The sequence below is a fragment of the Stigmatopora nigra genome, chromosome 21, assembly GCF_051989575.1.
Source record: "Stigmatopora nigra isolate UIUO_SnigA chromosome 21, RoL_Snig_1.1, whole genome shotgun sequence".
Classification (NCBI taxonomy): domain Eukaryota; kingdom Metazoa; phylum Chordata; class Actinopteri; order Syngnathiformes; family Syngnathidae; genus Stigmatopora; species Stigmatopora nigra.
In genome coordinates this window covers 4209410-4331305 of record NC_135528.1, presented here as the reverse complement: position 1 = coordinate 4331305, position 121896 = coordinate 4209410, and the positions used below count along the sequence as shown (strand labels likewise).

At 37.9% G+C, this 121896-nt stretch overlaps 5 protein-coding genes and 1 long non-coding RNA gene across 16 annotated transcripts in view; 4 read left to right on the top strand and 2 right to left on the bottom strand.

The window, feature by feature from the left end:
* Positions 1–5690: 5690 nt before the first annotated feature.
* On the top strand, positions 5691–35104 carry triqk (triple QxxK/R motif containing). 4 transcript variants are annotated; one of them, XR_013330241.1, is made up of 5 exons: positions 5691–5929; positions 6949–7022; positions 7503–7588; positions 10505–10664; positions 34973–35104. XR_013330241.1 is itself a non-coding variant. In XM_077742940.1 (5 exons), exons 3-5 carry the CDS (start codon positions 6962–6964, stop codon positions 10610–10612), a joined length of 255 nt encoding a protein of 84 aa, XP_077599066.1. In that variant the 5' UTR covers positions 5692–5929; positions 6457–6535; positions 6949–6961; the 3' UTR covers positions 10613–10958. The 4 variants fall into 4 exon arrangements, 2 of the variants coding, with proteins under 2 accessions (XP_077599066.1, XP_077599065.1); XR_013330240.1 differs by having other exon boundaries at positions 34970–35052; XM_077742940.1 differs by lacking the exon at positions 34973–35104 and adding an exon at positions 6457–6535 and having other exon boundaries at positions 5692–5929; positions 10505–10958.
* A 659-nt stretch (positions 35105–35763) lies between these two features.
* runx1t1 (RUNX1 partner transcriptional co-repressor 1) lies at positions 35764–64344 on the top strand. 5 transcript variants are annotated; one of them, XM_077742935.1, is made up of 11 exons: positions 35764–36076; positions 52798–52935; positions 53836–54068; positions 54584–54673; positions 55167–55348; positions 56307–56581; positions 57614–57711; positions 58727–58925; positions 59101–59169; positions 61222–61454; positions 62317–64344. In XM_077742935.1, exons 1-11 carry the CDS (start codon positions 36049–36051, stop codon positions 62632–62634), a joined length of 1863 nt encoding a protein of 620 aa, XP_077599061.1. In that variant the 5' UTR covers positions 35764–36048; the 3' UTR covers positions 62635–64344. The 5 variants fall into 5 exon arrangements, with proteins under 5 accessions (XP_077599061.1, XP_077599063.1, XP_077599060.1 ...); XM_077742937.1 differs by lacking the exon at positions 35764–36076 and adding an exon at positions 49726–49860 and having other exon boundaries at positions 57614–57702; positions 61264–61454; XM_077742934.1 differs by lacking the exon at positions 35764–36076 and adding an exon at positions 49726–49860 and having other exon boundaries at positions 57614–57702.
* A 6721-nt stretch (positions 64345–71065) lies between these two features.
* Positions 71066–72893, bottom strand: otud6b (OTU deubiquitinase 6B). Its single transcript, XM_077743695.1, has 8 exons — positions 72605–72893; positions 72219–72367; positions 72082–72159; positions 71821–72021; positions 71631–71745; positions 71510–71571; positions 71326–71432; positions 71066–71246 (listed from the first exon to the last, which is right to left on the bottom strand). The coding sequence occupies exons 1-8, from the start codon at positions 72678–72680 to the stop codon at positions 71168–71170; spliced, it is 867 nt and encodes a 288-aa protein (XP_077599821.1). The 5' UTR covers positions 72681–72893; the 3' UTR covers positions 71066–71167.
* A 103-nt stretch (positions 72894–72996) lies between these two features.
* On the top strand, positions 72997–76301 carry LOC144214947 (ras-related protein Rab-5A-like). 4 transcript variants are annotated; one of them, XM_077743693.1, is made up of 6 exons: positions 72997–73338; positions 74350–74566; positions 74635–74786; positions 74876–74998; positions 75108–75201; positions 75496–76301. In XM_077743693.1, exons 2-6 carry the CDS (start codon positions 74401–74403, stop codon positions 75615–75617), a joined length of 657 nt encoding a protein of 218 aa, XP_077599819.1. In that variant the 5' UTR covers positions 72997–73338; positions 74350–74400; the 3' UTR covers positions 75618–76301. The 4 variants fall into 4 exon arrangements, with proteins under 4 accessions (XP_077599819.1, XP_077599818.1, XP_077599817.1 ...); XM_077743692.1 differs by having other exon boundaries at positions 72997–73438; XM_077743691.1 differs by having other exon boundaries at positions 72999–73393.
* Positions 76302–76535: 234 nt separating this feature from the next.
* Positions 76536–98516, top strand: LOC144215040 (uncharacterized). The gene is made up of 6 exons (XR_013330338.1): positions 76536–76760; positions 77736–77864; positions 77948–78109; positions 86179–86339; positions 91450–91548; positions 98355–98516. It is a non-coding gene; the product is annotated as an uncharacterized LOC144215040 (long non-coding RNA).
* A 3352-nt stretch (positions 98517–101868) lies between these two features.
* Positions 101869–121896, bottom strand: part of sdc2 (syndecan 2) — a 24066-nt gene continuing 4038 nt past the window's right edge. The window contains exons 2-5 of the mRNA XM_077742938.1: positions 106431–106545; positions 105514–105686; positions 104563–104692; positions 101869–103323 (exon numbers count right to left, since the gene is read on the bottom strand). Coding sequence (XP_077599064.1) covers positions 103160–103323; positions 104563–104692; positions 105514–105686; positions 106431–106545 — 582 coding nt within the window. The 3' untranslated portion in view covers positions 101869–103159. The remainder of the gene's footprint in view (positions 103324–104562; positions 104693–105513; positions 105687–106430; positions 106546–121896) is intronic.

Sequence of the window (121896 nt, the reverse complement as noted above, 5' to 3'; positions counted from 1 at the left end):
CAAAAATCTTATAGATTAATCTCATGTTGCTTGTAGAGTTTAAGATTGGGGGGTTAAAAATTAATCTCATATTGAAGGTGATTTACTCTTAGATTGGTTTTAGGAGAATGTTTTGCTGCCAGTCCTCCCAGTTCATAAGGATCTGACATAAAGAGCCGTTGAGTTAATGTCGATTAATCTCCTTTTGTAGATTAACTTCAAGACGGTTGTAAATTAATTTCAGATTGGTTGTAGATTGACCTTGGTCAGTTTGAAGATGAGTTTGAGTTGGATTATTGATTAATGTGAGGTCAGTTGTGGTGTAACCTACAACCAATTGTAGTTTAGTATTCATTTCTAGTCATATTTTAAAACCAGAACGGTTAAAAATTCCTTTTAAATTGCTTATACATTTTTTATTTACCACCAATCCTGTCAATGTAAGCTTTCAAAAAACAAATACTTGGCACAAATACCCCCCCAACCCCAAAATTGACTGTACCTTCAACTAATTCCATAACCCTGTACTGTATATATACCTGCTCTACAAACATTTAAAAAAATTAAAAGTGCTGTCATGAAGTGACAAACACACACTGGCAAGCACACAAAGCCGGGTTTGTTTGTCAACTAAAAACAGCACGGCAATTTAGTGCAATCAGACATTGTGTAGAGGCCCTCACCCGGGGCTATACTTTTCCCTATGTGTGTTTGCGTGTGGACCCCGCAGTGCCATAGCTGTCAACAACATAACCCCCCCTCTATAAGACCCACCCTCTGTGCCCCCAACCCACAGGGTGGGCTGGCGAGCTATATGAGTAGCACAGCGTGACCAGTATGCACGGCATGAGGTGCAACACCTTCCTATGCGTTTGACTGGAAAGAAAACCATCTCAACTTTCTCTACATTGGCTGCCATTGACAGGAATAAACCAAAAGCATTCAGCCATGTCAACATCCCGTGTACAAAAGCAATGATATGCCAAATCCTCAGACAAAACGTGACTATCAAACGTCTTCACTTTGTTAGGTTTTTTGTTCTTGTTTCCACTCAGCACGACTCAAAGCTTCCGTTTAATTCGCGCATCTTTTTTTCTTCTTTTTTTTCCTTCGGCAGATTGATGCGTTAAAAACAAGAGGCGCTCTCTCGCTGTGATCTCAAAGAAATATTTATTTTCTCCCGCTGTGAAGCACTTCAGCTCAGCTCCTTGACAACCCCCCATCCTCTGAAGCCCCCCGTACCCGACTCCCCCCGTCAAATCTCGAGTGCCTTCACTGGCTTTTGTTGTTGCTGTTAATATTTCACACCAACTTGTTTCAATATTTATCACGCGTCATGCATTTTAATGCCAGTGCGTCCCCCGAGTGGCGCGTGTGTGAATTTTCAAGGCGTCGGTGGAACATGAAGTTTCCCTTCCTTTCCTCGCCGTTGTCTCTGGCCTTCAAATAAGTCAAATAGCCACTATCTGTTGCCATGACGACCGCTAACCTGCCCTCATCTGGCTTTTTACCTCGGGAGAAAAATGGCAATGCTTGTTTTTTTCTTCTTCTTTTAGTATAAACAGACAAACTCCTGTAATTGACTGCCCATTCATTTATGAAACAGACTTAACTCATTCCTTGCCAGTGATGCCAATAGATGTCCAATTTATATTGACAGAGCCAAGAACAGTCCTTTTATATATATATATATACACATATATATATATATATATATATATATATATATATATATATATATATATATATATATATATATATATATATATATATATATATATATATATATATATATATATATATATATATATATATATATCTATATATCTATATATATATATATATCTATATATCTATATATATATATATATATATATATATATATATATATATATATATATATATATATATATATATATATATATATATATATATATATATATATATATATATATATATATATATATATATATATATATATATATATATATATATATATATATATATATATATATATATATATATATATATATATATATATATATATATATATATATCAAGTCTCGCAAATAAAAGCTGGCATGCTAGCATAAGTCACTGCCCCCCTAATTTCGATTTCGACATCTATAAATGTATAGTTCTCCATTTTTTTTTATTTTCCAGGTATCACACGATAAAATTGCCCGCCAAAAATCGTTTCCGCCTTTTGATCGGTAATTCTGGCCATCATCCGTTGCTGAATAACCGCGTGTCAAAAGACCGGTCTTTAGGCATTTAGAGGGCTTAATTCTTCACAATACACCTGTCATCACCTTTAAAGCTTTAATAAGGCAGCGCCGTCAAAGTGACAACCGCTCGTTTGGAAGGGACAGGTCGCTCTCGGCTAATTAGCGTGCTTGGACGCTATTGTTGGAGCTTTTCACGTCGGAAAGAAAAAGAGAAAAAGCCAATCGTTTATTAATGGACTGCTGCCTTACTTGCGTGTAAACTTGTGCGAGACAATGTTGCACCGTACCCGCATAAAAAATTCACGTGCTACAACCCCGGCGGTTTAAATATTGAGCAGGACGGCGTCCGGTCCGTGCAATGAGGGGAAGACAGCAAGCGTGTGGAATGTCAATGTGAATGGACGAAAAGCCAAGACAAATATTAAAAAAATGCTTGGCTAGTGGCAGCTAAGGGGGTAAGTTTGCATTTAGCATGTGCACTTAGTGTCAATGCATCTTTATCTTTATTTTAGGTGGTTAAAATGATCAACTTTTGGCGTGTCAAGCAATTTCAAAAGTTGCTAATTACCATACAGAAAGCAAAAGTAAATACATCTAACAAAGGCAGCCTTTAGGGGTTGAAAAGGGTGAGGGGGTTATCTCAGATAGGGGGTATTATTAATAATTCACAGTATTAATTTAATCACATTTCATATGCCAAGTTGCTTCTAATCCCAATCTAATGACTAATTATACGCTCAAAGCTTGATTGGAGACAACCTTCCAGCCAAGGCCGATCGGACTCCCTCCAATGCGTGCACGCTAATCAAAACATTCGGCGCCCCGTGTCAAGAATAAAATTAGTTTTCCTTCAGGCTCTCTAATAAACCATTAAAAAAACTTTTAATATGTAAATGAAAAAAATATAAATGCAATAGGAATGTAAGAGAAGCCAGTTAAATACAATGAGAATGCACAATTATACAATTAAATGCAATTAACCTATGAGCAAATGCAGTAAGACATAATTCAAATGCAATTACTATACACTAGAATGTAACAAAACTCCATGAAAATGAAATTCATAAGCGGTAAAATATAATAGCAATGCAACAATACAATAAAAGAGTGAGAAAATGCACTCAAATTCAATACAAATGGTAAAATACTATCAAGTACATTAAAAATGCATTCATTCTATTAAAATGCGGCATTAATATACAATCAGACTACATGAAAATCTAATTAAATTCTATAAAAATACAATCAGATGTAACCGTAACATGAGAAAATGCAATAAATAATAATGCATTGAACACAAGTGAAATGTAATAATTTAATATTATATAGAATATATAATACCAAATGTAAGAATGTGACAAAATGCAATAAAAGTACAATAAGACTAAAAAATTGTGTAAAGGAATGCAGTAAAGTATCACACATGCATTCAAATAAGAACAAAAATGCAGTTTAATTCAATAAAAATAGAGTTTATAGTGGTAATATGATAAAAACAATAAAATTGGATGATATAACACATTCTGCCTAATTTTTGGAATCAAATCAATTTAAAACAATCATTTTGATGTTTCCATATTATCAAACATGACGCAAGTTAGCTTGAGCTATCAAAAAAAAATGTCCGCCCGCCTTGTTGTGACTGTAACAGCACTTCATCCAGTGGGAAACTCCATTTCCTCCCACCCCAGAGCGTGAAAAGCCATCTCCAAATTGCGTAGCCATGAAAGCACATTACGCCGACCACGTCGCCGCGTCGCTCCTCTGGGAAATATCGTTTCGGGCCATTACTGCTCATCAACGCTGGGCGGGGCAGGGAGAGGAGAGGGTGCCGTGTCCCGACTCACCCTTCCTTGTACCTCGTGTGTCCATGGTTCAAAGTATAAAGACATGACTTTCTCTATCTTCGAGTCAAGTTGGATGGTCTTAAAGAGTGGCTCGCCCCATCTCCCCAATCATCCTCGCCGCACGCCCTCGCATACGCGGCGTGGCAAATTACAGGCCGCGCTTAAACCCACGCTGCTCTAATCCTTGAAGGAACCCGTGGTTTGCCTCGAGGGTGGGCGACCGATATCTCCGATCTATGTACCATCCCCGTCACGAAGACAACTATTGTTTGTTTTTATCGATCGGCAACACAAGCAGAGTGAGACTGACGTTTACTTGAAAGTACTACTTACTAAAGTTGACGTCAAACGCCGAATTATTCACAGTTTAGTAGTAGTAGTTTAATACTTTTCTTTCTGGAGGCAACTTGTAACTAACAACCATAACATTCTCTTGACAGGTACGACTTACTGGCTCTTGATACCAATTACGGTTTAATACTATTTCATTCATTCATTTTCTGAACTGCTTCATCCTCATTAGAGTCGTGGGTGTGCTGGAGCCTATCCCAGCTGACTCTGGGACACCCAGAATTGGTGGCCAGCCAATCACAGGGCACAATGAGACGGACAAACATTCACGCTTGCACTCATAGGAGCAATTTACTGTATGTTTGTAGGTAAATAACGTTCAAGCAATCCTCCTGCAAAAGGTGTTTTCATGATTCTACTTTATAATTCAGTTTTAAGTTGAATCCATTTGAAGAGGGTTGGATTGAGCACCCTCCCACTTGCAATGGATTGGTACCACACTGAAAATGAAAGCCAAAATATTCTCTTGGGGAAATAGTCCGCTAACAAAATGACTTTACACTGAAGCTAGTAACATGTTTGCGAGTATTGACTGGCGATACAATGCATTTTTTTCCCCTCTCCACTCTTCATCTCTATTAATGTGACAGGGCGCAGCACGTTTGGTTTGTTTCACTCAACGGGAGAAATTAATCACTTGCGCGCCACATACAAAACGGAGTGAATTGTTCAGTAAGTGACTGGCGCACAGTGAGCTTGATGCCCGATTAGGACAACATAGTCGAAGAGCGATGTCGACACTGTTAACGTGGCAAACCTGGCTCCCATGGTAACGGAAAACAAGGCCAGGGCTTATTTGATGTGTTGGGGGAAAAAGTGGGATATAAATTTTGTATTTGGTTAATTAGGAATGTTTTTTTTATTTATTTTTGGGCCACAATGTCGTTAAGGTTTGGGATTATCAGATGGGTTGCCATCTGATTTGATATTCAATTATATATATATATATATATATATATATATATATATATATATATATATATATATATATATATATATATATATATATATATATATATATATATATATATATATATATATATATATATATATATATATATATATATATATATATATATATATATATATATATATATATATATATATATATATATATATATATATATATATATATATATATATATATAGTGTTTTATTATCCTGGCCAAATTAACACATTTTGTAAAATGTGTTTATTAAAAATCAATATGAGCTATCTAAATATATCTAATATATACTGATACTTACAGTACAATATTTGTCATCAAAACCGCATCCTCTTCCTTCTATTGGCGAATGGCCACACGCTCTGCATCTGATTGGACTAAACGTCTGCTCGTCTCTCCTCCTGCGTGGACACGCGGAAGTCAGTTCCAAGACAGTGCTACGCTGGCGTTTTGGAGAAAAAAAATTAAGTGCAAAGTACAATTAAACGGGGTTTTGCCGTGTTGTTGGCGTGCATGTGAGATCCAGCTATTACCTCGTCTACAAAGCCACCTAATAACGAAAAAGAACACGTCGTGTGTGAGTATTTTAGCCAATTCAAACAACTAAGGACGATTCGCCTATCATTCGTTGTATATTGCCACAAAATTCAACATTCGGAGCTTGCAACTTCTTTGTTCTGATGTTCTTTCCTACCGGATCCCTACAAGAAAGCACCCTTGTGCCTGCGTCTTGAGCATGCTAATTCGCTCTTTTCATCTTTGTTTTGCACAAATTCCCCAAAGGCACTCTTATGCCCCACCCTTTTGTTGTACTTGAACGCACCAGGTTAAGATGCTCTTTTATGCCCAAAGTTATTGTATAAAATCATAAAAAATATGATATCCCCAGTGTACAGTCGTTCTCTTGTGATAACTTTCTATTGTAGCTGCAATAACATTTTTTGAAATAAAATAGACACCAGGTGGCTGTAATTGATTTACTGTAACTAAATTGCCAAAAATAGACATAACACCCCCATATGCCAATTACCTTTTGGAGGAAATGTATTCTTTTCACCTACATTCAAATATCTCCCTTTAATACTAACACTTGTTTAATTACAGCCTCCCTGTGGTTTATTTTTAACCCGGAGGAGTTGTCGAACTAATTAAAGCAGAGCCAGCGGCACCAAAGACAAAAAAGGTGATAATATAAAGAATCCCACTTCACAGATGTACAACAATGAACCATATGGATAATCTTTTGTGATGCAATTTTAAGATTTGATTATATGTAATAAGGTACACTCTCGACAAAAAATATGTCGCTGACAAAACAACAGTCGGAAAAAAATGCCCAAAATTAGTTTCAATCAGTAATGTAACCTTTGGTAGATTTTTCTATTTGGTGGTGACACAACAAAATCTGCAATTAAACAAGATGCAAAATAATGACCTGTTTCTGATGAGTAGAATAACATTTGCCACCTTCACACTAACACATGATGGAAAATGCCATGGACAGGCTTAAGAATAGCATCAACATTGTTTTTTTCTCTTAATAGATGAATAAACACAAATGGGCAAATAACCTTTTGTTTTCTTTCTCTTTTTTAGAATAAAAAGTGAAATGGGGAGAAAGGACGCTAGTGCCACCAATCTACCAGTCGATCAGTACAGGAAACAGATTGGTGAGTATCACAATAATAATTGTAGCCACTACTGACCATATTTTAATATTTACATGCAATTATTCTACTACCAAATATAACAACACATACTGTTAATATGAACACTTATTATTCTATTATTTATTGTTGAATTATTACCTGTTTATTTTTATTCATCACAATATTTTTTTTATTTAATTATTTTTTTTACAAAAAAATGAGTCTTTTCTATTTTACTTTTTAAAATGAAATTAAAAAAACAGATTTCTATTTTTTTATTAGAAAAAGAAGCCAAAAACTGAAAAAAATGGCAATTTATAGGGCAATTGACAATTTTTACCTATTAAAAAACATACTTAACCCCATAAAACCCCACTGTACACATATTGCAGACCAAAAAAAAAATGTGATGTCCTCTTATATGAGTGCCAGAAACCTTTTTTATTTGTTTTTGTTTTTTTGCAAATAGCAAAAAAAGCCACTTAAAGTTTCTCTTTTCAGGTAAGCAGGACAACAAAAAGACAAAATCGGTCTTAAAAGCCACTCGGCTCAAAGCAGAAGCCAAGAAGAGCTCATCCACTTTCAGGGTAAGTTCAAATTTCTATAAAAAATATAAAATAAAATCCCCCCCAAAAAATAAATCTGAGCAAGTTTTCAGTCCCTGTGCGCTGTAATTGAGTGCAAATATAGCACTATTGTTCCGTTCCGGTGTTTGAATAATTGCTCGCCTTTCCTCATTAATGTCCTGCCGTGAAAGGAGGAGGATTAAACGCACGCCTGTGATGAAATGGTCATCTTCTTGCCCCAAATTTGCATCGCCGAGACGCGGCAGGGTCTCATTAAGTACGTCTTTAATCCAATTAGATTGGTCGCTATCTTGAAATATTGATACGGCTCATGAATTATTCATATTTGGACAAGAAGACAAGGAGCGTATTGGATTAAAAATACCTCGGGGAGGAAGGATATTAAAAAAATAAAAGTGTTGAACTTCTTTGTCCTCAAGTGGTGTGATGGTAAATTAAGACTTTTTCAGGTAAAGGGATTGGGGTTAAATGGTTAGATTAGCAATGGAGGTTTACTTTTGGGATTTTGTGCTTGAGTTATTAAGGATTATTTTGGCAGTTAGTTGTTTAATTGACTCAAAAATACAGTCCATTTTACAGTAAGTAACCTGTAAGGAAACAGTAAGTGTTTTTGCTAGTTTTTAGCTGTATATTTCATTGTAAATAAGGCTAGAAGAGTTAGATACTGTGGCAGTATGTTTTATGAAAAAAATGGATAAATATGTATATTATTGTTTGCCTTTGTTTTAGCTACAAAACAGAATAGAATAATAGCTATAGTGTTTCCCCTTTTCATTTAAAATATTATATAAATAACATTAAAAAGGGGAATAGTTACTCTTTTTTAACTAAAAAGAATATAATTGTTAAGAATTACTCTCAACAATTTCAAATTATTAATTTTTTTATCTACCACAAATACTTCAACATTTTAAAAAGTATATGAACTACTTGATCCTTTCTGTTAAATATATATATATATATATATATATATATATATATATATATATATATATATATATATATATATATATATATATATATATATATATATATATATATATATATATATATATATATATATATATATATATATATATATATATATATATATATATATATATATATATATATATATATATATATATATATATATATATATATATATATATATATATATATATATTATTTACAAAAGTTATTTACTGTTTTTCATGTATTTTGTATGTACTAATCCAATGGTATCCATTGATTGGTCCTCCACGTCCAATCACAGTACACAGTACAGCGTCCATTCAAAAATTTGTCAAATTTTATGTTTCAGTGGACAACAGTAATACTGAAACATAACTCAACAATTTTAGGTCAAAACTGCACGATCAAGTGTTGCTCCGAAATGTTGCGATTGGCATCCCGACTTCCAGGGTTTTCGGGGTACTCCAAATTTCTCCGTCTTTCCTCTTTTGCGAAGGCAGCTGGCCTTCCGTCGTCAAGCGCCAATGCGACGTAGCGGCACGAGGAGTCAGCAGATGCCAGGACAGCCTGTCTGGCGGCTGTGCTGCCAGCGCGCCCGTCTGGACCACTTGGCACGGAAAAGCCTCCAAAACGAACCAGCGAGAGAGCGAGAGACTGCGCTAGGCAGTTTTGGACCACATGTGTCAAACTTTGTCGTGGGGTTTTCTTCAAAAGACCTTTGTTTAAAAACTCAGGCCGCCGCCATCCAATAAGTAATCCAAAACAAACTAATTGGTTAAGAAATGAATCAGGAATTGTTGTGATAGTAGATCTATCTACAACTGATTTGCCTATTCACTGCAAATTTTCCTATTCATATTTTTTTGTTGCATCTTTTATACGTTTATTGACATTTAAAAAAATGGCAGACTTAATGACTTATTTTACATAATTATTTGTAATTATATTAATGATATATTTTTAAACCCCCACAAAGAAAAACTGCAAATATTACATTCTAACATTTTGTTGACTTCAGAATTGCAACTACTGTTGTATTTTTGAATATTTTTCATTTAAAAAAGGTTTGCCCTTATACCTCTTTATTAATTTATCAGATTTATTTCTTGACAATTTTGCTTAAAACAAAATGGCAACAACCACATTCTTGTTTCCATTTACATCTAAAAATTTCTTTTTTTCCCCAAATTTAAATTATTTATTATTTTAAGAGGATAAAATTTCAACAATCCCTTGGTATTTTAGTCCTAAATCTTTCCCCTTGACAACCACATTTTTTCAGAAAATAATTTTGAGAATAAACCCCTACGTCATAGCACATGAAGACCTTTCTCAGGCCTCACCAAATGACAAGATGGGGCAGATCTGACTCCCGAGCCTCGTGTATAGGCCTGTAACTGGCCTTTTCGCCGCCAACCCTCCCACTCCCCAAAAAATCGGACATCTCACTCAATCAACGGCAGCCAACGAGTTAAACACGTGTCCCAGTTTGGCATTGAACTTAACTCTAACAGATGTTGGCGTACTCTCTAATCAGCGCTCTTAAAGCTCTCCACCGCTGATGAGAAAGTTTGCTTGCTAACGACTTTGAGCGGATAACGAACAAGTGGAAAAATAGTCAGAGTGGCCCTAATGAAAATGGAGCTGATGAAGATTGTTTAATGAACGAGCACCACTCCAGCAATCGTGTCGTCAAGTGGACCGCCACTCGTGCGCAAAGCTTCCAATTGGCGAGGGACCGTTAAACAATACAAGTTGGAGAAAAAAAATGGGTCATTTCTTCTTTGAGTTTGTGATTTCGGCAAGACTTGGAAATCCAGATGAGAAGTCTCACTGATGATCCGTCACTATATCATATATACTGTATTTATATCCACACCACTGAAACAACAGAACATTTCTAGCAATAGCAAAACAATTCCAAGTTGTAGAAAGAAAATGTTCTTTTTTTTTGCTTCCCAGGATGCTTTTCTGGTCCTCGTGGCCATCTTGTTCTTTGTGGTCTGTGTCTACGCCTTTTTCTACCTCAACCTCAGCAACGAGATCAACATGGATATGGACGTGGAATGAACCAAGCGTCCACTTTGTAGGGACGTCATTAGTCTTCCCAACAATACATTAGGTAATCCTGCAGTACACAATATCTCCAAAACATTTCAAGAAACAGTATTTCATGCTTTCTCTGCCAATGACGGCGATAGACAATCGATTGATTGCTGCCGGCCAATCCCAGATCAGAATGAATTGGACCTCTGTCGCCATCATTGGAAGTGAATATTTTCAAGTTCATCTTAATTAAGTCAACCGTTACACATCCGACTTTCAAAATAAAATATAGAGGGCTTAGCTATGCCACTCAGTGTAGATCTACGCAACAGTTTGACTTATGCTAGCATGTCAGCTTTTATTTGCAAGACTTGACATATATATATATATATATATATATATATATATATATATATATATATATATATATATATATATATATATATATATATATATATATATATATATATATATATATATATATATATATATATATATATATATATATATATATATATATATATATATATATATATATATATATATATATATATATATATATATATATATATATATATATATATATATATATATATATATATATATATATATATATATATATATATATATATGTATATATATGTATATGTACATGTGTATATATGTCTATATGTATATATGTACATGCACATGCATGCATGCATAGGTATATATATATATATGTATATATAATATATGTATGTATGAGAGCATGGTGTTGTGCTATCACTAACCCTCCCTCGGGCAGAGTCACGTCCGTCCTCTTCCCGACAATCACTTTTGTCGTCACATTCCGCCACAACCTCTCCCTCCCCTCTCCTGCCCCGGCGAGATTAGAATGCGTGCCCGGAATAGCGATATCTGCATTTCTACCTGGATTAGCATGGCAAATTCACCGCTTCATTTGAATGCAGCGGTGGCGGCGGCGGCGGGCGGCCTTTTAAGGACGACTCGCCAGTTCGTCAATGCCGTCTTTATCCTGCCGTGAGCGCTCTCCCATGACCCCCTCACCTCTAGTAAAATGCTGCATGTCAAAGGAACCATTATGATAAGCGAGCAGGCTTTCATCTGCACACCCCCCGTTGCTTCCTCTTGAGTCGCTAGTATGCGTAACAATACGATAGGTCGCCGTAACAGACCTTCAAGGCGTGTACAGTACCTGGAAGCTCGTTATTCATTCTGCTGTAACAATAGCAATACATGGTTTATATGTAGGACTGATTTGGGGAGGCCATTTTTAACGGGAGCAGTGTTTAAGATAGAAAAAAAAGGAAAAAATATGTGTCATGTCACCAAGTTTTATTTTGAAAAATGTCAAAAAGACAGAATGGTAGGGGAAAAGTGAATCATGTTTAGATTTGAGTTTGTGTTGTGATGACAAAAAAATTCAATGTCAAGGGAGGACATGTTCGAAATAGTAATTGTGACAAGATAACAAACAAAAAGAGAAATGACATGAAGCAAAAAACCTTGAAAAAAGGTAAATATGACAAAATGTTAGAAAAGAGGCTGTAATGCTGTATTTAAGATAATGCATTAGGAAATCTCCAATCTCCACTTTATGGTTATTTTTAAACTTTATCATCTGACAAATTACTAAGCATGGGATGGAAAAAACAACCCTTGTGACACCCCCCCCCCCCCAAAAAAAAAAAAAAACCTTCTCTTGTGCTTTGAAGGAACCTTTTGTATTACTTACTAAATGGTAGAAGTGTTTATATAAAAAAAACAGATAAGAATAAAATCCATTTTTCTTGAAATGTGATTTTCACTGATACATTTTCTGCCTCATTATCATTGAAGGTTTTTTATATTGCCGCGCTATTAAAAGCAGGTGTAGTCATTATCTTCAGCTCTTAAAATCTAATGGATATTACAACCTATAGCGTCTATTTGCCTTTTACGGCCTGGCCATTATTCTCTTTCACGTGGCTTCATTTTCAAGCTATAAACATAGAAGTCACGGCTGTTTTAGTAGCTTGTATCAACGTCCTCCACGCCGACGGCTAGAGGACGTCGAACCGTCGCGTTTCACCGCCAGTGACGGCCGTCGCTGTCCAAATGAGCCAAAAACTCAAATTCCAAATTATTGAGGCAAACTGTGAGCTAAAATCTGGACACAATGTTCAGAGTTGTTTAATCTTCCAGTTTTTAATTCAACCTTTCTGAATGTATGCATGCATCCCATTGATTAGAATCAGGGTAACAATTTTGTCAACATAATTCTGGGACTTTTTCTAATTTAAAGGCATTGAAATGACTAAAAATGCACGCATTTCCATGTATTTTTAATTCTAGTAAATCCTGAGTATGGCTCTCAATGAATAACAATTGAAAATATGAATTGTTTATGGCTCTCTATACAAATATCTCGATTACTTTATTTACTCTTTAACTTTTCAAACTTGGTGTGTTTATAACTAATAGTGTAAACATATTTACATTACAAGCCAAAAAAACTATAAGCCATTTCCCTTTAACATTAATATATGAAGTACCTTATTTTCACAACTATAAGGCGTACCCTCAATGAATGACACATTTTATTTTTTTTCCAAATATAAAGCACACTCCCCGTCTATTTTGGAGCAAATGTAACACTTTTAAGTGCGCCTTATAGTCGTGAAAATACGGTACATAAAAATATATCAAAAAATAAAATAAGTTCTTCTTCTGGCCAACTCTCCCACTAATGAGTTTATCACCCATAGACGTCCAATCCATTTTAAGGGAGGTTGGCATTCGCGCCGAAAAACAACAGCCAATCTTTCCATTCCAAAAATACCATCTTTGCGCGTTTGTGTTGACGGCTAGTGTCTCTTAGAGCGCAGGTGCTCAACAGGTGTCCCCCGTCATACCCGTCGCTCTCCATTTGCTGGCGTATTTGCGCTCGTCCACCATTGTGTCGTCGGCGGAGGAACACCTGGGCCGAGCGGCACCTGGGCTCGTTGCCCAGACGCCCTTGGAAACTGGCCAGTTCCTGTTGCGGCAAGTCGGCAGCTGTCAGCCCATCTCGTCATTTGAGTCCATCTCACCCGGAAGCTAACGGCTTTCCTAGAAATGATAGTAGACCCCCATCCCGCCCCGTTCTCCCCCCCACGTTTAGAAAAACATGACTTTGACAGGCGGTCCGGGGAAGACTGATGGCCTCGGTGTCTTCGACTCGTGTATCATCTTGCGCCCTTGTGTTCCGACGTCCTCTTTAACGGTTTGATTTACGTCCGCCACGCCGGCTTATTGTTTCACGGATGCAATTAAAGGGGCGACCATTACATTTTTATTGCATGTTCGCGTTGATTTAAGAAGGCTTAATCGCCATCAGCATAAAGCGAAGATGAATATTCATATTTTTTTCTGGTCGCAAGGCTTTCACCGATTGCCAAAGTTCCGACTTTTCTACGAAATACATTTTTTTCTGAAAAGAAAACAAACCTAATAATTTTCCATTCGCAAAAAAGGTTTGAACATGACTATATTTCCGCTAATGTTAATTATTGACCCAAATTTAACTCATTAGTGAACAATTGAAACTGTGAGGACTTATTTTTTCATTGCCATTGACGGCAATATGCGTCCAAACTATTGGGAATGGGAGGGAAAAATTAATGTTTGTCATGAAAATGGCCCTAAAAATGCCTTAAAATGAAAAGGAATTGACCAAAAACTACAACAATCCCCTCAGGTGATTCAGCCGAGTCGTAGCAGATCGGATTTTCTCTGATTTTGAGTGAAAACAAACAATTTAGTGGCTAAGCTTCCTCAAACGTAACACTCGATCACTCTCTGGAACGGAGACTCGCGGGCAGGAAGGAGATCGTCTTACGGATTCTGACAGAAACAATCGGTTGGCCTCGGGTCGTCCCGGAGTTCGCCGGTGCGGAACAGGCGGCGCACAATCGGCAAAGTTGTTTGAAAAGATGAGGAAAAAGTGGATGTTTTTACGTTTCTCAAATTGCCAATGTGTTTCCATTAATGAAAAAAGCAATCCAATGCAAAGATTACATATATTAGATATTTTCCCATGAAATATCAAATTATAAACAAAAGCTAAAAAATGAATGGCTATTTTAGGGTCAAGGAATGAATGAATTCAATGTTGATGATTTTTCATGACAAAAAAACACCATTTATAGAATTAAAATGATGTTACTTATCGCTATTCAATTTACATTTAAAAGTATCTCTATGCATATACATATATTTAATTGCACTTTGCAAAATACATGCAAGAAACCCAAAATTTTCAAATGGATGCCAAATTAGGGCAACAAAATATTCCCCTATGGGTCGCGAGTTCGAAAACCCTGTCCTCCATAAATGTAATAAAAAGAAAAAAGAATCAGTGTAACTAGTAAGTCATCAACATACAAACATTAATTGCCCCTCTCTCAATATAATATAATACATGGAAATACATCTCTAGGACGTCTGGCCCCGTCAATGGCACGAAAACAGGACCACTGGTCGCCTCCTCAGGAGTTGTTGACTCACCCAGATAGAGCGTTGCGAGTGTCTGCCAAGCTTTTTCCGAGTGTTTTCCAAGGGTCATTAATGTCCCTCAAAGAGCTGGCTCAAAGAGCTCGGACCCTTAAGTGGGGGGCCGCCATCCACACACTGGCTCCTCTGTGTACGCGGCGCTCTCGTCCGACGCGGTCCGCTTCATCCACGGGGTCAGCCGGAGTGGAGACGGCCGTCAGTCATTCGCCGTTGACACAGAACGGCTTTGGCCCCACTAGCTTAGATGTTTGACACCCAAAAACAATAAAGGGCAAGTTAATTCTAATTCACTGGCTACTTGGAGATTGACAAATTGCCTGAAATAAATCTTCATTTGTGTCATCAGTCGAGGGAGTGGAAGCGCCACTTTGAAAACAAAACAAGGGGATTTAAAGCAACTATTTTCTCTATTAGTTACACTACTACTTACTTACATTAGTTTTAATAATAAAAAGTAGTCAGTGGCGAATAAACTCTCACCCCAGAGACGTTCACTTCTGTAAAACTGTTTTTTTTTAAACATATTTTTGCCCTAAGTTCATAATGGATATTATTGTCGACAAAATATTTTAACGGAAAATTTCTTACACGCAAAAAAGTTCGTAGATCACCAAATAGAAAATGGAATAATTCTAACATAATGATTACATTCCATTTTGGTTGCATATGGTCGGCATTATATTTTATATTTCAGGCTAAAGCCGAATTCGGAATTAGAAAGATTAATATCAACGAAAACGTCAAATTTCTACCACGCCAAAAGTCCCTTAGTAGCGAATTTCCCTATAAAAAATTCAACCAATGGACTTTAACCTAAAAACATAACATCCAATGCGAACCATATGCTTCTCAGATTGAGCAAAACAGAATAAAAGTGCTTTTTTTCTTGCCTCTACCGTTTAACCACCAAAGTTGACTGCGACAGTTTTATTGCTTTTTAACGTTTTGTGCCGCAGGCGAAACAAAGTCCGACGTAAAAATCCGTGGGGAAGATCTAACCTTCCCCGCGGGGGGCGTAAACATGACTTATAAAGCCAATGTCAAAGCTCGTGTACGGGAGCGGACATCTTGCCAGCTCATCTATCACGCGTTGATGGCAGCTTAACGTTAGCCAACGAACGAACGCCTTAGGCGCAAAAAACGGGCGCATCTGTTCGCCGTAAAAAAAAAAAAAAAAAGCAGGGCACCTAGTCCGGATTTTTCTAAAAATACATGCCGCGTGGCGTAAACATGAATATGACGAGCACGTTGTAAATCGGCCGAATTAGAACGTCCCCCCTTTTATGGAGTCGTTTTACGGAAAATTTGATTTATTTTATAGTCATTTTCATGGCTTGATTCCTCTGTTTTATTGACTCGTAAGGATAACATGGGGAACATAGTACCCCGTTTATATCAAGGTATATTCATTTTAGCATTTATTTTTTAAGAACAAAAGATGTTTCATTCGGTTTCTATACGCTCTTACGAGACGATGCATTTTTTTTCTCCAATTTAAAAAAAAAATCTGCATATATTTTCACAACTGTATAGTTTATTTAACTCTATTTTGAAATGTATTGTATTGATTATTGCATTGGACAACTCTGAACTAGTTTTGTATGATCGTGAAGAGTCAAAAATAACATTTTTGTTCCATTAATGATATTTATTTACCATGATTTACATAATCTTTAACTTTATTTACAACTACAATTCATAAAATTTTTGGCTAAATTACTGGAAGACATGATTAAGTTTTTATTTTTATCATTAATCGTCAAATTTAGTCGTCCACTTTTAATGAAGTTGATGGGTTGGACTCAACTGAGCCAAAAGCTGCCATCTTTTACTTTGTAAAATAAATGAAAATGAATTTAGTGTCACTTAAAGAAAAATCTCCAAAAAATTCAATTTTTTTGTCAAAAAAGTTTACATCTTTTTGAAGAAATTAACATTACTGATTTAGGCCTAATTATTTTTAATATACTTTAAGGATCTGTGATTCTTTGTCAAAACTACACTTTATTATCTAATTCGTGTGTAAAAACTGGTAATAGAGGGACTTTAAATGCCAAAAACCAGCCAGCAAAATTGCAAAGTTATGGTTAATGTTCATACGTCAGTAAAGCGATTCCTCACTTGTGCGCGTACGACTTTTCGTGCCCGATTTGTGTCCGGGTGACATGTTATTGAAATGAATTTGCAGAAATGCGGCGAGTGTAATCGTCGTAATCATTTAGAGTGTTTTTCGTCTTTAGAAAGGCTTTGCAAAAAGCGTCATTTGCGCAAAAAGCATCGGCGCCTTTCAACGGCGAATGAGCCTGATATGTCGTCAATCGCTCGACAGGAGAATTGGCAAATTGCAGCCGAGAGTGCGTCCGGGTTCAAATTGCTCACTTTTCATAGATAATGCCGAGGCTAAGTCGTTGTCAATAAACGCCAGCGGCGCTATTTTCTTACCGTGCTGGCTTTTGCGCAGCGCCACGGCCGCCGGCGCTAAGTGGAAGCGTTGCTTCGCAAAGGCGCCGCAGGGATTCTATTTGCGGGTTTTGTTTGGGTCAGTTGCCGTGCCAGTTTTGGAAGGATAATACAGCTATTTTAGTAAAAAAGTTATTTTAGCTAGAGAAAACAACGATTTAGTCCATCAATGTCTATCTTTGTCTATAGCAACCAATCAGCCATATCCTACCAATCCCTCTAAGGCGTCCAATTAATATTACAATTTCAAAACTCCATATTTATTCATTTTTTTGCCATTTTTTTTGAAGTTTCCATTACTTTATTGGAATGTCATTGTGAAATTGGGTCAACCAATTTTTATTTGTATTATTCAATGGAATCATCACATATTTCAAACTTTTCAACATCCCTCAATTATTGCAAAATTCATTTTTTTTCATTATTATTATTTTTTGAACAGACAGTCCTCCCCATTGGCTTCGTATTCCCCAACAATGAGTCAGCGTCAAACGCGGTAAACTTGGCAGGCGAACGAGGCTCACAAATCTCTCTCGCCCGGAGGGTTGCCAGGTCTCCGTTTCAGTTGCCAGGTCAGCGGGGCTCAGAGATCCTCATCGCCATTGAAAATGTAGCGTTTGGCCAAGGGATTAACAATACAGTCTTTCTCAAAGCCGTCCCTTAATGCCTCCGCAATATGTTCCGACCTTCTATTTTTTTTCGCCAAGGAGTTTCGCAGATGTTGCGGCATATTTGCGGTCCCGCCCGCACTAAAAAGACACATTACAAGCACCTCGGGGAGCTACTGACAGTAATGATTAGAGGTGCTTTCCGTGTCTTTTAAACAGAAAGAGTTTTGGGGAGACCAGTCCAGATTTACTTCCATGATGGTTCCACAGCAAATGGTCGTTAACCGTGATTAGGTAGTAAATAGCGTTTGTTTACCTCTGGGTGCCCAAATAAAGCGCTCATGCTTGAAATGTTGCTCCGATCTGTCCGTATAGATGCCCAATTTATCTCAAACTCCCAATTTAAATCAGTTGGACGTCTATTGTCGTAAATGGCAGCCATTAAAGTCTCTCATTGGAGATTTTTACTTCCACTGATAGAAAAGTATCCACTATAAGCCCTCCCACTTTAAACTGATTGGTCGTCCATCAATGGCAGGTGAATAAACTCTCACCTCAGAAACTTTCACTTTTACAAAATATTTTAATTCCGAGTCACAGTTCCCCTTTTGAATAAATTGGACGCCTGTCAGCTTTTGTCGAGATATTATTAAAGCCTCACTTTGAAGACATTAGTTTCCATTAAAATATGAATAAACTCCCTCTTCAGAAACTTTCACTTGCAATGAAATCAGATAAATTCCCCCAGTTTTAACTGGTTGACCTCATACGACTTTAACAGCAGAAAACTAGTAAAGTATCGAAAAATAAATTACAAAATAGTCACCTAATTGCTAGCAATGTTAGTATTTAGCTCTGTTAGTCGCTCCTATGTAAGTGTAATAAAGAGGAAATGCAGATGCGATGCGTTCAGGTCGTGAACTCTAGGCGGAATTCGGAATGCGGGAATTCCGCCGCACGTGTTGTTCAAACGTCCGCTCCCGTTTGATTGCGAGTGGAATCATTCGGTACTTTTTTTTTACTTTTTCCATCCACTCTGTTGAAGCGCTTACGCTTGATGGCAAAAGCAGCATCGGAGAGAGTAAAATAGCCATCGCGACCGGCGTGGAAGGAAAGATGATTGATTCCGAAGGACGACATCGTTTGGTGGAATTTTTTTAACATTTGTGTAATAATGAGGTCGTGTTTTTTTTTTTTTTGAGGTCTGGAAGCTGGTTTGACTAGAATTCTAGAGTTGACAATAGAAAGATGAGATGCTTTAGGTCATGGCTACATTCAAAAAGAGTATATATTGCATATTTTTATGTTGTAGGTTTTCTCTATTGCTGAAATGTTCAATCATCTGCATCTGTTTTTTAGGGTTTACTCAATGCATATTCTTGGTTGTAACGTATATTAACAGCAAAAGTATAATTATACATGTATTCTAAATGTGAGCCTATATGTCGACTAGTTACGTAAAGATTATATTTTTTTTAATGACAGAACTGTGAAAAATAGTTACTGTTTAACATCTAAGTACTGTTTAATATCTAAGTACTGTTTAATATCCAAGTACTGTTTAATATCTAAGTACTGTTTAATATCTAAGTACAATTTACTAGCGACCAAACGTCCGGTCACGCAAATGTAAATATTCAAGTTAAGCAAAAGACTCCTTTCAATCTAAATTAATCAAACCATTGTTGGCCATTTTGTTGCTGTCGTTGTCGTTTCATTTTTATTGTACGAGAGACAAATAATAATAAATCCAATCTGCCCCAAAAAAATTCGGAATCCCCCCCCCCCCCCCCCCCCCCACGTCAAAGTTGACCGATCCTCCGCTAAAGATTATCCAACAGGCGGAGACTCTGTTTATTTTCGCTCTTAGCCCGTTGGGCGCTGCAGCTGTCACTCTTACAGTGAGCCCAAGACCCCGACTGTAAAATCCCGCCGACACCAAAACAATGACAGTCTGTGACACAGCTGGTAAAGATCAAACGTTTAGCCCGGAGGATTTTTCGGCGACCGCTCTTGACCTCCGGCCCCGCCGGCCGAGGACTTTGGCGGCGCTGAAAAAGAAAAGCCAGTTGTGTGTGGCGTGCTTGAAAAGGGGGCCTTCAGGGCGGGTTATCTGCCACCGTGGGCTCGTCGCTGGTCGCTGGCGGCCACCGCCGCCTGGACGGAAAGCAGACGGGGTCCGGGGGGATGACGTACCGTATTGGAGCGCCGAGACGTCGGCGATGACAAAGTGCTCTAGATAACGAGCGGAGACGTGACATCACGGGAGAGAAAGTCTGGGAAGTTGCGTGCGGAAAGGAGCAATTTGGCTCGGCGAATAGATATTTTTGCTCGATTTGCTCGGCTACGTTCGGAACTGTGGCGGTCTTCCATATGAACGTTTCCATGGTAACGCCATATAGAGATGTCCCAGAGCAGAGTTGGCCAACACGTTAGACACAAAGAGCCGAAATTTTAAACTGTGAGAGTTAAAGAGCCATTTATGTCACAAGCAGCATAAAAAAAAAATCTAATCTGCTAAATTATTTTTGAAGTATAATTTATTGTTTACTCATGGTATTACATTGCATTATTTCTTTTATAAAGTAAGAGTTATATATGCCTAAAAAGTATATATAAATATCCTATACTATACATATACTACTATATATACTACTATACATACTATACTATATATATACTCCTATATATACTATACTATATATACTATACTATATCTACTATACTATATATACACTATACTATATATACTACTACTACATACTATACAAGGAAAATAAAATAAAAAAAAAACGAAATAGAAAATTCTAATAGGTTTGTATGTCCAAAATCGGAAATGTTGAAATGGAAACGGTGAGCGTTAGCAATTTGCTTGTACCGGCGTCTCTCTGGTTTGTGGCAGCATTCCTGCACTATCCTCGCGAGCTGCCAAGTGGTCCCGTCTGCTCTCTGTCACGTCGCCGTCGCCATTTGGCAGCTCCTCGTTTGCAGGCGGCACATAAAAAAATCTGTCTGTTCACTGTTAAAGCCTTCAATGACAAGAAGCACAGAAGCTTTACTGTAAGCGTTCAAGACAAGTCTTTAAACACACTAATGTCAAAAGTTATCCCAGTAAAAATCTTTCCCCCCCCCACTTATAATATTCCTATTTGATATTGATTGATCTCCAATTATTACTTCATAAAAACGTTTTGAATGTCACTTTACAATTAAATCTGATTCAAAACTGACAATTTTTCCCCCCTTTGAGTTTACTCATCAAAAACTTCTTTATTAGTTATATAAAAGTTTTAGTACTACAACTATATTCGCTATTGCTGATAATATTGCAGTTTTGCACATACTCATGGGAATTTCTTACTACTAGTAAGTTTTTTTCACAACGTAGTTTTACACTAATTAGACTATGGCTACTAAATTGCAAAATCTTTGACATAATTATGACCTCAAATAACTCCAACATTTATCTTTGTAACATATTTGAATTGTGACTCTTTTTTTTGCAGCAAACTAAATGTTACTGCATATCTTTAAATAGCTCCAAATGTCTACATATAAATCGTAAAATATTGCAACTCTTTGTAAAGTTCTTGTAAAATACTTTTTTTAGCAATACCACTATTTGTCTTGCAACTTTATCATATCAATATCCAGAAATCACGGTTTTACTTCTGAATTATTTTGACCAACGTGAAAAACACAGCTTGCACTTTGATTAACGCCACCCAATGAGGCGACAGCATCATTTGCGTGCAGGACCAAACACATTTTCATCATTGGGATACCTTCTCCCATCCCATCTGGCTCCATTTGGAACTACCTTCTACTTTGCGCTCTTTTATTGGTGTCCGGCGATGGTCCGGGCCTCCCAATAATTGGCCTACGTCTTTCGGCACTAACCTTCCCGCAAGGAAAACGTAGCCAACTTGACGGGAAGCAGAAGGAAGCTCCCCGGTGTGTTTTTTTTCTCTCTTTCTTTTTGATCAGGCAGCTCCTCGGCCAGCTTTTGGCGGCGCACTGCCAAACGCAACGGCGTGGCTTGTATATCGCTTCATAGGTTGGCTTTATGGGGCACACGGGCAATTGATAATCATTGAGATTTCCATCAGAGTGATTTCATGGAGGAGAATAACGTTGTAATGGAGCTGGGAAAAGTCGTAACTCATAGGGATGATTGCTTTACAAATTTAGGTGGGAGTTATCAAATAAGTTAAAAGGATGCATTAGATCAGGGGTAGGGAACGTACGGCTCGAGAGCCATATGTGGCTCTTTCCATGGATCTATATGGCCTAAATGCACCAATAGGAGCGTCACATTGACACTGTGTTATTGAGTTTTCCATTTACTCATCTCATTAATACGGATTGATTAGCAACAGAATAACAATGTAGTAAAAATAATTCAGAGACTTGTTGTGATTAAAAAGTGATGAAATGACCCACAACATCACATTATCATATATTTATACTTTTAAATTCTGAGAATGGCTCTTTAAAAATAACATTATAAAATAAGAAGAGTTTATGGCTCTCTCTTTCAAAAAGGTTCCCTGCATTAGATAGAAAAAAAGTACATAAAATTAGGTGTATATATTTTAACATGTTGAGAATTGTGTCAGACTTTTTGAATGGGCGTAAAGTTATGTTATGGGTTAAAATGTCATGTATTTTTTCTACTAACGTTACTATTTATAATGAATATGAAAACCTGTTACTCTTAACCAATTAATTCTGAGAATATTGCACAAAATGAAATAATAAAACGCTACTAATATGATGCTGCGGTTAGAAAGGTCAACAAGGGGTCACTTGTAAAATATCTCAACTTTAATGTAGTAATTGTATGACTTTTTTTGCAAAAGTCGCTTTGTGTTGACACAGACTTTCTGTCGCCAAAATTCCTGTGAAACCAACTAACATCCGGTTCACATTACGTAAAAAGTATTTTAATCTCGTAATATTACATTGTATGACCTCATTCCTGTATTATTCCAACTTTAATCTTGAATATTTCAATTATTTTCATAGTACTATTTTTTAGCCCTTTTGTCTGTTTGGACTTGCTTGACTGGCTATTGCAAAAAAAAAAAAACAATCAAAAACTGCTTTCAATAACAATATCGTTATTTTCCGTACTACCGCAACACATAGCAATCAATGCATGAAGTTAACGCTAAATTTTAAATTGACCGCTATCCCCAAAAGGGTTAAATTATCTTCCAATTAATCTTTAAAATGTCTTTAATTGAACTTGTTTTAGCCTGTAAAATCCAAATTTTCCTTCAATTTTAAGATCATCGGTCCACCACATAACGAGCGACAAATAAACCCAAATAAAAACGGCGAGCAGTCGAGTGCCGCCGCCAAACAGCTTGTTTACTTTCCCACCTCTCTACCTTTTCTTTTTTTGGAGCGCGTCCTAAAAATGCGTCATGGCGGCGGCAGCTGTTCGGCCAGACGGCGTTCGCACGCTGTTGCCTTCGCGCGCCGCCATACGGGACGCAGCGTGACCGCCGCCGTAACCCGGCGCTAAGTAACATTCGCCGCGCGTCGGCACGCCTCGCCAACCTCCACCGGGAGGAAAGACGCACCCCTGCGGATTGAGATATACCTCGAAATTCGCTTCCGATGCTCGTAATGGCTTCCCCAATTTCTTTTTTGTGACGTCATCGTACTTTCGGGCACAAAAAAATACCTCCATTGGGATACTTTGTGGTTTTCTATTGGGTCGCAATTGGATTTTTGGGCAGCACTTAGTGCTCGGAATGCAAATAATAAAATCTAAGGCAATAAATAAGCACATTGGTGCCGTACTGATTCTCGGATTTACGGGTTAACGATTTGAAAGTTTATGGGAATACGTATTTTGTATGAATAATGAATGATGATCCAATAGTTAGTCTGTGATTTGATGTCAAATGAAGCTTTAATCTACAAATTTAAGGCTTCTTCAAAGTGAACTAAAGTGGATACAACTGATTTTTACAATCTTTTACTGAATATTTTATATCGCAACAAGAGTAGTCTAAACAAAAAAAAATACTTAAATGACATGCTGTTTGAAGCAATGATGTAAAGATTAGCTAAGAGTACAGTACTAAAATACAGTATTTTTCCTCAAATGTGAAATACTTTACAATGTTCATGAAAAACATAAATACATTAATATATCCTTTATATGAATACATATATTTAATACATACGTAGAAAATAGTTCACATATATAAAACTATAACCACAATGCAAAATAATTAAAACATATATATAGTATTTGTGCATCTTTTCCCCTTAAAATAGCCCTTCTACTAAAAAAAAAAACCCAAAACAAACAGTAAATAAAACCATTTTTATACAGGTACACATTTTGGGAAAATATATTAAGTATTTTTAGTTCAAAAATCATTTCCTAAAACCTAAAAATATATAAAGAAAATCTCAAATAAACATTGTTTTACATCTATTCAAAAAAACTGAATATTCAGGGCTTTTAATACAGGTCTTTTAATCCATTTATAAAAAAAAAAAATCTAAATATTACATCTAAAATGGTCCAGCACACGTGAAATCAAGTTGACGTTAAAGCGGCCCTGCTTTCGACATATTTTGCCGTCAATGGCACTGAACGCTGACCATTCGCCGTCTGTCAATCGACCTGACGTCTCGTCATCCCAAGGCTCTCTTTGCCTCTACCATCGCATCTTATTACAGTCAATAATCGTAATGGCGTGATCAGAGCGGCAGACCCCCGTGAAATGGCTTCCCAGCTGGCAGGTGGGGGGTCCGGGGACGCCACTGGGTGGTTTTTTTTTGCATGCCGATGAATTAGAAGAAGTGACAGAAGAAAGTGCGGAAGAGATGGGTGGAGGCTTTACGGCCAGGCAGATGGGACGATTGATGGCGTCGAGAAAAAAGGGGCGGGGGGGACTCTTAAAAGTGGAATATAGGCGTCCCCCAAGGAGGAGATTAATGGGGTGCGCCTCTTCGCCACGCTGGCACCGCCTCGTAAAGCGGGCACGCACATCTGGCGTGATCACCGATGGGCGGGCGGGAAAAGGTAGGCGCCCGGCCCTCGGTTTTTTCTTTAATGGCGAGCGCGGACAGGATTTATCGTTTGGCGTCATCCGTCTTCCATGTGATGGAAACATCAAATGGTTGCAATGGTTGCAGTTTAGCGTTACTACTTTGGTGGTTTAAAATGGGGTTTAAAATGTCTTGAAAATACTCTTGGGGCTCTTGGTAAAGTTTTTGTAAAAAAAAAAACATGTCATTTTTGTAGTAGGTCTTAAAGTATTTAATTTTCCCCAAGTTTAATGGAATTATTTATGTTTTGGGGGGGTCGAGGGTGAATTTTGCCTTGTAATTGGGATTGAATTCAGTTTTAATGTCTTAAATTTCAATTGATTTAACTTGAAGGCATATTGTTTTAAGTTCGTCGAATTTTAACATTTTTACTAGGTTTGAGTGTTGTAAAAATCCCAAAAATTAGACATGATTTTAGTTGCATTCTGAGAAAGTTACTGCTATTTTTTTCTGAAATTTTGTCAAAATTTGTCAACTAAACGACTCTTAAAAATACATCCAAATTTCACTACATGAACAAATTCAGCATCAAGCAAAATTTGTAGCAAAACCTTCAATACCATTACCAAAATACATAACCGAAACAGTAAATTCCAACACTCCTGCGCCATTTTCCACATGGATTTCTTCCAATTTTTTGGTGCATCTACTTACGTTGGAGGTCCCTACCCAAATGTATCATGGCAAATTAAAGTAATGTCAGATTTTTTTAATTATAACTTGATTAAGGCTCAAAATATCCAAGTCGACTAATTGAATGTGTTTAAACCATCTCAATTCTATCCCAATATCCCATCCATCACTATAATAACATATTTTTGAACCCATTGAGCAGCAGGCACTAACCTCCCCATATTCTTCCGACCTGACCCACGACGCCATTGTCGCTCACCGCTCCCAATGGCGTATCTCCCACCCCCCCCTCTCCACCGTTTAATCACCCCCCCTCACTCCATTCCCGCCGCGTTCCAACACAGATGGCGTAATTAAAGGTAGGCGAGGCGGGGAGGCAAATTTATCTTTGATCAGCACCTTCCGCCTCCAGATTGTCATCGGTGTTGACGGCGCGCTAGGCTCGCTAACGCGGAGGAGATGGATGGAGGACGGGTGGCGGGAGGCGCGACCACCACCGTTCTTTTGTTTGCGGCGTGCTACGGCACCCTCCCGCCGGGAGTAGGAGAGCCGGAATGATTTTTTTTTTGCAGAGCTCTTCAGAGGGAATCATGCATGCTGCAGTGGAGTGCAGATTTTATCGACTCTAGTCTGCGGATCGTTCTTTGTTTGCCCTCGTCTTCTTTGTCGTTAAAAATCTGCCTTTTTCACATTTTTTTTTTTACAAACAAATTAGACGTCCAGCATCGTCAATGGCATTGAAAGATGAGCATTTACTACAGTAACTACTGTCCGTGAAATAATTAAATCCACAATAGTCCATTTTTTGCATGATTTAGGGCTATGTCAATGAACTTAATTGATTGTTATTTGATTTATTTCTTCTTAGGCACCTATTGTGATTTTTAACAACAATTACAAATCTATAATTTTGTAAAACAATACTAATTATTATTATTTGATTCATTTCGTCTATGGCAACAGTTGTGATTTTTAACAAAAATTACAATTTTATATATTTTTAAAATAATACCAATTATTATTATCTGATATCATTTTTTCTCTGGCACCAATTTGGATTTGTGACAACTATTTTCAATTTTATGAAAATAAAAGAACATCTAAAAAGCTATATTATATATAATAACTCATCAACATCAATTATACAATACGTTAACTGGCCTATTATGTTGTAAATCACAAAAAAAATAACATAAAATTACTAGTCAATAATATTAGTCAATATTAATTTATCAATGACTAACCTTCTAAAGCTATTTTCTTAGTTTAAACCTCCATTTTAACAAAAGAGAATAATGAAAAAATTATATCTAAAGGCTAAATAACACGCGTCACGTTGTATTTCGACTTGTCGTAAATGATTTGATATTCTTTTCTTTTCTTCAACGGCAATAAAGTCGCCAACATTTGGCGCATGTGCTCCTGTTTTTTGCTAATTGTGAAGGGGTTAGCCATGCATTACACAGATGAGTTGTGCGGGGGCCATTTAGCATTAGTGTCTCCATGCATCTTAATGAAGTGATAAATTCTCAGCATACTAATAAAGCTGCTAAGCTATTTAAGGATGAGATGCTTTACGCAACAGTGGGCAAAGAATGCAAATATAGGTTCACAGGCAAGAACTGCATTTAAACCAATAGGTTCACCCAGGACTACAGTTCTTTAAACCTAAATAATAGTTATAGCATTGGTAACCAGACAACCTTCAATTTAGTAAGAGGAATGATGGGAAATATATTCACGCAAATCAAGGGTGTCAATCATTTACAGGACGAGACAACTAAATGGTCATGAAGGTTTTTGTCGCTTGACAACCATCAATTTGAAGGTTGAATTGAGATGATTGGTGGATAATGTTGGCACTTCTGCCTCACAGTTCTGAGATTGAGTTTAATTCTCACATATACTTTTTGAAATTGTCTTTCATTTTCATGCAAAAAGTAACTTTTCTTAAATCTGCCATAGATGACAATAGCCATATTTAATCAAAATTTGAGATAACCACAAAAGTTTGGATTGGATAACCGTGTTGCTGAAATATATATATAATCATACACATACACATACATATATAAGCAAATATAAACATACACATCTGTACAAGCAAAACGTTCTATTTCCTTCTAAAAATACTACTTTTTGACACAAATATGGACCACATTTCGCCATCGCTAATCTCTCTCTATGCAAATGAATAGGACGTCCATTGTCGCCAATGGCAGCCTGCGATTTAATAACCACTAGTCATTTAACGCTTGGCAGTATCCATAAAAAAGATAAAAGGCGCCCATTAGCGTGAGTTGCTCTTTACGTATGTGTGCGGGCTGGGAATACAGAAGCCCCGCCCCCACTTTCTGCACAGCTGGAAGAAGGTCGAGAAGGGGGCAGGGAAGTAGCGGGTGCGTATAGCGTCACGCTTGTGTGAAACTGTGAAGCCATCAGCTATATGTCGGGGCATCTGGCAGCACTAAAAAATACATCTAGTTAATATTTTATTAAGTGTGTGATGTATGTGAGGAAGATGGGGGGAGGGATGCTGATCAACCACATCACCCCCTTCCACACTTTCACAGTAAAATGCGGTCACGAGGGGAATCGTCGTAAGGAAGACGCTGTTAAATGTTCCTTTCTATGGCGACTTAGTTGTGCTTTCTTGGACAGCGATGTCCGTTAGTAACAATTTTACAATATTTGGATTGAGTTTTGTCCATGATTAGCCTACGCTTATCGTGACGGTTAGTGCAGGGGTGGGCAAACTTTTGGGCTCGGGAGCCACATTGACTTGAAAAATGTGACAGATGGGCCGGGTCAGCATGAAAGACGATACATATAAAATAAAGTGCATCCGTTAAAATTACATATGAAACATAAACAGAAAAAAGGACTAAAGTATTAACATACTCATCACTCATCATTAAAGTAAAAAGTATAAAGTACAAAGTCAAGTCAAAAGGAATGTATTAAGAAATTAGTTTGCCCATGTCTGGGTTAGTGTGTCGTCCTCACAGCTATGGGGTCCTGGTTCAAATCCAGGTCGGTCCACCTATGTGGAGTTTGCATGTTCTACCCGGGCCTTTGTGGGTTCTCTGGGTACTCCAGTTTCCTCCCATATTCCAAAAACATGCATGGTAGGCTGATTGGACATTCTAAATTGCCCCTAGGTATGAGTGTGAGTATGAGTAGGTGTCAGTCTCATTGTGCCCTCTGGCCCAAAGTCAGTTGGGATAGGCTCCAGCACCCCCCATGACCCTACTGAGGACAAAGCGGTGCAGAAAATGAATGAATAAATAGTCCTAATCCTACCCAATGTTGATACTACTGTATTAACCGATATCCAATTAATTTGTATCGTTGCAGCCACTAGATGTCCGATCCATTTTGACGGGGAGGTGCGGCTAAATGTTTGTTCACCCCTCCCGACTTCAAATAGATTGGATGTCAATGACAGCTAATGAGGTAAAAAATAAAAATGATCTTCCTCTGGCCAAAATGCACCCTCCCACTGTTTATCGCTAGTGCATAGACGTCCAATCCATTTGATCCAGAAGGGTTGGCAGTACATTCCCGCTTCAAATAGATCGGACATCTAGAGCCGGTAATGTTAGCCAATGAGGTGAAAAAAAACAATGTTCAACAGTGGTGAACAGACTAAAGAGAATTCTCCTTTGTCCCGAAAGGTGCGTAATTACACGGCTGCAAATGCAAATCCACATTCTGCTTATTAATTCCATTCTGCCCGTTTCATGTGACTGACTGCACTTAATTAGATCAGATTGATTAGAGCCCTTTTTCCCTTCTTTACAACCACGTAATTATGACGAATAGAGGCACTCGACAGAGAACGGCGCTCGTGGCGTTTCCTTCTTTACTCGGGCTTCAAAGCCTCTGTCGGGAGCCGAGCTCCAATCACCGAAACTTTGATTGACGTATTCACGATGATTGATTGGGTGCACGTTCGTCTTGGTGCGTGTTCACGGTAGACATTGATAGTTCATATGTGATGGGGATAGACGAAAAAAATGATGGAAATATCTTTTAGATATGCCGGAGAGTCGTTTTCGTTCAAATATCGTAGTTTTTCTGGGACAAAAGTGCTGCGTGTTTGGTTTATGACGATATATTTTGGCTAAATATCAAAATACATGTGATAAATAACTTGTTTAAAAAGAAATACATATTTTTTCTTCGAAATGCTAAATTACTGGATACATATTCTACTGTCAAGTAATTGCTATCATGGATTTATCAGTGTCTTAACTCCTCGTCTGCCATTGGTGGTACTAGATCGGGGGTGGGTAAACTTTTCGGCCCGGGGGCCACATTGACTTTAAAAATTTGACAGATGGGCCAGGTCAGCACAAGATATGATACATATAAAAAAGTGCATCCGTTAACAGTACATGTGAAACATAAACAGAAAAATGGACTAAAGTATTAACATACTTCTCACTCATCATTAAAGTATAAAGTACAAAGTACAAAGTAAAGTAAACATTGCATAGTATCTCCCGATGACATAATTTTAGTGACATATTAGTATTAGTAACCATATTAGTATACCCAAGTGTGCTGTCAGTTAACTAGTGGTTAACCTGTCAGGAGCCTTTAAAATTGGACTTCTCCATGTTTTTAAATGAGATATTCTTTTTGTTCATGTATTTTTTTCAGAAATTCTCTCTTTATTGTTGTGTACATTATTTATTGTGTATAAAAACTAAATAATTGGTCATTATGACCACCTTTCAGCCCCCAAAAAGTGCACTCTGTTTGTAAACTTCTGGTATTAACTGAATGAAAAGAACTAGGGCTCACGAGTAATTTTTTTTCTACAGTTCATATGGGTTAGATTTAATCACCATCTTTTCATTTCCCGCCTTCAGATAGAGCAAGTCCCATTTTGGAAGCGTTGCCGAGGAAATATGGCAGATAAGCCTGCTCGTGTAATAACTTTTTTTTCTGCAGCAGTGCAGAGATGCGTCTAAAAATATAAGAAAAAAAATTAACTGTTGATTAGCAGCAAGATGGCCGATGACCACAAATCTAGCAGAAGGGAGAAAGGCAGCAAAAACAGTGACAGCGAGCAGAAATTCGTGTTGGTGAGACCATTCTTATCATTTTTCTATTAAAAGGGTGTCAATGATCATTTTTCAGTGTCATGGCCGGGGCTAGAAGACCAATTCTTTTGGACAATCGGGGGCGAATGAATAAATGTCTATTCGCCCTACCCAGTTGAAAACAATTGGATGTCTAGCTCCGTCAATGGCAGCCAATCAGATAAGGCAGGGCGGGTCAAAGTAATTTTTGTCTCTAGTTGATCAAATATAAAATGGATCAATTACTATTTTACTTCATTTTGATTTAATTGCATTGAATTTGATAGGAATGTTGCCCCATCCAACATGGTCATCCTAAGACCTCTAATTGTATTCTGTCATGCATTAAAAGTAGTAGACGTCCTATCCATTTGAGACGATACCAATATTTTTTTTGAACTGACTAGTCAACACAACATAGGAAAAAAAGGACAACAGTACCTTGATTGCTTTGAAGCCAAACATGTATTTTAAAAAAATACTCATTTATTGTGTCAGCCTATTGCAAAATTGAGATGCAAGCCAATAAATTAAGTTTATTTTACCTCGTGAACCTTAAAAGCACCGTCTTGATATGAACTTTTTCCCACCCTACCTGGCAACCATCCATCAGTAGTGCACCAGGGCTCGACGCCCCCCTCCCCAAAACTCCCGGATGCCCAACGTTTGTCGCAACAGGCCCCAGCTGGGCGGCCGCCAAAGCCCGCTCGTTACGCGATGACTGATCGCTTCATATCAGGTGCGCAGGAGCGGTGGCGGCGGCCAGCTGGACCAGGATTTTTTTTTTTAAACGCGGGTGTGGGGGCTTCTCTAGCCAGGTGGGTGATGATGATGAATGAAGCCTGAGGCGGGGAGTTCGAGGGTTTTGTTGCCAATCATTGCACATGACAAAAAATGGGTTTGCTTTAGTGTTGCACCAATATTTGTATCGTATCGATATGGCACTCGATTGAGAAGCTTCCTTCTTCCTTCCTCCCATTAGCTTTCAAGCTCTTTGACAAAAAAAAAATGGCGTTGTGTTAGGACCTACCGTATGCATGCATGTACATCTATGTGTATGTATATATGTACTTATATATGTATGTGTATGTATATATGTGCTTATATATGCATGTGTATGTATATATGTGCTTATATATGTGTATGTATATATGTGCTTATATATGTATGTGTATGTATATATGTGCTTATATGTACATGTATGTGTATGTATATGTGCGTATATATGTATGTGGATGTATATATGTGCTTATATATGTATGTGTATGTATATATGTGCTTATATATGTATGTGTTTGTATAATTATATATACACGAGAGAAATTGCAAAATTCAATGATTTTAAAGCAATTTTAAGGGTAGGGCTTATATTAAAAATGTAAAATCTACATCCACATATTAGTTTATCCTTAGTAGACGTAAAAACTTTTTTCTTTTTCAAAAAATTGGAGGAGAAAGTGTCTCAATACTTCGGAATTAAATCTCTCATAGCTGCTTCTTTCACTTTCATTGTGTTTTGCTCGTCAATGGTAAAGATTTTTTTTTCTGACAGGTTAATTCCATTTTCTTAAAAGAAATTCCTGCACTTGCTAATTAATCTTGCCAGGCCTTTGAATTACAACCGGTTGGCGCTCATTTTTTTGTTTTTTTGTTTTACAAGCATTCAAGTGAGGCTGAATGACTTGAAGACCAACACAAACTCAACAAAAAAAAGTTGTCATCACCTTGGCCCCAAATTGCCATTTCAAAAAGGATTTATACTTTAGCCGCCTGCAAAGCAATTTTCTCCTGTCTTCTAAATTCTTTGTGGCGCGTGTAGGAATTTGGCCTTCTAACACTGAATGTAGCACGTTGAAATAAATACCACCGCAGTTTGATGGGAAAAAAACAACAACGTGTTGTTAAATATTATGACTTGGTGTAGTCATGTTGGAGAAATCTCAAGGTCTCAGCTCTACATTGACTTTTAAAATTTGACAGATGGGCCGGGTCAGCACAAGATATGATACATATAAAAAAGGGCATCCGTTAACAGTACATATGAAACATCAACAGAAAAAAAGGACCAAAGTATTAACATACTCATCACTCATCATTGAAGTAAAAAGTATAAAGTACAAAGTCAAGTAAAAAGGAATGTATTAAGAAATATTAAAATGTCATTTAAAAAAAGAGGGGCTGTAAAACAAAAAAACAAATAGGAGTGGACAGAGCCTCTGCTTTCTTTGTAAATAACTTCAGAACTAAAAGTTAGCCTTGTAAATCCAACATGATTACCCGTGAGAAACCTGAAATAAAAAAAAAAACCCAGCCACGCAAAAAAACAGCAAAATCAACAACAGGTTGCACGCACGGCGTTTCTTCCCCGACAATCGCAGCGAAACATCTTGTCGGCCGGAGGCGCGAAGAGGATAAGCGCTGAGGAAACCTGAAAGGGAAGAGCCAACAACCCGCGATAATGGCGCAGGGCAGCAGGAAACACACAACAGCGCCTGTTTTTTGCCGCCGGGGGGGTTCCCGAAAGTCAAGTGCCCGCCGCCGTCGGCCACACACGCACACAATGCGCACAATCCGCACAGGATACCTCGCCTCTGAAAGGGGGAAACATGCTGCGCGTGATACAGACAGGCAGACTTCCTGCATTTTCCCACCTAGCGGGCAGCCACCTGTGTCACCCAGCCGTCGGCCTCGGCGGGTGTCGAAAACAAGCGTGCCCCCGCGTCTTCGCCACGGCGTAAAGGGGACGCTCGATGGTAAACAAGTGTCATTCAAAGTCGTCAGTTCAAGTCTGAGCTTTGGTGGCATTGGTAACAGGTCAAAGGGGAGGAGCTAAGTGGAAGGACAATGATAACAACAAATATCGGAATAGAAACAGTTGAAATGTTAGGGTTTTTTTGTGTACTACTAGAGGGAGCTACTTTGAATGTCATGACGTGACATGAATTTTATGGTGGAGTGGGTTTTTAAGATGTATATTTTTGATATACATATATATGTATATATGTGTGAAGGCCAAAATAGTTATTTTTTTGTGAAATGATTGTTTACTGTCATGGAAACCATTTTTGTCACTATTTTTTTTCGTAAATTACGATGAATCTTTTTGCTATATTTTATGTGTAGTCTTAAAATGATCATTTTAAGTAAATTTGAAGTATTTTTAGGTATCACTATTGTTTTACGCAAATAATGCATGAAAATAACAGTCTACAGTCTAATAATTTTATTTTTGATCAATGATCAAACATTCATTTTCTGCCAGGCCTCCTAATTCAAACAAATTGGACCTCTATTAGTAACAACAGGTATCAATCTTAATGACTAATGACCTTAACAAAGCTCTATGTTATTTTGTCATCACCACCAATTGCATTTTTATTTTTAATCACATGACCTTTCTGACGAGTTGATCGCCATCCTCCGCCCCATCTCCCACATTCTGGCTTTTCCCCCTCCCGACATCTTTGTCTGCCTGTCGCCTCTTTGCCGCAGACGGCGAGAAAATGATAGGAGCCCTGCAATCCCTCGGTGCTAATGGCGTCATCTTCTTCCCGCGGAGATGCCGCCGAGGGAACAATACACTCTGCCGGGGATGGAAAATACGCCGAATTATTTGCGTACGCGACAGACAATAGCGCTCGCTTGACAGGTCGAAGCGTCTCGCTCAGACGGAGACGTGACAAAGACTACAATTTAGGACAGGATTGAAAAGTCGGCATCGCTCCATTCAAATCGCAATTTTCTAGCAAATGAATCTGGTCTGGTCCGATTTTTTTTTTTACACATGTCCACCAAAGACCAACCACCGACTTTGTTTGATTCGTATTTTAGAAACTGATACAATTGGAATAAAAATCATCGTAACATCAACCCCATTTTGATACCTGGCTTTGGTTCTGACCCAAATGATCATTTTCTTGCATTTTTACATCAAAGACACGTCCCAGTGCTAATGGACTTCCTATTTGCAGCAGCTTCTGCAAGTTGCCTTTGACTGACTACGCGGTCCAGATGACTTCCAGATGGTGCGGCCAATGTGTTTGCCTTAGGTCACCCAACCAGGCGTACCGACGCGGCGTGTGTGAGTGCGCCGGACAGACACACAGCAGTCAAACATACCCTGGAGCTTCCGGCTGGTTCTTGTCCACACCACAGCTTGGGCGTAATGAGTGATAATTCTTCGCTTACGCTTCCCATGCTGGTCCAAAGCATCTGATCAGTGATGGCATTTTTGTCCTCCAAAAGAAAAAAGACAAAAAGTGGTCCTTTTAGTTCAGATTTTTAGTGTGGAATTTGATGCAGTCTCACTCCCGTACTATAGGGGCACCATTGAGTATTACAAAGTCATTCTGTGGGTTTTCCCCGGGTACTCCCATTTCCTCCCATGCACAGTAGGCTGGTTAAACACTTTAATTTGAGGTTGATTGGTTGTGCATCTCCTTGTGCCCTCTTATTGGCTGGCCACCAATTCAAGTTGTCCCCTACCTTATGCCCATATTTGGCCGGGATAGTCTCCAGCACCCCCCGCGATCCTTGTGAGGATAAACTGTTCAAAAAAAGGAATGAACTAGAAAAATGACCCTTTGTTCCAGATTTTCTATCAATGTATATATACTATATTCATATCTCAAGCCTTTCCCCCCAAATGTATTGAAAGAAGAAGCGCTCTCCAATGAGTGCGTGCTGATGCTGAAGGCCCCGCCCCCTGCCACCTGGCTGCGCGCAGGCTCCCTCTCGGCGTCAGAATGAGGGCGACGCCACACAAGCTCAGCTTCATCCAGCGTGTCAAAACCACGCGTCCTCTCCTCATTTACCCCAAATTCTCGACGTTTTGACGGATTTCAGGACCCTTCTCCCCCTCCCCTGTGCTCCCACGTCACCCACTTCCACGTTTTACCCCCGATCGCCTCCCAACTCCGCACCCTCCGCACGGACTTTTTGGGAAGTACACGCCGCCGAAGGTGCGCCTTCTTCGGGACGCGCAGCTGCAGAGTCGCGGTCCCCTTCCCAGAGAACCGCCGCCCCGTTATCCACACAACAGACGTGCCGCATGGTGGGAATCTCCGACTCCTTTCTGTGTGAGTACCTTTTTTCTTTACATTTTTTAATAAATGATGCCTTGTTTTGTGTTAAATTGGCGATTTTGTGATAATAGGTAAAGGCTTTCACTTGTGCGCTTTATCATCACATGGCTTGATTGCTCTTGACTTGTGTTCATTTTAGACGTTTTTTTGTTGAATATATGAATGATATATGTTTATTTATTCTTATATTTTTCTAAACAATATGTGTGGGTAGCCTATTTCGCGATGTGTAACGGGTTCTGTCGTGTTTGAGCTCCAGTGGGAATATTGCTGTCACACAGATGGTGTTGGTGTGATGGTGCGATGATGCAAATGAAGTCATAAATAGTTGTTATAGAAGCCAGTTTTTTTGTGTGTTAAATTGTTTATCAACCGTTTATAGGCCAAGTATACGATTGAGCATTTGGGCAAAAGGAGAAAATTGAGGACTATGAGAATAATCGGGATTAAAGTCGCAATATTATGACAATACAGCCACATGTTGTGATAAAATACAAAAACATGGCAATAGTATTATGAGAATAAAGTCATATCTTGTAATATTATGTCATAATATATCACTTTATGTGATTTGAGGAGGCTTAATGTTATATAATTTCAGTTAATATAAGAAAACATATGTATTGTTACTTAATTTAATGTAGTATTATGACTTTGACATCGTAATATGTTAGTATTTTGATTGTGCATCTTTTTGTGATATGTATGGATGCATTTGGGCTAATTTAGCCAAATTAGCTAAAAAGTAATTAATACAGTGTTAAAATGATCAAAACAGAGCATCTGATGAGGCTATGTTTTTCAAATCCTTATTTCTGGGCAAATCTACATCAAATAATCAATATAAGAATGGACACCAATACTTTGTCATCGCTGACACTTTATTTTTTTCATTTTTAATCAATTATAACTATGATTTGTATTAACTCATTGGCTGTCATGGGTGGGGCTAGTCGTCCAATCCATGGCAGCCATTGACAGCCAAAGATCAATCGCAGTAATAATCAGATGGGGAAAAAAAGATAAATAATGTGTAAAGACGCAGTGTATAAACAAGTTAGTGTTGGGCTCGCGGTGTTCCCGTTTTCCGGATCATCCGCCACCGCCACCATCTGCGTGCCGCACACCTGGCGCAAGACACCCACTCATCCACCCACTCAAGCCCCCCCCCCCCCCCCCCCCTTATTGGACCGCGAGGTCAAACACATCAGGCAGACACACGTGGCCTTGCAATTATGTTGTGGCTGCATCTTGGAAGTGTAAAACTACAAGTAGCAGGGTTGGGCTTTTTAATGATATCGAAGAAAAATTGGCTGACATTTTCTCATTTCTGCATCGATGCTAGCCTTGCAAATTAGACGCTCCTGCCTGATTCATTAATTCATCATGCAGTACCGTCTTGACGATCTCGAGTTTCTAATCACTATGATGACTAACCGAGCCAATCGGGGTAAAGGGGCGGGACCTGGAAACGTGAGCAGGAAGCAAGTATCAATACAATAGCGGAGTGCAAAATGGTTCTTGTTTGTGATTCATTTTCAAAGTTTTGTGCCTGAAATACCCTTAGTTTTTATATATAAATAGATATTTTTGGTTCCTACCATAAAAAATGTCCATTTGCTAGGTTGGTATGTGTAAAATATTCATCTGGGATGTATGAAACACCTCATCCAGGTTATAAAAATGCAGTTTTTTAAAGCACACATTTATAGATTTTCATGTATGTTATATTTGGTTTGCATTCAAGATAACTCACAAACCAATAAAGGGATTATCAAATGTGCAAAATAGATTTGTAATCCGAATTTTGGGGTCATTAGGTCAAACGTCAGTAAAAAATCTCATAATAACAAACGAAAAAATACATTGATCATTGAACTTGTTTTGTTGTTGTTTTTATGTCAATTTACAGATAGTCAAATACACAATCTTAAGAAATTTGGCAAAAATTAATCAAAACCTCGCTCACAATAAGATTATATGTTTACTCATTGACTGCCATTGACGGTGATGGGCGTCCAATCACTTCTGAAGGGAAGGACAGGTAAAGCTCATTCGATCGTTCGAAACAATTTTTTCGAATGTTACGCTTGACTAAAAGCTCTTTTTGTTCAAATTCATACTCATTTTTTTTCAGCGCTATATAATAACGATTCCGGAATACTGTAGGCATAAAAAAATAGCGAGATTGCTGACAAAAAGTGTCATAATGAATTTCAAAATGAGATTTTTCAAGGCCGATTGTGATGGATGGGACTTTTTTGTGGTACTTGCAGCTCATATAGATCGGCCCGAGCTTCACAAAGTCTCCCGGTCGGTGCTATTGACGGAACCAAGTGTGTGTGCGAGCACACGTGCGTGTCGATCGATAAGCCCATCGATGGTTATCAACGAGAGGGTGGTACTCGTCGCCGATTATTGAATTTCATCAACCGTGAAAGACGGTGTTTAAAGGACTGCAGTTTTTTTTATTGAAGCAAGAAGGTGCCGTCACTACTGGCCGACGTTCAGAAAATAGGCGTCTGGCTTTGTTTTGTTAAAGACTGGCTGCATTTACATGGACCAAATTACGTGAAATTATTAAAATTATAATTGGATGCACTTTTTAATCATCATGCTTACCAGTTTTGGTCCCAAAAAACAGTTTTACATGTGTACTTTGTCCATTATATTTTCACTATTTGACCTTATTTTGGACATTGATAAAAACATTGCCTCTACCAGGATGGCTGACCCTCAAAAATAACTCAAACACTTCTCCCTGAGGTTTACACCTCATTTAAGTTACTTTAAGAGCATTTCACATAGCTTGACCTTGTATCAAATGATTTCTGTATCCATTGTGACTCGTTTTTTTTTATAGATAAATATTCAAATTTGCACTACTATTTGCCTTTTGTGCATCTTGTGACACAATAAAATGCATCGGTAACTCTCCCCAGGCACTTTCTATAGACTGGAATTGAGTCTCTAATTAACTGTACTTTCTCAGACACACACACACACACACACACACACACACACACACACACACACACACACACACACACACACACACACACACACACACACACATACACACTACGCGCGCACACACACACACACACACACACACACACACACACACTACGCGCGCACACACACACACACACACACACAGATGTCTGTCCTGTCTTTCTCTCGCACTGTTTATTTTCCTGCTTCCATCTGGAGTCTGCTGATATTGTAATCGCCCTAATGCACATTGCCTTCCCCTCACTCTCTCACACACGCGCACAATGTGCCCATCCTGACAAGCCCCTTTTCTTATTCTCTTCTTATTCCAAAAAAGATAAGCTGCTGGTTGTGATTGTGTCATTCGGTGTGCGCGTGCAGGTGTCTAAATGTGTATGGAAAATTACCACCAAAAAAATCCAAATAATGACAGGCTGAGTCTCTAAAGTGAAAACGTTACCTGGTATCACCTCAGTTGGGATTTAGAAGGGGTGGAATAGGTCAAATGTCTGTTTTTTTCTTACAAAAGTACTTTATAGTTGGTCTTAGAGACATTTTTGTCATATTTAGTCACACTGTGGATGCCAAGAAATTCTTCAGTATTGAAATGTATTGTTGTATTAATCAAATAATAATCGATATCAACTCACAATGATATAACACGTTAAAATCGACCCATTTCTACACTTCTTTTAGCTTCCAAAACAAAGACGAGTCAATCTACTTTTGTGTTACAGCACATCTGCTTTCCCCTTGTAACCGAACACTCAATATTGAAAATTCATAAATCCATCAATACGACCTATTTTTTTTTAAATCTCAACGTCATTCGATAAATCCCAACCAGTATTCCGACGGGACATTCACGTGACACTTATGATGTTTTTTATCGGGCCTCTTCGCGGACACATTTGTCCGAAACGATCCGACGTAACGACTCCCGCACGATAAAAATTCGGGAGTCGAAAGAAAGAGAGCGTAACCCCCCAAAAATCCCCCCCTCTCCTCCTCATGAGCGACGAGAATCTTTTTGCAGATGTTGGGAGATTGTTTGGCTGGCGCGGCCATGATCTCGTTCCCATCTGTTTCCAGTACCTATGTCTCTTCATCAACATCTGTTTTTCGCTAATCCACCCGCACCTCCTGACTAATGCTGCCTTGGACATGTGCTAACCATTAGCAAAGTCATAGCATTCACAAAGTGGAAGAAGTTTCGCTTTTTTTTTTTTGAAGTTGTTTCCATAACTGCAAACAATTTAGTGGTTTGGATGATTTAGCGACTTAGCCACGTTAGTCGTTTGGTCTTGTTTATCGTTTTTTGGAGATTTGGGGTAATGCATAAGGCGTATTTCATCTAATGTTGTGTTCAATGTTAAAATTTTTATTTTTAATGTACTTGGTACATTAAATTGAATGTTTTTTTTTGTTGGTAATTGTTTCAGTGCTGTTTAGTTGATTTTGTCAGAAAACCAATGCATTTGACCTGCAAAGTATTAAGAAATGCAAAACATTAATCATTGTCATTAATTGGTCACAATCCAATCAGATCAATGACTGCAAAAAAATATTAAAATGGTCCTCTTTTAGATGTTGTTTTGTTCAAATGTACGCTTTTCATTTAAAAAGATCGGAATAACATCAGCAAAATCAACATGAACTTTCCAATTTCAATGTCTGACATTAAAAACTAGGCTGAATATTGACTTTTTTGCTTTAGTTAACATGATTTCATCACTTTATGCCAACAATATAACAATATCCTCCTTCAGCTTCTAGGATTATTCGTCAAAATTATAGCAATTTCAAAATAAATCTTTTTAGAGTGCCTGCAGATCATTGACTGCCAATAACGACGATAGATGTCCAATCATAAGACCCTTCTTCCTGTCAATGGCATTGGATGAGTTCATATTTTGTCACCTGGTTGTAATTTCCTAACAATATACCGTTGCAGTGAATAGATTTCCTCCACTCTACTATAAAACCTACTCATCTTAGACAGGCAAATTGAAGTGTTCCCTTTTCAAAGTCGCACACATTAGGGGGTCCCAAAACGCTAGCAGAACCGCAATCGAGTTTTATCCAGAAACCGAGCGAGCTGGCGGGCCGGCCGGCCGCCGCGACCGCATGGAATGTTTCCACAAAAATAGCCCCGACGATTGGAAGTTGGAGACTTGATTGAAAACAGCGCCGGCCGGTCGGTCAGCCCGAGCAACAGGACAGGAACCGGGTCGGCCACACAATGGGCCTTCCGAATGTGAGGAACCCAGATAGCCCAGCGCTTCAGGAACCAGAAGGATGTCGGCATACGTATGCCGCTCAGGATGTTTGTGTATAGTTTTTTCTTTTTTTTTTTTTTTACCCGGGCGTCGTCGCAGGTGATTCGTGAGGCGGATGCTCGTCCCGGCCGTCCTATCGGGTTTCCTCAGAAGCGCCCTCGGGGGGAAGAAACCCGGTTGCCGGGCAGCGTTTGCGGAAAGGTGGAGTGTAAAAAGATCTGTGTTTTCCACAAGTTCTGCATGTCACATGCTAGGTTTTCATTTTTTTTTTTTCCATTGCGACGTTAGGTTTGCAAAAAACGATTATTTCCCCAAAAAAATATCTATTGTAGATTTTTTTGTGTGGGGGGGGGGCGTTGTGATTGATAATTGCGATTACAACTCCCATTTCCAAGTAGATTTGATGCAGCCAGTGACTATATAAACAAAAAATAGTTGAAATATATAATAAAAAAAACTAAATAACTCTCACCTCAGAAACTTTCACTTCCCTTTAAAACATAACTAACTGCCAGTGCCCACTTTCTCATTCCGTTGGACGTCTATCGCCGTCAATAGCAGCAAATGACTAAACTCTCACCTCAGAAACTTTCACTTTCCCTGAATCTTATATCATACAGTGCTAGTATTCATTTTTCCAATAAGTTGGACGCCTATGTCCATCCATGAGGTCAGTACATGACCAAAAGTCAATGTCATAACCATTTTTTTTGGTTTGTTTTTCAATTTTTTCGAGGTTTATGTCCGTCAATGGTAGCCCGTGAGTTAACACAAGCCCATGCCATAACCTTTTTTATTGTGTTTAGAATGTTTTTTCTCCTAAATCGACAAATTCCTCTTATAAGTGTCAAGAAAAGCATCCGAAAAAAAAGTCCATTCATTTTCTAATCGATGAACTATTGTGATCTTCCCTATCATTTTTCCCCCCGTCGCTTTCCCCACCGGAGAGACCTCAACAGATTTCTTCGCCGATTAGTATGTACGCCGCGTATCGCCAGCGTTAGGTGAAACGGGTCCGCTGCGAATAGCATAGCATCAGCCTGCAGAGGAGGAGGTGGAAAGATCCAGATGGTTGGGGACCTGCAGCGCAGTCGGGGGTGCCTTCACGCTTCTGCTCTCAATGCAGCATTCGGCTATCTTGGTGCGCCTCCATTTTGCAAAACGACACTGAGAAACAATTGGCCGGCAAAGAACGAGGGTCGTCGTCCACGTCTTCTTGCGTTTCGTCAAGCTGCTGTTTTTTTTTTTTTTTTTTTTTTTTTGCTCGAGCAAACGTGCCCACCTGATCCAATCAGCGGCAGTCGGGGGTCTCATCTCGGCAGCACCTGCTTTTATTGATTATCGGTCACCTGGGGGAGGCGGTCGGGCCAAATGGCGGCGATGTATGAATGCCAATGAGTGTTAAGCGAGGAATAGCGGGGAAGGCAAGACGTGTTGATTTTGGAGAATTAGGTTGGAAATGGTGGAAAGGGCTTTCATGAATCGTTTTGTAAGATTGCAGTATTCTGTTGGGGATTGTTGTATTCTTTTTGTAGTTATGGGCCAAACCTACAAAAGGTGGAGCTTGTGTGGAATTCGGTTTTATAGTTGGTTGTCTGTATGATTGTCTTCTAATAGATAAGATAACTCAAGACCGAATAAAGGGATTGTTATCCTGTGTGATATGTTTGTAATATAGAGAAAAATCAGTGACTACGTTTTGGGGTTATGAGGTCAAAGGTCACAGAGGATTAACTTGTTAAACTCAAAGGTACTGAATAGGTGGTATGATTAGAGGAGAAAGGGTCAAAGGTCATAGGGGTCAGAAATATTGTGATGCTTTGATTGTTGTGATAATTTTGGAAAATTATTAGAAATTGTTGTCATAATAGTTAGTAAAAATGTAAAAAATACAAATGTTGCATGAATAGATATAATTTTACACCAATATCAATAATTAGACAATTCTTAACCATTTGACATTTTTAAAGCATTAAATGTAAAAATCGTGTTTTTCTGCTGTGAAATCATGTTGTGAAGGTTTATTAGAATTTTAGGATGGAAAGTGGCTTTTGCAATTATAGGCATCATAACATAAGATATTTTTCATAGCAAATATATATTTTTTCATTAAAATTATGACAGTTTTTACCACCCCCGTCCAAAAAAAATAACCCTACTAATTTCATTTATTCTTGTAAAATGGCACATCTTTATTTCCATAACACTACATTACATGACTCCCTTGGATGAAGCATTACATTTTTTTCCCCACAATGAATGCTATCTTTTTTTTTTTTTTAAACAAAAACCCATTATTTTTGCAACCAAATGTAGACCGATTGAGCCACCTATCGATTGTAATCTCCCATTTTCGCAGCCAAGTAGCGTTTTGTTGTCCTCTCACGCACACGTCTGTCTTCTTTGTGTCTGTGTTTTTGTTGCGCTGACATTTGTCGCCTCCATTACTGGCATCGGAAGAGGCCGCCTGGGAGCGCGAGAGCCTCGTTGGCTCGCAATCATCTCCGCACGCTTTGTCTCGCGCGCGCGGCACACCAATAAACAGAGAGGCCGGCATAATACGCGCCGACATATGTTAATCACATGTTGTGATGCCGGCAGAGCGCCGCGCGGCGGGGGAGGCAATAAAACCACAGAAGAAGAAGAAACGAGGATGACAGGAAGTGGTGGGGGATCAATAGAGCGTCCATTAGTTTAACTGAGTGCATCTCGCCGGATGAGCTTTGGGGTTGCTCGGCAGCGCCGCATTATATTCGCCATAAAAGCACTTTATTTTTCATTTGGAATTCATTGGAGTGATCGGACGGAACCGCAACGGCGCAATCGGAGGGTTTCCACGGCAACGGCCGTGGGTTCTAACACGCCGTGCCATTGACGCCGATAAACGTCCTATTCATGGCTCAGTTTCAAAACGGATTGGACATCTATCGCAAGCAATGGTAGCCGTGGTGGGCAAAACAATATATGTTACAAAAGTAATCATAATAGGCCGTAAATGGAGATACATTTGCGTAAAAACTATGTATATATATGTATATGTGTGTATGTATATGTGTATGTGTATGTATATGTATATATATATATATTTGTGTGTATGTATGTATACATGTGTATGTGTATGTATATGTATGCATATATGTGTATGTGTGTATGTATATATGTGTGTATGTATATGTATGTATATATGTGTGTATGTATATGTATGCATATATGTATTTATATGTGTATGTATATGTATGTATGTGTGTATGTGTGTATGTATATGTATGCATATATGTATTTATATGTGTATGTATATGTATGTATGTGTGTATGTGTGTATACATATATACGTGCATAGATATATATACATATACACATGCATACATATATATACATATACATACATATACAAACATATACATACATATACATACATATACATACATATACATACATATACATACACATACATGTATATGTATATATGAATGCATATGTATATTTATGTGTATATGTATGTGTGCATACTAAAAAATATAATTTGACCTTTTGACCTTGTGACCCCAAAATGGAATCACCTGTGGTGACATGTCCACCTTGACAGCCAAATGTTGTTGGTGGTTAGATACATTGTTTTAGCTGTATTATGTATTTTTAGATGGCTATGGTGCTTTTCTTTTCATTTTAAAGGGAAAAAAAATCAGAGGAAACCAGTTTTTGGTGTAAATACGGTATTTTCTTGTTGGCAAATCCGGACGCTAACATGGACGGCAAAATGCGCTCCAGTCGAAATGACTACAAAAACAAGAGCATTATCTTTCATTTTTTCGTTCTTACGTGCACAAAAAAAAGCATAGGCGTAATGTCGCGGGGGTCCCGGGAAGCCAAAGCAAGGGCAAGAGAACGCCAGCGGAGCGAGAAGTCGGCGGCGATGCACAGATGGCGAGCTGTCAGCGCCCGCGCATCCATGCGTGCGCGCGCGTGCCCTCCGAGCTCAGCCGTCGCAGATGGCAAAAGCTCGGCGGACGCTGCCGCTCGTTTGGCATCGCCGGCCACCGTGCTGCCCCCATGAGGGACTATAGCCCCCCCGCCCAAGCGTACCTGCTGCCAGCTGTACACTGTAATGTAGTACAGTCAGCCAGCATAATTACAAATACTTGATTTTTACTTTTACTGGACTACTTTTAACATGTGAATACAGTTGTTTATGTAACATTGGTTCTTAAATATGTCAGAGTCATCTTTACCTTAATATTTTTAGGGTTTCCTTCAAAAACTGTTTTTGTAGTGGAGTAAAATTTTGGTCCAAATACTCCATTTTGTGTGTATGTAGTAATTATAACATTTTCAATAGATCATATTCTCTTTTAACTGTGTATATTTTATTTTTTGATATTTAAAGTATAAAACATGTTTATTATTATTAAAAACAAAAAGAAGGTATTGGTAATGAATGTCTAACGTCAATAAATTAAAAAAAAGGAACAAGCACTCACAAACAACCCTATTGTAAGTAAAAGTCTTAAAATCTTATTTTTAGTCCTTACAGCTGTCATTTTAATTAAAGTGAATGTTTCTGGAGTGAGGCTTTATCCATAAGTATCATTAATTACCATTTTAAAATTTGATTAAACATCTAAAATGATCACAATTCCACAAATTAAGTGGAAAAAAAATGTGTCATTTGCAATTGGGAAAATAAACTTTTTTACTCCATTAAAAAAAACAAAACTACTAGGTATGATTTCTCCTTTAAACATCAAAACAAGTTAGAAATCCATTGTTTTGTTTATAACTTTAAAAGTCTCGTCATCACACTCTCAATTAGACATGACATTTTCTGGCCTAAAAATAGAAGATTTTGAACGCCTTATCGAACTTGGCTGTCATTGACGTGGATGGCCCGTTAATGTCATTGAGAAGCGAAGCGCTTCTTGTTGCCGCCACTCGCCCAGCGTTTTGGCTTTCTGTCTGCGTGCGGGTATTTTGCCACTGTTTCCCCCCCACACACCATCACACACGCGCTCACGCACGCACGAACGCAACGCAGCGGGAGAGGGTCTGTGCCAGGCAAGCTGTTCACGAGCTGGTGCTGGCATGGCTCCAGAGAGAATGAGTGGTGGCATCCATCTGTAGCGCCGCAGCAGTCGGGCTTGGGCGGCCCACAAAGCCGCCTTGTTGTCAAAGTCGGCGACACTAAATATTATTCAAATGTCAGCCTTCCAGTTCAAACTATAAGACATTTATCCACGTCATTTGCAAGTAAATGCTGGTTTGTGGTTTTCTGCTGTTGGAATTTTGTTTTATAAGACAAAAAGACACTTTTTCAGTCATTTTAAAAAGGGCTTCATAGTAGTAGACATCTTTTGCTGCCAAAAAATTCAAGTAAAGTTTATTTCCAAAGCAATAAGGAACTTATTATATGGAATTATGAATACTATTCTATTTATACTTGTATACATTTGAAAAAATATTATTTTTACATCATTGTTTGTAATTTTATGATTTTTTTCTTTCCAGTTCAAGTAGATTGATGTAAATTAAATATATGTCGTCTCAAATTCCTCCCAAAACAACCCAAAAAAACTCATCTTTGTTATAATTAATTGGACATAGCATTGGTTGAAAATCCATTAAATCCATTGGATCATTTTCTACCTTATTTTCCAAGCAAATAAGTCACCATAGCAACTTTTACGAAACTCCACCCATTGAAAGACTCAAAAAATCTATTTTAAGATATTTTTTCTCAAAGGCAACAGATGGCAAGAACAGCCATCACACTTTCTATTGACTTATTTGAGGAGAAAAAAACATAAAACAAAACAGCAAAGGACAACTGATGTTTGACACAACATGTGTTTTATTGGCCATCGTGCACATCTGCGAGTGTGTGGGAAGTGTTAAGACTTTGGCGCCCGTCTTTTGTGTGTGTGTGTGTGTGTTAATATTTGTGCGATGGAACAGATGGTGTTCAGACCTTCAGCGTGCCATTGATGAATCTCCTTATGTCTTTTTGCTGGCTCGGCACAGTGTAAACATTGCAGCAGGATGCGCAGGAGTGTCGGGATTCGCCGCTTCATTACGACGCTCATTTTTTCTTCTTCTTCTCTGCAATAGGAAACTGTAAATAACGCCCTGGCTTTTATGCATTTTGTTTTTGTAAGAGGCGTCCAATCTTGTGGTTGATGGGAATTCTGTTTAACGTGAGTGGATGTAGATTGAAAGTGAAGTACAGTTCGTAGTTTTGTGATATTTAGATGTTGTGATGGGAATTTTTGTTAGTTGAGTGGTGGGCAAAATTAGTAGTGTTTTTTTAAAAACAGAGACTGGTTGAAAGGGTAAATCAACACAAAGCAACTTTAGCAAAACCAGTGGGCAAAAGTGGTAGAGTTTTTCGGGACATGCGGTTTATTTTATTGTGTAGTCAAACTTCTAATAACTTCTAATAACGTTTTGCGGATCAACTTTCACAAATTCAATACATCGCAGCTTGGATCCGCTAGATATATATGAAAATATATCATAGAAACAATAATCCTGGTCTCTAGAGGGTAGTATCTCTCTTGGGGAGTTGAATTATAGTATCAACAGGGTTTTCTAAGGCTAACAAATATTAAAAAGATGCCCTAAAAATCATGGTTATTCACCTATTGCGGCAGGATTCGGACACTAATAACCGCGATAAACGAGGTAGTACTGTAATTGATTCTCATATTGATCAGCAGTTTAATTCCTTCATGTGTTTTGTTTCTAGGCTTGTCCTCATCTACCAATCCGATTGTTTTCTATCTTTGAAGTTGTGATGGATGACATCTATTGGAAAAGCCTTTGCCTGCTTTTATGTCGCGAGACAAGTGGGGGCGAATCAAATCTATATATATATGTGTGTGTGTGTGTGTGTGTGTGTTGCGGCATTGCTTCCATACATCTTCTTGACAGCCGGGTGCAGTTTGATGGGCCATGTTCTGCATGCAGCTCCATCTGTCTGCCGCACGCACGAATAATGATGGAGCCGCCGCGGAATCGGCGCCGCACTGGCATACTGATCCGTCTCTGCCATCGCCTCGCGAAAACTCAATCTGGCCACCTGTCCCTCACCGCGTCCTTCTCCCAAAGAGGGCGAGGGGAAAACGTGAGGGCGGGGGGGCAATGTATGTACGTCTTCGGCCCCGCCGCCAGCCCCCCACGCTCTCCATCGCCCTTTTTGTTCCCGATATGTCCATCTCAGTAACTGAATCGTTTCATATCTCTTGAAAGGCTTAAAATGTCGTAGAGCACATGTGTCAAAGTGGCGGCCCGGGGGCCAAATCTGGCCTGCTGCATCATTTTGTGTGGCCGGGGCAAGTAAATCATGAGTGCCGATTTTCTGTTTTAGGATCAAATTAAAATGAAATTTATAGATGTATATTATATTTACTGATTTTCCTCCTTTTCAATCAATAATTGTAATTTTTTAATAATTGTTTTCTGTGTTTTTATTTAAAACATCAATATATAAAAATATTTTCAGTTTTCCACTATAATATGGAACATAATGATTAAAAGAGATTTTCCTATACTAAGAAAAAAAGCTCAAATAAACATTGTTTTAGATCTATAAAAATGAAATAGTAAGGGTTTTTGAGCGGTTTTTTTTAATCCATTTATAAAAAGAAAAAAAATATGTATATATAATATATCTAAAATGGTCGGACACCCTTGCCTTGGACTGAAGACATTTTCAACCTCAAGTGTTGGTGTATATCCACTCATATTTCAAGGCCCACATAATTACTTATTTATAACGATGAAAATTAGAGCTGCCGAGATCCATCGAGTCATTGATTATTCAGTGAATTGGAAAATATTTTTATGGTCAATGAATTGTTTAGTGGCAAGCGCATCAGTCTCACATTTCTGAGGTTGACAGTTCGATCCCAGGTGGATTCTGGCCTCTTGGGGTGGATTTGCATGGTCACCCCCGGGCTTGTGTGGGTTATCCCTGGGTATTCTGGTTTCCAGCCTCATTCCAAAATGATACCTACTAATTGTACGCTATATTATCCCTAAGTGTTAGTGCATGCCCTGTGATTGGCTGGGATAGTCTCCCTTTTAAGTTGAAGTAAATATTTTTATATTTCTTTATTTGTATTTGGCATATTAGTTCTTTTTAACATCAATGGACAATGGCCGTTCCCTTAGTTGCGTCTTCCACAGTTACAAAGAAATCTGATTACATATACACTAATACTGTCTTTCTTCACAATAAAGCGTGTAAGTTTTGATTGATCTCTCATTTTCTTAAATGTGATGTCATTTTCCCTTTGGCGAAAAAATTAATTTATATCACAGTTCTTTGCTTTTATGACAAAATGAAAAGGAACGACGTCACAAGGCTTTGCGTGCTCCGCCTGTCGTGGAAATGATGATAGTGGGAATCCTCAAATAGCCAACATTGCTCTTTAGATTGTTCAGAAACAAAAACCAAGATGAGTGAAATGAGTCGTCTTAACGTAAAGAAGCAGAGATACGACAATGTTGGTATGTCGGAACATTATTTCCATTTAATCCAATGCTAATTGAATATAATCAGTTATTTGTAGGTCGTTTAATGAGCAGTAATGGCAATGCTACTTTCCATTATTTACAAAAGAAGTTAGCATTATTAAGCACATTTTTTTTGCTCACTAACTACTACGCATTTAAATAATGGACATCTATTATATGACTTTTAATTGTGATTATTTGACTATTTTCATATGAGACTGCGTTCCTACTGGGCTGCCATTGATGGTGGTAGTCCATTTTAATTGCAATATGCATTGGACATTTTTTCTTTAAAGTATGAGCACTTGTACCCCTTCTATTTTTGTGTTTTTTTTGTAATGAAGTACACGTTTTATCCACAAGCGGTGAAGCAACATCGGTCAGTTAGTGACCTCATGCATCCTTTATTGCAACAGCAGCCTTGTTACGGGGCTCATGTGATGCAACGCCAACGTAACCTCGGCAACGGCGCCAGAGAAATATTCGGTAAACAGGGGCCACCGTGTACTAAGTACGTTGCGCCCAAGAAAATGCATGATGTAAGTGGGAGACATCCAGGTAGTGAGTGAGTGGGGACTCAACTTGGGGTCGAAATTTCATCAAGTGGACCTGAGAAGTTCCATTTCATATATATTTTATTAAGATTTCCATTTTTTTAGCATCAAAACACACCCAAGAAAGTTGTGTTGTACTTTTTACTTTTTGTGTTTTTTTTTAAAGCTTTTTCAAACTTTTTTCCTCCCATTAATTTAACTCTTTAAGTATAGCAAAAGATCAGTTTGAAATGTTCCTTTTTTTGTGTTTCTTTTAAGTCTCAAACGCCTTTGATGAATGTGTTTTACTCATTCAGCAACACAACAGAAAAAAATGTTACTGTAATTTGTAATTGAGTTTGAACTTTTGAGCCTTTTTATAAATTAATTTTAGGCATTTTTCCCTAAAAGTTTTTTGATTACAGCCATTACAGTATACCCCCCAAATACTTTCACCCCTATAAAGATTTTCAGTTTTTCTTTTATACTTCAAACTGTATTTTTAACAGGTTTTTTCCCAAACTTAATTTATCTAAATATATATATAGTATTATCTTGTTTAGTCAATCACCTTTAGCATCACTACAAGAGTTGTCACCCCACTTATTGACTGCATACGCCTTGATAAATAACTAATTTCTATTTTTTAGCTTTATACTGATTTTTAACCAAAAATGATTGACGTCTTTTGCCAAAATATTTTTTAGCTTCAAAACAGAGCTTGCGCATTTAATGAAGAGCACTATGCCTCTCATGGGATGTCATCCAAGTGCACGGCAAACACTGGCGGCCGCCATCAATAATTTCAAGAGGCCGTTCTCTTCCTTAATGGCGGCGTTGCAGCCCCCCTCCACCCCCCACCGTCCATCAATTCCCCCGGCCGCCGCGCTTCGGAGAAGTCGTAAAGCTACTCGGGCAAAGTCAAAGCGTTTTCCATTAAGCCGCGTCGATAGGCGAGCGGTCCGGCAGCCGCGGAACCGGCGGCCCGACTCGGAGATGTAATAAATGGACGATAGATGCGCATTAAGCGCTCTCGTTAAGTCTTAACACGTGCATCGTGCTGCCGTGCCAGCTTTGTTTTTCAAGGTTGTTTAAGGTGGACTTGTAAATTATGCACAAGGACGCTGAATCGCTACCAGCAATATTCATATCACGGCAGATGTTTTTAACTAGAATGATGAAAGATGTACAAAATATTTTTCCTCCAAATTTTTCAATAATTCTGATTGTTAGGTTCTAAACTAAAGATTGACTGATATTACTCATCATCTAGTTTAGGGGTGGGCAAACTTTTAGGTCAGGGGGCCACATAGACTTTAAAAATTTGACAGACGGGCCGGGTCAGCACAAGATACAATACATATAAAAAAGTGCATCCGTTAACAGTACATATGAAACAAACAGAAATAAAGGACTAAAGTATTAACATACTCATCACTCATCATTAAAGTAAAAAGTATAAAGTACAAAGTAAAGTAAAAGGGAATGTATTAAGAAATATTAAAATGTAATTAAAAATTTTTTTTGTTAGTCAATAGCTTCTTACCCAATGGCCATTACATTGTATTCTATATGTATTATTCTTTTTTAAATCCTTTTTTGACCCTAAACATTGGCTATATTTGTCTTGGCCTCACTATTGTGCTAGTGTAGGATTTTCTTGAGTCAGTGATTAATTGCTTTGGCTTCTCGTCTATTTTTCATAATTTTTTCTATGTTGCTGGCAGCCACGCTTAAGAAAGAGCGAGTGGACTTTCCAAATATTTTGCCGTAAATCATCCCACGCCAGCGCCATCTATAGCAATTAGACGTCGAGAACGATGCCCTATGGCCAACTTTTTAATGTTAAGTGAATAAATTTGGGAGTAAAAGTGTACATGAAGACACGGAATGCTTGCCAGAAGGGCATTTAGTGTCAGATTTGCATCCAAATCACATTAAATGGCTCAGTCACACTCTTAACTGGCTTAAGCTAGCCTGTCTCATGCATGTCACATTTTTACTGAAAAGCTAAAAAATGTTTTTGTCCAACAATATAGATATCAAAAGGGAAAGATGTTGAACCTGAATTGACTCACGGTACAAGACGTCCAATCCATCGAGACGTCAATCGCTCTCAATGAGTGTAAATTACAAATCGAATTTATTTCCAAACAAATATATGTACTTATATATTGAAAAATATTGACATCTCCGCCTCCAAAAATGGGAAATTGTTGACATATAACCTAAAAAAAAACTCCCAATGTCATTACTCATCAGCACTTACATCCTTTGTCATGGCAAAATATACAATATATGTTCCCATGACTGTTATTTGTTGCAAAAATGTATTTTCTTACACTTTCCATTCATAAACCAGTCAAAATTAATAGGATGTCAAATGCTTTTTTGACAGGTCGCCCCGGGAAGCGCTCCACCATGCCCGACTCACCTGCGGATGTCAAGACACAATCCAGGTTGACCCCGCCCACCATGCCACCCCCGCCTACCACGCAAGGAGCCCCCCGAAACAGCTCCTACACACCCACTACCCGTGAGTAATTTGAGACTATCTGAGGGGCGGGGCCTAGACACGCTGATGCCACGCCTACTTCTGGCTAATCGTAGTATTGTCTCAAAGCGCACGCTTTGAAGTGTCAATGAATCAAAGCTGAAGAGATGCCGCAATTAAACATGGCGGAGGGGCGGAAGGAGCCCCGGGGGGAGGGGTTGCAGGGTGAGGAGGGACCCTTTGCTTTCCTTGATTTGCGCCGTGACTTCAATTGTTGTAGCATCTTGTTTGGACGCCAGCCATATGGGGAGTCGACACTTAATCTCATTAGTCGAGTACACAGTCGTTGGATGTATAAACACGAGCATATTTTTAATAACAATATTTGTACTCTGCTTAAAAATGTATATATTTTTTATTCAAAGGGATTAAGATGCAGTATTTTTATGCAAAATCTTGCTTATGAATGTCAGAATTAGAACTGCCTGCAGTTTTGTGCTTTAAAATAGGTTTTCATGATATTGATTTTTTTAATGATACTTTGGTTTTTCGGCCTTTTTATTATGTGCACAATGCGAAAGCGTCATAAATATTTTGTTGAGGTTTTGTACTTAAAAGTTAAATGCAAAAGGTTTATTTGCAAATTTGTTTGAGATTTGGTTTGTTTCTTGTTGTTGTCGGAACGCAGGTTTTCTTCTTTTTTTAATATATATATAAAAATCTGCTTTAAAAGTTTTATTTTTCGTACGTCGAAGATCATATTTTTAGCCAAGTATGGCCAGATTTGCATCATATAGTTTTGGGGGTAAAAAAGGATGCTGTATTATTAGTGAATCATAAGTATGTTTGATATTTTGAGGAATATTTTTAGTAAAAAAAAGTCTATTTGAATATTGATATTTTTAGGTGGTCCCAATTGTTCTTCTTTTGTTTTCCTTTTAGTGACCAACGGCAGCAGCCACTCTCCCACGGCTCTAAACGGGGCGCCATCGCCGCCCAACGGCTACGGCAACGGCCCCGGCTCGTCGTCCCTGGCCAATCAGCAGCTTCCGCCGGCGTGCGGCGCGCGCCAGCTGAGCAAGCTCAAGCGCTTTTTGACCACTCTGCAGCAATTCGGAAACGACATCTCACCCGAAATCGGAGAACGCGTCCGCACGCTGGTCCTAGGTTTGGTGGTACGTTGTTTTTTTTTGGGGTGGCGAACCCAATCTAGCCAAACAGAAATGCCTTGTTTTCATATTTCCGCTTGTCCTAACGTTCTCAATCATTTTGTGGTTGCAGAAGACATGAGTGGTATTTAAATCAAGTCGTCAAAAATCCCTGCAGACATATTTAACCATCTAAATATAGCCTGAAAAAAGTAGAACATGTAATTTAGCGGCGTTACGATCAAAGATATTCCTCAAATACTTTACTTTCTTTATATCATGTGTACTTGTCGCTTTTCACCTCCAAGCATAGTAAACATGAAGCGACTGCCATGTCGAACAAGCGCCGTGCTGTTTTGCACTTGTTTTTGTCAAATAAGGGAAGATATTTGTTCCTCTAGGCTTGTACATATGGTTCCTGTTAGCCGACACACACACACATGCGCATACTTTGATTTGGGTGTCTCTCTCCCAGAGAAAAGTATTATCCCTTAATGGTTTCCACATGGACTTATGTATGTGTTTTGTCTGTGTGTGCGCAGAATTCCACGCTAACCATTGAGGAGTTCCACTGCAAACTTCACGAGGCCACCAACTTCCCCCTGCGACCTTTCGTCATCCCCTTCCTCAAGGTAAGCCTTCATTTTCAGCTCCAAAACACAAAAAATAGATAAGAAATGTGTTTTTCTTTAGATGTTTATGCATTTTCATCGGTTAACGTTTCATGTATACATGTATATACATGTATATACATGTATATACATGTATACACATGTATATACATGTATATAAATGTATATAAATGTATATACATGTATATACATGTATATACATGTATATACATGTATATACATGTATATACATGTATACACATGTATATACATGCTCCAAAATTGACATGATTGGGACCGATTTCTGATCGGGCACATCCTTTATAGTTTCCAAATTGATAGTTTATATGTTCAACTATTCTGAATGAGCTGCATCTTTCTGAATGTGTCAAAGTGACATTGCAAAAACACTACCAAAATTAATGCATGTTTAACTCTGTTACCATCTCACTTGCAAAGAAGCCCCGTTATTTATCTTTTCCCCTAATGAAACGCCACCGTCCTTCCCGTGCAGGCCAATTTGCCGCTCCTGCAAAGGGAGCTCCTCCACTGTGCCCGTCTAGCCAAGCAGAACCCAGCTCAATACTTGGCCCAGCACGAGCAACTCTTGCTGGACACCAGCACGTCGTCGCCCGTCGACTCCTCCGAGCTCCTCCTGGACGTCAACGAAAACGGCAAGAGGCGAACGCCCGACAGGTGAGTGCGTGATTTAAAAGGAGGAGCAAAATAAGGTGGATGGGGGAGGAGGAAAAGTAGCATATGGGCAGTCGCGGATGAGCATTAGGAGCCCATAAAAACAGCTCATTAACAAGTTCAGTCTGTTCGTGGGAAGGAGGGGGGTGAGGCCGCCGCTGCCGGTGCGAAGAGGGGTGCCGTTTCACTGTCAACGCACGCGCACACAGCCCATATGTGCAATCTCACACATCCCCATCCACCTGGCTGCAACAAAACTCTACTTGTGGGAACACCGAGGCTTACTACATGCCTCTCTATACTTTCTGCTGATAATAGCAGTAGCCCCCCAACTCAAAAATGTGGATTGCATTGCACAAATGATCTCATCAACTGCTATTGACAGCAATTATTTATTATTATTTATTTGTGCACTTTCTGATTAAGCTTCAAATCTCTGTATAATTGAATAATGACAGTAAAAGCATTCAAATTCATTTTTGGGGGTAAAAATATTACATTAAAAATGTTACTGCAATACTACAAAGAACAGCAACATTGTTCTTATACAATTGCGAAAATTCATTTCTACAAAGTACAACATTTGAACCCACAAAAATGGTTCCTTCAAATTAAAAGTATCAACACAAAGCTGGTAAAGAAAATGTTACAACGTTTTGCAATTGCTGGTATTTTTTATTCCTCCAACAAGTTGATGCACATAATAATAATGATATTTGTGTGTAGAAACGGGTGAGTTCATTTGGTCTGTTATTTTATTATTTGCTATGCAAATCAGTTGAAAGCGATGAAATTGTTTATGTGAATTCATAAGATAAACAAAATATTTATTCTAAAGTCCGATGTTGAATCAAAAGTTGTATTTAGCACACATTATCATTAAACCAAAATATAAAGTGGGTTTTTTTCTGCTGGAGGTGATATGACCAGAAATGAACTACCCTTTGTGGTCCACACACAGAACCAAAGAGAACGGTTTCGAGCGAGAGGGCGCCCCACACGGTCCGGACGCGCACCCCAGTAAGCGCGCCTGCACCATCAGCCCCGGTCAACGCTTCAGCCCCTCCAACGGCATTTCGTACCAACCCAACGGGCTGAGCCACCCGGGCGGCCCCGTGCCACCGCCGCAGCACTACCGGCTGGATGACATGGCCGTTGCCCACCACCACTACCGCGACTCCTACCGCCACCCCCCTGCCAATCACAGAGAGATCCGAGAGAGGCCCCGTCCCATCGGTAAGGAAATCATAAAAACTAAATGTCAAATTTTTGTGTAATTGGCTTATTTTTGGACTATAAATCACACCAGCCAAATAATGCACAATGCACAGGAAAAATGATGAGTTGCATTTTAGGAAAGGTTATTTTTTATTTGATTAGAAACCAAGAGTGCGCATACTTTAAAGTAAAAGTAGTTGGAAGAATAGTAACATGCTAAATAGGCACCTGGTAATGTGACATTTTCAGTTTTGGGGATGAACATAGCCCTAAAAAACTCAAGGTTTTGGTGGTCAGAGAGAAAAAAAATCATAAATAAGTGGCAATTGAGTAGTTTTTTTTGCTGGCACGAACAAATTATGAAATAAATGTGTCACTTATAGTCCGGAAAATACAGTATTTTGTTTGTACGTGGTGTAAAGATTGCATAGTCGCATTTTCCTTGCTATATAGTGTTGTCACATAGTCAGTCATACCTTGAAAAATTCATCTTGAAGGATAATACAACTGCAAGTTTATTCTATGCATAGTTTCCTAATGATGTCATAATCCAAAAACATTGTTGCTTTGAGATAAGATACACAAATTGGAAAATAAACTGTATTTACAATGTAATTTGAACAATGTACTGAATCCACGAAGCAAAACTTCAACAATGTAGGACCATTCATTTAAGGTACTGGGGGGTGCTTTAGAGATCTGCTGTTATTTTGTTTCAAAATCCTATTCATGTTAGTAAATGCATGTAGGTATAATGAAGTAGAAAGCAAAAAAAAAACTTGTCAGTGACAGCCGTTGGGTTAATAAATAAGCCTTCTTTAGCTTGACTTTTTCACTGGGCTGAAACGCCGAGATGAGCGCCAGTCTTGTTTCACATTTAAAAGTAAAGAGTTTCAAAGCTTGCGTCACTTTTGCATCACTTTGGAGACCTCTGGCTTCTTTATGAACCACAAAGAGTCATGGTTTAATCATGGCTCTTGCTTGGCTCGCACCGACTGAGTAGCGGTAGAATTGCAGGGAGGTTGAAGTTGCTTCTGTTTTCTTTCAAAGGCGTACACGCGGGAGGGCGCCAGGAGGAGGTGATCGACCACCGGCTGACAGACCGCGAGTGGGCTGAGGAGTGGAAGCACCTTGACCATGTAAGAAAAGTAATAACATTTTTTTTATATTTTCTCTACACCCCCACACCAACGTGCATTTATCCTCTTCTCATTCACATTTGTATTGACTCCACCACATTATATGATTCTATTCAAGATAGACTGTAGTACACTCTCTTCCACACATTTATATTCACTGTTAAACATAATATACTTTCCACTCAAATTTTAAGTCAGTGCAGTTTTATGCCTTTGTAAGTCAATTTCATGAAATTGCAGTGTTTTTGGAATCATTGCTTTGAATGTAACGTTTGTGAATATTAATTCTACGAAGATCAAAATAGTACGAAAATATGTATTTATAGATTTAGATTTCCTGATATATATATATATATATATATATATATATATATATATATATATATATATATATATATATATATATATATATATATATATATATATATATATATATATATATATATATATATATATATATATATATATATATATATATATATATATATATATATATATATATATATATATATATATAGATATATATATATATATATATATATATATAGATATATATATATATATATATATATATATAGATATATATATATATATATATATATATATATATATATACACATACACATATATATCCATATATACACATATACACATATATATCCATATATACACATATACACATATATATCCATATATACACATATACACACATATATATACATATATATACATATATGTGTATATATATACAAATTATGTTTTGAAATGGATATATTACATTTTAAATGTAAATATTTGTATTGACATTTTGACAAATTTACTTCATTGATAATTTTAACAAATTTAATTATTTGATTAAAAGGAAAACCTGATCATATATTATCTTCATGTGGACACATTGATCAATAGAGGTATATACAGAGAGAGAAAATTAACATTGGTTTACTCTTATTAATAAACATGTTTGAAAATACTTGTAATCACTGAAATGACCGTATAAAAAGTGTCCATTTCTTCTCATTAGCTTCTCAACTGCATCATGGACATGGTGGAGAAAACACGCCGCTCGCTGACGGTGCTTCGCCGCTGTCAGGAGGCCGACCGGGAGGAGCTCAACTACTGGATCCGTCGCTACAGCGACGCCGAGGAGTTGAAAAAAAATGCGGCCGCCGCCAGCCAATCCAGGCAACAGAGCCCCGCCGCACAAGACAACGCCACATCAGGTCGGTCCACAGGAACATAGATTTCTAATTGTATCATTGAAAATGGCGTTCCACAAGGCTCTATTCCCAGTACTCTTCTTTTATGGATTGTTATGAGAGCTGACGTGTTAAATGTCATTGCCAATCTATGCTGACAACAGAAGATGATAAGAACATTTGTGTTGTTTTACCACAGACATCCACAGGGAGCTTCTACATCGGCCTGTTTCCGGCTACGTCTCTGAAGAAATCTGGAAGAAAGCCGGTGAGCGAGCATGCAAGCAAAAAGCTGCCGTCTTGCCCACACATGTGCACTTAAAAGATGCCTCTCAGTGAGGGAGGGAGGGAGCGAGCTAGAGAGAGAGACGGAATGGAGGCTCCTTGCCGTGAGGAGAATGATGCAGGTTATTCCGATTCACAACTTGGAAAGGCAGGAGAAAATAGGCTTTGAATATAAATACGGACCCTGACTGAATACACTCACATTTTTGGATAGGGCATTTATTTTTACTGAAATCCTTCAAATATTTACAGCGTTCACAGATGTGAGTTTTTTTATCTTACCCTTTTTCTTTCACATATATCTTTTTTTTATATATATAACTCATTGGCTGACATGGATTGTGGTAGGAGTCCATTTGATTGGCACTAGGAGGGAAAGCAGCGAATTGTATTGAATTGTGTGTGCAATAGTTCAAAGATTTAGATAAAGCTAATCGACAATCATTAAAAAACGCTTTAGGTCAAAGATTAAACAGTCAATTATCTTTAATCAATCTAAGATGAACCAGCGACCAATCTGGGATTTTCCTATGACCAATTTGATATTAACCTACAACCAAATTGAGGCAAATTTGAGTGGTATAATGGCTGACATTGACGACAATGGTCCAAAATACTACTACTTTCGGAAAGAAATAAGGCTGTTTTCATCCTATTTTGCCTTTTTTAAAGTGTACACCTTTTTTAACCTTTATTTTTCTCGTAATGGTGTTTGTCGTCTCAAAATTACAAATGGCTACGTGATTTTTTTAGCATGCGTTCCTTTCTTTTTTACACCGTTTCGACAAAATTCAATCACACAAACGCGTTTGTCGGATTGCCCTCGCATTACAAGATGAACACGAGTAATATGCATTTAAATGGAATTCCGTTGCGTTTCTGTCGGAAGGCTTTTTCAGCACGCAATCACAAAAAAGGTCGTCCATTTTGTCAAGCGTTCATTCGCCACAAACAAACGTACAATTGGAAAAGCAAGCGTGAGGCCGTTAAGCCGATTTATTCCCGAAAACCCCATTATTTATTTTTATTCCTTCACCTGTGGGGAAAATTAACTCGTTTTTTTGTGATTTTTGTTTTTGTTTTAAGACAACGGCGAGCGAGGAGACAATACATCTGCTCAGAAAAATGTTTACAGTTGGTGATAAATATTCAAACGCATTCCCTGGCTTCCCGGCCGGGCCTCGGGGACGGCGGCGTGGAAATGCATCATTTCAATATAAATTGCCTCATTTGCATACGCAATTAGTCCGGTTTACAGGCTTGACGGGAGATGGCGACGTCACAATTAGTGGAGAAAGACAGGAAAATATTTTGGGATTTAAAAGAATCAGGAAAGAGGAATATTTAAAAAAAATGAAGAAAATTATGGAAACTATTACTATCACTTTAAATATGAAGACAGAATATTTGAAAAGGAGTATTAGAATAACATGAACTTTGAAAAAGTGGAAAGGTAGCTAAATAGCTAAAAAAATACTGGTTGTGTTCATGGTAAATAATTTGATTTGGCAAAATTAGAAGTGATATTGCTATTTTTTCTTATTTTTGTGCAATTGTGACTTTTTCATACTTTTTTAACTTCCCTATCAACTGAGTTTTTTCATACATTTAGCTTTGTGTTTTGAAAAACTATTTTTTCCTAATTTTTAACTCATTGTGTACATTGCATTTTTTTTTTTTTTATATATATTTCTATTTTTAGCCCGGACATTCAATTAGACTTTTTCGTACATTCATGCACTAAAGCATTTTTAGTACATGACATTTTTGCACTATATTTTTGACTATATTTTTGACTATATTCTTAATGTAGTGCAACTTTTGTCTATTACCACTATTTCCTTTACAAAGTATGAGCTTGCAATTTCCATCATTTTGACATTTTTCCCTCACATGACTGATTCTTGTTCATCTTAGAATAAGAATCACCTTTATTATCATGATCCATGTATTTATCCTTTGCCGTCCTGTCTTTTTTTTTGTAGTTTTTGAGCTTTTTTGTGGTTGGAAAAAACTAAGAAATGTGATGTTGCAGGTGCGGGAGGATTGACCTCCTGTGTGTCCGCGCTCTTTCCAGAGGAGGCGGTGAACGAGGTGAAGCGGCAGGCCGTGTCGGAGCTACAGAAAGCCGTGACGGAGGCCGAGCGCAAGGCCCACGACATGATCAGCAACGAGCGCGCCAAGATGGAGCGCACCGTCGCCGAGGTCAAGCGGCAGGCGGCCGAAGACGCCATCTCCATCATCAACCAACAGGAAGACTCCAGTGAGGTCGGAAAACTTTTTCATTATTATTCAAAGTTGATTTTTTTCAATGTCAATGTCGTTTTATGACACAAAACGGGCATATGGGAAATTCTTTATGGGAGTTGGATTGGAATCCTAATAATAATGTTCTCGTATTGCTGTGGGTTGCATTTTTAAACAGAAAATGTCAACGTAAGGAGAATTTTACATTTTAGAACTGAATCAATATTAGAAAGAAATATTGCAGGGGCTGATCAAACAAGGTTATATATTTAAGAAAGAGTATCTTTAAATATGGGAGGAAAACATACATTTTCATATGGGAAAAACATAATAGTAATAATAGTTGGCTCTGAGTTGAATGTGAAACAAAAATGGCAAGCCAATAAGCCATTGAATTATTTTTTTCGTAGACAATTTTTTTCCAGAATCATTTACATTTATTAGTACTATCGCCTGGAAAAAAGTTGTCAAGACAATGCACAGTTAAAGAAGTGAAAATCATTTCTTTTACAAGTTCAAAATGAACTACGACCTCCCTCCTCACTCCCAATCGTCTCATCAGAGACACAAAAAGCACCCCCAAAGAGCGTGCTTGCTTTCTCCTCACTAACTTGGAACATACAGGCCACAATATGTCCTCATCAACCATGGAAAAAGAAGAAATCGGTCACAACGAGCCAAAAAAACACAAATTTAGTTGTTCTGTCAATTACAACAGATCCAAAATATGAATTTCACCATCATATAAAAACATAGAAAACACCGATAACGTAGACGTCGCCCTCCCCCTCGCAACAGATCGGAAGTCTCTTGCCCTGAATGGCTGCAGCCATTTAATCCAGTGAGGAAATTTGAGATTTGTCTCTGCTTGAACTATGTTCAGAGCTGCTGGAACTGCGGCCGCAAAGCCAGCGAGACGTGCAGCGGCTGCAACACGGCTCGCTACTGCGGCTCCTTCTGCCAGCACAAAGACTGGGAGAAGCACCACCACGTGTGCGGGCAGACCCTGCAAGCCCAGCAGCCGCCGCCGTCGTCCTCGCAGCCGGCGCCGCCCGCCCCCGAGACCCCGGCCCCGCCGGTCAGTTCCTCGGCGTGCACCCCCAGCAGCTGCGCCGGTAGCCCGGCCCCGACACCGCCGGCCCCCCACGCGTCGTCCGCTCCCGGGACCCCGTCCTCGTCCTCGGCGCCGGACGCCCACTAGAGGTAGCTCCGTACGTTTTACGGACGGCCTCCGGAATGTGGGTCATATTGACTCGCCTTGACTTAAAAGCGCAAAGATATTCTTTGTAGCCCAACGACTGGATGTAAATAGAGAATTTTGGCTTCTTGTGGTGGTGATCGTACGTGTCGCAGGTGTTGTCGTTTAACGTAGCGTGGTCTTCTTGTAAATAAGGCTGAGCTGAGAAAGCAGCCATCCTACACTTTCCGATAAAATTCCGGTCTGAGGTAACCCTACCGAAGGTAAAAAATATTTCACAACAATTCCAACCAAGCTAATACAGCAATAGCAAGTGCCATCGAAACATTTGAATATTTATATTTAGCACAAGACTCTGGAGCCCTGTGATTGGCTGGACACCAATTCAGGGTGTACCTCGCCTCTGGCCCGAAGTCAGCTGGAATAGGCTCCAGCACCCCCTGCAACTTTAGTTAGGATAATGTGGTTTAGAAAATGAGATGAGATTCAGCACAAGTTTAAGTGAAAATACATTACACATAGAGGAGCAACTGAAATTTGTGTTAAATTAACTTGCAACATTCAGTTTCTGACCTTTGACCTTCTAATGCGCAAAATGTAATCCCCTCTCCCTTATAATATTCCCAACATTGTACACTTTATATGATAATGCCTTTATTCGATCTTGAGTTATCTTGTGCAGAGACGTAAACACAAGCCTCTTTGACCTCATTACCCCCAAAATACCCCTATTCCATGTTAGAAACATCCTGCAAATTTGATAATCTTTCATTCATTGCATCTTAAACACAACACCTCATCCAAAAATCACCAACATCCTCCAAATTTGATAAATTCATCTTATTTTCTGAACCGCTTTATCCTGATTAGGTTCTTGGGGGGTGCTGGAGCCAATCTCAGCTGTCTCAATCCTTTCAGTTATATTTAACAAACAGTCATATTGGGGGATTGTAAAAACATAATAATACACGAGTCGATGATACTTTCTATTGCTGTATTGTAATATAGAATAAATTGACAAAACCTTAACACATGAATATAATTTTTTTTGCACATTTTACTAGCGGCAGTGTTTTTTATTGGGTCACCTTTTTGCCGGACGGTGAAATTTGGCTTTTTCTGGTTGTCTCTGATGGACAGGACTATGAATTTTCCTATTGGATTTCATATTTCTTTCCTCTTTGGATTTTGGACATTTTTACTACCAAATGGACCATTCATCATTTCTTTTTTGCATCCCTCGAAATCTGGAAAGGAACAATGCCGTATTTCCAAAGCAAATACCAACTACAGGAATACAAAAACTCATCATGAGGATATGAAAACCTTCAATTTTTTTTTAACCCAATCACATGACCAAGAAGTAACAAAGGACTTGATTGGACTCTTTTGGAAGCAAACTTACATCAAGATTTCTTTGCTTTTTCTCTTCGTTTTTTGAGATTTTTTTTAACTGATTTCCGACAAAAAAAGGTGTTTTTAGCGCTGCTTTCAAACGCCTGCAAAATCGCCAAGCTGCTATTCCGATCCGTCCAGAACATTTCCCAAGAACTAACGTTTTGTTCCAATGTATTTGCACTGTCGCGATGTAACTAATTACAGCATGCAATGTTTGTCTTTTTTTAATATAAAGTGGTATCCGGTTTTCCATAGCAGAATGTAAATTCACATTTTTTTTCAGTGTGCTACCTAAACTGCAACTTGTTGGCGGTGCATGACTGGACATTTTTGGTAGATATTCCTTTTTTTTTAAAGAAAAAAAGCTAGCAAGGAAAAAAAACAAATCAACTTGATAACTTACTTTCCAAATGGCCTACACTCTGATTGACAGCTTTAACATTGCAATGCACCAGGTGACATGGAAACATACACAGGATATTAACATGGGAAATACATTAAAAACAGCCAAAGATTTCCACCAAAAACCAAATCCATTTTTTTTTTTTACAGTTAAAAATGGTGTTGGGTCGTCAACCATCTCATTTCGATAAGCTGACATGTGAGCAATAATTTTAATTTTAGGATTCCAAGAAGTTTTTGTAGAAAAATGATGTATCATGTAATGAGAAAAAATCTTGGTAGTCTTAACTCGCATTTTAACGCAAATGACGTTGGCAGTTGGTGAAAAAAGCCATATTGTTGAAAGAGAAAAGTTGTAATGTTACTAAAATAGACTGCTTTATAATTGTTTTCGTCGTAATATTCAAAAGCTTGGGGCTATGTTATTTATTATATTGCAATTTAAATGAAATTATTTATGATTCATACAAAACATTTTCACAAAACAAAATTAGACATTCCAAACTGCTTTTTATGATAGTATTTTGCCCTTTTTATTATCATTTATTTTTTATTGTTACAAATATGCCACCAAAATCACAAATTGGCAATTTAAAAAAAAAAAAAAAAAACTGCTGAGGCTGTGCAATATGTACTTTTAAGACCGTATCCCACCGCTTCATTCATCTGCTGCCAAATCACCCACTTCAACCTGATTGAACATTTGGAGTTATGAAGGCCAAACTAGTTATAATGGCAGTTACTTTATAGTCGAGTGAGTATGCAGTCATTTAATATCAAAAGAAAGGACCCTAAAAGTGGTATTGATGCAACCCTAGTATATTTTTTGTTAACTATTATGCTTTTCCCTGACACACAAACACACCTTGGTGCTACACACATACACACAAATTAACACACATGCATATACAACAAATTGTGACCTCAAATTAACGTTGTTTCAACTTCTTTCTACATTTCTAAAGACGGAAGGTGTCCAAAAAGGTGTTTGACACCTCCCAAGCTGTGAAAAAAATTTAAAACTTTTTTTTGGTTTATTTTAACTGTTTTTGTTTTTAGTCACGACAAAATTGGTGCAAATTAGCTGTTTTTCCGCCGCTGCAATTTCACTCTACCTCTTCTCCGCCAATTTTGGTCTCGTTTTCTCCGTGGAAATCAAACCAAATGGTCACATGGAGAACTGAAATGATCAAAATATGAAAATTGAACCCAAAGTTGAAGCTCATACAGCTGCGCAAAACCATCTCACCACTCTTAACAATGCAGACCTCAATAAGTCCATCGCGGAAATACTTTTTTCCGGGTTGTGCTCATTTTTGGAAAATAATCGTCTTGTTGGCCCCTCCCACCCACTTGATGATGTCTGTTGATTAATTCAGTGCTTGTAAAATTACATTTTTTAAAAAGAGGAAAAATGATATTCACTTATTCGACATTCTGACTAAAGTTTTTGAAGGTTTGTAGTTACAAAATGTCCTTTTTTAAAGACTTAATTGTGACGTTAAATTTCATGTACAAAGTTTTTTCCCCTTAAATGTTTGGTGTTTGAGGAATGGTCTCAAACGTGTGGCCCGCGGGCTAATTGCGGCCCACAGTACAAACTTTTGCGGTCCCCATTTGACATCCAGTCGTGCCCGCATGTATTTTTGCTATAGGCAATACAAATTATAGCAATTTAATTTAATTGATTGATCCTTTTGGAAAAAAAAAGTTTTTTCTTTTGGAAAATTTGAAACTTAGCCCCTGAAAAATGATCGTACATTTTCTACTTTGTTCTCTGGCATCAGTGAAAGTATTTTTTCTCGTAAAATCGGACTATTAGTGTCTGTCTTTTCTGTTATTTGCGTTAAAATCTACGTTTGTTTCCGATACGTCTTAAAAAATGACAGCATCGATCCATTTTTTTTGGCAGGTGAGCATCTTTCTTTAAATTTAATTTCTAAAGAAATTGAAAAGAGGAAAAAAAAACATGTTGTTGTGCAATACCGATGGAGACCACATCTCGAAAGAGCTTTCGCAGTCTACTATGTCAGAACTGTGGTTTTCTTCCTTACTAGCATTTTGGTTTTTTTATTATTATTATTCTTTTAACATTGTTGTTCTTGTTCTAAAGATTATTCCTTTGGAGGGGCTGTAAACTAAATGGTATGTCAAGTCTGTGAAACTTTGCGGTATAATTCTGGTATTGATGTTCTCTTTACGGTGTAATAAAATATCTTAATACCTGACAGTTTATTTTTATAGGTTAAACATGTTTTTTCTTTAAATATTAGCTTACATCAACTATTTGAACTCATTGCCAAATTGTCCAAATAATTTCAGCTCTCTTGACCCCCAAAAAATCTTAAAATAAACATTGTAATGCACTGAATGTTAGTGTCTCAAAACATTTGACATATAGAACACATTGGCTACAATTGACACTGATAGACATCCAATGGATTGGACTTTTCACCAATTTCAATTCAATTCAGGATTGGACTTTTCACTCATTTCAATTCAGAGCAGAAGGACGATTGGAAGTAACTTGATTGGACGCCAGGCATCGTTGACAGCACGGAAAGACAAACTGTTATTTGGACTAAAGACTGAAAAGGTGAAGCACTTCCACTCCACATCTGTGTGAAGGACATTCAGCACACCTCCTCATAGTTTCAAATGTCGGCGCAGTGGAGCTTGCAGCGCCGCCGGCAAGACGCCAACAGAAGAACGTGGCCACCAGATGTTTGATGATCACTGCCAGGCCTCCCAGTCCAAATTTATTGGACAGAAAACTAAAAAAAAACATCCCAAATCAACAAATGGAGCATTTTTTAGATGAATTGTTTTTGCCGCTAAACTCCCATTACCAAATACTCACCAAAAATGCTAAAAGTTATTTATAAGAAAAAAAAACATAAGTAACAAAAGAAAAATACATGCAGACCCCTTTAAATAGAACATAGCAATATATATGCTTGTTTGAAATTATTTTAAATATTTTCCGTATTTTTTATTTAATTTATTTTATAATTATGTCATTTTGATATTGTTTACTGCCTTGGCTCTTTTTATTATTATTTTTTATTCATTACCAAATCAATATATTTTTAAATCTGATATAATTTAGTTTAAAATATTTCTATTTTTTTTGCAAATTATTGCCAAAATAGTCCCCAAATTGTCTCTTCGCAAATATGAAGTAATTAAAATAAATAAATTAAATAAAAATCCTCCATGTTTGCTCATGCACCTCTAGTAAAACTATCGTTACAAAAAATAATAATAATTAAAAAAATAAAAATATACTAGGACAACTGATGAATTGTAAATGATGCTACCAAGTCATTGTTCTTCCTTTTGTGTCCTTCACCCGATAGAACCACAGCGCCCCCTATCTGCCCCGCCTCTCTTAAAGACACAGCGCCCGCCATCAATAATGCAGCGAGACTTCTTCAAGCGTGACCGACGTTGGCTGGTGAGTATCGACAGCTCGTCTTTTTTCTTCTCGAGGGCCTCTGCACTTGCGATCGATGCTACTTGTTTTAGTCCCCCCCCCCTCCGCCCACCGCCCCTCTGCGTCCGTCATTGCTTTGACACGTCGGAGACTTAAATCGTTGATGCGTAGACGAGACTTACCAGCGACAAATTGCCGCCCACCCCCCTTATTTATCGCATTGGCTGCCATTGACGGCGACTGACCTTTTTGAATAGACTCTAACCCGAGAAACATTCACTTCAGATTTGTAAACAAACTGGCATCAAATTAGTCTAATTGAACTTTTTCAGGGCTCTCATAAATGACCATTCACAGCCGGTCCTTCCAGTTCAAATGAATTGGACATCTGTAGTTGTCAAGGCAGGCAAGGAAGGAATATAACAATAATCGTATATAGTAGTATACTAATAGTTTTGTTATTAGTTTTTAACTTGTTTATTATGAAAGCAAGAAACAATTGTCACTGTATTTTATTGTTATGGTAATTGTATTTATGGATAACTTTATTCATCCCATATTCATATTTTGTATTTGTATCGTATATTGGTATTTATATTTTAAATAGCTTCAAGATAAAACTGCAAAAATTGTATTTATTTGAAATGGTTACTCATGTTTACTTGTGTTAATTATAACGTTATTTTTCATTTTTTTAATACGTTAATTGGATTAGGGGGCGTCTTATCCGAGATAAATTGTCCAATTCAAACATTTTAAGGCAATTTAAGGGTAGGGCTTATATGCAGACGCGGCTAATATGCAAGAAAATACGATATTTAATCATGACTACATTTACGTGTCCAATGCATTTGGACTAGGAGCCTGTAATAGAGCTTCTTTCGCCATTAATGACAGCGAGCAAGTTGATACATTAGATATACTGGCCTTTTTAAAGTGAGAGAGAAGTTGGATTGTGGGAAATGAATTTCCCTTGCGCGCACGTGCGACTAGCGAACGGCGGCGGCGGCGGCCTCATGCATAATGCATGCGCTTTAATTGCGAAGCCAGAAACTAATGACTTTGGACTGGTTAACAGCAGGGGAGCCATACATCCCCAGTAAACTGCATGAGAAATCAGCTCAGAGCGAGAGAAGAAGAAGAAAAAAAGAAGGCCGAGCCCTAATTGATGAATAATTGAACCGGCGAGCGGCGGGGCATAATTGTGACATTTTGTTTCAATCAATTTCCCAACGGCGCGGAAGGGAAAAAAAGAAGAAATGGACTTGGGCTTCTCCCTGACATTTTCTCGCCGCGACTCCAAGCCTCCCTGTGACATTTGCTCGCATCTCGCGGTCTGGGACTGTAAGGCGATCTTTCCTAGCAAATTATTCATGATAAACTGCCATATCATAAACACATAAATAATAAATATAACACATAATGTCCATAGCTTCCACAACCACCTTGTAAGATAGAAATGAACACAATTATAATGAAAAAAAATCCATGATAGGCATCACAATAGAAATGCACCAAAAATATCTAAAAATAAATCCATAATAGCCATCACAATAGAAATGCACCAAAAATATCTAGAAAAAAATAAATCCATAATAGCATTACAATAGAAATGCACCAAAAATATCTAAAAAAATAAATAAATCCATAATAGCATCACAATAGAAATGCACCAAAAATATTTGAATCCTCCACATTGCACATTATCAATAAACAAAATCACTACTAGAAGCGGTGTGGAGGACAAGTGGTTTGCTCATCGGCCTCGCAGTGCTGGGGCCGAGGGTTCAATCCCACATGAGTCCTCACTGTCTGGAGTTTGCATGTTCGCCCCGGGCTTTGGTGGGTTTTCTCCGTATACTCCGGTCTCCTCCCACATTCCTAAAACATGCATACTAGGCTAGCCAGCTAACACTCTAAATTGTCCCTAGCTGTGATTGGTTACCCCTTGTCTCCTTGTGCCCAGCGGTTAGCAGGTCACTGATTTAGGGTGTGCCCTGCCTGGTGCCCATAGTTGGCTGGGATAGGCTCCAGCACCCCCTCCAACCCTATTGACAGTTGAAAATTGTTGAAATAAACCCAATAACGTACTAAAAATAAGTCAGTTTGCATTGAACAGGCTAGAAATGAACACAACAAACCCCCCCACCACAAATCAGGAAAGTCTCCGCCCTTCAAAAGCTCTACTAACAGCACAGGTGTTGCAAACGCACGGTCCCATCGGGCCCTTTCGCTTCCCTCCCATCTGTTCCCCGTCGCCGAGGCGGCCTCCGTAAGATGGCCGCGCTGTTGCACGAGGACCGTTGATTGACGTGTATGCAAAGGAGGAGGGCGGCGGCATCCTCCGAGGATGCGCCATACGGCCTGCAAAACAAAAGCGCTTGTAAATTCCCAACATGCCAAGCATATGTTAATGAGCCTTCCTTTTCGCTTCTGATATAATTACTGCGAGCGGCGGTGGGGCGGGGCCTAGGCCCCCCCAGGTGGAAAGACCTCGCTCGGCACGGGGTCAATGACTCGTGGCAGTGTCGATCATTTGCTGCCATCCCTCCTAGCTCGATGGGACATATTTTGTAAGGGTCAAGAAAATCAAGCATTTATATTTTGGTTTATACACCAGCATTAAGATCATTTTATAATAGCCAATTCAATGATTTAATAACCAATGTAATATGATCCAGTTTCCTTTCATTTGTGAATACGTCATTGGAATAACCTGACATATAAAAATTTAATGCAAGTTTTTCCCATAGCTGGACATAATATGCTACTCTAACTCAAAGAAATATAATACAATTGAGCACCACCTACTGGTAATGTGTGTATGCAAACTGACAGATAAAAATGCATACCTATTCTAATAATATACTACTACTTATCCTAAATAAATACCATTAAAATCTAGCAATAGTAGTCCAAAACCATCCTACTCTTTGGCAGTGACCGAACGTCAGATTGGACCTAGCAGTTGACTGGACGTATATCACCGTCAATGGTTGCCAACTTAAAATTATTAAAATTGAATCGATTAAAATTTAAATTCCAAAAGATATGGTATGTATCAATATATACATGGTAGAGAGGGTGCTCATATTCGAGCGCTCAATTGCTGCCACCTAGTGGCAGGTTTTAGTTTACACACATTAACAATAACACAAGTGACTAATCACTAGTAAATAATCACAAGAAGAATGGGCGTTTGTTTCCATACTTTATTCAATTTTGATATGCTTTTATAATGTGAATACTATTTCTTCACGTCATTTTCCTCCATGCTGTGCAGTCAATTTTGTTCACCCCTTAGGGGTCGTCTTCGTGCTCCTTAAGTTCCTCCACAGAGTTGTAGTGCTCCCCCAGCCCATAAGCGTGACGCATGTAGCTGCAAAATCAAACAAAGTACATAGATGTAAAAAAATCAATTAAAATAAAGAAGTAAAATCCTATTTCAGTGGACTCACATTAGCGTGATGCCCTCCCCGGCCTGTTCCTCGCCAATAATTATGGTCGGCGAATCGGCCTGGATGACCTCGATGGGAAGTTGGAGGACTTTGCTCAGTGCTTGTAGCTGCTCAAGACAGGTATATTGCAAAATCAATGGGAGGAAAAAACACAAAAAAAGTCATTTAACATTGAAAGACTCACTTCCAACTGTCCACCCCAAGCTGCTGTATCCTCCACATCATTACAGTACTTCTCAAAGTCCTCTGCAAGACAACCCATACATTACTAAGACAGAAAAAAAGCTAATCTTGTTAGCAAGTACCTGCAGTGTAGATATCACCCGTGTCCGGGTTGCTAAGGAACGGGAGGTAGTTATCAACGTGGTTCCGCATGTGCGCTGCGGTGCGACTCCGAAGTTCCTTAACGTTAGACTCGCACTTTAAAAAGAACATTCATTATTTAAAAAAACAAATACATTTTGGATTGAAAGCTACCTAAGTGCACTTTTGTACCTTGTCTCGCCTCTCCAGCTGGTCCTGAACAGCGCGGTACATGCAGTGTCCATCCGAGGAGATTTCCTTGATACCAAGACCTCTCGGCGAGAGCTTCTCGACCAGCTTAAGGCGCTCCAGGTGACGATTTCCCTGTAGGTTCTCCACCTCTGCTTCGGCGATTCTGCTCTCACGCTCGCGTTCCTGGGTGGCCTTCTTGTCCTGGAAAGATGAATTTGGTTAAAATGTTGTTCTGATGTGATGCTTTCATTTAGAGCTCACCCGTCTCTTCTGGGCTTTGCTGACGCGGGGCTGCTGTTCAACCGTTAGTTCTTCAACGCCATTCACTGCCTCCGCTACCTTGAAAGAAGAGTTGAGGTGAGTAGTGCGATGGCAAAATGTTGGGTTTTGTGGGGTACCTTTGCGTCAGATGTGGGTTCGAGACAGCGCAGCTCCTCGTCATGTTTCTGATCCAGCTCGGCTTCCATTTTGGCAATCTCTTCGGTCATCTGTTTCCGCCTTTTCTTGTCGTTTTTGGGAACTGCGTTTTTCATGATCTGGATTTTGGCTGTCAAAAACATAGGTTGAGTTAATAACTGTGAAGTAAATACACAAGTTAGGCTTTTAAAGTAATACAATTAATTGTGAATGTTCATGTTCAGGGCCATTGACAGCGCTAGTCGTCCAATCCATTTTGACTGGACGAATTTTGCAAAGAAAAAGATGATTGTCTTAATGGGTTGGACGTCCATTGACGTCAATGGCAGCCAATTAAATGGAACAGGGGAGATAACGCGACGTTTACCTTGCAGATCTTTCTTCTCTTTACGATGCTGCTTTTGTAACATCTCCTCCGGCGTCTCCACGTCCCCTTCGTCCATGATTAAGGATGTCGTTTCAAGCACGCTATGCGACAAAATATACAAAACTACATATCATATGCTATAAATCTTAAAATGTAACCGCATTATTGCGGGGATATTCATAAGGAAGTAAATAAAGCGTGTTGTGTTTTGGCCTTTCTTCCGGACTGTTTTCCTCGCCTAGAATAACAGTGGTGAAATGTGGTCACAGTGCTACACTGGTGAGATAGAGTAATGCAATTAACGTGACGTCGACATTGACGTAGCAGCATAGAAATAATATATATAAACGCTAGAAGCGACTGGGACGGCCGTTGTCAATAGTTGGCCATTTTTTTTGTCATTTCCAATCGCTAACCATGACACGAGTCAAACGACAGTTATAGATTCTAAATAAATACAGCCTGAATTATAGACACATTTATAGAAAATCCCTTGCACCAGTGCAGCATGCAAAATAGCCCTGTTCACAGTGTCAAATGTTTTAAGATGGCAGCCGGCTCATGGACGCTTTTGGCTCTGACTTTCTTCATCTAGCTCTCTTTACATGTGATATCTGGAGCTGGCAAGGGCGGAAGAAGAGCTGCTTGTTTGTGTTTTGGTTCCAAAGGGAAGTTGCGAGAAGAAAGGAAGGAAGGAAGAAGCGAAAGAAAGACGGGACGGCGGTGCTGGCTAAGTGAAGTCATCTTCTCATTTCTTTTCCACGATAACTCGCCACCAAACCCGTGGAGGTATTTGATCATATTTGACGTCACACAGCGTCGTCTGGTTTTCAGGTTATCAGCGTCCATGACGTCACATTGGGGTTTTCCAGCTAGCTTTGTTGCTTACCCATTTTTGTCACTATTGCTCATTATCCTCACTAATGATAATATAGATCTTAAAAAGCACACAATTTAAAGCAAACGTTTCATATGGTTTGATCCTACTTGTAACAGGTACAGCTGTGATGTTTGGACTAATTAACTAGCATCCATGCTAGCATAGCTTGCGCGTTACTTAAAACAATACAAAAAAACCTGATTGTAAATTAAAAAGCATTACATATTTACCTATTTATGTTTTTGCTAGGCTTGAAGTAGCGATAATTTAAATATTTGCTAACCACACGTGATCTGACTTGCAGTCAATGAGTTTAATTATTATTTAATCATGTATGATAATTATAAGTAAATGAAAGACACTTAAAGAGGCAGTGTAAAGTGGCTCAGGGCGGGGTTACTCTTTAATAAAAGTCGGGTTTTGTACGTATTTTGTATTCTGATTGTTTTGGCTCAAGAATATACTTGCACTCTTTTTTTGTGCTCAAGGTTAACATTCCAGGAGTCACGCTTGAGGCGCTTACACACACTGTTGTGTGGGAATTAAATGCCAATTCCCATTTTAAATAAGAGATGCATGGTATGTTAGCACTGTGTTATGTAAGAGGATAAAAAAAAATAGTGTGGTTAAACTCCTGAGTTTATCTGCCACGTCCCCAAAACATGCATGCTAAATTGTTTCTACCTGTATGTGAATGGATGTTTTCCTGAGTGCCCCCTGCAGGAAAAAAATCAGGATGTTGTCCCCCATTATTAGGCCTACGGTGGGCTGGGATAAATCCCAGCACCCCCACAACCCATGCGATAATAGGCCGTACCTAAAATGAATGGAAGAATAAATGATCATCCACCTTTTGTGTTTTCAGTTTCAAAGTTTGAACCCAAACGAAGGACGGCAAACAGAGAGCAAGGAGATCATGGCGAGCAGGGGTGGAGTAACGAGACCCAACGGTGCCAACGGCACTAACAAGATCTGTCAGTTCAAGCTGGTTCTGCTGGGCGAGTCAGCCGTGGGCAAGTCCAGCTTGGTTCTGCGCTTCGTCAAGGGACAATTCCATGAGTTCCAGGAGAGCACAATAGGAGGTGAAGTGAAAAGTGCTAATATAAACACTATTTTTGAATTGTGACCGATTCCTCCTTGTGTCTTTTAGCGGCCTTCCTAACTCAGACGGTGTGTCTGGATGACACGACGGTCAAATTCGAGATTTGGGACACTGCGGGCCAGGAGCGCTATCACAGCCTGGCGCCCATGTACTACCGAGGAGCCCAGGCTGCTATTGTAGTTTATGACATCACGAATGAGGTTGGATTCTTCTCTCCGATGCAAAATGTGTTTATTTTAGATGAGTGATGATATTTTTTTAATTTTTTTAAAATATGTTTTGAACAAAGGAGTCTTTTGCCCGGGCCAAGAATTGGGTGAAGGAGCTGCAGAGGCAAGCTAGTCCACATATTGTCATCGCCTTTTCAGGCAACAAGGCTGACTTGGCCTCCAAGAGAGCGGTGGACTTCCAGGTTAATACAAAAAAATAGGGACAATTCCAAACAGTTGAACTAGTGTGTATGTGGTATTATTTTATTCTCTGAATATTATCTTGATATTTTCTTACCTTGTTTTGGACAGGATGCTCAGGCTTACGCAGACGACAACAGCTTACTTTTCATGGAGACGTCGGCCAAGACATCCATGAACGTCAATGAAATATTTATGGCCATTGGTGAGTGTCCAGCACAGTTTGACATAAGTTGGAAAAAAACAAGTTATAAAAGGTCAGGAAAATTAAATTCATCTGACTTGTTTTTGAGGAAATAGAAAATCACCATATAGCTTCTATCACAAGGGTGGGCAAACTTTTCGGCCCGGGGTTCTCATTTACTTTAAAAATTTGACAGATGGGCCGGGTCAGCACAAGATACGATAAATATAAAAAAGTACATTCGTTAACAGTACATATGAAACATAAACTGAAAAAAAGGACTAAAGTATTAACCTACTCATCACTCATCATTAGCTCAACGGTTGCCCAAGACGGACCCTCAGTCATCGGGCGCCAGCGGCGGGGGCGCGCGAAACCGCGGCGTGGACCTCGCGGAAGCAGCACAACCCACCAGGGCGTCGTGCTGCAGTAACTAGGGCACGGGACACCTCGCCGCCCCTGCTAGCGGCTCCGAATATTAACGCAGTTGGAACCCGTACTGAAGAGCTCCACTTTGTGGCCGTTTATGGACGGCGGCGGACATTTCGGTCACTCGTGCCGCTCCTTCATTAATTAGCTCGAGCGAGCCGAGCGTTTATTAGCGTTTTGATTGGACGAAATTCTAAAAAAAAATTTAAAAAGAAAGAAATGTCCGTCAAGAGTATTTCGCCTCACCTCGACTCGGTTAGGAAGTGCTTATGATATCAGAGGTGCCCTTTTTGTTCTTTTTTTTTTCATATGTATGTGTTTCTTTATCAACACGCAATTTCATCTCTTCCACTTTTTTTTTACATGCCTTGCACTAATGAGAAACAAGTATATCTTTGTGTCTTAATTACCAGTGTGTTATAAAGAAATACAATATACATATATAAATAGTACACTGTACATAGGGTGTTGTGGAATTAGCAGTTGTGACTAAAAGAAAAAAAATATTACTGTATGTAGGGCCTTTTTTTCCATTGGTGATTTTTGGAAATGAATTTGGTGTGATTAGCACTTCTGTTGAAAAGGAAAAAAGCAAATTGTGTTCTTTTCAGCCTTAGCTTGATATGTGTAATCGACGATGAGAATGGTTCATTTGATGTATTTTGCACATTAAATATCATGAATATCAACCACGAAGGTTTTTAATTACTTGCTTTTTTTATTATTCCTGTCTTAAAAGGCAAATTGCTCTAGCAAAGGGCTTGCTTGAACTATTTTATTGGAGTAAAAGGAAAAACTAAAAACTACTAAGTTATTTAAACATTTGTAAAACGTGCTTTTCTTGATATTTGTTAAAATTGACTGTTTATACTTTTTTCATAGTCAAGACACATTGTACCACTAGGTGGCAGTAGTGCTCTGTAGGAAATACACCGAAGAAGTAGAATTGTTTGTCAGGTGTCGCGTGTTCATCACCAACCAGCAGTTACATTTATAGATAAACTAAACTTGATTGTATCTTTATAATATAAAGTAAAGCAAGCATCGCTTGCATATTCCTTTATTTGGGATTCACGGGTTCTGTCATCAAAAGTAAACAACCACAAAAGAAGATCCACTGATAGAAGTGAACACGCGTGTCCAAATCTCAGGTGCGTGTTTATCACATTATTTCTTCATATTGTATTAGTGCTTTTATTTTCATAAGTGAATGATCACTAACTTTGACTATCGCCTTTAAATTTGACGCAATAAGCAACTAATCCACCATGATTACAGCCAATTTGGAAGGGATGATCGCACATAATTATGATGGAAAAATTACATTTTAAAGTGACATTGAGTGTGGACGGTCCGGTGGTTGAGTGGTTGGTGCGTCGGTCTCGCATTTTGAGACTTGGGTTCAAATCCAGGCCGGTTCATCTTCTTCCTGAGCCTGCGTGGGTTTTCTCTGGGTACTCCAGTTTCCTCCCACATTCCAAATACATGCAGGGTAGGCCGATTGGACGCTTCATCATGTGTCAAAGTAGCGGCCCGGGGGCCAAATCTGGCCCGCCGCATCATTTGGTGTGGCCCGGGAAAGTAAATCCTGAGTGCCGACTTTCTGTTTTAGGATCAATTTCAAATGAGTATAGATGTATATTAAATTTCCGGATTATCCCCCTTTTTAAATCAACAATTTCCATTTTTAATCATTTTTTCTGTGTTATTAGTCCAAAAATAATTTGTAAAATCTGGAAATATAAATAAAAAAAAGCTCAAATAAACATTGTTTTAGTTCTATAAAAACTGATCATACAGGGCTTTTATTCCATTTACAAAAAAATATATATATATCTAAAATGGTCCGGCCCACGTGAAATCAAGTTGACGTTAAAGCGGCCTGCGAACCAACCCGAGCGGCCCCAAGTTAGGTAGGATAGGCTCCATCACCCCCCGCGACCCTAGTGAGGATAAAGCGGTTCAGAAAATTAGATGGAGCATTTAGTGTAATGAAGTTGAACGATGGGTGCCCGTCAGATATTTTCCATCTCCCAAATCAAATACTCTGCCGACCGACTAAAGTTTGGAATGAGGAAAGAAGCAAAAAGTTGTGCATGAGTATGAAATCCTGAACATCTCTGCAGATTTTTAGTTTTGGACCAGAGCGAGCTTTTGATGCCTCGCCAGTGGCACTCGGGCTGCTCAAATATTTGAGCTCAGAAGCGGCCAAGTTGACTCAGCTTGGAACATGGCTTTCCCACAGCTTTGATAAGGTGCCTGCCTGACTGTGCCGAGCCTGGCCCTGGCGCGCCCTTCCAGTCTCATTACACACTGACTCTCTTGTCTGTCTTTCCAGTTTGCGTCCGGCAGAGATCGTGGCAGAGGAGGCCAGACGGCCACATGATGGAGGAAAAAAAAAACAAAGAAGCATCCCAGACGGACTCTGCGTCAGGAATTTCGCTATTCCGAGATGCTGAATTCGACTGAAAGCGGTTTAAAGCGATGATGCTAACAGTTGGTGAGTTTTTGTAAGGGAGGTGAGAAAGGGTTGAAAATGATGACATAAGAAAATGAACTGACCAATGAACAAAGTTCGTCCAAACCACCCCCAGTTCAAATTGATTTGGGCGTCTATGTGTTTAACATATCAACTCTGCATGATAAAAAGTAGAGTCAATATGAGTCGGACTAGGTCAGGGGTCAGGAACCTTTTTGACAGAGAGAGCCATGAACAATTCATATTTTCAATTGTTATTCATTGAGAGCCATACTTAGGATTTATTAAAAGTAAAAATATATGAAAATGCATGCATTTTTAGTCATTTCACTGCCTTTAAAGTAGAAAAAGTCAGAATTATGTTGACAAAATTGTTACCCTGATGCTAATAAATGGGATGCACGCATGCATGCATGTGAATAGTTTAATTAAAAACTGGAAGATTAAAGCGACCATAGATGTAGTGACCAGCAGAGCGCCATAAACACCCATCAAAAGAGCCACATGTGGCTGCCGAGCCATAGGTTCCCTACCCCTGGACTAGGTTTTACATTTTGAATCATTAACACCATATCCAAATATATAGGCTACTTTTTGTGACAAGTTTAGTATCTCTAATGCATATTAGTGTCATTTTAGGGAGTTTTTCCGAATGTTTAAGCATATTTCAACATTGCCACAGCATACTTCAGGTATTTTGATTAGTTTTAGAGAGGAATTTAATGGATTTCAGAGTTTATGATCATTTTTAGAGAGGATTTTGGAGTATTCAGGAAGTATTTTAGCGGGTTCAAGATTGGCCATTTTTTTAGTTCGATTTATTTAACGAAAGGACAATACTATATCAGTATTTGAGTATTTAACAGTGTTAAAGTAGAGAGTTTCAGTAGATTTGAAACAGTTTCTAAAGCTCACCTTTCAAGCTATAAGTTAATTTCTAATCTTCCTCAATGAGCTCTCCTTCATGTGTGACCTCTCCCATCCAATACACAAACACTCCACTGTATAATGTTGTACACACACTTACACACACACACGTGTTGCTTTCCCCATTTCCCCGCCTGTTAATATGCAATTACAGGCGGCCTAATTAACTTTTTTAATTAAGAAGCCCATAATTGTGATACAGAGGCAGATATTAGTGTGTTGCTTAATGGCGAGGAGGCAATCAAGCGGATGACTTTATATCACAGATATGTAGTCTCATACTATTTTATTAGTTCAATAACATCACCAAATGGCTTAAATGTTAATCATGATTTAGGGTCAGAATCCCTAAAATTAGGCTAAATTCTGTTTAGATGGAATAAAACACAACACAGGAGATGATATAATGAGCTCATTGGCTTTAAAAATGTTTTATTATTTTATATAGTATTAAAACTGTGAAAAAATAATAATAAATGTACTCATGTTAAAAAAAATGCATTAAATTATTAATTGGATAAATAAAATCTTTGATTACTGCACTCTTTGAGGAAAAAAAACATCCATTTAAATAATCATATTCCCCTTTTGTCAGTATAATTTTTTTTGCTTCCAATGCACGTTTACAATTGAAATATTACAAACAAATCCTGCAAAATGAATAAGCCCCTCATTTGTTCTTGCGACCACTGTGACCTTTGCCCTCATTACTCCAAAAGGTTATCCTATTGCCCCCTTCTTTTTCTTATTGCAATCATATCCTGGAAGTTTTATAATAATCCCTTTATTTGTGCTCGAGTTGTCTTGAACACAAACACATTTCTGACCTCTCTGACCTTTGACCTTGTCACTTGGGTTATTACCAATTATCCTGAAAGTTTGATAATAACTACTTTGTTCATTCAATACATATTTCAGATCTCTGTGACCACACTGACCCAAAATGTTATACTAATCCCTTTTATTCTTTAGTATACTTTCTATTTTATCCATCAATGTTAAGGCTTTTCCACAAATTGTCACCAAAGCTGAATTTTCTCCTTGGAATACAGCTCTAAAATGGACTAAAATTTCACAAAAGCACTCAAATCTACACAAAAACGAAAATTGAACTTGTCATATAGACCCACAGGAGACGAGATGACCTGACAATGTTCGACCATGTTTTGTGGCGTACTAGTCGTGCTGTCAGGGTGATCTGACATGCTTGATGTCAATTGGTTGCAATTGATCGCAGACGAATGTCACGACTTTGAAGGGAACATTGAGGAAAGTAGAACGGAAAAGAAGTTTGACTGGGAAGGGAAAATGGCAGTATTACATTTCTTTGGAATTCATTTTTTTTGTCAGCTGTGTTTAAGGAGCCATCTGGCGCATAAGTAAACCATTTTGGAGACACATTTTTTATAGCAATAATTAAAGGACATCCATGTTAATTACTTGTAGTCAGATAAGCAAATATAAATGTATTTAAACAAGTAGTGATCACAGATGAGGACTGAAATTATTGCCCCAAAAATGTACAAATATCAATATTTGGTAAAAGAAAATTGTTCAGGGTTAGATAGAGAACTATAAAAAAAATGAATGTTATTGTTGTAGTTGAACTGCATTCTGTGGATTTAGAAAAGAAATGGAATGTCTTATTTATGGAGTACTGATATGTATTTGAAGTGATTTTATCTATCACGACCCTTAAAATGTACAAATATCAAGATTTGGTAAATGTTTTTGTTCAGGGTTAGATAGAGAGCTATAAATAATGGATATTATATTTGTAGATGAACTGCATTCTGTGCATTTAGTAAAGAAATGAAATGTCTTATTTTTAGAGTTCTGATATATATTTGAAATGATTTTATCTATCACAACCCTTGCTAAGCACGAGTTCTTTTTTGCAACACATAAGAGCGCACATGACAACTGATCCGCTTGCGGAACGCCTGGCAAATAACCCCGATCATAAATCCTACAAGTAACAGGATGGTGTTGCATTTCAACTCTGGCAACTTTACATTTCAACACCGCTGCCTTTTTGCACTTCTTTGCACAATTCAACTTTAGTCATCGAAAATTTGTCCACATTTAGAAATGCAAGTTTGGACCTTTTTATATATAGAAAAGACCATTGTGTGCACTCGTCAGTCTCTATAACTGTTAGCTAGCACTCAAGTCGCCATAATAACAGCCTTGCCATCATTTGCGGTCAAAACCCTCTTGTTATTTTCGCATTCTGAAACTCGACTAATGCCGACCCACCCAGATCAAATGTATTGAACGTTTTAACGCTGTCAATTGAAGCGAAAAAAGTTTCTGGGTTCACTTTCTCCCTTTAATTACAACACTACATCTAATAATTCAATGTGGTTTTGTAGTTCTATCATAAGACAAAAGTAAACAACAGTGGATGCTTCTATAGGCAAGTATGTATAGCGCTAACTACTACCACATGTGTGCCTACAATTATAAGCATTGAAAACCACCAACAGTTATTTTAGCTCGCCCAGATAAGAACCTGAACCAAATGACCTTAACTAGACAAATCTGCAGAAATACTCAACCCCTATTTTACTCTAGAAATATCACTGGTATCAAATTCATCTTGTTTTGTTTTTCTTTGGTAGGACAGATTTGGCCTTCCATCATTAATGGACGATAAATTGACTCTCAGATTAACATACCCGTCAACTCATACATTTTTCCGTATTTTATACATGTTTAGATCATGTCAAATTGGGTGCAACTTTTGTACAGGATTTATTAAAGTAGGTTTTTGTAAAACCGATCTCGTTATACACATTTAAGTTCTAATTCGGGTCGTCTCGGTCATTGGAAGCAGATGAAACCGCCATAGCCATAGACATGATAATACTGTCATGTTTTAAGCATAATATGCTATAAAAATATATTGTGTCAGCAAGCAATGTACCCAGACAGTCTACTGTTTTGATTTTGGAGAAAATTTTAGACCATTTAAGTGCGCTCTAAATGAGTAAATATTATAAATAAATATTATTATAAATTAAGTAAATGTTATTATAAATTATTGTAAATAAATCTGTACGTTTTTTTATCGCTTGACAAGGGGAATTGCAATCATTAATGAATGGGAGCAATTTGTGGAGGTTGGCAGCTATGAATGAATCATTTTGAATCAATCATTAACAAATCAAATGTTCATTTCCCCTGCGTTAAAGTCATTGTACATTTACTTCAGGTATATTAAAAAATAGCCGGCGAACGAATATAGTTGGAAGTCTAACGCCGTCAATGGCAGCGAAAGCAAAGTACGCTCAGAATAACATTGGAGGCCTAATGTTTCAACACCATGTGTCTGTCATTACGGCGTCCAGACAACGTGCGAGTTTTTGTGTCGTGGGGAGCGCTGCCAAAGAAAACCCAAGTCAATCTAATTTGGGAGCAATGTGAACTGCTAATGTCAGGTTGTGTCGCTAAATGCTTTTAAGAGGGCAAATATCCACATTGACGCACTTGAGGGAGCGCGAGAGAATTTCACTCAAGCGAGGCACTGTTATTTTTCTCGCTCTCAACATTGGGCTACGTCATCACATTTAGGACGGAGAGAGAGTCTTGAAAGCCGGATGATGTCACGTTATGGCTGACATGTCGGTTTTCTGGTGGCTTTGGCACTTTTTAAACTTCCTTAGTTCTCATGGCAATACTTTCCAACTCCATGATATTTCCATGCATGGAATTTACCAAATGGGAATGGAACTAAAGGCAGCATTCGTATTTTTATATTTGACTTACTTTTTCAATGTAGTACATTCATCTGATTTTTTAATGGGGTCTTTAATTCTTACTTTTGAAAGATGTCTAAACCACCTTTCTTGTTAATCTAACCCCATCAAGCCCAAACCACGAGCGCTCGCCTCTCAAAATCTCAAACAAGGCGCCGCTTTTGTTGCGCTGGTCGCATTCCTGATTGACTTGCGTATTCGCAAAGAGTCGCAAACATCTCGCCAGTTCAATTTGCAAAGTCAAACAAATGGTGTCGTCATTCTGCAGCTGTGCGGACGCCCAACAGATGTGCACCCCGGCGAGCCGCAACCATGTGTTGATAATCCATCAACTGGTTTGACAACGTGCTCGATCGCTGCCAACCCTCCTATTCAAATTGGATTGGACATTTAGAGTCGTCAAACGTAGTGAAACATGATCAACCATCCTTGTATATATGCATATTTCTACATGCCTGTGTATATATCCATATGTATACATGCATATGTATACATGCATATGTATATATGCATATATGTATATGTGCATATATGCTTATATGCATATATGTATACATGTATGTGTATACATGTATATGTATACATGTATCTGTATACATGTATGTGTATACATGTATATGTATACATGTATGTGTATACATGTATATGTATACATGTATGTGTATACATGTATATCTGTATACATTATATCTGTATATATGTATATCTGTATATGTATATATGTATACATGTATCTGTATATATGTATATGTATATCTGTATATATGTATACATGTATCTGTATATATGTATATGTATATCTGTATATATGTATACATATATCTGTATATATGTATATATGTATATCTGTATATCTGTATATATGTATATCTGTATATATGTATATATGTATTTATGTATACATATATCTGTATATATGTATATGTGTATACATATATCTGTATATATGTATACATATATCTGTATATATGTATATATGTATACATATATCTGTATATATGTATACATATATCTGTATATATGTATATCTGTATATATTTTGATGTGGACACAAATCAGAGAAACTTAGATATTCGTCCCCACCAATCCGAGAAGTTAGAAGTTCTAACTTAATTCCATTACAAAAAAAAAAAATGTTCTGTATTCTTTATTCTACAATGAGTATTTGTTGTACATCTGTTTTGGCCTATCATCATCATTCTGACTTGGTCTTTTGGTTTACTCACTGAATGCACTTTAACAGCAACTTGAAGACCAAATTTGCAAAGACACCTTCGATAGTGGCATTGGATCTGTCCTCAGCTGATGCAACCCATATGAAATCAACAGAAACCATCTCCATCCATTTTGCAAATCCTTAAACAGTCTCGTCACTTCTCGTCAAGATACGATTCCAACCCGATGACCCGAATCAACCCAACACGGGAGTCGAGCCCTTCTTTTGGGTTTCTGAGGAAACCACATGCCGTAATCCATCAGACTTGCCATTTTGCCATCCTTCTCGAATTTCTAAATAAAACCGTCACTTCCCGGCGAAACCGCGCATTCGTTGCTGTCAATGGCAACCGATGAGTTTTCAGACAGCGGCTGCAAAACATTTAAGTAAAATGTAAAAAGGCTTGCAGAAAGCTCTCCGTTTTGAAAGCACATGCTTCCAATTATCTCTCAAACAGTCAAGAGGGAAAGCGTTTATTTAGGAATATTACTAAAGAATGACTTTAATTACCTTAGAGACTGAGAACAGCCTGAACGGATTCTCAGCAAGCAACACTTTTAATTAAGCAAACCAATAGAGGCAATGTGAAATTGAACATGGGAAAACAAATGCATTGAAATCAAGCCATACAGTCAGACTCTTATTTCCTTCCTTTCAAGTGCACTTTGTCCTACATATTTGTGTATTACGGAGAAAAAGAAGTTCTTTCGATCACTTCCAGATGTGGAATGCCAGAGATAATCTAGGAAGAAAGGGGTGCCTTGCAGAAGCTTTGAGGGTCCCAGATTAGGGACGTCTCGCACGTGCAAATGATGAAAAACAGAAACACTTATTAAATCCGAATATTTGGTCAATGGAATTTTACGTAAAAAAAAAAAATAGGTCACCACATGCGCCAATTAAACTCAGGGTTAAAATGTTCATTTTCTATTCATTCATATTTTATTAATATATATTTAGATAGAAAGTTTGTCCATCTTTACACGGTCTTGCATAAGCAGGCTACTGCCAAACCCCCAATTTTGAAAGGGTTAATGGCTGTACTTTACCCCCCAAAGTCAAATATTTGACTTGGTTGAGTCTTGGCATTTGATTCTGCAATTTGCCTTTTGTTGTTTTAGGGTGATGCAAGAAAACGTTGAACTCCAGCGAGGCCAAAATGTGGAATCCCACATTTTATTTTTCTTCCGCTCGCTCCTCTGTTGAAACACTGGCAGATTGTTTTCAGAAATGTGAGCTTGTTATGCTTTATGAGCCGCAATCTTTTCCTCAAATATTCGCCACGCTGTGTGCCAAATAATGGTTTTTCAGTCCCAATACTTTGCATTTAAAGTTGGCGAGACTACCTCGGAATTAAGCGGCCCCTCTACTGTAAATTCTCATAGTTTTATCATGCAAACATTCTTTCTTCCTGTTTGTTTCGTGTGCAATCTGCAAGCCCGATTGTTAGCGATAGGCAAATGCTGTTGCTTCTAATTTTAACTATTTCAGTGGAATTTACAGTGGTAATATTGTGATTGAATGTTGGTCGCTATCAATGGAATGGCAAGTTATAGTCATTTTTTTTGTTAAGGCACCATCTGGGGCACTTCATTTTTAATCTCATTGAAGTAATACAGAGAAATGATCTTGATTTGAGGTAGTTTCATCAATAGATTGATATATATTTGGGTGAAAAATGCTTTTAGAAAGTCAATTATCGTTTTCAACTCATTGACTGTGAAGGTGTCACCGTTAATGGTACTAAACTTCACTTCTTATATATATATTATATTCTCTCTCTCTCTCTCTCTCTCTCTCTCTCTCTCTATATATATATATATATATATATATATATATATATATATATATATATATATATATATATATATATATATATATATATATATATATATATATATATATATATATATATATATATATATATATATATATATATATATATATATATATATATATATATATATATATATATATATATATATATATATTTGTATATATATATATATATATATATATATATATATATATATATATATATATATGTATGTATGTTTGTATATATATATATATATGTATGTATATATGCTTGTATATAGACGTCCATCTCCGTCAATGGCAGCCAATGATATAAAAAGTGACTTCTTCCGCCATCTCTAACTTGTAACCTTGTTCACCTCTCACAGGGTTGTAAGAAGAAGCAGCCAAAGTTCTGGCCCACGAACAAACGGCGTCCTTGTCAAGCCGGTGTTTGCCTTTCTGGGTGTTTTCGCAACCCGGCCGTCCAGATCGCACCTCCGTTCGGGAAACCGTCGCCACGTCCGACTCCAAAGTGACTTTGTCCAAGGTTGGTGTGCATTCTTCACAGTGGTAGCGTACTTGTTTACAGTACGCTGTCGTGTATTTTCAAGTGAACGTAACCTGCAGGGGACGGCACGTACTTGTTTGTGTGGTGACTAATGACCTGTCCAAATGTTTTCCGTGCAAATAAACATTTCAGGGAAATCAGTCAGGCTCCCAAATTGAAAACCAACAATAAACATAACTAGTTAGATGTCTAGAATAAGAGATGATGGTTAGGAAAGGGCTAATATGATAAATAAACGTTAATGAACCTGTTTTGTGTGGCGAGTATCTAGTCTAGTTAAAGTAGCACCAACGTGTGCCCTATTGATTTTGTCCCTTTGCCAAGCAATGTTCATGTTGAATGGTCAATACAGCTTATTGATTTGACGTCAGAATTGCGCTACGGGGCATTCAACGATAATTAGGATAGAGATATTTTATAGCAGGCTTATTTGAATGTACCAGTAAGCAACACTAGTTGTACCTTTATTTTTTTTCCATTCGTTTTATATACTAATAATAAATAAACATGTCATTTAATGCAATGTTACTAAAACCTAAAGAGAAATTACACAATTCCCATTATAGCCATTTGATTGAATATTAAGAAAAAGGCATAACTGCAATGTTTTTTAAAGGGTATTATAGTAAAAAGAGGAACCCAATTTTGGAAAATAGTTTTCAAATCGTTCTTTTTAGACTTTGTTGAATCCTTACTGTTTTCTACTCTACTATAATAGTATATTATACTGTGAATGGACATTGATACAGTATATACTTCCAGGCCTACTAAAAATTCCGTGAAACACATTTATGTACTTTCTACTATTCTGCCAGTGAAAGAAATCATTGCATCAATCTAGTTCCATAAACGACACCAAATCACCACCACGGCTGCCCCATTTTCTCTTTATCACACCTGCCTCCATCTGTTTCTTTTCAAGATGAGCATTTCAGGCCACATTTATCACCAAATGACCTCAGGGATGGGATTTCCCCAAGACAATCTCTGTAGAAGCTTGATTAAAAATGGCCACTGGAAAAGAGAGAAAAAACACACTGTATTTTCCAACTAAACACAGACGAGCTAGTAAAAAAATCACATTAAACTGCATTTTCAGACTGCGGTCAAAAAAATGGAGCGCACTTTTTTAGAGCCGGGTCCGACAACGAGCCCTCTCTGACTGCAAGTTTGGCAAACATGTACTTATGCAACAGTTAGTACAAAGCAGACTTTGAGCAAGAGTTTCCCAATGAATTGGATTTAAAGAAACTTTGGAGCCATTTTGTTTCATCTCATTTACGGGAAAAACTCACACAACCACAGCGACCACTAATAACATCGGTGCCCTTTTTTTTTGTTTTATGCTGGACAGGATACTTGCGTACATATAATTTTTTGACAACTGGAGATTTACTACTTTTAATGGTCTATAATAATAGTAGTGTACATTCCGTTCCTCTATAGTTCTTTTGTGCAAAGTCAAGAGTATTTATGTTGGAAACTGACATTACGGCTGAAAAATATTCCATATTTGGATTTATTATTTTTTAAATTAAAGCTTTTATGCATTGGAACGAGTTGAAACTTTTCATTTATACTATTTAATGTTAGAACCTGACTTCTAATGAACCTTTTTAATCCCATTAATGGCAACATTTCAATCCATTTGAACGCCAAATAGATTGGACAGCTATCAATACTGTCAATGTCAATGAAAGGGAATCAGTTGCAGTTCTTCATGAGTTTTGCAAATTATCATAGTATAGCTATTAGTTTTCATCTCCTTGAAAAATTTGACAAGATATTATCTTAATTTTCATTGAAATTCAGACTATTGGGGCCAATCAAAACAACACATTTATTTAGAAATGCAATTATTTTTAACTCACTGGCCACCATTGACAGGAATAGTCAGTCTCTCACCATTAATGACATTAAATGTACCCTAACTTTAATCATCTCGTCCGATATAGTCAATATTTTTTTATGAGTTGCCATTAATGCCGTTAATATCACAGTCAATGTCACTAACAGCCACTCCCAGTTCAAAAATGATTTAACCTCTGATGACTGAGTGACTTATACTAAAAGCAGACAAGCAAAGCATTCTGCGGCCCACCACTTGACTGAGTCCCCTTTAAATATTGGCCAACTTACTGGAGCCTTTTTTCCCTCCTCATCAAACATGAGAGCACACACGTGATTGGACAAACAATAATACGGAATGCGGTAACCAGCACCGATGGTTGAAACCCAAATTAAAGTAAATATTAGCTGCCTAAAACAGAAATAGATGTATAAATAATGAAAATATAACAAATGTGAATGTTTTTTTAATTCATAACAACTAGTTTTAATCTACTTTTTGGAAGTTTTCATCCGTTTTATTAAGTATATTTTGATTTCACATCATTTATAAATGTCATTTCATTTGCGTTTTATTTTGATTTCTGACCTTTCAGTTAAAATTTAATGGACGCCTAAAACCGTCAATAGCAGCTAGTGATCTATCGCCTCCTTTCAAATGTTATCAAATAAACACGTATATACCAACCAGCACAAGTGAAATCGCCGACATCTTTTCATGACATTTCATGACATTTCATCAAAACCCAAACACCGTCTAGAGATTCATTTTGAACATCCTTGTGTTTGGATTTTAATCTTTTATATGAAATTCCCTTCTGCCATCTTGCGTCACATGAGCTGCTGTCTAATAAAAAACAAACACACACACACACACACACTAACATCCACAAATGCACAATCTTTTTGTCTTTCTACGAAATGATTACTGGAAAGACTATTTGCGATTACATCTATTTTAAATCAAAATAGACTCCATTGTTCCCCAGAAGGAAGGAAATTTCTATCCAGGACCATTTACTTTGAATATTAGCAATATAAACGTCTTCAAAATGTCCTGATGTATCTAAAAAGCACTCTTTTTTTTGTTCCCTTCTCTCATTGAGTTTCCCACCCACCTACTTGCAAGCCGCCCTCATTTTAGCTTGGTTTGTGAGTGGCTTTAAATAGCTTTCTTTTTCATTGCTCCGACTACTTTTAGAGAAAATGTGCACAAGGTCCAGCGCACACGTTGAATGGCGGCAGCCTTTCTGCTCTCTCGGTCAGAGTTTCAAGTGGCTCTCATCCTTCGACCGGCCTGGTGTCTGAATCATTTAGCAGGTCTCTGTTGGGCCCGGACCATCTGTGTGGGCTCACGTATTGGCAGGGAATTTGCTCCCATTGCCATTGACGCTAATAGACTTTCCATTCGTTTGAATTGAACAGTTGTAATGCATTAGACAGCTATGGTAACTCAATGGTAGTCAATGAGGCAAGTTGGTATCTGTTTTGGGGCGACAAATATGGGGGTTAAGGGTTCATAACCAGGTGGATTGTCACTTTGTGGAGTTTGCATGTTCTTCCTAGGGCTTTGCGGGTTTAATAAAGGTACTCCAGTGTCCTCCCACATCCCAAAAAGTTGCCTAGTAAGATGGTTGAACACTAAATTGACACTTGGTATGATTGTGAGGATGAATGGTTGTCTATCTTGTGCCCTGTGATTTGCTGGCCATGGCTGGGATAGGCTCAAGCACCCCCTGCGATCTTTGTCAGGATAAGAGGATAAGAGTAAATATTCATTTCCAACATTTCTTCAAAAAATTCTTATTTTTCAGTACCCTAGAAAGTGACAAAAGTTTGTAATATGAAGAGAATACACAAATAGAAACTTTAATGTTATAATATGAATGGTAAAATTAAAGGGATTTCACATCTATTCCCATCATTTATTAGGAATACTTTTACTGGCACTTTCTTATAAAGTTTAGTCTACAAAGTGACTTTTCTCCCTTAAAAGTGAAATCACTAAAATTCAACTTTTGACCTCTCAGGTGTCTGCTTGTACACGATTCAGTGTGTGTGTGTGTGTGTGTGTGTGTGTGTGTGTGTGTGTGTGTGTGTGTGGGCCATCTTAAGCTATGTAAATGACTTTTTTTGTTGCTTTTTAAGTGAGAGGTTCATCAAGAGGTCGATACTAAAAAGACACTTCGTGATTTATGGTTTCTGCAGGAGGGAAGGCACGCCATTTCTAATGTTGGATGTTTTGGCAGCCTGCATGTTGATGCCATGTCAAACTCAATTGATGCATTGCTTGGAAAATTAGTCAAGGTACTTGCAGGAAATAGGGAGACCTACAAACTGCTCTTCTCGAGCATAAAATATTGTCATTGTATAAAATATACAAATTAAAACTAACAGAATGAATGTAAGCAAGCTAATAACAATTTCAAACTAAAGGTTGCGACATTAATTTCTGTTCAGTCATGAATTTTGATGTCCAAGTTCAATTTAACTCGTTCAGGGATATTGACATGACAGACAGTAAATCCAATCATTCATTGAAAGATGTTTTAATTATTGTCTTTATAATTCATATTTTCTATTGTTATCTTTTTGGCATTATTTCAAATGTAAGATTTTCCAATGTTTTCGTCGTACATTTCAATACAAATACAATTTGGAATGACTATATTTGTACTTGCAAATTAAGGCATTGGGTTTGAACCTCTCAAAAGAAATCAATGTTTATAAAAAAACATTTTTAGTTGCGCCACTGAATTGAACTTTTGTATACAGCACACAGGCTAAAAATTCATAGAAATGCATTCATTTTCTATCTGCTTTTTCCATCTTAGTGAGTCCACTTTCATCAAAATGACTTATTCATGTTGAAGTGTGAAGAAAATAATGAGTCAATGGTGTAATTTACTTCACAGCATGCTGATTTAAAAGTAGGGATTATAAAACAACAATGAACGATTATTTTTCTTTTCATAAACAGATATAAAGGGATGATGTTTTAACAGCATCCTTCTGACTCAGTCATCAAAACATTTCAGTGGATGAAATTCAACCCTCTCATACCAATGCATTGCAAATGATACAAATGCACACTTACAGTATTTACCCACAAGTATCTTCCATCTTGCTTACTTGGGAATTCCGCACGGCGTTCTTGCATCCATGCGTGAAAAATGAATATTTGCCTATGATATTGAGATTCCGTCTTTCTAAATTTTGGTCCTTTTGATACATGGTGCAGGAATCACCGTGATGCTCGGCGAATGGCGACAGCGGCCTGACAGCTCGCAGACAAAACAGCGCCGAGTTATTAATGAGGATTTTCACCTCCCTTACGAAGGTAAATATACGCCGTGAATGTTAAAACATAAGGGCTGCGTCAGAGGAATTGGATCAAAAAGGCTTTGTAGTGATGTCTAGCTAAGGCTCAGCTGTTGAAATAACAGGGACCACCCAAAGATTGGGTGCTTTTTGTTTTGGGTCTACTATTTTTTGGTAAAAATATGCATCCATTTTTAAATGAGAACATTTACAAATTGTTTTTTATTGGTAAATATTATTATGTTTTGATAAGAGGAAAAAATGGTAAATATTAATATGTTTTGATAAGAGGAAAACAATGGTAAATATTAATATGTTTTGATACGAGGAAAAAAATGGTCAACTGGGTCTAATTGGATTTTGATTTATGGTACTTTATGGCTTGTAAGGTGCGTACATTTTATAAGAAATTTGTGTTTTTGTATATTTTAGTAAAAATGGGGTATTTTTAAGGGCAGTATTTATTGGAGGTTGTTTTAAATAAGTAATGGATTGCAGTCGGATTGCTAATGGAGTAAACAAACTGGAAGAAACTATTTTTGAATTGACTGAAACAGTAAAAGTTAAAAGAGAGCCTTGACAAGGTCAAATTGAGATCATTACATTCAAGACAAGTCAGCTGAGCAATTCGCAGAATCCGCTTGGCCGCACAAACTCGCTGTGGATCGATTAAAAGTTGTCACATCTGTACTCTCAGCTGGATGTTTTTTTTTTTTTTTTTTCAAGGACAAATACACATTTCAGGCTTAAAGAACATAAGTTTGTCAAATATTTCAGGTTAGGATCTCTTTTGGAATAATTGGACTTCAGGATTTGCGCCAACCGTGATGTCATTTGGGTCAACGGTCGTCATTAGAAACGGTCTCGGAAGAGAATGATAAACATTTGGGAATTGTTAGATGAGGTTTTTTTTCCTTGCGGAACGTAATGGAGGATGAAAGCTAAAAAAAAAAAGGCATTGACATCATCATTACTCTGCTACGTCTAAATACTTTAGATTTTTTTTTCTTCCCCCCAAAAAAGGTGACCCAAACACCTTTTGTAGTCAGAGCAAAAGTGTTGTTATGGTTTGTGATTATTTCTGGATTATTAGTGCTAAAAATATACTCTTCAGAGAGTGCTTTCAGGAAAACAATCCACTGGGAGCTCTAAATTATAGATGTAGTTGTTTCTTGGGGGTAAAATTTTGTTAGTCACCCAGAATGTAAATTCCTGGCTATATTTTTGTCTATTCACGTGTTCTATATATGTATATATATGACTATTCTTTATATTGTATTTCTTAATTTTATATTTTAAATTAGCTTTTTAATTTTGAAAGAAACATTTTTTGTATTAGTTATATTAAATAAAAATTTATTATTTCAAATGTAATATAAATCTCTAAGGGAAAAATTTAGAAAATAATGAAATATTTTATCAACATTTTTTAAACATAGATTAGGAAAAAAACTGAAGCTAAGTAATGTTCTGAAGGCCTGAATAAAAGCAGATGACTAGTATTAATCAAAATGTCACTTTTTGCTTGGTGAAATTAATGATACATTTACAACTTCCATAACAACATAGTAACATAACAATAAACAACAACCCAGGTTTAGAGATGATCAGACATCCAGAAACTGACACTGCCGGACAACAAATATGGACATCGCCATCTCATCTCATAGCCGCCATATTAAAACGAACTAGGACCAAAAGATAAAAAACTTATCCACAGAAATGAGCTATTCTTTTGTGTCAAAACTATAATAGCGTTCTGTCACATATGAGAGTGTCGCCCAATTGCTTCCTTTAGATCAGTGAAAAAAGCCATGTTCCTTCATAATAGACTATAGGAGCGCACTTGAGAGTTCTAAAGTCATTATTTTTGCCATTGTGGTTGCAAACCGAAATCTCATGCAAAATCTTCAAGTATATATATGGATTTTTAAATCATTAGCAGTCTGTGAATAATACTTGCTAGGCGCGAGACCCATTTGTGACTCAGTCGTTTGTCACACAAAGCCCCAGAGGCCGTGGCACGCTTAAATGCACACCGCGGCCCCCCTCGCTCCATCTGCCCGCCGGCGCGACCGGGGGACTACTTCAGAAAGTCAGACCACTGATTTCAATAGCAGCTTTGCCAGCTCGGGGGTCTCGGTGGGATCTAGAAGTGCAAATGAATTCCATGTGGAGGGGAAGAAAATCATGCCAATTTGGCACTTGTTCGAATTCGAAACCAATCTTAATCTTTTTTTTTTTACTACAGCACTTGTAGTTGGGTACAGAATCAGGCTTCAGTATTATTATTATTTTTTTGTTCTAACTTTAAGTAAAGCTGTCAGTTTATATGTTCCGTTCTTGCTGTGATAGTCACACCGAATATTCATTCATGGTGATAAGTTTACTAAGTGTCATTATGGTTCATATTTTTAACCATGGAAGTGTTCCTCACTGAGGTTTTGAATAGACTTAGTAACTTTTTCTCAGTTTTTAGGTTGACTATGGTACAATTTGAAAATCTGGACTGAGAGGGCTTACAGTGACTGATTGTAGCATTGGTCAATGTTTGTTATTAGTATAAAATAATTTAAAAAATAGACAAATTGTCTTTAAAAAAAAACTTCAATTACAAAATAAATGTTAGAAATACAATAGTCGATTCAGTTATGTTCACAAGGGCTGCAGGGGGTGCTGGAGCCTATCCCAGCCAAATATGGGCACCAGGCAGGGGACAGTGAAAAAATACCAACTGAAAAAAAACGCTAAAAAACAAACAAACACAGATTTTTAGTGTGTGTGTGTGTACATTTTTGTTTTGTAAACAATATCCTTCTAAAGTTCATATCAAAAACACATTATGTCAAGTAACAAAAATAAGTGATATAACATGAGAAAACAAAAATCCTACAAACAAGGCATCTAGAGTGCAACACTGCTTGCCATGGATGTTTTTTACATTAAAAATCCAACAAAAAGAAAAATACATTATGCATTTTGTCAAGTCACTTTGTAAACACAGGCAGTGTAAAAAATGATAACAATATGTCGAAACAATCAGTGGCCAGGAAAGAGACGCACAACCAATCACGCACAGCTAGGTGCAATTTAGAGTGTTCAACCAGTCTACCCTGCATGTTTTTGGGAACTGGGAGTAAACCGGAGTACCCGGACGAAACCCACACAAACATTCAAACTCCACACAGTGAGGAACCACCTGAGATTGGACCCTCAACCCCAGAACTGCGACTCCCATGCGATAACCACTTGCTCCTTAGTAAACATAAAAAAATACCGTATTTTTACGACTTTAAGGCAGACTTAAAAGTCTTACATTTTCTCCAAAATAGACAGGGCCTTTAATCCAGTGTGCTTTAAATTTGGAAAAAAAATAAAATGTGTCATTCATTGAGGGTGCGCCTTATAATGCGGTGCACCTTATAATGGGGTGCGCCTTATAGTCGTGAAACTACCGTAGTATTCAATACACAATGATTCAAAACAGGAGTCAATAAACTAAACAAAAATTAGCCCCTCCCGGATCATATAGATTAGACGTCTGTTACCCTCAATACGGATGAATGAGTTAAACATTCATTTGCACTTGCTGGCCTGGACCCAGACATCCAAAAATACGCCGCCGCGTATTTGAAACTGCTGGCTCATGTCGCCATCTGCGAGTGAGTGAGTGTTTATATACGCTCCTGAAATGAATACATACAATCAAGCAAAAGTAGCCCAGACGTTATACGCAACCGCAAGGACACTGACTAAGCAACCCAGACTATTTCAGTCTCTGCAGAATGGCAATTCATTTCATGCTTTTTATTTTCATTGCCAGACACGTATTTTCTTTGTCTACAGTCTTTCGTACCTTGTCTGTTTGAATCTGCATACGATTTGTCTCTTTACCGCTCTTATTTTCCAGTCTCGTGGCTAGGCCTTGGTCTGATGTTCATATTTCAGAAGGCACGACTCGTCAGATTGGTCATCAGGAGCCTCACGCTTTTATTTGGGTGTCACAAGTTTTGGAAAATCTCATTTCTAAGGCTGTTAAATTATATTTTCCAACTTTTTTTTGGACCTATTCCTAAACAAATGACTGATATGTAATTATAGTCCATTAGGCAATTTACTGCCTGTATACATTCGAATGTCAAACTTGACTTAGATTTTAGACTTTTTTTCCCAGACAAAAGAGATCAGTTTTTCAATTTTACTCTTTTTTGTATATTTAGAGCTCTTTACTATAAAAATGCAATTGGCTAATGACCCAAAATAGCAGTGCAAAATAGATTTAGTCATTGAAAAATGTGGATACATGTATGTGCAATTAATACCAACACTGAAAAATGAGTACTACAGTTGAACTACATTCAACTAAACTTGATCCAGTACCGCGCCCTAAAAAAAAAGTGTATATCTATAATGAGGACATAGAAAAATGCATCATCCGAAGGAGGGAAAGTGTGTTAAGATAGCAGCAGTGGGAGACCAGAAAGGTTTATCTCAATCCCGTCTTTGTTTTGGTACCAGTCTGTCTCGACACTTGGACCCGCAGGAGGAGGAACCCGAAACGCTTCACCTTCACCTTTCTTATCCTTCACTCCGTGGCACCACTTAAAATGGCTCCTTGAGATTAGAACCAAACGTGCTCTTGTTAACTCATTGGAAATGCTATCAAAGTCTGAGCTTCAATCTGCTTACACTCTGTTGTCAGCTGCCATAACGTGCCACTTTCGCGTCGAGTCATGTTAAGCGCCGTTTTATTAGCGTGCTAGAATATATCAACAGGATTGAGTTTGGGAGATTAAAATTTCCGTGCAAATTTATGCCCACTTGGAATTGATAAGTGGTATAATTTATAAAATATGTTTGAAATGAGAACTAGATCATGTAAAAACAGTTAATGGCTTTAATGTAAAGTTTTAAAATGTTAAATTCAAAGATTTTGTTCCTTGTTTTTCCTACCTGAAATAGTTTGGGAGTAAATATCAAATATTATTAACCAAATATTTGGCTAAAATATTCACTTTTGCTAAGATTTACAAATTAATCTGACGTCTATCACCATCAATCACAAGAGTTTAATGATATCTCTTGTCTTTTCTTCCTTTCCTGACACTTTTTCTAACATGTCTATAACCCCATTTTTTTCAAAAACGCGATTTCAGGCCCCCCATGTTTTCTTCAAATCACTGCTACTACCCACTGAGTTAAAAATGTCACATTTCAAAGTGCATATCATGTTTTATCAATGCCTCAAATTTGAAATAGTGTCTCAGCTTGACTCCTTCAGATCATTTAAAAGTTGAGATATTCCACACATGCACACAGCAGCATTTTAAACGCTTTAATTAAAACCTCTGCTGTGCGACCGCGTTTTGCGTGTGGGCGGATGGCTGGTAAGTGTGGGTTTGCAGGAGGTCGTGCCTAAGATTGGATATTTCGAATAAATGTTACAATTTTTACTTTTTTTTAAACCATTGCCAATTTGCTCATTCGTTGGGATTTTTCCTCAAATTTTTTTAAAATGTATTTACTTTATGGGTTCTTTTCCACTATTAGCATCTACAATGCGTATAAATGCTCCATTTGCCCTTTCTGTAATGATTTCACATTTTTAAACAAATGCATAATTTTACCACATAGTGTTCCTGCATAATGGATTCAAATAATCAACTCGAGGGAAAAAAAAATGCTATTTCACATGATGCCACCCACTCTTGTCCTAGCTACAAATATAATTTGAACTTTGTCATTACTTAAAGCTTTCGGTAATAATAGCTGGAGAGAAAGCCATTACCATAAAGTATAAGTGAGCAGAAATGTGTGGATATTCTACCAGGCACAACGTGATCTTAAATATATGTTTTTAAAAAAGTAAGTACTCCATGATTTTCTGTGCTTATTTGAACTCATTGGCTGCCACTGACCAGGCTGGACATTCAATCCACTTCAACTGGGAAGGCTGTTGTTCATTTGACGCCAGTCCTTCCAGTTTAAATGCCTTAAGATGTCTAATAGTGACAAACTAAGGGTGTCCAATTCATTTTGAGGAATGAACGTTCATTTAGCGCAGACCTGGGTAAACTACGGCCAGTGGGCCGAATCCGGCCCGTTAGGCTCTTTAATCCGGCCCGCCGACGTTGTCCAATTTTTATTTATTTATTTATTTTTAACCCAAGATGGCGCCGTCATGCGGAAGCCAGTTTCAATAGCTCTGTCCACTCTTAATTGTTTTTTTCGTGTTTTACAGCCCTTCCATCCTTTTTTTTTTAATTACACTTTAATATTTCTCAATACATTCCTTTTTTCTTTACTCAGTACTTTATACATTTTACTTTAATGATGAGTGATGAGTATGTTAATACTTTAGTCCTTTTTTCCTGTTTATGTTTCATATGTACTGTTAACGGATGCACTTTTTTATATGTATCGTATCTTTTGCTGACCCGGCCCATCTGTCAAATTTGGCCCCCGGGCCCAAAAGTTTGCCCACCCCTGATTTAGCGTCTAACACCAACGGCACCCAATATATTTGATCTTTCACCTCCTGTATATAAAAGCCTCTTCCACTTAATCCCTCAAGAATTGAAATCCATGGCAGTAAAATGAATATTTCAAAACATCCTAAATTTAAAATCTCTCCGGGAGACATTTCGCTTAACTTGAATATGAACAGTGAATGGCTCACTTGATAAATACATCATTCCAAAAGGCTCCGGAGCTAAAAATATGACTCAGTTAATCATTTATGGATTAACAATCAAAGCTGGTTTTCAGGCATGAGGCAGCACAAGCTGTGGATGACAGTGGCTGTGTTTTGCTTGTTGTTTTTAGGTAAACGGGTTGCTGGGGAAGTGGCCTGCAATCACACAGACTCGGCAGGCCAGAAACCGACTGACCGTGCCGTCCAAAACGATGAGATCCACAGATGCATTCGGGCGTGTCAGCCTCGACCGCAGTCCACGCGGCGGCACGACTGCAGACAGACAAATAGGAAACGAGGTTAGTTTGGCAAAAAAAGTGAGTGTTTCATAGTCCTATTGACAGTTATGCTGCAGAATGAGTTATAGGAAAAGAACACACCTTTAATCATGTGCATCCTAGCGGAAATTATCTTTTTGTAATACGTTCCAAAACTCCAAAGGGATTTTGCTGATGTTTAATAGTCGATAAAAACAATGAAAGTCAGTTTTTTGAGGAAGTAGCTGTCAGGAATTTTACTGCGGATACTATATATTTTAACCAATGGTCATTTAAGACCCATTATTACATGAAATTGTGCTCAAGCTAATCGCTGTGTATGAGTTTGGGTATGAGTCACATCACAAAATGGCATAGTATTTCAACCTTTTTGATATTATCAGGTCTGTAATATTCACAAATTGCATATTTAAATACTTTGCGCAGCCATCTTTCACATGCCAAAAAAAATTACGCTAAACATCCTCAGCAGTGGAAATGCAAAATATGAAGTACAATATAGTGTAAATATAGTATAAAAGTATCTTTGCGCCAAAAATGCATCATTAATTTAATCGAAAGTACTTCTGCTAATTAATTTCACTGAAAACTGTCCATATCCTTCTTTTTAGCCTCTGAATAGTACATATTATGGTTAATGTAGTCTTCAGTTTATGTATACTGATTAAATAAAACCAAGATAGTTGCAGATATAATCCACCTAAGCAGTCAAATTCAAAGCTCCGCCATATTTTACTTATGCTGCCTGACTGTTGCGTACATTTATTTCCTTTTTAGTTTTGCCCTTTTCGCCCCAAAATATCAACTTTCTCTCTCTTCTCATCATTTCATTTATATTCCCGTCACATTTGAGTTATAATCCGTTACCAAAATATTGTCAATTTCCTTTTCTGACCTCTGTGTCATGACCTTAAAATGTAATAGAGACAAATATTTACTCCAAAGATATTCTGCAAGTTTGTTAATAAACCATTTATTCATTCTTGGATTATCTTGATCACAAACAAACAGCGAGAGCAACACCTAGGCATTAAATCTGATTGGTAGACGCAAAATAATCCTGCGAACAACAGGTGAAACTCATGGGAATTTACACCAATGCACATTTTTAGCCATAATGTTAACTCCATAATAATGCAAATAATATATTAACTCAATAGTCCACTATCCAAAATTCTTCCCAATACCTATATCATATTGAAAAGTGACTTCTTGACTTGCTAAAAGTCTTAGTTTAGATAGCATTACGTAGGATCGATTGGGGAGTGTAGGGCCTGCCAGATGAGGATGACCTGCTAGAATATGAGGAGATAAAGCGTGGGAGCCGGTGGGCTCGCCGGGCAGACGGCGATCAAGTCGCCCACTGAGACGCTGGGGTTGAGATAACCGAGGCCTATCAGTCCCGGGAGGAACTCGGCACCTCGTTCGGAATGCTAAGGGCATACGCGAGCGTCAGTGACCCCACGCATGCAAAGAAATTCGGCCTTGAACTTTAGAGTGTTGACAGGACGGACCACCATGGTTAGTTAGGTCGACACGCCATGCATATCCTCGTGGGAGATGGAACTTTTCAAAAGTGTTGAGAAATACAATAGGAAAATAGTTGTGGAAAGAGCTGAGTATAAGATGGGAGCATAAGGATGGGGTGGTTGTGTTTTTTGTTTTGTTTCCGTTTGTTTTTGTGGAGAGGACACTCAATCCCAACACACTTCAAAGGCTGTTCATTAAAGCTCCGCCTGGAGAGAGAACATCCTCAATCCCCCTCATTCCTCTTTACCGTTTCATCGCAGGTGTTTATTCAGCCATTAAAAAATAACAATAAACAAACTCGGAGAGCGAGAAAAAACAGATTCCCAGCTATGCAACCAAATTCAAAGTATTCCCCTATTTTTACTACATTTTTAACCAATTTAACTTCGACTGTTTCATATTACAAACATTCTGCAAATTGGATTAGTATCCCGTCTTTATCCTTGAGTTATCCTGAACATATTCATATAAATCATTGCAAAATCATACTTGAAATTGGACACTTATCTCTGTCAGTGGTACTGAAACAAGATCAATGACTACTTTAAGAACTAACCCCAAAAAAATTACACTCATATACAAGTCACAGATGTTTTATCGAGCCTTTTTCTCCTCTTTTTGTTCTTCATTACCTATTTTTGCTTCCATGGCTCTGTTCCAATCGCTTTGTAGCCGCAGTTCATTTAATAAAGTCAGCTAGTCAGCATCAAACCATGCAGAAATGTCAAAGAAACGCCATCCAAGATAAACAGACTGTCAGTCCTCATAAAAACCCAGGGCTGGAGCTTTTAAGCCACCGTCCAACTCGACTGGACACGTGGCACCTCGCTGACCCCGAGATACTTCTCAAAGGATATGTCATAATTCCATGGGTAGCAAATGCAGGCTCAGCTTTTAGCCACCTGAGTTGGGTTTTTTTTCCTCCTCAAATCTCAATCGAGCCGTGAAATTATAAAGAGTCAAACCAAGGCCAGAATTCACCTTAAGGTGACATTGGGTCTGAACTTTGACGATGTACATGGCGACACGTTTCGCAAATAGTATTTCCCCAATGATGTGTACACCCTGTGATGATATTGAGAAAGCTTTTCATTGAAATTTACCAGACGACAGCCAATCCTCCCCTCCTCCCATTCCAGCTGTTGTCCCAATGTTGCGTTTCCTAATAGCTGGAATGCCTCCCGTAACATTCCACCCCCATTGCAAGTTCCTCCTCGCCGTCAATGGCAGTCATAGTGTTACAGTATTTTCACGCATATACGCCATATTTGTAGCTACTGCTCACGTGACTTCCTTTATTCTCTTTAATTTCTTTGTATTTCTTGTTCGAAAATGATAGCCATTGCAGTAATATGAATCATTGAAAGAAACTAAATATTTTTACATTAGAAGGAATATGGCCACCACACCATCTTAAGAAAAATGTAACTTGTCATTAAAAAGCATCAGGTTCTTGTCAAGTTAGACTTTGACTAGAATTTTTTGCATTTACAAAAATAGGAATATTAACTCCCTTATGATATTGACGTAAATAATGTGCAATCCAGCAGACGATCCTTGCGATTCATACGGTATCTCAGAAATACCACGTGCGATTATTATTCTTATTTTTTTCCCTGCATTTGTACTCCCTATTGAACCATGAATAGGAAGTGACAATTATGAATTGGAGGGCATCTTTCGCAAGAGAATTTGTAATGTTCAACAATTTTAACGATGCGACTTATAAGCGAAGACAGCTAATGTGTGAGAAAATACGGTAAATGCATTCTATGTTGTTTATCTCCATAAAATCAGCAGTTTTGAGTCTAAATCAAAGTCCACAAGAGCCACTGGATATTAGGCCACAATGTTTATTCAGTAGTGTTGTTTGAAATTATAGGTACAATACTGTCAGCTTTTTGTAAGACTAAAAAGAGAGAAACGTTCCCATTCCCAGTCATTCATACACACTGAATGCCAGTCAAGCTGTTTGGAACCTTGCCTTCATGCTTACTGTGAGCATCAAACTTCCATCCAAATGGTAGGCACTTTGAAGGTTTAAAACATTTGTGAATATACATTATATATACTGTATTTATATATCTTTCCATATACTAATACACTAAAGTCAGGCTTCTCTAATTAAGAGAAAAAAAAAAGAAGTGGAAAAGAGCAAAAAAAAAAAAAAGTGGCCGTGGGGTGAACTATTCTGAAAGTCTTTGGGTTGGTTGGTCAACATCAGGGACGCGTCTAGGCTGTTTATTTGAGTGGTATGTGCTCTGCATGTGGCCGGCTGTTTGTGTCCAATCGGGCCTTTCAGCGAGCAGGTCTTTGGGCCCAAAGCGTCAACACAAAGCAGGAAGTGGGGCAGGCCAATGACAGCTTAACTGGCCGCACTCCAGTCGGACTAAGAAAGAAGGTGGGCGTGATGATGGTAAACACAAAATGGGAGGCCGCCTAAAGGGGACAAGGATGCCTGTTTAGCCACTCGGGTTAACACTACTCCGTCTTATACCAATTCAGTCTTTTTATCTATTCCTGAAAATAAAAAAAAAAAGCTTGTTTCAAAACCCAGAGCAAAAAAATGTACATTGACTATTAACAGCGTTAATGTGAAGACAAAAGAGCTTCATCCAAACTACAAAGGCATTTTTTTTCTTCCAACATCAGAGAAAAGATAAATTAATGTCATACAACTTTAGAGGTCAACATCAGACATGCTAAGACAAAAGAAAAATAAAAGGATACATTATAATTATATTCAATTATTTCCATTTGAGTTTTTTTTTCAGTTTTTTATGTACTGCTACACTTAAAAGTAGTCAGCAACTAAAAAAATGAGCTCCTTAAACAGAAGACATACTTGATTTTCTCATTGTTACAGATCCAGTTTGTTATTTAAAAAAAAAAAGAAACTTTTTCGTACAATACACTGACGGTTGCCAAAAAAATGAGGAAAGCTTACTTGTTTGTTTTTAATTCAAAAAAAAGAAGGGGAAAATATCCTAATAATAATAAGCTAAGCCATAGCTTTCCATTACGCTATTTTTTTCCTTAAAATCGAGATTGTAACTTGATGTTTCGGGTGTTCGCCGTCGCCACGGATCGGGCAGCCACTTGTGATTGGTCATCCCGTAAAACGTGGCTTATGCGTAAAACTCCTTAGTGGGGGCTTTTTGATAGGCGGCGCCGGAAGGTTTCCTCTCGCCCAAATCGTAGCTACCTTCGTCCTTCTTCCTCATGCGGTAAACCAGGAGGAGGATGAGGAAGATGGCAAACAGAAAGCCAATCACGCCACCGGCGATGACAGCTGTTATACACAAAAACATATTGTGATTAAGAGCCAAGGTAATGGAAGAAAATTACGCATATTTTGCAGTACAATAGTAAATACATGTCATTTCTCGTCTACCCGCTAAGTGTAGAAATACATCCGTTAAAAAAGACAAAATGACAAAGCCTGAAAATAAGTGACGTGGGACAATAAAGGGCAAAAAAAAAAAGTTCTTTAGTAAAATAAATAAATAAATGGTGACCAAAAAATAAATAAATAGGCAGCGTTTGCCACAACCAATGTACTTTACTAGCACACTGCTGCCGAGTCAGTTTACAGTCTAGTGCTTGATGCCATTACAGTAAAACAAGTCAGCTGACTTTGGCCCAGAGGCGGGGGACACCCTGAATTGGTAGCTAGCCAATCGCAGGGCACAAGGGGACGCTTATTCTTGACCTACTTAATGAACTCAACTATTTTCAAGTGTAGTAGTCTATGTATATTTCATATTTTCCCAATTACTTCATCATCTTGCTTTAATAACGAAGCATCTAATCGAGGATTGTTTTTAGTCACCCGAAAGGTCAAGTGAAAATGGCATTTTTGGGTGCGTTCAGGGTCCGCAAGTTGTTTGACAGATTTTAAATCAAATCAGAAAATTATACACAGTTTGCGATGATGAAACCGCTAACTAGAATGCCCCTTGCCGATTTGACTCCGACAAAGAAGGTTCAATATCTTTGCAATTACAGAAGTTAAATGAATTAACATAAGAACACATCCTTAGAAAACTAAGATGCTCTGCTAAAAATGGCTTATTTTGGTCTAATGTCCTCACATGCTGATGTAACTGTTATGAGAGACGAATATAAGGCTAAGTGGGAGGCCACCGTCGTTAAACGTGTCGACGATTAGCATTTCAAAAACACTGCAAATAGAATAAAATGCCTTCAAAAGGCTTGAGGCAAGCTGTCTGCAAGCAGCTGCATTAATCATCGCGTCATGTCAATCAAATGTTTAACTTCGACGTGCCGAGCGAAAGACAGATGGCATCAATCAAGAGTTTGAAGATGGCGCTTCAACACTCAAAGTGAACCCTAGAAGGTTGCAAACAGGAAGGCAGAGAGAGTTTATTAAAGGCGTTTATTTTGAGAAGTGGCTCAGGTGTGAGACTTGAAGGAAAAGCCTACCGAGATTCCCCGGGATTTAGTTGCCAAGTATCGTGCTAGTGTGTGGGAACTTTGAAGAAATGGAAAAACTTGTAAAGTGTCTTACCTGCCAACACCTCTGTCCTTTGGAAGAGGTTCTCTGTGCGGACCTCGATCGGCTCCTGGGCTGAGCCCGGAGCATTGGTTGTGCTGGTCATCTGGTTCCTCTGCATCTCCTCTGTAACTGGCACTGGGGCCTGGATTTACAAAAGATGGGTTTGAGTTTAGTCTGTAGTCATTTTGGATCGGTATTTAATCTATTGGAGTTAGTTATTTTGTGATATTGCGTTTTTGAGACAACCGTTTGGTCGATTTTGATTTCATGACAGTCATTTTTTCTAACCATTCCTTCCGTAAAAGTGGAGTAAAACTATCATTTATCACCAAAAAGCATTTGCATCCTAAAATATGAGATTGTTTATCCCCCCAACAATATGTAAAGTTAGTTTCTTTCAATGAAAACTAATAACTTTGAAACGTTTTTTTGAGGTATTATCAACTCAAACTATCAGGGATAAAACAACAAAGCATTTTTATTCCAATAATGACACTTTATATCATTTTATTGACCAAAACTAGACAAAAAAATGTGTTTGTGTGTCAAAAGCTGGACAATACCTTATAATCCACAACAAAAATTAGAATAAATTATTCTAGGGGGCATCAATTGGAATGGAAAATAGAGATCAATAAAAACAATTGGTCTAGTTTTAAAACTGAACATCCATAAATTAGTTTTTATTTTTCTCCCAATTTAAAATGTCGAAACACAATACAGAAAGCGGATTGTCTCAAACCACTTTTTGCTTTGAACTAAAATGATTGACGACAATAATTCTCAAAAGCATCTCAGTGTGGGAGGGTGAGTGTTGTGACGTTACCACGGCAACCGCGGCTGCTCGCCGAGGAGAATCGATGTAATTTTGTTGCGTTGTGAACGCTTTGTGTTTCTCCCCCGATGCCTCAAATGATTGCATTTTATACAAGGTTTTCCTTGTCTATCGTTGGCTAGACTGACCTCGGTCCTCAATGGTTTCTTGGGCGTGCTGTCGCTAGGCTTTTGTCGGAACGTTGCCGTCTCCACCTTGGGGGTGAAGTCTTTGGTGGAGTCCTTGGTGGGTTCTTCTGCTTTGGGTGCGATGTACACCATGCTGACCGTCACGCTTTCTTCCGCCACTTCTTCACCTGTGCCTGCAAAACAGACAAAAATATTAGAAGCTATTCCATAATGTCCAATTCATTTTTTTTCATTGCCATTAATTCGTTCATTCAACTCCTGCTAGTCAGAATGGATTGAAATTCCACCAACACCAACTGTTAGGACGATAACATACAAAAAATGACAAGGTTAAAGCTTATATGCGCACAAAATTAACAAAGACAAGAGACGCCATAAAGCCAGAAAAAATAGAGAAAGATAAACAAATAAAACGCTAAACTAAACTACTATGAATGAAATTCAAGACAAAAAATAAACCGTAACCATATCTAGCATAAAACGTGAAAAAACTACTTTTACTACAATCAGGGTGCCGCCATCTTGCCATAGTTAAACTTTGACTGGCCAGACGTGAGTAGCCTTGATACATGTATTAGTAAAGTTTACCATGTAAGCACATCCCAATAGTTGTTAAGGCTGATCTCATTAAAATATCAGACTTGATACTTGCGTAATGTGTATCTCATGCTATTATTGCACCCATAGACTTGTATACAGTATCTCAGAAATACCATGTGCGATGATTTTTCTTAAGATTTTCCCTTCAACGTAACGCATTCGTACTCCCTATTAAAACCATGAATATGGAGGTGAAAATTGTGAATCGGGGCGTTTTAATACAAGAGAAATTGCAAAAGTCTACGCTTTAAGGCAATTTTAAGGTTGCGGCTTATACGCTGAGGTGGCTAATATGCGAGAAAATGATTATTTCTTACCTGATCCAGACCCTGAGTTAAAGTCGTCATCATCTTCGGGGTAATAACCCCCTGATCCCACGTCATCGATGTATAAATCCTCACCCTGGGAGGAGGCTTTGGCTGCGTCAGCTATCTGCAAAACCAAAAAAAAAAATGTCGGCGTTAAGTCATTTTGTGCATTCTTGGTTTCAAACTCATAAAAAGCAAATACTTTTACTCCAATTTATTGAATAGCCTTTAAAAAGACACCACCAGCACTGACTGATTGCAAGGTCAGGGCATCTGCCGACTCCACTGTCTTGGCAACTGGGCTTAATGGTTGGAATGTTTGTATTCCGGCTCAATAGGCAAGCGTGAGTGAAAAGGCGGCTGTTTAAAAAGGCTCCCTCTCGCCACGAGTGAATTAAGATTTAACGAGATTTCACCGAAAAGCGTATGTTCTTGTATGTGTTGGGAGAAAATGCTAAATTCTTTTTAAAATAGATCGTAGACAGAGGATGACTGGAATAGTTATATTTGTATCCATGGCAACGTATTTTGGAGTCTGATGAGCTAAACTGGAGTGAGCTGTTGTCAGTGGCTAGTCTTTATTTTTATTTTTATATCCATTTCATTCTTCTTTGACTCACTACAACAACACATACTGTCAATACTATGCGTATATCTGGCAGTTAACTCCTGGATGCCCTAATTTATATAGACTAAATATAGGTGAAAAAACATTGAGGGGGACTTCAGAAGTAGATCAAAATAGTAATTTATGTGTAAGTAATATTAAATACATTGAAAATTAAGAAAATCTGAAAATCCTAAATTTAAATACGATTGCAAGATAACCAAATTGAAATAGAAGAAAGTAAAGAAATTTGATTTAAGTTACCAAATGTTATACTTGGAAAATAATGATATTTTGGGGAAAATCTAAGAAATGTATTTTTTTTTTAATTTAAAAAAATTGATTTGTTTGGTATTTTTTTTTAAATTTTAGGACTTTTCCACTTTTAGCAATGTACTTTTATATACAGTATTTTCCATGCATACTATGTACAAGCACTTGCGTATTATTGCAAGTGATGTATTTTGGTAAATTTGGGTAAAAAGGGTTTATTGTCATAGGAAGTTGTAACATTAAGAGATTGTCCTGTTCCCTTATGTACAATTCAATAGTTATCATCTTTTAATAATGACAAAAACCAACACTATGTCCAATAATATACCAAATTCAGGCATCAAAGGGTGCATTTTAATTTGCAAGACAAATTGGCTTTTCCCCCCAAAAAATCAAAACGGCCTTTCGCCGTCAATGGCAGCCGGTGCCTTTAATCAATCCTGTTTACATGTAGCGTGGTAAACAGAGGCGCCATCACTCTACATGACAAAGCCCGAATCAGGACAATGCCATTCCTCCTCAGTCAAGTGACTCGCCCCAGAAAGACCTTTCATTGCTAAGCCTCCTGATCAAAGAGAGAATTTGTTCTAAGTAACTTTATCTTAACCTTCCTCGCAACCCCCACGGCAGCCGTCCCTCGCCGGGCCATTCACCGCTGCGTGGGTCCGAATGCAGCGCTAATAAGACGAAACACAAAAGGGGGCAAAACGGGCCAGGCGCAGTTCACACGATGGAGGCCACACACGGCCCAGTCAAAGTGATACAAATGTGAGTTATTTGGGGAATTCATTGATTGTAGTACTTGGTGGGGGGAGAGCAATTGAGCATGCTAACATGACACCCAATCAGCATTCACGGTTGCGAGCGTGTGACTAATGCATGTAGTGCAAATTGCAGTAGCTATAGGAAGAACAATAGGCTGAGTCGAGCACGAGGGGCTTATAATCAATTCCTTCTTTTTAGATGCAGTTATTTGTGACTTTTTCAAGTACATTTTTATTTTCATTTTAAAAAACTGTTCATATGATTATTTCATAGGTACATTTGAATTACACTTGATATATGCATCTGTGAAATAGCAAAAATCTGTCGTTAACTTATTTAAATATGTAGTATAATTCAAAAAAATAAAGCCATAAGACATTGCCAAGTTGAGAAAACACTTCCATTTAGCCTTGAAGAGTCCTTGAAGGTTTAGGTGCACACCTTAAGGCTATAAATGTCCACCATTTTAAGAGAAGAGGCAAAGTAAGGAGGAGGCAAATGTGCTCTTGAGTAAGCCCCATTGTGCAGTGGAGCGTATAGACAAAGGCGCACATTTCTAAAGCTTTAAGTCAAGCCTTTCTTATAAATAACAACAACAAAAAACGCCTTTCACCGGCCGTCTTTCGCCGTAACTAGACTGTAAATAGTCTGATATCGGCCAATGAATTAACACAAGCGTGCTCTCAAACATAAGTACTTATTTTAAGGCATTTCTGGGTCACTTGTTAAATGATTGACTCCATCTGATGGCATTAGACATCCAAACGTTTTTGTTTGGTAGGGGGTTGATGAGTGAAGGTTCATTCGCCTCTCCCATTTGAGAGATATTGGACGTATAGTGTCGTCAATGGCAAAAAAATACGAGTACTCCAAGGTAGTTTAAATCAGTTAATTGATATATGTTGTTGCGGGTTGGGTTTTATAAAATTAGGACATTTTGAGGTCAATTCCTGTAAATTATAGGTCAGTTTCTTTAGAGTTGGGTGATTTTTAATTGTCACTTCACATTGATATTAGGTCACTTTTCCCAATTACAAAAGGATAGAACCAGACGTTTTGGGCAAAAACCAAACTACTTTATTGTACCTTGACTTTCTCACGTGTAAATTGGGTGAAATGGGAAGAAAACATTTTTTTAGCCATTAGAAATGAATAGGAACAACTCATACAGATGCCATTTAATAGCGCTAGAGTAGTTCCAGACCTTAAGGACTGAAGGAGAGTTTGATTTGTGTGCACTTCCTACAGGAAGTCCCGCTCTCCTGGGCCTGCAGCTCAAAGACTATCAATTAGTTCCTTATTATGATCCTCAAGAGAGCTATAAAAGTTGGAGTGGATTCAAAGAGCCCTACGGAGAACTTACTCACAACTCAAATCTACTCGTACTTGGGGATCTCATTCCCTTCAATTCCACATAAGGGAGAACCAGACCACTAAAGACTACATAAATCTACCCCCCTCAAAAAAACTTTCAAAGTGATGACACATCCAATGATTCTTCTGCTCTAAATGTTCACTAGTTTAATCATTTAGCCAGTATTAACCCCGCAAACTAAATGTTTAACTTATATATGTATATATTTTTTGCAATTGTCTTATAAAATACACCACGTTTGAACAAAAAAAATATGAGATAATAAACAAACTAGGAGGAATGAGAAAACAACTATAGTTCCTGAAGGTAGTCAAAAGTAGTGTATATCTGTATGTATATTAATATAGAAATGCAGGTATCGGTATTAAAAAGAAATAATGAAAAAGGCAATAAATGTGCTAAAAAAAGAGCTTAAAGTATTTGAATAATTTTTTGGTAAGATGGAAAATAATAGTGAAGTCTTATAGTACTTTGAGCCAAAGAGAGTTTTTATTCTGCTCATCGGTATCATATTTTTATCGTTGGAGTCTAAAATTTATAGACCGGAAAATGTGAAATGGAAATACCAGCCCTGAGTTAACATTTTATGAACATTGGGACAATTGTTTTGTTATGAAAAATGGGCAAAAGTAGGATATCATCTGCAAGAGTTAAGGTAAAGTACTTATGTTTGTTGTATTATGGCGTTGGCAATTTGTATTAGTCTTTCAGAAAAGTTTTATAAGCCGTGTCTGACCAAGCAATGACAGAGTTTATTATACAATTTAGGAAATCTAAATCTTTAGGAAAGTAAATATCACCCTGACACACTGCATTTGGGCGCACACATTTGAGCTTTGGGATTTTCTATAGGTCTTTTCGTACAATATATGAATATGATTCTTTTTTAAATATTGATTTCTTTACATGATGTAAATGTAAAGAAATCAATATTTAAAAAAGAATCATATTCATATATTGTACGAAAAGACCTATAGAAAATCCCAAAGCTCAAATGTGTGCGCCCAAATGCAGTGTGTCAGGGTGATATTTACTTTCCACTACATTCTATAGGAGCCAGAAATACTGGCGTCATCAATTGCGCCTACGGACTCTCGAATGTTGACAAATTGCTCTCTCCAAGATTGCAAATATGGACTCATCTCCTTCAAAGTAGCTCTCGCACCCCGACATCTGCATTTTGGCGAAAAGACCCACGGGACACGTTTCCGTGTCGACACAGACCCTCATTCAAACGCACCTCACATCTCCGAGGCCTGAGATGAATACACTGTCACATCAAAAACACCAACTTCACATGGAAGGAGGGGCAAAAAAAGGGGGGAACGTGTACATTACAAGAAGGCTGTGAGACAGACCCCAATTCAGATCTGTTCTATCTTAATTTCACCTAATAAGGCGACGTAAAAGAGTGCAGTGAGCTGGTGAGAAAAGGGACAAAATGATCCTGACTCATAAAAGTGAACACGGCAGATTGGCCTGCTACTTTTCACAGGATTTGGTCTCACAGATGGACATTAATGGCCGTCCAGTCTGGCAGGCGGCAGCTGCGCTATTCTGCGTGTCACGATTCTGTCAATAAAATGTAACAATAGTTTTCTCTTCGCTTAATCGCAAGGCAACAGGCAAAATGGCCATTAAAATGGAGAATAGGAGAAGGTTAGAAATAAACAGTGATACTAGCGTTTTAAAAAACTGCAGTAAATACATAAATTTGGTTTAAAAAGTTGAGATATATGTAAATAAATTGGATTGAAATAGATACTGATGGGAATATATACAATTATTAAAATGCATGTTAAAAAAGCTTTCAAATCGGAATTAATACAGTAAGTGTAAAGGACAAAAATACTGGGTGCACTGCATTATAAGGCGCACCCTCAATGAATGACACTTAATTTTTTTCCCATATAGAAAGCACACTGGATTATAAGACGCCCTAGGGGTCTATTTTGGGGAAAATATAAGACTTTTAAGTGCGCCTTATAGTCCTGAAAATACGGTAAATTGTAATATATGATTAAATATTAATTAGTTTGATGGCTGCCAACCTTCCCTTTCAACCGACTTGGACGTCAAACCCCATCAATGTTATCCAACGACTTGTCACCCAGCTCAAACTTTCCACTTCACGCTTCATATTTCCTCCACATGGTACAAAAAAAAAAAATATATATATATATATATATATATAAATGTAGACCCTCCTTAGTATTACACATGACTGCAAGGTGAAGCCGTTTCCCAGCATCTCAAATTTCACATGGGACAAAGAATGAAGCCTTTTTTCCCCCCTTTTATATCGGGAGTCGTTTAACCGGGTTGAGGAATTTCCCCCGTTGGATAACCGAGCCTGTGGGAATTTGCAGACAGCATGTCATGCTCCAGCAAACCACAGCGCAAAGGTATTCTTTAAATAAGGCCACACCAGCTCGACATTGTTTTCTTATTCATGAGATCTAGCAGAAAGCGAGTGAGAAATGTTATCAGGTGGCTGTCATTTCGTCTCGTAAATCCCATCGTCGCCTCGGGAGAGGCCGTCCGTCGACAGCCTTTAATCAGTGCCTCCAAACGCTTTGTGATTGAAGTGAAATGAAATCATCCGGAATGTGTCGCGGAAAAAAATAAAAAGGACACGCTGGCGGACAGGCGGCAATAAAATCAAAGCGTGGAAGAATGATGAGTTTTATTTCTGACTTTAGAGTAGGAGAGATCAGAAGCATGCTTCAGTTTGTTTTTTTTTCTCCAGGAAAATCAGGCTTCCTGGAAGGAAGTAATAAGGCTAAAGGGGGTAAACAATGGCGTGTGGAGTAGTGCTTAAAGAAAAACTAAGTATGGCTGGACAATTATTTTGTCAAAATGGGGAATTATGGGCTAGGTGTGGCAAATTAGCTTCTTTGTTATGCTTCAGAATAAAAATAGAGCATTTGATAAGGTGATACACATCCATTCTATTTGAATTGAGGGTCGCCAGTGAATTATAATGTTTCAGGGGCGTCAATGACAAAAGACGTCCAATCGGTTTGGGCTAAAAAGGGTTGACAGTGATCGAAAAAACCAACAATAACAAAAAATATATACATATTTTCTTTCCCAAAGTACATTTAATAATGTAGTTAAAAACAACCATATTTTACCAATACACTTTTTTTATACATCACCTAAGCAACCAAATTCAAAGCATTAGCATTTTTCTAACATCTTAGACCTTGACCATTTCTATTATTTCACCTATCTTGCAAAATTGAATTAAATAGACCAATTCATTACCATTAATATTTCTTCTTTTGTAACCTCTGTGACCTTTGTCCACATTAACTGCAAACCTCTTCCGTTTCATATTACAAACGTGCTATATTTATATAGTAATAGACACGTGTGCGTGTATCATGCTCAAAGCATGTCAACATTAGATGACGTTTTCGTCTGCTACCAACGACCGAGACGATCCGTATGAGAGACAAAATTAACAAAAAAAGACTTATTTTTAAACTTTTTTCCCCATACAAAAGCTCTGATACGGCGTACACAATTTGAAATGATCAAAAAACTACGGTAAAAACGTATACGTTAAAAAGTATGGTGCACTAGATGTAAAAACAAATCAGACTGCTTCATGTAATTCTGTCAAAAATAATGTCATCCCTTCCATACTCTTTTGTGAGCCCAGACAAAAAGTGGCACACTAAGTAACATCTTGGAAGCTAGCGGAGACACTAAAATTTTACGCGGGTCAACCGTTCTTTTCTTTCCGCAAATAATTAGCACGCCTCAAGGGCTTCCCCGAATCCAAATAAATGAGAACGCAACACCCTCTTCGATAGAACCGTGTGCCGTGCTTCAAATAACGACAAATGGCCATACGAAGTTGTCCTAGCGATGCATGTAAACAGGATCAGAACAGGTTTCCTAAAGCCCATCATGTGACCCCTCAGTTCAGTCGACCAGAATGGAAGCATCCATAGGTGCATCTATAATTTTATTATCTATGGATGCGGGCATTTATGCGTAAGAAGTGTAGAGGCTACAGTTGAAGTTGGAAGCCGAGAAACACAAAAATTGGGGGTAAAGTCACTTTATTTCGCAAAATACGTGGAAGTAACACTTTACTTTATCTCCTGCCATTGGATCCATCTGTTTCAGGGGCGGAAAAATGGGAAAATCTCCAATTGCTTGGGGAAAATGTTGGCCTGCACTTCTATTCCAATTTAAATTTGAATAATTTAGTATCGAGTCGAAGCACTTGCCAAGACAACACATTTTGCTGGCTGCGTTTGAATTGCTCTAGTTGTAACCTGAAATTCCATTGTAGGAAACTGCTTTCCAAATAAAAAAGTCAATATTTGCAACCATCTGCGACTATAACAGTAAACAACCTGATTCATATACTCGAAGCCAATTTGTCGACTTATCTCAAAAACAATGTGTGAATGGTATACCATCAAAACAATCATTTGGGGTGACCCTAGGGCGGCTCGTTCTGCCATTAATATAAAAAAAAAACAATCCAATTTGATTATACATTTTGCCATCCTTTTTCATTCATTAATGAACTGACACACTTAACTACACCCCTTTAATAAATCAATCCGCTACTGCTCGCTAACTCTGCCTTTGAAACAGTGACGACGGCTCCCAGCTGAGATCTATGCCTCTGTTATATAAACCTCTGCTGCGCTAACGCTTACCTTTATCGCTTCCACACAATATCCCAAATGAACACGAGCACATATGCTTCAGAATAAGTTTGCTGACCTCACAGTCTCTCCTAACATTGGCTGGTTTGCCGCCATTGACGGCGCCAGACGTCCGTATACCTGCCTACCTCGGCCAATCGCTGCACGTATTAATGATTGCAATCCCCCTTGTTAAGGGATAATAAACCTTTACTCACATAGGGCTCACTTAAAACTCTGAGATTTTCCCCAATGTGGACGTAGCGCCTAATCACTCAGTGCGCCTTGTGTATTCAAGATTCTGTAGATGTCGTTGTATGACGCTGACAGTTTGACTGTCTGGTACATTGCTAGCTGACACGCTATATCTTTTATAGTGAAAGGGCGGTGAAAGGGGGGGATGCGTGTGCGCTTATCATGATAAAAGCATAACAATATTTGCAGTCGATGATGATGTTTTTGTCTGCTCCCAGTGACCGCGACAATCCGGATGAAAGCCGAAATGGGTCAAATTAGATTGGTTTTTACAAACAGTGTACTTAAAAAAATGTTATATGGCGTACACTGTGAAATGATCAAAAAAAGTATAAAATACGGGAAAAGTGTATAAGTTGACAGACAGGTATGCGTCGGATCTGTTTGAACCGGTAGGAGCAAATTGGACCAACGTCCATTCGTTTAGTAACTTAATCTCCATTTGGTCATTCAGTGTGTCAATCCCACACATGCTCGGGCGTTTGCCAACAAACTTGTAAACGTGCTCGCCGCTGGTGAGGATTAGCTGGGGATAATGAGATGAGAGAGCAGCACCTGTCTCCCTTCTTCTGTCATGTCGTGCTCCAAAAATGACTTGAGTTGACTTTGGGGACTTCCACTATTTGACACAAAATCTGGGTTGTTTTTCTTAATGTTTGCATTTCTCAGATTAGCCATCACTTGATGATAGTCAGTTTTCATTTTTGCAATCCAAACTGTTCTTTTCTTCAGTTTTTCCTTTTCCTCATAGTTTTTATAGTTTCTTAGTGTAGCACCGTGGCCATACTAGTCCCAACACCAACCCCCCCGAATCTAAATCCTCTTAAGCAAAGGCTTGGATGGAAATTCAATTGCTGCAGCGGGGATTGTATCAGATCTGTCAACAAAGCAGCAAAATCGCTCTCCTTCCCCCACCTTGCATTCCATCTGCTTCTCTTTCACTTCACCACCTTTGTTTTTTTTTTTATTATTAGCTGTCGATAATGCTGATAAGGTATGAAAAGTCTTTGGGATGTTAGATTTGTAAAACCTAAGAAGCCACAAACACATGAGGTCGTTTCTAAGTCAAAAAAATGGTAATTTAAATAATGTCATTATTATTTTGTAAATATTTTTGAGAAATGACATTTAAATGTTTTTTTATAAAAGCAATTTATAAAGTTTAAATCCATAAATTTGAAATACTGATAGCCAAGCTATAATAGGGTGACTAAATATAATTGGTAAATTAAAAATATATATATTTTGTTAATTTAGAAAACATAAATCAAAATCAAAGTTCCTAACGAGAAAAAAAACACTTTTATGTCAGTTTTTTTCGCAGGAAAGATACTTACAATACTACAAAAACTTAACTATAGTCATTAGATTTAAACTAACATTAAAATACTGAATTGGTAGGTCAGCCAAAAGGAATTGATTAGTATTTTAATAATCAATGAATCAAAATATAAGCATTGGACAAACCCTCTCACTCATACATTTTCTACAAATTTCTTTAAAAAACAAACTGCAATGGTAAACCTAATACTTCTCTGATTATTCATTTTCCATTTAAACAAAAATCGACACTGTATTTCAACAATAGAACCTATTTTAAAATAAAATATTCAATACTAACAGCGTTCGGCTATCCAACTCAAGTGCATCCATTGAGCAAATATTCTCAATTTTTCAGCGCCCAAAACCCTCAAAATCACACAAGACACAAAATACATTAATTTTCTCTCAATAGGAGCACTACACAGTTTTTTTTTTCTAAAAAGCCAGCGTCGCTGGGAAAATTGCCTTTTTGCTGTGATAAACTGAAAGAAAAGTGTTCTCTGACAATGAGCTTTTGAATGGTAGAGCCAGTTTGCAACAAACACAGAAAATGGATGTAAAAGCCTCTCCCTTATCAGCTCGCTAAGTAATTGCTGTTAATTACTGTGGCTTAATCATTATTTTTTTGATTGGCATCAGTGAGAGTGAGAGCTCTTTACATTCAATTGACCTCGCAGCTCCCTATTGAACGGCACAGTGATAAACTGAGTTTAGGTTTGTCATTTACATACCTACATAGTGGCTGAAGGCGATTAATCATCTGTTTTTTATTTGTAACTTTTCAACAGCTCACGTAAGACCTGCTTATGTTAAGTAATGGAATTGAGGGATATTTAATTCATTCATTTTGAATGCCTCTTATCTTCACAATGGTTGCTGGGGTGCTGGAGACTATCCCAGCTAACTGCAGGCATTAAGTTGTACATCCTGAATTTGTTGCCAGTCAATATCAGGGAATAATAGGATATATTATATATATGAAAATGATTTATTGTCTTCTATGAGCTCGGTGCATTTTGAAAATCTTTGAGTGACTAAATAAGACAATAATGTTTATTAGATAAATAGAAAACCTACAAAACCTTTATAAATCATAATTATTATGAATTTGAGGCGACTAGAAACAACTAATCTTGCTTAATAATCTGTTAGTTCATACACTGACTGATTTTTGGCAAAATAAAATAAAATTGAGATTCAAAACACACTAAATCTTGATTAATCGCTAATCTAATCTATCAATTTATATCATGGTTATTTTTTCTAGCTCACATACTGGTATTTGACAGACAAATTATCCTCAGACCAAAACAATTTGTATTATTCTTGATTAATGATCAATTATTTCTGCAATTAATCTTTCCAGCCCAAACAGAATTTTTTCTTGACATGAAAAATATAAACCGTGATTAATCGCCATTAATCTGTCAACGAATTAACGTGATTAATTGTTTGAGATGTCACACAGACTGCCCAAAAAATTATGTTTTCACATATCCCCATCACTATGTGAAAGCACATATAATTTCCACCTCACGACCAAAATACATGTCGGTTAAATATCAGCACTAACGTAGAGGCGTCACCGTGTTACACTAATCCCGTCTGGCCCACAACTGTCTGAAGATGAAAAATATGAAGGCTTTGGGGATGAAAAATAGACGCTGTAATCCTCCTTTAATCAAGTCCAAGACAAAGTGTCACATTTTCCAATGTAGAACTTTCCTTTTCTTCTTCTTCTTTTTAATTCATATTAAATCGTGCCAATATAGAACTTTCCTTTCTTCTTCTTTTTTTTATTCATATTAAATCATGCCATTGATTAGCGATAGGGGCGGACATCGGCAAACTACGGCCCGCGGGCCACATACGGCCCACTAGGCTTTTTAATCCGGCCCGCACACTTTGTCCAATTTTTTTTTCCCCAAGATGGCGCCGTCACGCGGAAGCCAGTGGTGGTAACTCTGTCCACACTTATTTGTTTTTTTGTGTTTTACAGACCCTCTATCTTTTTTTAAATGACATTTTAATATTTCTTAATACATTCCTTTTTACTTGACTTTGTACTTTAGACTTTTTACTTTAATGATGTGTGATGAGTATGTTAATACTTTAGGGGCAAACGTTAGGGGCAAACGTGTGAACGTCCACATTTATCCATTTGGATTAACAGCGTTGTTGAGTCAGTCACATGATGACCTGATGCCACTTGTTGGACTTCAGCCTACTGTGGCAAGAGGCCATGTTAAATCTCATCTTCTTAATGTCTTATTAGTCCACATGCAACCACAGTGCTGACTAATACTCAGTCACTTTGTTTCAGGAGAGGGAAACATTCTTTAGGAGCTAAAAAGAAATCAATCATTTCGTATATTTGGGCATTTTAAATTTTATTTTTAGGAGAGGATTAGTGTAAGGGTAAATCTGTCTCCTCCCCCTAAAATTGAGTTCATTCACATGACATCCCACTAGCACAAACAAATTCCCCCTAAAATCCCTTTTGTTGACATTTTTTCGACGGTCAACATAACACATTCCTATAATGCTATTCTGTCACGTTAAATAAATACATTGATAAAACATTTCACATATTTACGCATTGGTTGACAAAAAAATGTTCCACTTTAACCCAAAAAATCCAATTACACGTTTAACATCACTCGCATTAATTCCTATACATGTTACATTATATTAATATGTTCCCACTTGAATTTCTTCTAATTATTTATTACTAAAAAATGACCTTAAAACCTTCCATTAAGTTCCATTGACACATTCATCATCATTTTTCAACCAAAATTTTATGTCAGATTTTTTTAAACCAAAAAGTTTGGATTAAATCTAATGTACAAATACAAGGTCCCCACCATATTGCATTTTTAGCACATTTACAAAAATTAACACTTTAAACATATTCCCCGTTTTGCCCAAATATTTACCATCAACCAAAATTCATTTCCAGCCACAAATTGCATCAGGATATATCCTGCTTTCCAGTAACAAACTATTATTTTGAAACAAAACAAGTCCAAATATTTTCAACAACACTTGTTTTCAATCCTCCTCACGTGGACTCGGCCCAAAGATTTAAAAAAACAAAACAAAAAAAAAACATTCCTGCTGCTAAACATGTTTTTCAATGCGTCTGCCAATGGTCTATTTTCTAGTTAGCCACATGGTCATTTGCAGTTCTTTCCCCGTGCTGTAATTCAGCAAGAATGTGCGGTTTTGCAAAGACGGCGGGCCGCTTTTCTCTAAAAAGCGAGTGAAACAACACAATGTTCTCATAGATGGCTCCACCCAGGTTTGACTTGGCCGCTTTTTTTTTTTTTTTAACCGATGGCTTTAAGACGATGTGGTGTCAAATAAGTGGAAAAGTCCAAATGTGCTGAGAACTTAAATGACATCATTTTCACAAGTCTAATGGGAAAGCCACTATCAAAAGCCAGCAGGCAACAGATGTTTATAGCAACATTTGCACTTAACGTTGACGAGTTGTGCTAAAAGCATCGCGCCATCGCCCAATCACACGCGGATAAGTGCAAGTGCGCTAAATACGTAACCGGACGCAGTTAGGTGAGTTTGCGGGCAGCCGTAAACAGATGTTGGGAGATTACTCAAGCGCCAAAGTTTCAAGTTAATGACAGATAGACCCACGTAGAAGTGATAAAATCAAATCACTTTCTCACACATCAGTACGTACAAATAAGCCAGTGCCAAAAACGTGTTTAGACGTCATTCAAAATGGACTTTTAGGATGCCAAAAACTGTTATTTTGATGGTCATAAGTTGTTTTTGGGATGATCAAGTGATTAGATTTTAAAGTTAATATGAAAAAAAGACTACGAACCAGCATTAATACATTTTAAAATAAAAAAAACGTAAAATCCAATTTGAAATGTAGTGTATTTATTGTTTTTCCTTTAAAAAGGCATCAAAATAGACAAAAAAACGTAAAATCCAATTTAAAATGCAGTGTATTTACTGTTTTTCCTTTAAAAAGACATCAAAATAGACAAAACAACGTAAAACCCAATTAAAAATGCAGTGTATTTACTGTTTTCCTTTAAAAATGCATCAAAATAGACGATATAACTCAAAGAAAACAATAGTTTTTTTTAATTAAACAGCCATAAATAGATGTATAGAGTATTCATACTTTTTTTCAAGAATAAAAAAGATTTACAGCAAGAGCAACATGTATATCAATCACAACAGCCGTTTTGTTAACTTTAACTATTAACTTATTAACAACAAAAGACGTCCAATCCAATACGAGTGGGTGGTGCGCACCGAATGATTGCTCCCATCCCTCCCAGTCAAAATAGATTTGACATATACCACCCACCATAAATGGCCTTCATACAACCCAATGCAACTTTTACCAGTTGTACATTGACTAACCAGCCGTGTTACTCGCATCAAAAATCCCAACTACTTCCACGTGACATAATTTATCTGTCTCTTAAACTGCCAAGATGAATAATACACCCAATCTCTCAGAATAATGGTGCACGGGTGGCGGGTTATTCTGCTGAAAGGGTTTACAGAACACAGATGGCCTTTAACAGAGTGCATTAGCAAAGATTAACTTGCCTAGTAGAATCGCGCCACAGTGATTCTGATCAGGTTAACAACCGTGAACCATGGAGGATATTTAGGCTTTAATAAGGCTTGTGCCTACACGCTTTACTGCTACATAGTTGCAGAAATAAATAATCAAATATTCAGTGGCATTTATTACTTTATGTATAATTTGTTAGTTAGTGCTGATCAAAATGAGACACCCACTCATGTTTTTCTCTAGAATATCAATTTTCACATGCAAATAAATTCACATCAAGTGACTTGAATTAAGTATAATTTGCAGTGGCTTTCTTCAAACGACATAAAAGCCTTCATTTACTTTTTTTTTTCTCTGAAAGGGAATGGAAACAAATTCTAGTCCAGTTCAGACGTTTGATCATTTTTTGGAGATGATGCAGGATGAACATGTGTTAAATGAATAATTTGATGGAAAAAAAGCAGGTTATAGGGTAATGCTTTATTTGGACAGTTACAGTAGATGGAAGTATATTCGTAGGCTACTTAGATCATTTTTTATGGGCTTTGACATATCTGGACAATAGCAATGGGCATGTGTTTCTTATCTTGATGTCATAGTGACCTAATACTTCATATCTTTATAAAAGCAAGAGTCTAAAGACAAAGAAACAAATATCTCCCATTAAGATATAATGGCATTTTTGAGAACCCAATTAAAACTTATACATCTGGCTTTTCTTATACTATACTTTGAACTAAAGTCAAATTAAAATTTTAAATGACATGATGAGCTATTTATCTACACTGGCCAATACAATGGCATTTAGTTGGAGGCATAAAATTCGTAAAAAGATCAAATTCTTCTGGAAAATCAATGTTTTGACCACACAATAAACAGCTTAAATAATAAAAAAAGCTATTTTTCTAGATATGGAATCACAAACTTAAGTAGACCCATCAGGTTAGGGAGCATTCTGATTGTCTTATTTATTTGAACAAATGTTAATTGAAAAAATAATATAAAGATACGTGAAGATGAGAATAGCACTATCCGATAAAGTGGAAACCCTAACATTATGGCATTTATTTGGGGTTGTAAAAGTAGTTAAAGTCTTTTTTTTTCTCCGTACCTCCAGCCAAGTTAGACATTTCTCACACCCCGTTCACCAGACAGGCAGACAGTCAAGTACTAAAGACCAAAAGGCAGACAGACATCGCACTTATCACTCCCTAACGCATCACAAACTTTCCCTCAATCAGAAACTTGCGTTCCCTAACGTGGATAAGGACTGTAAATTTACAATCAACAAATATCGCCTTCTGCAAGTATGTTGCTCAGCAGGATAAATGTACCGTTTCATCTTTTTGGAATACATATACTGCAATAGACATAAACGGTTCAAATGACCGTACATCTTGTGCCTTACGTTTTTAATCTCCTTTAGTTCCATGATTTTACTCCAATAAATATTGACACTTAATTGTAATTCATTGAGATTGGGTGTATCATGCCTTCAATGTCAGCCAGTGATTAATTTTGCATATTTTCTCATATATACGCCATATTTGTTGCTCATAAAAATAATGTCGATAAAGATGAAACGCCATAATGCGAGACAATGGGGCCAAAACAGTTATTTATTTCAAAATAAACAA

Coding starts and splice junctions, on each gene's coding strand:
- LOC144214947 (XM_077743693.1), top strand. CDS start 74,401: ATGGCGAGCAGGGGTGGAGTAACGAGACCCAACGGTGCCAACGGCACT. Junction 74,567..74,634: donor CCAGGAGAGCACAATAGGAG/GTGAAGTGAAAA, acceptor TGTGTCTTTTAG/CGGCCTTCCTAACTCAGACG. Junction 75,202..75,495: donor TGAAATATTTATGGCCATTG/GTGAGTGTCCAG, acceptor ACTCATCATTAG/CTCAACGGTTGCCCAAGACG.
- otud6b (XM_077743695.1), bottom strand. CDS start 72,680: ATGGACGAAGGGGACGTGGAGACGCCGGAGGAGATGTTACAAAAGCAG. Junction 72,368..72,604: donor AGAGAAGAAAGATCTGCAAG/GTAAACGTCGCG, acceptor TGTTTTTGACAG/CCAAAATCCAGATCATGAAA. Junction 71,572..71,630: donor GGGTGATATCTACACTGCAG/GTACTTGCTAAC, acceptor GTTGTCTTGCAG/AGGACTTTGAGAAGTACTGT.
- triqk (XM_077742940.1), top strand. CDS start 6,962: ATGGGGAGAAAGGACGCTAGTGCCACCAATCTACCAGTCGATCAGTAC. Junction 7,023..7,502: donor TCAGTACAGGAAACAGATTG/GTGAGTATCACA, acceptor TTCTCTTTTCAG/GTAAGCAGGACAACAAAAAG. Junction 7,589..10,504: donor AGAGCTCATCCACTTTCAGG/GTAAGTTCAAAT, acceptor TTTGCTTCCCAG/GATGCTTTTCTGGTCCTCGT.
- runx1t1 (XM_077742933.1), top strand. CDS start 49,809: ATGAGTGAAATGAGTCGTCTTAACGTAAAGAAGCAGAGATACGACAAT. Junction 54,674..55,166: donor TCGTCATCCCCTTCCTCAAG/GTAAGCCTTCAT, acceptor CTTCCCGTGCAG/GCCAATTTGCCGCTCCTGCA. Junction 58,926..59,100: donor ACAAGACAACGCCACATCAG/GTCGGTCCACAG, acceptor GTTTTACCACAG/ACATCCACAGGGAGCTTCTA.